Source organism: Aethalodelphis obliquidens, unplaced genomic scaffold (assembly GCF_003676395.1).
Source record: "Aethalodelphis obliquidens isolate GAN/ISIS:26980383/991018 unplaced genomic scaffold, ASM367639v1 scaffold49, whole genome shotgun sequence".
NCBI classification, from domain to species: domain Eukaryota; kingdom Metazoa; phylum Chordata; class Mammalia; order Artiodactyla; family Delphinidae; genus Aethalodelphis; species Aethalodelphis obliquidens.
The window spans coordinates 9204870-9349048 of record NW_020837993.1 but is presented as its reverse complement, the minus strand read 5'-3'; positions in this window follow the sequence as shown (position 1 = coordinate 9349048).

The following is a 144179-nucleotide window of genomic DNA, read 5'->3' as shown; positions in this document are numbered from 1 at the left end:
AAATTCAAAAAATTAAATTAAAAATATTGTGTAATGAAAAATAAATAAATAAATACATGTGCTGAATACAACATGACTTAGTTACAATATTTCCATTGCCAGCATGTGTATCCCAGGGAATCTGAATATCCTCTCCTCCCCTTCCCTTCTCATCCCCACCCAACATGTAAACAAACAAGCAAATAAATAACCTGCACAGAAGTCAAGTTTTGACTCCTGCTTTAAACAAATTAAAGCTTCAAACTATTTGACATTTGTCTATCTCCCATCTTGATAAGGATAAACTGTGGAAAGCGAGCTTTTTACTTCAGGATTTGACTATCGTGATTCAAGCCATTTCTACCACTGTCTTTAACAGCTTTAGCCGAAATTAGCTATTAGCTTCTGCTTGCTGTCAAGCAATCAGCCTTTGAGAATGACACAATATTATGCAGTATGTTATAAAATTCTACACTAGAATTAGTTTGGGGTGATATCAAAATGGCAACAAAACTCTACAATGTTCAAAAATTGTTCAGGTGAGTAAAACTGCTATCCAGTATACTTTCTCTTGTTGATTGACTTAGAGATCAAGCTTAAGCCTGGAAACACTCAAGAAACTACAAGGCACACAGGCTGCCTCCCCACCCTGAGAGAACTGAAGCATTTTTGCAAACAATTTCCAAATGGTGTACTTCAGTTAACCCTGCTTAAGATACAACCTACTTTAGCAGGTGGAAGTGGTTTAGCACTGCATACCTTCTCTGTCAAGCATCAGAAACATGATTTTGAATCACAAGTGCCACAAAACACAGTAAACGTCACCAATTCGGGATTAAAATAGCACATTCAGCAGATGTCTAAGTGTTTGTCCAGCAAGGACCCAGAACTTTACCTGAGATGAAACTTCAATGTAATCTCATCACTCTGGCCAAATGAAATGTGTCCCAGCCCCAAAAGAATGAGTATTCAGGTTCTGTGGATTTCTGCCCCTGTTCTAAGAGTATTGCTTATCCCAAATTTGCCAGGTTGTAAGATTATTTATGTGGGACACCTATGCATAAAAATAATCTCTCTGGACTACCCATATGAGAACTTCTAAAAGATGGGCTCAGGAATCAGTATCTTTTCCAATGGTCTCAGAAGACACATTTGGGAAAACTGCCTCCCCCCGAAAAAAAACTCAACACATAATTTTCCAAGGATTCCTAACTAGAAGATACAGAATGACTGTAATTCTTATCTGATCCTAGTAAGAAGAAATGAGTTTTAAATTGTAGGAAAAAAAAAAAAAAAGAAGGTTAAGGTGAGAAGGAATGCCTTTAACCTTATATTAAAAACCGAAACATGGCATCTTTTTAAATGGGTAAGCTAATCATTCCAATGTGAAAATTTTACATAATAAGTGTCAGATCTTGAAACTCTAATCTCATCAAACACAATGATAGATTTATCATAAAAAGAAAATAATTAATTTGAAGTGCAAAAGTGCAGCAGGTCCTATGTCTTACCACCTGCCTTCAAAACCTGGCAAAAACCAAAATAAGGACAAAACCAAAACATCAAACATTGCTAAATTTAAAAAGAATCACAGGCATAGAAAAAAGCAACAAGTGGAAAAACTTATACTTGACCATCTCAGAAAGCAGGGGAAATAAGACTTTAAAGTACAAATGCATCAAGAAATGTAAAATGTATTCCTATTACATCACAACAATAGATCTCAGAAATGAAAAAGTGAGCACTGAAATAAACACAACAATCTCAGATTATTTTGTAGTTAAAAGATAGAAGTGAACTAATGCTTCTCAAAAGCAGCAAACAAAGGTTTAAAAGATGGAAAATACAAAACAAATTAGGATTTAATGAGGATAATTCTAGTATTTCTGACTTCCATATAATAGGAATTGCAGAAAGAGAACCTATAGAGAATTAAAATTAGGGAAGGGTAAGATAATGATAGAAAAATTGACCCAGAACAGAAGCAGTACATGAATCTCCAGTTTGAAAAATGGCATTGAGTGCCAAGCCAAATGAATAAGCAATTCCTTTCCAAACAAACAAAAACATTCATGTACTTAAATACATTTGGTGAAATTTTAGAGTACCAACTAAAAGAAAAAAGTGAAAAGTTTCAAAAAGGCAAAAGCACATAAAACATCTTAGAATGCAAAAGAATTTGCTTGACATCAAACTTTAATCAGATCACTAAATACAAGAAAGGAATGGATAAATATCTTCAAAGGAATGGATAAATATCTTCAAAGGAATGGATTAATATCATCAAAGTCCACAAGGAATATAATTTGGAGCTTATTATTTTAAATCCTGATAAATTATTTCTCAAATATGAGGGCAAAGTAAAATGAAACAATACCAGGAAAACAGGTATCCATAAATAATATTCATAGATCCTCTTTGAAGAAACAGTAGAAGATATGCTCAATAAGAACATAAATGGAGCTCAAAAGAAGATGTATATATAGGAAGCAATGGATATTAAAGAAATCTAAGTGTAAATAAATAGTAATTGTCGAAGAAACAACAATGTCCTAGAACTAAAAAGAGAACATCAAGAGGATAGGTGTGTAGAAATAAAAATCTAGCATATAAATTTGGGCCAAGAGTCTTGATTGATTCAGGGAGAAGATTTGGCTAGATTAACTCTAAAATTTGTGTAAAAATACATTTGTTTCTTAATTTTCTCTGTAGTTACTAAAATAGAATTAAAATGTTTCAAAATCAGTACTCATAAAATGAGTGAATAGGCTAAATTCACCTACTTGGAGGGAGAGATTAAAACTGGGTAATGAAATAAAATCCAACTATACACGTATTATACACAGCCTAGGAATAGCAATACTTACCTCATAAAAAAGTAGAATTTAAGATCTTGAAAGGGTGAAAGAGTAATATTTTGAAATTGGTAAAAAGAAATATGCACCAAGAAAAATTAGATCCTGATCAACAAAAAGGAGAAAGAATGGAGTCTAAAGCCCAATCATGAAAAAAAGATTCAATTCTAAATAATTTTTGGATTCAAGACAATATCTAAAACATAATTTAGAATTGCCTTAGGAACAAATGAAATCACTACCTGACACAAGTCTTTGGAATGAGACCAAAATGGTACTCAGAGGAAAAGTTATAATCTTTTATGTGTTTTTCACAGAAAGATCAAAATTAGATGAATACCACATAGCAATGAAAATGAATGAAAACTACACATATGGATGAATCTCACAAACACAATGTTGAGAGGAAAAAGCCAGACACATAAGACTACATATGCTATGGTTCCATTTATGTCAAGAAGTAAACCCAAAAAAGGAAAACATCAAAAGTAATCTAAGCTGTTAGAAGTCAGAGTACTGATTGCACTCTGGTGTGTTTGTGTATTGGGGAGAGGGTTATTAGTGACTGGAAGAGGGAAAGGTAACATCCTATTTCTCCATCTGTGGGTTGGTTGTATAGACATGTTCAGTTTTAAAGCAAGATCAGGCTGTGTACTTAAGATATGCATGCTTTTCATTATATATATATATATATATAATTTTTGTGTGTGTGTGTGTGTGTGTGGTACGCAGGCCTCTCACTGTTACGGCCTCTCCCGTTGCGGAGCACAGGCTCCGCACGCGCAGACTCAGCGGCCATGGCTCACGGGCCCAGCCGCTCCGTGGCATGTGGGATCTTCCCGGACCGGGGCACGAACCCGTGTCCCCTGCATCGGCAGGCAGACTCTCAACGACTGCACCACCATGGAAGCCCCATGATATATATTTTAATTACATATATTTAAATTGCTTTTTTAGTGATATATATGTCAACATATCTTTGTAGACATACATATCACCAAAAAACAATTAAACTGTAAATCTAACTACTTTTCAATTCTTGAGATTAGGAAAAATACAACAAAGTATCAATTGGTGTTATGATTTAGGAAGACAGAAGGCCAAACTTATAAAACTGAAGAAACCAAGTGTAATATACCTAACCATTCCATTTTTTGGTATCTAGTCTAAAATGCACTCATTCACCTGCATAAGGAGTAGTGTCACAGATAAATTACAGGGTGCCCATTAAACGTGAATTTTGGATACAACAATATTGTTTTAGTATAAGTACATTCCTTTCTATATTTTTATTTGCTGAAGCTGGCAACTCTCAGAATGGTATCCATGAATATTCATTGCAGAGTTATTGGTAATAACGGAAATAATTGATACTAATTTAAGCATTTGTCAGTAGCAGGATGATTATCTGGCATAGATGGCATATCCATACCTTGAAATATTATGAAGCAATTAAGAAGATGAAATTGTACCACGGGCGCTACCATGGACAAAATCACTAAGATAGTCTTAAACTAAAAACAAATTTAGAAAAAAAGTCAGAAGACAATATTATATATTTCCCATGAGTCTGGGTTTATTGTATGCATATATCGGGTTGGCTAAAAAGTTCATTCACATTTTTCCATAAAATTTTTGGCCAACCCAGTACCTAGAAGAAGACTTGAAGGATATACACATTAGCATCAGTGTTTCTCTTGAAGGAACAGTGCCTGGGGGGAGGTGGTTGTGGGAGTTATATAAAGAGTACTTGGGCATTATTTGTAGTTTTTTAATTTTTTTTTTACAAAGAGGCCATATTCACATATTATTTGTGGGAAAAAAAGTACATATTGTTATTAACAGAAATACAAATAAACCCAAGTGATGGGATTAATAAACAATGTATATTTTAAAAGGAAACCAGACAATATTATGTGAGCTTGTAATAACAAAACAGTGCTTCAAATAATGCACTGTTTTAAATAAAGCAGGACTGGCTCCTCAAGACTAAAACTGTGAGAGCCAGTACAATATTCCCACTCAGGATGTCTTTATTTGCACTTCACATTTTGGGGTGAGAAAACTCAAAGCTAATAAAAGAAATGTGCTACTTTGAATATGACCTAAGCAACTCATCAGGGAGAGTTCAGTCTACTAAAACACCTTGTATCTTTAAAAAAAAAAAAAAAAACTTTATGATTTTTAAAAAAATTTTATTGGGGTATGGTTGATTTGCAATGTTATGTTTGTTTCATGTGCACAGCAAAGTGAATCTGTTATACATATATCTACTCTTTTTTAGATTCTTTTCCCATATAGTCCATTACAGAGTACTGAGTAGGGTTCCCTGTGCTATACAGTAGGCCCTTATTAGTTATTTATTTTGTATATAGCAGTGTATATATGTCAGTCCCAATCTCCCGGTTTATCCCTCACCCCTCCTTACACCTGGTAACCATAAGTTTATTTTCTACATCTGTAACTCTATTTCTGTTTTGTATATAGGTTCATTTGTAGCCTTTTTTGAGATTACACATATAAGCAATATCACATAGTATTTGTCTTTCTTTGTCTGACTCACTTCACTCAATGTGATAATCTCTAGGTCCATCCATGTTGCTGCCAATGGCATGATTTCGTTCTTTTTTATGGATGAGTAATAATCCATTGTATATATGTACCATATCTTCTTTATCCATTCCTCTGTTGATGGACTTTTATGTTGCTTCCATGTCCTGGCTATTGTAAGTAGTGCTGCAATGAACACTGGGGTGCATGTATTTTTTCAAATTATGGTTTTCTTTGGGTATATGCCCAGGAGTGGGATTGCTGGATCATACAGCAGCTCTATTTTTAATGTTTAAGGAACCTCCATACTGTTTTCCATATTGGCTGTATCAGTTTACATTCCCACCAACAGTGTGGGAGGGTTCTCTTTTCTCCACACTCTCTCCAGCATTTACTGTTTGTAGATTTTTTAATGATGGCCATTCTGACCTCATTGTAGTTTTGATTTGCACTTCTCTAACAATTAGTGATGTTGAGCATCTTTTCATGTGCTTTTAAACCATCTGTATGTCTTCTTTGGAAAAATGTCTATTTAGATCTTTTGCCCATTTTTTTGATTGGGTTGTTTGGTTTTTCTGATATTGAGCTGCATGAGCTATTTGTACATATTCTGGAGATTAATGCCTTGTCAGTTGTAAAGCACCTTGTATCTTTTCCACATATTTGGGTAGCTATAAATGTTAGAAGAATCAGAATCCTACTGAGAATGAATTATCACCACTCAAAAGTAAAGCATCAAATGGGGAGAAGATTTACGCAGTAGGTCAACTAAAGTAAACAAGATAAATGCAAATTATTTATTGATAAACTATCTTGATTCAGTGCCAATGTTGTAAATAAGCAGAAAAGAAAAGCCCAGATTTGAAGGAACAAACTTGATGGCTGAGAGAACCATCGTTTCCAAGTTGAATTACGAGCATGTTGAGATTCAGTCTCTTATCCTTTCTTCTAGGAACACAGCTAAGTGCTAAGAATTCTCTCTGTGTTGTGGATTCAACAGTGGACCAGTCAGGTAAAAGCATGTTCCTTACCTTGCTGAAACTACTGGTGATGATGTTTTTCAAGTAAATATTAAATATGAATAATTTTTAAAAATCCTCACAACCTATTAGATTGATTTCCCACAAAGAGAAAAAACACACCCTAAGTTGAAAATACTATTCACGCTTCAGTTTCAAGAATGAGTGAGGAGAGTCAGGACATCAGAGGGATTAAGCAGAAAGATCTTTTAAATCCAAACCACTGTCCATGTGGGCTTCGCTTAGTGCTATGACAGACTAAGAAAGCAGTGGTGTTAAAGCCAGAAGATTATATCCCATCTTTACTTCTCTTGGCTTATTATCCGAGAACAGTAATATCTGACTTGAAAGGTTATTGTGAAGCCTGAAGTGTGATAATATGTATCAAATTACCTTGAAACATATAAAGCAATACACAAAGGAGTTTCACTGTTTTGAATCTGTGAGCTTTCTTCCTCCCTCTTTTTTCCTATTGCAGTCTGATACTTTAATTTCTCTATGGCCTCTGCACATAACTGTACTCATTAGAGAAAAAATTTATAAAAGGAAGCAGTTAATTTTTTTAACTTATGAGTTATATCAAGAACTCTCTTAAGATGTGGTGTCTTTTTAACTCCAGCTGTGCATTTATATTTAAAAGGAATCTGCCATGAGGATTGTGGTTACATAAGACATCCCATGTTTAATGTTTATTATGGGGTCTTGGCAAATTCTCATAGAGTCATTTTAATGCCAACTCAAAATTGTTGAACCAAACATTCATGAGACCTCTTGACTTAGACAAATTGCATAACTCACTGGCATGAACAAGAAAATGTCTTTTCCAATTAAGTTTTCTTAGGATGAGGTATATATTTTTAAACCTCTAAAGCACTCCACTGAATTTGTAAAGAACACTAAAACTTCCTCACACAGAAACACTACCAAAGACATAGCCCTCCGATTTAGGGTCCTAAAATCCCATTTATAAGAATAAGTACTTAGACAAGAGCAATTACTAGGTGGCAGAGGTATCCAATGGGCATCCAATTTTTTCACTTTTAGCCCAGTTTTCCCTTTCCTCCCCTTCCTAGGAATGCCTGTATTGTGAATTAAAGGAGATATAGGTGTTGTCTCTCGGTGACAGAGCAGGTGTTTCCCTGCCGGGCCAGGGTGCCATGGCTTTGTAATAGCAAGTTCAGAATTGTAGCTTTTCCTTTGCTGCAATACACTGGCTACTCTTCAAAATTACTTTTCGACAAGAAGCTCAAGCTTCACAAAGGGGGGACTGGAATGAAAGACTGAGGGTACTTTTGAAACTTGTTATTCACACAATTAATAAAATAATTAAGTGTAAAATGGGTTCTTCCTGAATTCACCCAGTGCCTGCTACATAAAGGGTGCTGAATATTTACTATGCAACAAATGAACTTAGTGACTTGATGGTTGATTTAATACATACTGAGTGCCTACTAAGTGCTATGGAGTAGGTCTTAAGGAATTTAAAGATGAATAGAAATGTGTAAGTATGAAATAGTGTCTCTAACCAAGAGTATCAATAAAAATGTGGCGCTGGAATGTAACACAACTGAATTCAATTTAATTATGACATAAAGTGACCTTCAAAGTGTTTTTTGCTTCTAACATCACACATTCCTACCCTAAGAAAGCGCTTTGAGGATTGGAGGAGCTTTTCAAGTCTGTGCGCAGGTGCAGACTCTGAAAAGTGGTACAATATTTATGCTTTGGAAAGGCATGGCAGACCTCCCACAAATCAATTGCAGAAGACAAACTTGTTGCCTTTCTAGTATTACACAGGCAAAGCCTAATTTGCTTAAAACTTCAATTAGTATTTGTCTAGGTAAGTATTTGACATACTATTACTTAAACTAATTCTCCTGCCAGGTCTTTGGGAAAATTCTACTCAGTGCCAAACAGTCTGTTAAAATCTTGCTTCATAAGCCTGCACATTCCAAACTGGAGAATGTAAGCAGCTGCTCCTCATGGCTGAGGAGAAAGAGCTGCCTTCTGTGTCCTGGCTGGAATTTTACGTTGTCTGCATGGACCTCAAAGCCCTCCTACCAGACCTGCTTACTTGTAACTTTCATAAATCCTAACATATGCATAGAATCTTAACAAAGTCCTAATCCCTTTCACATAACTTATCTCATTGGACTGTCGAGCAAAGGTCAGTAAAACAGGTATTTTTATCTCCATTTAACAGCTGAAAAAACTGAGGTTACTGGACATTAACAGTCTGCCCATTGAAACTGAGCCAAAGGGCTTCCCTGGTGGTGCAGTGGTTGAGAGTCTGCCTGCCGATGCAGGGGACATGGGTTCGAGCCCTGGTCTGGGAAGATCCCACATGCCGCGGAGCAACTGGGCCTGTGAGCCACAACTACTGAGCCTGCGCGGCTGGAGCTTGTGCTCTGCAACAAGAGAGGCCGCGACAGTAAGAGGCCCGTGCACCGCGATGAAGAGTGGCCCCCGCTTGCCACAACTAGAGAAAGCCCTCGCACAGAAACGAAGACCCAGCACGGCCATAAATAAATAAATAAATTAATTAATTAAAAAAAAAAAAAAACCTGAGCTAAAACTCAAGACCTCTTTTTGGGATCCAAATCCAGGACCATTCCATCATACCACACAGCCTCTGCCTTTAAATTCAAGTTAGCTTTTATATTATACCTGGAGACCAGAGATGGAGTGCAAAGACTATAAAAATACTTCAGAGTGTGATTTGAATCACTGTTATAACACAAAAATTTCCAGATCTCATTTCATGTTAGAACAGCCTTTACTATATATATATATATATATATATATATATATATATATGTAATTTTATATATAAAATTATATAATAGGGCTTCCCTGGTGGTGCAGTGGTTGAGAGTCTACCTGCCAATGCAGGGGACATGGGCTCGTGCCCCGGTGCGGGAGGATCCCACGTGCAGCGGAGCGGCTGGGCCTGTGAGCCATGGCCGCTGAGCCTGTGCGTCCGGAGCCTGTGCTCCGCAATGGGAGAGGCCACAACAGTGAGAGGCCCGCGGACCACAAAAAAAAAAAAAAAAAAAAAAATCATACAATAGATAATTATGGTACTAGTGATGATAGATCAACTTCCTTTTTGCCTCTTGTATCTGTTGGTGATTTTGACAAAACAAAAAGCCTTTCAGTAGTGCTGGAATGGAGAGAAATATCTTTGAAATGATCACTCCTCCTAAAGTAGCCACCTTGCTATGAGTTAGGCAGATTAAAGTCAGTTGAAATTTTGAAATCTACTGTGATCTGTTTGCTAATCGGTTGCTTTGTGAATCACATCTTATATGACCTTACTATCCCACATGTATATAAATTTCAACAATAATTAAGACTATACTCTCCTTGTCCCAGTTCTGTCATCATGATGCAACTCTGCCTTGAGTTTCTTACCTGCAAAAGGAAAAGACTGAACGATGATCTCTACGGTCTCTCCAATCTTTACATGCCTATGACTTTTGTCTGACACCACTGCTCTACCATAGACTATCCATGCAGTACTGTGTTATAGATGAGAAAACTTAGTATACATCGTCCAGTAATGCCAAGCATTAGTCATCCTGGAAATCTTGTTTAAGAGACAACATCTAACGCCTATGTGATTTGAAAGAATATAGTCAGCTCTATTTAGGTTATTGCAAATAACTTTCCAATAAATTCTAACCTGCACCTATGCCATATAGACACATAGATATTTACACAGAAATTATGATCTTCTACAATTTAGCTTGTGACAAACTAAATAGCTGTTTGTTAACTAACTAACTTCTGACTATTAAAAAAAAATATTGATTCAGGGTTAAAAATTGCCTTTCTGTTAAAACATTTATGATATATAGATTTAATGTATATGAATCTGTTCTATTATTCATATACTTTATACTGTTTATAAATGTAAAAAAAAATTATTTTGCTCATAATCTCTGAAGACATATTCAGTTGACTCCTAGGCTTTCAAATCTCCCAAAGAATTGGCCATATTTACTATGGTTATTTTTCTATATTATGCTAGATTTGAGTCCTGTCCAATAGGGGGAACATACTCATTATGACACTACACAAGAAATAAATCTTAACTTGGAAAAAAATACCATAACCAATATAGCAAGCAGTATTGTAATCTCAGCTCCCTATGAACAAAAATATCCCAACATAATACTTTGATTTTGAGCACAACAAAGTCTATAGATAGATAAATAGGTAGGTAGGTAGGTAGATAGACAGACAGACAGACAGATACCAGTGTAGAGTCATGTGAGTTTTCTTTTTCCTTTTGTTTGTTTGCTTTTAAATAAAAGGAGGTAACCTATAGTAAAAGTTAAGAACATGTTATCTGTAAAAATAATTTTGAATGTAGTATCTAGAAAGAGTTGTGGAGAATGCTAAGTAAAGACACATTTTATTGTATAATTATTGTAAGTCCCAAATAATGAAGTTACATGTGAAAGGAACTATGCTAAGTTGATTGCAGGTAAAAAGACACACCAAGAAAATGCACTGTTTTATTATGGAAAATAACTATGCAAATACAGCAAAGTATGTATCAACATTAGACTTTAATTTAAGGCCTATTATTCATATTTCCAGGTAAGTATGATTTGCAGTAATTGGTCAAGGCTTCCAACCAGAACTTGAATTGTGAAAGATGGCTTCACTATAAATTAGGAAAGAATGATTTCAAGAATGCACATATCTCTTTTGGGAAGTAGAATTGGAAATATCTGATATGTTGTATTTATACCACCAGGCTTCTCTCTAATATTGTTAACAATTCATCATAGCACTTTTTTCTACTTCACCACATTTATAAACCATAGCACATTTTGGTGCCAGGTGTGAGGGAATTCCAACTCTAAGATCCAAGTTGAATATTTGTTTTTGTTTTTTTTCTGGCCAGACCAAGAAACTAAATAAACCTAATCATTCAGGAAGCTGATCTTTTGGATCCATTTTCTTTAAGAGTATAGTATATATAGTACATAGGATAATGACTTCATTGTCATCAAATAGAATACAATTAATTTTATTTTTTAGTGTGTTATCAGCAAGCAAACCACCAGTATTAGCTCGATACCATCTGGGAGTGACAGTTTCCTTATTACAAAATATGTAAAAATATGGATTCCCTTAAGGAATCTGTTGCATTGCATCTGCTCAGATTTTTGTTATATGCTAATGGTTTTAACCCAGCATATGAAGCATGCAAAAAAAAAAAAAAAAACTGAAAATTTTCAGCTAAATTACCCGTTTCACATTTAAAGTATCTCAAAGATGGAGAAAGCTGCATATGCGGCTTTGGCTACAGGGGATTGAGCAGAAACAAAGAAGGAAGGAGCGAACATCACCTTCTTACCTGATGTTTAGTCATCCTCATTTTTGTCTCCAGAGAGTGTCTGACTGCCCACATAATTAAGGCCACTTGATATGTGAGGGAAGTGTACAGACTGGAGCTATACAATGTTAAATCCCAAATGAGCACTGGTTATAACAAAGGGATTGTGACTGATAAGACAATTATTATAATATATTAAACAATCACAGTGATTAAAATGAGCTATTATAATTATGAATCCATTCTCTGGGATAGGGTTTCTTTTATTTCAATCCCTGGCCTTTCTGTATTTTCTCACCTTTACTTTTCTTGGATGTGGAAAATTCATTTGAATGAATTCTGCCTATTAACTAAAGAGAGTGCTTGGGTTTGAGCCAAAAACATGTAGCAGATTTCAAATGCTGGTCTCTGAGTATCAACCATTTAAGGAAAAGACCCCTGTGTGAAGAAGACCATAGTAGCAAACTGAATTAGGTTTATAGAATAATTCCAGGGCAGAAGTTTTATGTTCGGGTGTTGCTTCTCCTGTGTGATTGTGAAGTGCTATTGCTTTAGGCTAGCAGAATTTTCACACTTGTAAAACAATTTGGTATGAATTGCTTTTCCATGCGTATATGTCCTCAGGCTCCAGAATGTGAAATATACTAGGCATTACTTTTTGTTAGCTTCATCTTAGGATATATCTAAATATTAACTTCTAAAATTACTATCAATGATTTGTAATTTACATATATTCATTACAATCAGTATTTTTTCTTTTCTGATAAGAATGGCCCAATACCTTTTGGTAAGGAACGTAATGTACTTAAACTTCTTCAGTCCATAACTCTCCAATTTCTTGGTAATATTAGCAGTGTTTGTTTCCCATATATAAACTACTCTGCAAATGAAAAAGAGGTGATATCACTAAATAAGATGATGATTTAGGGAAGAAGCTACCATATATTGTGAAATGCATCCTTTGCAATTCTTCCAGGCTCCATGGAATGTCTTTTGGTAATTGCACTGATGAAAATGTCTGAAGCACATTGATCAAGTAAATATCTCCAGCCTGAAAAGACTCCCATAAATTCTATTGCTCAGTCTTATACATTAAAAAAAAAAAAAAACACTAGCATAAAACAAAAAATAAATGCATTTCTTCCTTAGCTGCCCATCACGGAACTAGTTTTTTAAATCTCTAATTCGCCAGAGTTCCTTGTCCTGTTGCTTCCTCTTTTCAGTCTTGTTTTATGTGGGTTACATAGACTGACCTAGGTTAATCAGTGCTTTTACACACACAAATGTCATAACAGAAAGTAATACTTTACGGTATAATTTGTAGATTAGTCACTACCAATATGCTCCTCCCAGTAAGAGGGTGGCTGTGGTTTGTGCAGAGAAAAAATAGGTGCTAAAATGATAAAGGATGGTGTTTAGCTGTGATTGAAATGAAAAATGTGCAGACCTTCAGATAAAATAGCACTTAATCAACCAGAAGTAGTTCAGGGCAAGTAAAAAAAAAAAAAAAAGTGTAGCTCAGAAAAAAAGAAAGGATAAAATGGACAAAGTCACCAAAAAGAGATTACTTTGGCTTTTTTGAGTCCATACATGAAGAGGTGAGATTTCCTTTCTCCCAAATAGACATACAATCAGCTACACATCTCCCAAGGAAGAATGGACCTGTGAACATTTCATGTATAACAACCTTGTAACCTATGTTTACTCTTAAATCACCTCTTTTTCTTTAGTATCTCTTTGATTTATTGAGAACTTGAACAACATCAGGCTCATGATGAAGGCATTAATTACATTTTCTCATTCAATTCTTGCAGTAATCCTTTAGGATAGTATCATTTTCATCCCATTCAGCTGGCCAGAAACTGAGAGTTGGAGAGTTGGAAAAAAAAAAAAACAAAAAACAGTTCCCTGGTTCAGCTGGAATTTAAGACCAGGCATTTACATGAGAGTTTTTACTCTGGGAGTGAAAACCACATACTTAAATCTTTGCTTTAAACCAACTTCATACCAAATGTCAGTCCTCCAATGTGAATATCCTCTCTCAGGAACATTCTTGTTAGAAGTCCCCTTGGATTTTTTTGAACTGTGTCTTCTATATTTATGCCAAGGAGCTAGGCAGTGTCAGCTTTATACTGTGGCCCTACTGTGTTAATATTCTGTTGAGTTTAGGTTTGAATGCTAATTGACAGGAATCAGAAAGAACAGTTGTTCATTATATTAAAAGCTAAGGATTTTTCACGAGACAGCTAGAGACACCTGTGTGAAAATAGGACAAAAGAGGAGTTTGTAGTAATGGATTACAATGAAGTCAAAGTTAGATTATTCTTCCAGTATATTCCTGATGAGGTATTCAGTAACAGATTTAAGTGGTACTTAATGTTTCCTCACTGCCTGCTGTCAGTAGACTTTAAATAAAATCGACCTGGATTGTAGCTTTGAACTTGGTGAGCCAGGAGAGCTTAGTAGAACTTTACTGATGAGCTTGCAAAAGGTAGTTCAAGTTCATGAAGATACAACTAAAAACATGGCACCATGATCCTTGATAAGTCCACCTTTTAAATAATTCAAAAAATGAAACATTACTTTTTTCTCTACCCCTGGATGGTATATTTCTACAGATACTAAAGCCATTTGTATATATTACTGTTCTTAGAAAGAAAATGTATTCATATGCTATTATAATTTTATTTTTTTGAAAAACTATACTAGGAAGAATGGGCAGAATGAGTTTCCAAGAAAGGTAAAAAGTCCAGAAAGTAATTTGTTTTGAAATGGTGTGTAATGGACATTTGAAAGTTCAGAAAAATAATTTATTTGATGCTCAGTGTCTGGTAAGAGCACTTCATATTTTGTTCAAAGAACTACCACACCTCCTCAGTCCAGTGGTTCTGGGGAGGTAGGGGTGCTGGTCTTATTCCTCATCTGACCTAGCTCTTAGGTTTTGACCCTAGATTCACCACATGGTGATTAGTGATTGGGACACCATCCATCACTGGTCCAGTGAAGGTCAGTCCTCAGACTTCTGAGTAAAGAACTGTAAGGAGAAAAAGACAGACTCCCTTTACATGGGGTTACAGATTTGGTAGGATATCAGTTTGATGCTCTTGGTCTTGCCCTAGTGGGAGGATTCCTTGACCAAGAATGAAGCTAGCATGAAAGAAAGAACAATCTAGTGTTAGAGATGGAATCCTAACTGTCTTGATTTCTTGAAAACAGCCATATCTGAAACATGTTCCTTAGGGCTTTTCAGTTCCATGACTCAAAAAAATCCATTTGGGGCTTCCCTGGTGACGCAGTGGTTGAGAGTCCGCCTGCCGATGCAGGAGACACAGGTTCGTGCCCCGGTCCGGGAGGATCCCACATGCCGCAGAGCGGCTGGATCCGTGAGCCATGGCCTCTGACCCTGCGCGTCCGGAGCCTGCGCTCCGCAACCAGAGAGGCCACAACAGTGAGAGGCCCACGTACGGCAAAAAAAAAAAAAAAATCCATTTGTTGCTTAAGCCAGGGTTTGTAACCAAATGAATCCTGTCTACCAAAGCAAACCATTCCTTTGTTATCCTTCTAGCTGTAATTGCAGAATGAAATCCAATCCACTCTATTTGTATGACTCTGTCAACCTCTTGCTCTATCCCACCCAGCCCATTCTTATTCAACAAGGGCTCTTGCAGATTACACAGCTCATTTGACTTGCTCATGGGTATTTCCTTGGCTGATAATCCCCCCATCACAGATTCATCATTCAGGGGATCCGTGGAAAATCCCACCTCCTTCTGAGCATCTTCTCTGTGACTCTAATCAAAATTTATTCCTTCACTTCTCTAAGCGTTTCACACTGAACATATCACATTATTAGCACCTAATTATCTACTGTCATTCTCTTAGTCAGTGATGAAGAAGATGATGATGATGATGACGATGATTTCGCTGATAATCTTCTTCTTCCATTGAAGAGGCTTTTGTTATACCTGGGTTGTGGCACCCCACATTCACCAAGATGGCTCTGCTTACATCAATTTTACACATGAAGGATGTACATAAATGCCACTTAAATAAAAAGTTTAGAGGTTCTACGAGTAAAGGAAAAGTAGGAAATCCTTAGCACTAATTGTGTGATTCTGTATTCTCAGGTCTTTATGAGCTGAAGCCTCTAGCATACCATTAGATATGCAGCAAGCGGGTACTTATCCGCTTGCTAAAAAATTATCCATTATTAATATAATTTCAGAGTAAAAGTCAAAGTCCTCATAAGAGCCACAGTCCTTAATCTTCCCCTCCCGTTACCTTTCTGCTCTCATCTCCTACCAACTATTCTCTCTGTATTCAGCCCACTGAGCTGCCCTGGCCTCCTTGCTGCAGTGGGAACATGCCACCTTTGCTCCTGCCTTGGGACCTTTGCACATGCTATTTCCTCAGCCTGATGTGCTCTGTAGATGCCTCTGTCCTTCCCCTTTTCAAATTGTGTGCTCCAGTATCACTTTCCACCCTACTTAACATAGCATATTGCCTCCCTCCCTACCAGCTCACCTAATCCCACTTATCCTGCTGTTTTTCTCCATAGCACTTGTCACTTTTATCAGATCATGCAATTTAGTTTATCTATGGTATTCACTACCCCCACTAACATGTAGCAGTAGGGGTTATGTTCTCTCTGTCTTTTTTTTTTTTTTCAATCACTGAAGCCCCATTCTTACAAAAGTGTCTGGCACATTGGGGGCACCCAATAAATTTCTATTGAATGAATGAAAGAAATGCCAATATCCTCAATCTAATTTTTAAAGTTTATATCTTTACCCCACTTACCTTTCAAACCAAATTCATTCTCCCCTGGTCTTTTACGTCTTTTATATCCTGAGTGTTCTGTTTCCATTCTACCACTCATACAGTTCCTCTTGCTTGGGAGGTCCTTCTACCCTCCTTTATTGAACTGTTTTAAAACTCCATAATCCACCACCATCTGAAAGTATGAAGGCGTTTTCCCTCCTCTGAGATGTACTAATGTTTATGTTTTGTTCTTGAGCAAAGTAAAGGACAATTTGTCCTTTAGGTATTGTGGTCCTTCATAATTATATTCTGGTAATTTAGTCATTCATTAATTTATTTAGCAGATGATTGGCAAGTACCTATTATAAAGCAAATATTGTGTTATACTAAGGGAATACAGATCTTTGTTCTTAAGAGTTTATAGACTGGCAGTGAGGAGAGACAGATAAACCAGACAAGTATAAAATATTGATGCAAGAACAGAGAGAATGAACAGAGCAAGAAGAGAAGGACTGTGCCAAGATTTGAGAGAATTCTTAGGAGAGGATGAGTCAGTTATGTCTTGTGGGATAAGAAATAACTTAAGTATTAAGAGTAAAGACAATGAGAAAGATGTAATAGAGAGAAGGACCAATATGTGCAAAAACAGAGAGAGCATAGTTTATTTTTGTGGGACAATGAGAGAAGGGAAAAATGAGTTAGGAAAGTAAAGTAAGCAGGGAATACTCTCTCTCTCTCTCTCTCTCTCTCTCTCTCTCTATATTAAACATATATATATATGTTTAATAGATGGGTATTATACATATAATATGTTATATATATATGACATAAGCTAAGACTGAATTGCATTGCAAGCAGTAGAATACTCATGTAAGCAATAAAGACAATTAATTATTTAACATAATTAGGATAATCACATGTCCCACTTTGTCAACTTTTCTCCTATATTTTTCCTCCTAGTGCCCATTCCCACTCTCAAAAGGACCCCGGTTTGGGTGATAAATCAATAGATCCCTACACATAACAAGAAATCTGGCTTAGTCATTGTTAGGACCTAGGCTCCTCCTGGCTTTCTACTCTGCCATCCTCTGTATTTTCACCCTCAGGCTTTTCTCCTTACGCCTGCAGGATGACTGTTGCAGCTCCAAGCATCACATTCCCACACATTCAAGGGAGCTAAAATGAAATGCTTCACTAGCACCTGCTTCTATGAGGAAGCAAAATCATTCCCCAAAGCACTTTCTTCCCAGCTTTTGAAATCCTATTGGCCAGTACTGTGTCACATGTCCATCCCTAACCCAATCACAGGGAAAGAGAAATGGGATTACCATGCTTAGACCAATATAATTTTAGAGTTTGATAGAAATATAAGAAATAGCTGTTGGATAGAAACTGAAGTGTCTGCCACAACTATATTCTAGATTTTCTGAGGAATAACAATTAGTCTTCTACACATCCCTGAGAACAGGTTAGTCTGCAAGAAAAGAAAGCTCAAAATATATGCTTTTAGTTTTTTCCTAACAACATCTCTTCAGAGAAGCTAGTTTGTGTCATCATCATCTCCATACCAAGAAGGGGATGTGGGATATAGGAATAGTGATCATGAGATGCCTTAGTCCTAGATTTAAAGCACAGCTCACTAAATAAATAATTCTATCCTAGTTACTCATTCTCCTTGAAAATTATTTTTTTCACTTCTAAAAGCAAGATGATAACTTTATTTCAGATTAATTTCTTTATTTTATTTTATTGTTGTTATTGAGGTAACATTGATTTATAAGTTTCATGTGTACAAACATTATATTTCTACCTCTGTATAACTAACAACATGCTCACCACCAAAAATTTATTTTCTATCCATTAGCAGTTGATCCCCTTTACTCATTTTACCTCCCCCCATCCCTTTCCCTCCAGTAACCACTACTCGGTTCTCTGTATCTACATGTTTGTTTTGTTCAGTTTGGTCTATTCATTTATTTTGTTTTTGTTTCTTTGTTTATATTAAACATTAGTGAAATCATATGATATTTGTCTTTCTCCATCTAATTTATTTCACTTAGCATAATACCCTCAAGGTCCATCCATGTTGCTGCAATTGGCAAGATTTCATCTTTTTATGGCTGAGTAGTATTCCGTTGTATATACATACCACTCTTCTTTATCCATTTATCATTGATGGGGACTTAGGTTGTTTCCATGTCTTTGCTACTGTAAATTAATGCCATGATTAGCATGGGGGTGGAGATATCTTTTGGGGTTACTGTTTTCATATTCTTTGGATACCCAGAAGTGGGGTAGCTGGATTATATGGTAGTTCTATTTTAACTTTTTGAGGAGTGTCCATACCATCTTTCATAGTGGCTGCACTAATTTTCATTCCCATTAATAGTGAATGAGCATTCCCTTTTCTCTACATCCTTGCCAATGCTCTTTATATCTTATCTTTTTGATAATAGCTCTTCTGACAGATGTGTGGTGATATCTCATTGTGGTTTTGATCTGCATTTCCCTAATAATTAGTGATGTTGCTCATCTTTTTATATGTCTGTTGACCATCTGTATGTCTTCTTTGGAAAATGTTTATTCATCACCTCTGCCCATTTTTAAATCAGGTTGCTTGTTTTTTCATTGTTGAGTTGTATGGGCTCTTTATATATTTTGTATATTAACCCCTCATTGGATATATCATTTGCAAATGTCTTTTCTCATTTAGTAGGTTATCTTTTCATTTGATTGGTAGTATCCTTTGCTGTGCAGAAAGTTTTGAGTTTGATGTAATCCAATTTGTTTAGTTTTGCTTTTGTTTCCTTTGCCTGAAGAGACATATCTAGAAAGATAATGCTAAGACTGATGTCAAAGAACAAGAGAGTACTGTTTGTTTTCTTCTAGGAGTCTTATTGTTTCAGGTCTTACATTCAAGTCTTTAATATATTTTGAGTTAATTTTTGTGTATGGAGTGAGATAGTCATACAGTTTCATTTTTTTTCTCTTTTCTCTTCTTTTCCCTTTCCTTTCTTTTCCTTTCCTTTCCTCTCCTTTCCTCTTCTTTCCTTCCCTTTCCTATCCTTTCCTTCCCTTCCCTTCCCTTCCCTTTCCTTTTGCATTTTTTTCCCAACACCATTTTTTGAAGAGACTCTCCTTTGTCTGTTGTATGTTCCTTGTTCCTTTGTTGGTATCAGGGTGATAATGGCCTTGTAAAATGAGTTAGGAAGTGTTCCCTTCTCTTCAATTTTTGGGAATAGTTTGAAAAAGGATAGGTATTAATTTATTTTTGAATGTTTTATATAATTCACCTGTGATGCTATCTGGTCCTGGATTTTTGTCTTTTGGTAACTTTTTAATTACCCTTTCAATCTCTGTACTAGCAACAGGTCTATTCAGAGTTTCTATTTCCTCATGACTCAGTCTTGGAAGGTTGCATGATTCTAAGGATTTGTCCGTTCTTCTAGGTTGTCCAACTTTTTGGTGTATAGCTTTTCATAATATTTTCTTATAATCCTTTGCTTTTTTGTGGTATCTGTTCTCCTGTTTCATTTCTGATTTTATTTATCAGAGCTTTCTCTCTTTTATTCTTAGTGAATCTAGTTAACAGTTTATTAATTTTATTAATTTTTTAAAAGAATCAGCTCTTAATTTCATTGATCTTTCTATTGTCTTTTTAGTCTCTATTTCATTTATTTCTGGTCTGATCTTTATTTCCTTTCTTTAACTAACTTTGGGGTTTGTTCCTCTTTTTCTAGTTCCTTTAGGTGTAGGGTTAGATTATTTGATATTTTTCTTGTCTCTTGAGGTAGGCTTGTATTGCTACATATTTCCCTCTTAGCCCTGCTTTTGCTGTATTCCAAAGATTTTACTATGTCATGTTTTCATTTTCATTTGTCTTCTGGTAATTTTTCATTTCTCCTTTGATTTCTTCATCTACCCAATAGTTGTTCAGTAGCATGTTGTTCAGTGTACACATATTTGTGATTTTTCTAGTTTTCTTCTTGTAATTGACTTCTAGTTTCATTCCGTGTGGTTGGAAAAGATTCTTGATATGATTTTGATCTCCCTAAATTTACTAAAACTTGTTTTGTATATCAATATTTGGAATATTCTTGAGAAAGTCCCATGTGTACTTGAGAAGAATGTGTATTCTGCTTCCTTTAGATGGAATATTCTGTAAAAATCTTTCAAATCCATCTGGCCTAGTGTTTCATTGAAGGCTGCTGTTTCCTCGTTCACCTGTCTGGATGATCTATTCATTGATATAAGTGGGATTTAAAGTCCTCTACTATTATTGTGTTGCTGTCAATTTCTCCCTTTATGTCTGTTAATAATTGTTTTATGTATTTTGGTGCTCCTTTATTAGAGCATATATATTAATCACCCTTATGTCTTGACAAATTATCCACTTCATTGTTATATACTGTCCATTTTTGTCTCTTGCTGCCTTTTGTGTCTTGGAGTCTATTTTGTCTGATATGAGTATGATTACATTTGCTTTCTTTTGGCTGCTATTTTCTTGGAGTATCATCTTCCATCCTTAACTTTTAGCCTGTTTGTCTTTAAAGCTGTTGTGTATGCCCTGGAGGCAGCATATAGTTGGGTCTTTATAAAAAACACCTCCAGCCACTCTGTGTCTTCATTGGTGAATTCAATCCATTTACATTTAGGGAGGTTAATGATACATGAGGACTCAGTACTCCCATTTTATCTTTTGCTTTCTGGTTGCTCTGTATCTTCATTGCTTCTTATTCCTGTGTTTCTGTCTGTTCCTTTTGTTTGGTGGTTTTCTTTGATATTTTTCTCAGTTTCCTGTTTTTTATGTTTCATGTCTCTGCTCTATATTTATGTTACGTGGTAACCCTGAGGTTTGTATATAATGTCTCATAGATAAAACAGCCCTTTTTCTGCTAATAGCATCTTATTTACATTTACCTATATGAGTTCCATTATTTTCCTCTTCCCCTTTTATGTTTTTGTTGTCTCAAATTATCCCCTCTTATGTTGTCAGTTTGTTACCAAACTGAGATAGCTATAGTTATTTTTCTGATCTCTTAGTCTCTCTCTTTAATCTTTATACTATAATAAAGTGTTTAAAAACATATTCTGATAAAGAGTTGCAATTTTCTGGTTCTACTTATCACCTTACTCAAAGTTTTGTGTATTTTTGTCATTTTGTTTCAGGTAGAAGAGGTTTTTTCAGAGTCTTTTGTAAGGCAAGTCTAGTGCTGATTAACTCCCTCAGCTTATGTCTGTCTGAGAAAGTATTTATTTATCTTTCACATCTTAATGATACATTTGCAGGATAGAGTGTTCTTGGGTGACAGTTGCTATCTTTCAGTATTGTGAGAATGTCATTCCACTCCCTCCTGGCCTGTAGGGTTTCTGTTGATAGCCTATGGGTATTCCTTTGTAGGTTATCATCCTTTTTTTTTTTTTTTTCCTGCCTGCCTTTAAAATTCTTTGTCATTGACTTTTGACAATTTTAATATGTCTTGGATAAGATCATTTTGCATTGAGGTAATTAGGTGTTCTCATAGCTTCATGGACTTGTATGTTCAGTTCCTTCTGCAGGTTTGGGAAGTTCTCAGCTATGATTTCTTTAAATAATCTCTCTGCTCCTTTCTCCCTCTTTTCTCCTTCTGGAATACCCATTATACTAATGCTACTCTTCCTAAAAGAGTCAAAGCTCTCATAAAATGTCTATGTTTTTAAATATCTTCTTCTTTCTTTACTATCTTTCCTCTTCTACTTGTATCATTTCTAGATTTCTACAAGCACACTAATTCTCTCTTCTATATGGTCTCTATTTCCAGTGTTTTCTACTGCTTTCTTCGTCTCATTTATTGAGTTCTTCATCTCCAGAATTTCTGTTTGGTTCTTTTTAGAGTTTCATTCTCTTTGGTAAAGTATTCTTTTTGTTCATTAATTTTATTCCTGAGCTCATTAAACTGTCTTTCTGAGTTTTTTTTGTATCATGTTGACCTTCTTCATGACAGCTATTTTCAATTCTTTATCAGTAGGTCACAATAATCTGTGACTTTAAGTTTGGTTTCTGGTCAATCATCATTTTCTTTTTGTGGTATAGTGTTACTGTTGTTCTTCATGTTACTTGATGACTTGTTCCTCTGTTGGTGCATTTGAAGATAAATGATAGGTTAGAAGTTAGAGTCCTTTCTTTTGTTTTCCAGTGGGTGTGATAGATCACACAAGATTTTGGTTTCTCTTATCTGAGCAACCTCTGCCTATATTTGAGAATTGGCACTTCCAGCCTCCACCGTCTCTCTAAGAGATGTATCTCAGTGCCTTCATTGTTGCTTCTTGGGCCTCTGTGGTCTTTTCTGCCTTGCTTCTGCCAGAGCTGCTGTCATCATTGGGATGGTAGATTCTTCCCTTGCATCTGGGATCCCCTAAGACACACGGTCCTCTACGGGTGGGGGGAGGCAGTGGGGGCAGGGGGTGGATCCAAGGTTCCACAGCACCTCTACTCTGCCCAGTGTTGTAAAGTTCGAAGGCTCCAGAGTGGGGCTGGCGTTTTGTTGCCTTGATGGTTGGAGGGACAGGGCCCTGGGCCCCACTGATGCTGCTGCCTAATTACCTGTGGCCATGGGCCAGTCAGGTTGGGAAGCCAGAGATATGTGGGCTGCTTCCCTGGCTGCTAATGTGTTCTGAAACTGTGGGTTCAGCTGCCACTTCCAGAGGTCCACAATTGCAGACACTGACTCTGCTTTTTCCTCAGTTCTAACTCCTATGTGTGTTCCAACCCACCCACCTTTAGGTGTACAGATGCATGGAATTATCTGACATCCTACTGTGTTGTGGATGTTTTACCAGTTATTGACTGAAGAGGAGACAAAGGTAGCTTTTCACTCCCCTATTTTCTGTCTGACATAGATCCTAGTTCAGATTAATTTTAAGGATTAATGGCAATGACCATGAAACTGTAAAACACTTTGCAGTGTACCTGGTATAGGTACTCCATTTAGAATATATTATTGATATTATTATTTAATTTTTGTCAAAGGATTTGGGAACTAACCTGAATACTAACACTAAACAAAAATAATCTGCTAAATCAAAATAATCTATCATGTCGAAGAAATACAAAGGACAGGTTGCTTTGTGCACTTATGGACACTAAATTTTTAACTGGTAAAACTGCCTATAGGATTAGATAGAAAATGAGAAATTACAGTCTCACTACAATGTTTCTCAAACTTTCTTCTGTGAGGCAAAATATTTTTCACTTCCTTCAAGTTTGGTATATTTTGTTGTATTATTTTTTTAACATCTTTATTGGAGTATAATTGCTTTACAATTGTGTGGTAGATTCTGCTTTATAACAAAGTGAATCTGCTAAACATATACATGTATCCCCATATCTCAACACTCTTGCATCTCCCTCACACCCTCCCTATCCCACCCCTCTAGGTGGTCACAAAGCACCGAGCTGATCTCCCTGGCTATGCGGCTGCTTCCCACTAGCTATCTATTTTACGTTTGGTAGTGTATATGTGTCCATGCCACTCTCTCACTTTGTCCGAGCTTACCTTCCCCCTCTGTGTATCCTCAAGTCCATTCTCTAGTATGTCTGTGTCTTTTTTCCCATCTTAACCCTAGGTTCCTCAGAACCATTTTTTTCTTTTTTAAGATTCCCTATATAAGTGTTAGCATACAGTATTTGTTTTTCTTTTTCTGACTTACTTCACTCTGTATGACACATTCCAGGTCCATCCACCTCATTACAAATAATTCATTTTCATTTCCTTTTTATGGCTGAGTAATGTTACATTGCATATATGTGCCACATCTTCTTTATCCATTCATCTGTTGGTGGACACTTAGGTTACTTCCATGTCCTGGCTATTGTTAATAGAGCTGCAATGAACATTTTGCTGCATGACTCTTTTTGAATTATGGTTTTCTCAGGGTGTATGCCCAGTAGTGGGATTGCTGGGTAATATGGTAGTTATATGTTTAGTTTTTCAAGGAACCTCCCTACTGTTCTCCATAGAGGCTGTATCAATTTACATTCAGACCAACAGGGCAAGAATGTTCCCTTTTCTCCACACCCTCTCCAGCATTTATTGTTTGTAGATTTTTTGATGATGGACATTCTGACCGGTGTGAGATGATATTTCATTGTAGTTTTGATTTGCACTTCTCTAATGATTAATGATGTTGAGCATCCTTCCATGTGTTTGTTGGCAATCCGTATATCTTCTTTGGAGAAATGTCTATTTAGGTCTTCTACCCATTTTTGGATTGGGTTGTTTCCTTTTTAATATTGAGCTACATGAGCTGCTTGTAAGTTTTGTAGATTAATCCTCTGTCAGTTGCTTCAATTGCAAATATTTTCTCCCATTTTGAGGGTTGTCTTTTCCTCTTGTTTATGGTTTCCTTTACTGTGCAAAACTTTTAAGTTTCATTAGGTCCCATTTGATTATTTTTGTTTTTATTTCCATTTCTCTAGGAGGTGGGTCAAAAAGGATCTTGCTGTGATTTATGTAATGGAGTGTTCTGCCTATTTTGTCCTCTAAGAGTTTGATAGTGTCCAGCCTTATATTTAGGTCTTTAATCCATTTTGAGTTTATTTTTGTGTTTGGTGTGAGGGAATGTTCGAATTTCATTCTTTTACATGTAGCTGTCCAGTTTTCCCAGCATCATTTATTTAAGAAGCTGTCTTTTCTTCACTCTATATTCTTGCCTCTTTTATCAAAGATAAGTTGACCATATGTGTGTGGGTTTACCTCTGGGTCTTCTATCTATCTTGTTCCATTGATCTATATTTCTGTTTTTGTGCCAGGACCATACTGTCTTGATTACTGTAGCTTTGTAGTATAGTCTTCAGTCAGGGAGTCAGATTCCTCCAGCTCCGTTTTTTTTTTTTTTTAGCGGTACACAGGCCTCTCACTGTTGTGGCCTCTCCCATTGTGCAGCACAGGCTCCAGATGTGCAGGCTCAGTGGCCATGGCTCATGGGCCTAGCCACTCTGCAGCATGTAGGATCTTCCTGGACTGGGGCATGAACCCGCGTCCCCTGCATTGGCAGGCAGACTCTCAACCACTGCACCACTAGGGAAGCCCCCAGCTCCTTTTTTCTTTCTCAAATTGCTTTGGCTATTCAGGGTCTTTTGTGTTTCCATACATATTGTGAAATATTTTGTTTTAGTTTGGCGAAAAATTCCAGTGGTAGTTTGATAGGGATTGCATTGAATCTGTAGATTGCTTTGGGTAGTAGAGTCATTTTCACAATGTTGATTCTTCCAATCCAAGAACATGTTATATCTCTTCATCTATTTGTATCATTTTTAATTTCTTTCATCAGTGTCTTATAATTTTCTGCATACAGGTCTTTTTTTCTCCTTAGGTAGGTTTATTCCTAGATATTCTATTCTTTTTGTTGCAATGGTAAATGGGAGTGTTTTCTTAATTTCACTTTCAGATTTTCCATCATTAGTGTATAGGAATGCAAGAGAGTTCTGTGCATTAATTTTGTATCTTGCTATTTTACCATATTCAGTAATTAGATCTAGTAGTTTTCTGGTGGCATCTTTAGGATTCTCTATGTATCGTATCATATCATCTGCAAACAGTGACAGCTTTAACTCTTCTTTTCCAATTTGGCTTCCTTTTATTTCTGTTTCTTCTCTGAATGCTGTGGCTAAAACTTCCAAAACTATGTTGAATAATAGTGGTGAGAGTGGGTAACCTTGTCTTGTTCCTGACCTTAGTGGAGATGGTTTCAGTTTTCATCTTTGAGGATGGTGTTGGCTGTGGGTTTTTCATATATGGCCTTTATTATGTTGAGAAAACTTCCCTCTATGCCTACTTTCTGCAGGGTCTTTATCATTAATGGTTGTTAAATTTGGCAAAAGCTTTCTCTGTATCTATTGAAGTGATCATATGGTTTTTATCTTTCAATTTGTTAATATGGTGTATCACATTGATTTGATTTGCATATATTGAAGAATCCTTGCATTCCTGGGGTAAACCCCACTTGTTCATGGTGTATGATCCTTTAAATGTGCTGTTAAATTCTGTTTACTAGTACTTTGTTGAGGATTTTTGCATCTGTATTCATCAGTGATATTGGCCTGTAGTTTTCTTTCTTTGTGACATCTTTGTCTGGTTTTGATATCAGGGTGATGGTGGCCATGTAGAATAAGTTTGGGAGTGTTCCTCCCTCTGCTATATTTTGGAAGAGTTTGAGAAGGATAGGTGTTAGCTTTTCTCTAAATGTTTGATAGAATTAGTCTTTGAAGCCACCTGGTCCTGGGCTTTTGTTTGTTGGAAGGTTTTTAATCACAGTTTCAATTTCAGTGCTTGTGACTGGTCTGTTCATATTTTCTATTTCTTCCTGGTTCAGTCTCGGAAGGTTGTGTACTTCTAAGAATTTGTCTATTTCTTCCAGGTTGTCCATGTTATTGGCATAGAGTTGCTTGTAGTAATCTCTAATGATCCTTTGTATTTCTGCTGTGTCAGTTGTTACTTCTCCTTTTTCATTTCTAATTCTATTGATTTCTGTCTTCTCCCTTTTTTTCTTGATGAGTCTGGCTAATGGTTTATCAATTTTGTTTTTCTTCTCAAAGAACCATCTTTTAGTTTTATTGATCTTCGTTATCATTTCCTTCATTTATTTCTTATCTGATCTTTATGATTTCTTTCCTTCTGCTAACTTTGGGGGTTTTTGTTCTTCCTTCTCTAATTGCTTTAGCTGTAAGGTTAGGTTGTTTATTTGAGATGTTTCTTTTTTCTTAAGGTAGGCTTGTGTAGCTATAAAATTCCCTCTTAGAACTGCTTTTGCTGCATCCCATAAGTTTTGGGTCATCATGTTTTCACTGTCATTTGTTTCTAGGTATTTCTTTAATTTTCTCATTGGTTTATTCAGTGATCTCTTGGTTATTAAGTACTCTATTGCTTAGACTCCACGTGTTTGTATTTTTTACAGATTTTTCCCTGTAATTGATATCTAGTCTCATAGCATTGTGGTCAGAAAAGATACTTGATATGATTTCAATTTTCTTACATTTACCAAGGCTTGATTTGTGGCCAAAGATATGATCTATCCTGGAGAATATTCCATGGGCACTTGAGAAGAATGTGTATCCTGTTGTTTGTGGATCGAATGTCCTATAAATATGAATTAAGTCCATCTTGTTTAATGTATCATTTAAAGCTTGTGTTTCCTTATTTATTTTCACTTTGGATGATCTGTCTATTGGTGAAAGTGGGGTGTTAAAGTCCCCTGCTGTGATTTTTTTACTGTTGATTTCCCCTTTTATGGTTGTTAGTATTTGCCTTATGTATTGAGGTGCTCCTATGTTGGGTGCATAAGTATTTACAATTGTTATATCTTCTTCTTGGATTGATCTGTTGATCATTACATAGTGTCCTTCTTTGTCTCTTGTAATAGTCTTTGTTTTAAAGTCTATTTTGTCTGATATGAGAACTGCTACTCCATTTTTCTTTTGGTTTCCATTTGCATGGAATATCTTTTTCCATCCCCTCATTTTTAGTCTGTATGTGTCCCTAGGTCTGAAGTGGGTCTCTTGTAGACAGCATGTATACGGGTCCTGTTTTTATATCCATTCAGCCAGTCTATATCTTCTGGTTGGAGCATTTAATCCATTTACATTTAAGATAATTATCGATATGCATGTTCCTATTACCATTTTCTTAATTGTTTTGGGTTTGTTATTGTAGGTCTTTTCCTTCTCTTATGTTTCCTGACTAGAGAATTTCCTTTAGCCTTTGTTGTAAAGCTGGTTTGGTGGTGCTGAATTCTCTTAGCTTTTGCTTGTCTGTAAATGTTTTAATTTCTCCTTCAAATTTGCATGAGATCCTGCTGGGTAGAGTAATCTTGGTTGTAGTTTTTTCTCCTTCATCACTTTCAATATGTCCTGCCACTCCCTTCTGGCTTGCTGAGTTTCTGCTGAAAGATCAGCTGTTAACCTTATGGGGATTCCCTTGTGTGTTATTTGTTGTTTTTCTCTTGATGCTGTTACTATTTTTTCTTTGTGTTTAATTTTTGATAGTTTGATTAATATGTGTCTTGGCATGTTTCTCCTTGGATTTACCATATCGGACTCTCTGTGCTTCCTGGACTTGATTAACTATTTCCTTTCCCATATTAGGGAAGTTTTCAACTATAATCTCTTCAATTATTTTTCTCAATCCCTTTCTTTTTCTCTTCTTCTTCTGGGGCCCCTATGATTCAAATGTTGGTGCATTTAATGTCCCAGAGGTCTCTGAGACTGTTCTCAATTCTTTTCATTCTTTTTTCTTTATTCTGCTCTGCAGTAGTAATTTCCACTATTTTATATTCCAGGTCACTTATCCGTTCTTCTTCCTCACTTATTCTTCTATTGATCCCTTCTAGAGAATTTTTAGTTTTGTTTATTGTGTTGTTCTGCATTGTTTGTTTGCTCTTTAGTTCTTCTAGGTCCTTGTTAAACATTTCTTGTATTTTCTCCATTCTATTTCTAAGATTTTGGATCATCTTTACTATCATTATTCTGAATTCTTTTTCAGGTAGACTGCCTATTTCCTCTTCAGTTGTTAGGTCTGGTAGGTTTTTACGTTGCTCCTTCATCTGCTGTGTGTTTCTCTGCCTTCTCATTTTGCTTATCTTACTGTGTTTGTGGTCTCCTTTTCATAGGCTGTAGGTTTGTAGTTCCTGTTGTTTTTGGTGTCTGCCTCCAGTGGCTAAAATTGGTTCAGTAGGTTGTGTAGCCTTCCTGGTGGAGGGGACTAGTGCCTGTGTTCTGGTGGATAAGGCTGGATTTTGTCTTTCTGTTGGGCAGGTCCACATCTGGTGGTGTGTTTTGGAGTGTCTGTGGCCTTATTATGATTTTAGGCAGCCTCTCTGCTAACGGGTGGTGTTGTGTTCCTGTCTCACTGGTTGTTTGGCATAGGGTGTCCAGCACTATAACTTGCTGGTCGTTGAGTGGAACTGGGTCTTGGCATTGAGATGGAGATCTCTGGGAGATTTTCGCCATTTAATATTACATGGAGCTGGGAGGTCTGTTGTGGACCAATGTCCTGAACTTTGCTCTCCCACCTCAGAGGCACAGCCTTGACACCTGGCTGGAGCACCAAGGGGCTGTCATCCACACAGCTCAGATTAAAAGGGAGAAAAAAAAAGACAGAAATTAAGAAGAAGATAAAATAAAATAAAATAAAAGTTATTAAAATAAAAAATGATTTTAAAAAATTTTTAAGTAATTAAGAAAAAATGAAAGAAGAGAACAACCAAACCAAAACAGAAATTCACCAATGATAACAAGCACTAAAAACTATAGTAAAAAAAAAAAAAAAAAAAAGAAAAAAAAAAAAAAAACCAAAAATGGACAGACAGAACCCTATGGCAAATGGTAAAAGCAAAGCTATACAGACAAAATCATACACAGAAGCGTACACATACACACTCACAAAAAGAGTAAAAGGGGAAAAAATATATATATCATTGTTTCCAATGTCCAGCTCCTCAATATGAAATGATTCGTTGTCTATTCAGGTATTCCACAGATGCAGGGTACATCAAGTTGATCGTGGAGATTTAATCCACGGCTCCTGAGGCTGCTGGGAGACTTCCTTTTCTCCTATTTGTTCGAACAGCTCCCGGGGTTCAGCTTTGGACTTGGACCCACCTCTGCATGTAGGTTGCCTGAGGGCATCTGTTCTTCCCTCAGACAGGACAGGGTTAAAGGAGCAGCTGATTAGGTAGCTCTGGCTCAGTCAGGCCTTGGAGGGAAGGAAGGAGTATGGAGTACGGGGCAAGCCTGTGGAGGCAGAGACTGGCGTGATGTTGCACCAGCCTGAGGTACACCATGTGTTCTCCCAGGGAAGTTGTCCCTGGATCACAGCACCCCAGGAGTGGCAGGCTGCACAGGCTCCCAGTAGGGGAGGTGTGGATAGTGACCTGTGCTTGCACACAGGCTTCTTGGTGGCTGCAGCAGCAGCCTTAGCTTTTCATGCCTGTCTCTGGTGTCCACACTGATAGCTGCAGATCACACCCATTTCTGGAGCTCGTTTAGGCGGTGCTCTGAATCCCTTCTCCTCACGCATCCTGAAAGAAAGGTCTCTTGTCTCTTAAGCAGTTTCAGACTTTTCCCCGACTCCCTACCGGCTACTCATGGCACACTAGCCCTCTTCAGGCTGTGTTCACGCAGCCAACCCCAGTCCTCTCCCTGGGATCTGACCTCTGAAGCCTGAGCCTCAGCTCCCAGCCCCCACCCACCTTGGTGGGTGAGCAGACAAGCCTTTCAGGCTGGTGAGTGCCGGTTGGCACCAATCATCTCTGTGGGAATCTCTCTGTGCACCCCTGTTGCTGTGCTCTCCTCCATGGCTCCGAAGCTCCCCCCGCGTGGTGCCCATCCCCTGTCTTTTCCAGTGAAGGGGCTTCCTAGTGTATGGAAACTTTTCTGCCTTCACAGCTCCCTCCCAGAGCTTCAGGTCCCATCCCTATTCTTTTGACCTACCCAGGTACATGAGAAGTTTCTTGCCTTTTGGGAAGTCTGAGGTCTTCTGCCAGTGTTAAGTAGGTGTTCTGTAGGAGTTGTTCCACATGTAGGTGTATTTCTGATGTATTTGTGGGCTCCATGTCTTACTCCTCTGCCATCTTGAAAGTCTTCCTGTTGTATTATTTTTGAAATGTTTGATTATTTTGTATCTACTTTGTTCAAAGCCACTAGGACCTGTAGCATGTGCCAAACTTCACAACCTTTGCAATGAAAAACTTCTTCAATATTGAGCATATTTTCACTTCCAATTTCTGCAAGTAGTCCAAAATAGTTAGTGAAATCTATATTTTTCTTTACATCTATCTGAAAAGCAAAGCAACTTGTTTGCTCTTTTGACAGTGCATGGTCTTTTTCTAGCTACTATCTGCCTCAGGTACCTGGAACTTCCACTGAGCATTAAGTATGGAAGGAGATCCTTGCAGGGGAGACAGGAGAAGGCAACCCAGAGAAAGAAGATGACTCCCTTACTTGTTGCTGTAAACAATTGCTCCAAGGAACAGAAAAGGCATTTTCATTTCTGGGAAGTTAACTTTGGCAAGGGGAAAAAGGAGGTGAATAACTATCATCATATGTCACCTAGTAGATCAAAGACACTCTCCAGACAGTGTGAGGGAGTTCTGTGTCTCAAGACTCCATCCCTGCAAGCTTTAGTTGGCTTGAATTTTCTGAAAATCCTACATCATTCCAGAAACAGCCCTTTTCCTCAACCTCATAATAGATTTCTGGCTCTGATTTGCAGAAATCATTTTTGATTTTCTTAATCCTCAACTAACACCAGAATGTAAGACACTTACTTTTCTCAAGAGCAAAGTTACTTCAGGGTGATATTTCTACATTTAACTCTGGTAAAAAGGACTTTACGTCATACCTTTGTTTATTTAATTTACAGTTTTGGAAGTTCAATAGCAAAAAATTCTTACTATTGATTCAAAGCTTTTCTAGGTAATCCTCATGATGGGAGGAGATCATCCGTGTCTGTTTTAGAAAGGTGAACAGTTTTTAATTGTTTCTTAAAGGAAAAGGGGGATCAGTACAGGTCTCAAATAGTTGTTAAAAACTTGTAAGAACATTAATATACTATAGAATTCAGATTGCCAACATAACTCATATGGTATATAAAATAAGGTATCAACCAAGTAAAAGAATGTTAAAATTTAAACAGAGTTGATGTAACAAGCATTTTTCTGTCTATGAGTAGAATCTTTATTAATTATTATGATTTTAAAAAGTTGAAATCTGATCTCAAAGTTCCAAAGGATATTATCTCCCTATTTCCCTATGGATCAAAATTAACAAATCTTAAAATAGTTTTGCATGCAGCATATCAACATATATTAACAAAGAATCTTATGTTTTTGTATTCCTAACACAAATGCATTATAAGAGCTCAATAAATAGATCTGTTGAAGAAATCAATTAAAAGTACCTTGACAGAGAAGCCGTATTTGATGAGCTGGGGCACATATGTCCTGGAAGACATGGAGGGGTACAAAGGATGATAGAAAGAAATTCAGAAGACCAGATTCCAACTCAACCTGTCTGTATGATCATGGTCACATCCATTAAAATCTCTGTGGCTCAGGTAAGCCCACCTGTTCACTATTTCTATGCCATCTCTGATCAGATTGGCTTCACTTTAAATTTATGTTGAGAAGTCTCTCAATACTGCATGGAATGTCTACTATGATCTCCTAGTAAGCTCATTTTTCCACTTTGATATGATTATTTCATAACTTATTCTGTCTTCTTAAGTCTCCATAGCCCTCCTCACATTGCACCATGTACAAAATCAAAAAACGCCATCACTCAGTCCTATAATCAATACTACATGAATGTTTCCATCTTCTTTCCTGCAATAGTACATTATGTGCCCCACTCTCTTCTTCTCCTCACTTATTTCCATGATCTTCTCAAATGCTGAGGAGCTCTGCCTTTCCCCTCTCACTTTTTTTTTTTTTGGCGGTACGCGGGCCTCTTACTGTTGTGGCCTCTCCCGTTGCGGAGCACAGGCTCCGGACACGCAGGCTCTGGACGCGCAGGCTCAGCGGCCATGGCTCACGGGCCCAGACGCTCTGCGGCATGTGGGATCTTCCCGGACCAGGGCACGAACCCGTGTCCCCTGCATCGGCAGGAGGACTCCCAACCACTGCGCCACCAGGGAAGCCCTCCCCTCTCACTTTTTGATGGTTGGTCAATTTCTCCTTCTCTCCTTAATGTCCCATTGAAACCAAACATGCCCTAGCAGTTCCCATCTTGACAGTAGCTTTTCTTGACCACATATACAGTTACTGTTTCTCCTTTGGGCTGCAGACTTGTATGTGTATGTGCACATGTGCCATTCCCACTTGAACATTTCAGAAATGTACTCATTAATATGCATACAAACAGACATTTCCCCATCCGTTCCACCTCTCAATTATCCACCTTCTCTCAGCTTCACCACATCCTCCATAAGCACCATCATCCAAGCATTTGTTTAAGCCAGAAGTCAGGGAATAATTATTAATTCTTCCCTTTCCCACATCTTCCTGTCTTTGTATCCAAGAAGTATCTTCAGTTTTCACTGCCAAAATGTATTTCTTATCCTTTCTCTTTCTCTCCATCTCTATTAGCACTACCATAATTCAAAGTACTCTTTTATATGAGTGGCTAAAATAATCTGTTAGTGGGTCTCTCCACTTTTTTGATTGCCCTCAACCATTTATGCATTCAACAGAAATTATTGAGAGCTGACAATATAAAGCACTTCTAGAGGCTTTGGATAATCAGTGAAGAAAAAAGGCAAAAAATAAATAAATCCTAGCCTCACGGACCTTACATTTTAGTGGGAGTATATGGAGGGTGTTATGCTAAGTGAAATAAGTCAGACAGAGAAAGGTAAATACTGTATGATATCATTTATATGCAGAAAATAAAAATTAAAACAAACTAGTGAATATAACCAAAAGCAAACAGACTCAGATATAGAGAAAAAACTAGTGGTTACCAGTGGGGAGAGATAATATAAGGGTAGGAAATTAAGAGGTACAAACTATTATGTATAAAATAAGTTACAAGGATATATTCTAAAATACAGGGAATATATCCAATATTTTATTATAACTATGTATGGAATATAAGCTTTAAAAATTGTGAATGACTATATTGTACACCTATAACATATAATATTGTACATCAACTATACTTTAACAAAAAATTAAATATAATAAAGAATCATACTAGAAGGACATGAATCCTATGGCTAGAAACACACACACAAGTAAAAAGCTAGAGAGGAGTGATGAAAAAGAAACCAGGATTTCTAAATGGAGATATTACAATTTTGAATATGGTAGTCAGGGTAGGCCTGGTTGGAAAAGTGGAATTTGACCAAAAGCTTGGGGAGACAAAGAAGTGAAGAACAGCAAGGAGGCCACTGGGGCTGGAACCAAAGGACTGAAGGGAGATGTGGTGGAAAGCAAAAGCAGAGAGAGGTAGAGAACAGTGATACCAGGTCTGAAGTGCCACTATAACCGTTGGTTTTTCTTCTGATTAAGATGGAGAGTGATAAAAGGTTTTCAATAGAGGAGTGTCCTTATCTTTTATGATTTTAAATGTTCACTTTGGCTGCTGTTTTGAGGGTAGATTATAAGAAGGAAACTTCTAGGAGAACATTGGAGGAATAATGAACTCAAAAATGATGTTAGCTAAGATCAAAATGAGAGCAATAGAAATGGAGAGAAATTATTGGACTCTGATGATACTTGGAAGGTAGAACCAACAAGATTTCCTGACAACTGGAAAATGGGTTAGGGGAAGAAAAGACAGTGAATTATGACTCCAAACATTTTCTCCTGAGCAATGAGAGAAACATAGTTGTCACTAATATAAATAGAAAAGACTGAAGATGGAACAGTTTTATGGGGAGTTCAAGAGTTTGGTTCCATTTTTGACATAGTAGGGACCATGTCACTTCTCACTTAAAGTTAATTATATTGAAATAAATTCTTAAGCCCTTCTCATGGCCCAAATTACCCTTGTGATCTGTTCTCTACCTTCTAATCTTTTGTCAGTTTATCAAAAGGACAAATTGGTAGTAATATAGTAGCATAAATAAATACATATTGAAGAAACTGTTCAAAGATTTGTTTTTTACAATAAGAAATATAAAGAATGATCTGCATATATAGTAGGGGAATTTTATCCAATCTGGGTGAGTCAGGCAGGATTTCTAGAGGAAATTATGTTATTTTTAAGGAGTAAATGAAAAATAGCAGTAATTTTGATACATGGTAGGGAAAGATCATCCCAAGTAAAATAAACAGGCTGTGCAAACATCCTGAGGTAGGAAGGGGGGATGTGTAGTGTCAGAACTGAAGGTAGACCTACCTAACTATAGTGTGGTCAGCAGGAGAACAATGATGGAGGATAAATTCAGTTCATACATCGCCTTGAGGACTGACTCAGGTTTTATGGTTTTATCCAGAGTTAAGGGAAGCCATTGAAGGGAGTTTTAGCAGGAGAATGATCTGATCAGATTATGTTGGAAAGAATTTTCATACAACAGCTCATTTAATCTTCACAACAGTGTGTGGGGGGGGCGGTGCTAATATTCTTCATTTTCAGAGCTAAAAACCTGAGGCACAACAATATGAAAGAATGAGCAATGGCCTACAGCTAGCAAATTGTGGATCCAAGATTGGAATCCAGGTGATCTGCTTCTAGGTTCTGTCATTTTGAACACGTTAAATATGAAGGACATGGGTCTCTGTGGAGACCTCTAATTCAGGAGGACCTAATGTCTCTTAGACAATTGGGACTGAAGCTTAGGATGAGGTCACAGGCTTAGATTTAGGAGTCATCAATACATACACAGTGATTAAGTAATTTTAGCATGTGACAGAATCTAGATGGAGGGTATAAGGCATATGAGAAAGTTTGAGAACAGAGCCATGAGGAATACCATAATTCAGTGATAAGAAGGGTTAAATATGCCAGCAAAGCTGGGAGAGAAGATTGGTCAGAGTTAGCGAGGAAAACTGGATAGGATGAGTCACAGAGTCTAAAGGAAGAGAACATTACACATTTTCCTAATCTTGAGTGCTTCTGAGAGGTAAAGTAAAATGAGATCAAAACTTCCCATTGGGTTTGACAACATGGAGCTTAGTAGTGACCTTAGTAAGAGTCTTCTGATGGAATGGAGGGAGCTGAAGCTCAATTAAAATGTTTCCTTATAGTTCTGAAAAACTGTGATTTTTGAATTTTAAGTCTGGCCGACACCTGAAGAAACAAGGTATGATGTTCAGTATGCTATGGGGTCAAAGCCATGGGGCCAAAGGTGACCTAAGTTTGGTTAAATTTTGAAGTAGAAAATCCTATATTTCCAGATAAGCAAAAATAATATTATGGTCACTCTTCTGTCAACACTACCCATCTGTATGCTGCCTGCCTTACTTAGAAAATGCCAATGGAGAATGCCCTTGGAGGGTAAAATGAGAAAGACTGGGGGTGTGGGTGCCTGGACCCCTGAAGGAGGAAAATTTCTGAAAGCTCTGTTTTTTACCCTTATAAAATAAATTCTTCAGAAGGTCATATCTGATAATCTGTCAATGAACACACATTTATCAAACAAGGCACCATGATCTAATAGGGCGGGGCTTCTTTCAAAACAGGTGTATTCTTGAAAAGACATATTTAACCTAAGCAGTTTTATTAAATTGTTTTTTCTTGAAGCAGTTTCCACCTTCCGGTTACTTTAGGTCAAGTCTGAAGTATTTCTCAAATATTCCTTGTCAAACTAGTCAAAAATATGAAACAAAATGTTTTAAAAAGTTGTATTTTAATTGGTTATGATTTTCTGCCTATTTTGGAAAATAATACTCTAATTTAACAGCATTATTAAAAATTATTTTGTACTTAATTGACTTTTCTTGGACAGATATCTGATCAAATGAAATCAGTTTATGTCTATACAGCCTCCATTTCATAGACATTATTGGCTGTAACAGAAGATAAGAATAAGTATCATATTTACAAAAATGGCTTTCATCCAAGAACTTCTTTACAAATGACATGTGTAATGATTTTCAAAATATATTGTACTCATCACAGGGGTGTGTGATTGTTGTGGCTTGTATTTTTACTTTTATTAGTTATTATTAGTTTAACTTTTCTTGTTATTTGTTTTCTTGTTTTCTGTTCGTGTCGTTCATTAAACACATTTCTAAACTAATCAAGTGAAATATGAGGTGGTAAAATGATTTCAGGAAAGACAGGGTATACATTCCTAGGTGTTAAACTTTAAGAATTTCACAAACCTTAGTATCACTGTATTAATTTCCTAGTATCAAAAAACTGCTTAGATGACAGCAGACTTAGCTTCTCTTCTTTTGATGCTTTCTTCTTCTTTTTTTAAAATTTGTAATGTAATTTCCCATCAGTATCTGGTCCATTATCTTGAGGAAGCCTCTAAGTTTGGTTGGTCACACAAGGGAATCCTCCCCCATCCTCCCCAATGAATCTTTTCAGCATCAGTGACTACAATGACACTCTTACTCTTTGGGGACTTTAAAAAAAAGGACAATCAGGACACATCCCTTTTCATCTTTGCCTCCCATAATTTTCTTTGGCACAGGTCTTGTCAAAAATGCTTGGGGCTTCCCTGGTGGCGCAGTGGTTGAGAGTCCGCCGGCGATGCAGGGGACGTGGGTTCGTGCCCCGGTCCGGGAAGATCCCATGCCGCAGAGCGGCTAGGTCCGTGAGCCATGGACGCTGAGCTTGCACGTCCGGAGCCTGTGCTCCGCAACGGGAGCGGCCACAACAGTGAGAGGCCCGAGTACCGCAAAAAAAACAAAACAAAACAAAAAAACTTGATTTTTTTCCTTCTCCAATTAGAACTCTTCAAAGGAGAGAAAATGAGAGTTGGAGCCCAGATTTCTTATCAAATGCTTCTAGGACCATGGCTGCTCCAGCTTTTGAAGTTCCCTCTGCCTGCCTCTTGATGCTGCAACCCTCTTAATAACACCATTAGCTATTTCAGCTCCATTTTCTGACAGGGTTGGTGGAGAGCGAGGGAGAGCCTTTCATGTAGGACTTTGCTACTCTGCCACTATGCCCTAAAGATAAAAAAATAACTGATTCATCTGGTCCTATATATACATGTAGCTTAACCTCTTTGCTTAGTAAGCAGTAATGGCTATCACTGAATTTTTCTTTATTCTACGTTAATTAATAGAGATTAGAACTCTATACAGCTAATTTAAAAGAATTACTTAAAGATGTGTCTGTTCAAAGCAGTGCAGACATAAGATACAGATTAAGCTCCAAATATTCCAGATAAAAAATTCTACTTCTAGTCAACTAATGAAAGAGATAAAATGTCTTAAAATAAATTCATCCCATAGAGAGGAAAAAAGTAAAATATGTGGTATATTTATCTTAAAAATGAAAAAATGTCCTATAGAATCAACCCTTTCCTTTAGAGGAAGGCAATTTTAAAGCTTGTAACATTAGGTGCATAAATGCTGTCAAATTATACACAGAGTCATTTTTCTCCAACACTGAAAACCTCATACCTTCTTCTTTAGGACAGAGTCATAGACAAGTTCTGCTTCTTGGTGAAGCAAAAGTGAGTGAACTGGCTGAATGATATTTTTATTTGCATCCATGTACTTGATTGTGCAAATTTGAGAAAGAACTACGTTTAAGCACATGCTTTGGCATATACTGAACACTGAGGTATTCCATGAAGCTATTAAGCCCTTTTACCCTTCACAAGCATCTGACTTTCACACTTGAATATATCTTTGATTTTTTTTTTCTAGAAGAAATTAAAATGTTTGTGCTTGGGGTAAAAGTAAAGTGCTTTGTATAGTCAAGTTAACTGGGTGCATCTTTTAGCAGACCTACCTTTCTGCAGATTGTTTCTGGTGAAAATATGATTTGTAAGTATGCTTTTCCATCACAGTTTGCACTTGCTCTTTGAGAGTTAAGTAATATTTGTATTTTTGGACGTGTGTTATTATTTGAATGGTTCTGACTAGAGCTTCTGAGCAAGGTGCGACAGCAGTAGAAACTGAAAAAAAGAAATGAGTTGGGACTGGTGTAGAATAACCTGATCTTCTGTTGATGTCCCACTCTTGGTGTTATTTGACAATGTATACCCTAGACAACTTACTATGGAGTACCTTAGGCAATATTTTTCCTTGTGGTTGATAGGGTTTGCTCTGAAGATTGTGAGAAAACTTAGTGTAAATCTATTGGGACTTGATGCATAGATGTTAGTTAGGTTTAAGGGGAAAACAATTCCTCCTGTTCCTGAAAATCAGGAATTTGGTGCTGTATTCTGAGGTGCTGAGGTTCTCCAAGCTCTCCCGGTGGTGGTGGATAAGCTGGTCCTTGCCTCATATGACATCTGGAATTGTTCTGATACTACCAGTAGAATATTTGTAAGTTCTCTTTATCTTTTGATGATATTGTCCTACCATACGAAAGAGTTTGTAGAACAGAGTTCTCCTACACCATCATCACTGCCTACCCTCCACCTGCACACCAGATTGGTGGTGACAAGGGAAAGGTGTAGAGAGCTCTGCTCAGTGGAGCAACACCTTGGGAGTCTCAGGGTTGGCTGCAGGATGGCATGGTAAACAACCATCCTGCAAAACCTCCACTTGGATACATCCTGGGGAATGTAGAACTGACAGTCCTCTCAGAAACTCTCAGAAGTGGCTGGGAAACATTGAAGGAGAAGAGAGTGATGAAATACACATGATTACTGCCATGTAAAATTGCAGAGCAAAACCAATTCCCCGAGTCTCTCAGTTGGAATATCACAAAAATAATAAGACAAATATGGAAAATGTTTGCCAGCAAGAACTAATTAAGGCCCTTAATTATATGCCCCTTCCCAAGAAGTGTTAATAGAGAGATAAATGAGACAATAAAATTCTTAGGGTTATTATTAATATCCCACAATTTGGAGACAGTCAAATTAAGGATGAGCATTTAATCATAGGTAAAAGCAATGAATGATTCATTCTAGTTATGGGAAGATGTTGGTGGAGACTGAAGGGATTTACTGTGTTTCCATATCCGTGGTCAATTAGGGAATTGGTCTTAATTATGCCATCATTCCTCCATTAAATAGGTAACAGCCACACAAGGTAGAGTGAACCTGACAGAAGGCATTAAACAATCTCTTAGATACAGAGGTCAGCTAAACTTTGTGGGCCTGCCACCTGACTTTGTGAGTAAAGTTTTGTTGGAACAAAGCTATGGCCATATGTTTATGTATTGTCTATGGCTGCTTTCCTGCTATAATTGCAGAGTTGAATAATTGCAACAGAGACCATAGGCTCACGAAACTTAAAACGTTTTCTATTTGGTTCTTTGCAGATAAAGTTTGCCAACCCTTGTTATAGACAAAAGTGGGGGATTGAGGCTTGCCAACAAAGAAAATCATTCTCAGATAAGAAATAGTGACAAGGAAATTTTACCAATTGCATTATAAAATATTCAGACAGTCTAAATAAAGACATCTACACTAAGTACAAATAAGATGAGAGAAAATGTCATGTCTATGTACATAAGACACATACACACACAACACACATACATACACACACACAAAGAAGGAAAGAACCATAAAAACATTTGAAATAAAACATAACTGAAGGAAAAATAGAAATGGAACCTCATACTCAAAAATTACTAATGAGAATATGAATTAAATTAACATTTCAGAGACAAGATGATAAACCAACTTAAAGTGATGAACATGAACATTTCACAGCTAAGGAAATGATTGAAAATTATAAAACAAACCACAAAAAATCAGCACTCATCTTTATAGTATTACTAAATAAATTCAAAAGAATGAGGGACAAGATGGATATGGTTAAAAATCAAATTGCTTACATGGCTTAAAAGGCATGAGATAATCATAAATACAGAAAAAAATGGTAAGACATTTTAAAAAATAAAGTGAACAAATATGGAAAGCATACACAGATATTCTGATGACATGGATATTTACTATTCTTAAAGTAGAGAACAAAATGGAGGGTACAAAAAAATTTTTTTTTCTGAGATATACATTTTAAAGTAATAACTAGAATTATGACATATAACATTGTACCACAACATATAAGATTCTTAGAAATTTCATGTAATGTCTGAAATATTTATATTAATATATTTCCATACAAATAATCCAAAGAAAGTTTAGTATTAGTTGGGTTTTTTTTTGTTTGTTTGTTTCTTTTTTTATACTGCAGGTTCTTACTGGTCATCAGTTTTATACACATCAGTGTATACATGTCAATCCCAATTGCCCAATTCAGCACACCACCATCCCCACCACACCGTGGTTTTCCCCCCTTGGTGTCCATATGTTTGTTCTATGCATCTGTGTCTCAACTTCTGCCCTGCAAACCAGTTCATCTGTACCATTTTTCTAGGTTCCACATACATGCGTTAATATACAATATTAGTTTTTCTCTTTCTGACTTACTTCACTCTGTATGACAGTCTCTAGGTCTGTCCATGTCTCAACAAATGACTCAATTTCATTCCTTTTAATGGCTGAGTAATATTCCATTGTATATGTGTACCACAACTTCTTTATCCATTCACCTGTTGATGGGCATTTAAGTTGCTCCCATGACCTGGTTATTGTAAATAGTGCTTCAATGAACATTGGGGTGCATGTGTCTTTTTGAATTATGGTTTTCTCTGGGTATATGTTCAATAGTGGGATTGCTGGATCATATGGTAATTCTATTTTTAGTTTTTTAAGGAACATCCAGACTGTTCTCCATAGTGGCTGTATCAATTTATATTCCCACCAACAGTGCAAGAGGGTTCCTTTTTCTCCACACCCTCTCCATCATTTGTAGTTTGTAGATTTTCTGATGATGCCCATTCTAACTGGTGTGAGGTGATACCTCATTGTAGTTTTGATTTGTATTTCTCTAATAATTAGTGATGTTGAGCAGCTTTTCATGAGCTTCTTGGCTATCTGTACATCGTCTTTGGAGAAATGTCTATTTTGATCTCATGCCCATTTTTGGATTCAGTTGTTTGTTTCTTTAATATTGAGCTGCATGGGCTGTTTGTATATTTTGGAGATTAATCTTTTGTCCATTGATTCATTTGCAAATATTTTTCCCATTCTGAGGGTTATCTTTTCATCTTATTTATGGTTTCCTTAGCTGGGCAAAAGCTTTTAAGTTTCATTAGGTCCCATTTGTTTATTTTTGTTTCCATTAATCTAAGAGGTGGATCAAAAAAGATCTTGCTGTGATTTATGTCAAAGAGTGTTCTTCCTATGTTTTTCTCTAATAGTTTTATAGTGTCTGGTCTTACATTTAGGTCTCCATTTTGAGTTAATTTTTGTGTATGGTGTTAGGGAGTGTTCTGATTTCATTCTTTTACATGTAGCTGTCCAGTTTTCCCAGCACCACTTATTGAAGAGACTGTCTTTTCTCCATTGTATATCTTTGCCTCCTTTGTCATAGATTAGCTGACCATAGGTTCATGGGTTTATCTCTGGGATTTCTATCTTGTTCCATTGATCTATGTTTCTGTATTTGTGCCAGTACCATATTGTCTTGATGACTGTAGTTTTGTAGTAGAGTATGAAGTCAGGGAGTATGATTCCTCCAGCTTCGTTTTCTTCCTTCAAGGCTGCTTTGGCTATTATGGGTCTTTTCTTTCTCCATACAAATTTTAAGATGATTTGTTCTAGTTCCATAAAATATGCCATTGGTAATGTGACAGGGATTGCATGGAATCTGTAGATCTCTTTGGGTAGTATAATCATTTTCACAATATTGATGCTTCCAATCCAAGAACATGGTGTATCTCTCCATATGTTGGTATCATATTTAATTTCTTTCATCATTGTCTCATAGTTTTCTGCATACAGGTCTTTTGTCTCCCTAGGTAGGTTTATTCCTAGGTATTTTATTCTTTTTGCTGCAGTGGTAAATGGGAGTGTTTCCCTAATTTCTCTTTCAGATTTTTCATCATTAGTGTATAGGAATGCAAGAGATTTCTGTGCATTAATTTTGTATCCTGCAACTTTACCAAATTCATTGATTAGCTCTAGTAGTTTTCTGGTGGCATCTTTAGGATTCTCTATGTATAGTATCATGTCATCTGCAAACAGTGACAGTTTTACTTCTTCTTTTCCAATTTGTATTCCTTTTATTTCTTTTTCTTCTCTGATTGCTGTGGCTAGGACTTCCAAAACTATGTTGAATAATAGTGGTGAGAGTGGACATCCTTGTGTCTTTCCTGATCTTAGAGTAAATGCTTTCAGCTTTTCACCATTGAGAATGATGTTTGCTGTGGGTTTGTCATATATGGCTTTTATTATGTGGAAGTAGCTTCCCTCTATGCCCACTTTCTGGAGAGTTTTTATCATAAATGGGTGTTGAATTTTGTCAAAAGCTTTTTCTGCATCTATTGAGATGATCATATGGTTTTTATTCTTCAACTTGTTAATATGGTGTATCACATTGATTGATTTGTGTACATTGAAGACTCCTTGCATCCCTGGGATAAATCCCACTTGATCATGGTGTATGATCATTTTAATGTGCTGTTGGATTCTGTTTGCTAGTATTTTGTTGAGGAGTTTTGCATCTATGTTCATCAGTGATATTGGTCCATAATTTTCTTTTTTTGTAGAATCTTTGTTTGGTTTTGGTAACAGGGTAATGTTGGCCTCATAGAATGAGTTTGGGAGTGTTCCTTCCTCTGCAATTTTTTGGAAGAGTTTGAGAAGGACGGGTGTTAGCTCTTCTCTAAATGTTTGATAGAATTCACCTGTGAAGCCACATCTGGTGCTGGACTTTTGTTTGTTGGAAGATTTTTTTTTTTTTTTTTTTTTGCGATACACAGGCCTCTCACTGTTGTGGCCTCTCCCTTGCAGAGCACAGGCTCCAGACACACAGGCTCAGCGGCCATGGCTCATGGGCTCAGCTGCTCCGCAGCATGTGGGATCTTCCCGGACTGGGGCAAAAACCCGTGTCCCCTGCATCAGCAGGAGGACTCTCAACCACTGCTCCACCAGGGAAGCCCTGTTGGAAGATTTTTAATCGCAGTTTCAATTTCATTACTTGTGATTGGTCTGTTCATATTTTCTGTTTCTTCCTGGTTCAGCCTTGGAGGGTTATACCTTTCTAAGAATTTGTCCATTTCTTCCAGGTTGTCCATTTTATTGGCCTAGAGTTGCTTGTAGTAGTCTCTTAGGATGCTTTGTATTTCTATGGTGTCTGTTGTAACTACTCCTTTTTCATTTCTAATTTTATTGATTTGAGTCTTCTCCCTCTTTTTCTTGATGAGTCTGGCTAATGGTTTATCAATTTTGTTTATCTTCTCAAAGAACCAGCTTTTAGTTTTATTGATCTTTGCTATTGTTTTCCTTGTTTCTATTTCATTTATTTCTGCTCTGATCTTTATGATTTCTTTCCTTCTGCTAACTTTGGGTCTTGTTTGTTCTTCTTTCTCTATTTCCTTTAGGTGTAAATTTAGATTGTTTATTTGAGATTTTTCTTGTTTCTTGAGGTAGGCTTGTGTAGCTATAAACTTCTCTCTTAGAACTGCTTTTGCTGCATCCCATAGATTTTGGATCATTGTGTTTTCATTGTCATTTTTCTCTAGGTAGTTTTTGATTTCCTCTTTGATTTCTTTAGTGATCTCTTGGTTGTTTAATAATGTATTGTTTAGCTTCCATGTGTTTGTGTTTTTTACATTTTTTTCCCTGTAATTTATTTCTAATTTCATAGTGTTGTGGTCAGAAAAGATGCTTGATATGATTTCAATTTTCTTAAATTTACTGAGGCTTGATTTGTGACCCAAGATGTTATCTATCCTGGGGAATGCTCTGTGTGCACTTGAGAAGAAAGTGTAATCTGCTGGTTTTGGATATATAATTTATAATACTATAAATATATTAAATCTATCTGGTCTATTGTGTCATTTAAAGCTTCTCTTTCCTTATTTATTTTCATTTTGGATGATCTGTCCATTGGTGTAAGTGAGGTGTTAAAGTCCCTTCTATTATTGTGTTACTGTCGATTTCCTCTTTTAGAGCTGTTAGCAGTTGCCTTATGTATTGAGGTGCTCCTATGTTGGGTGCATATCTATTTATAATTGTTATATCTTCTTCTTGGATTGATCCCTTGATCATTATGTAGTGTCCTTCTTTGTCTCTTGTAACATTCTTTATTTTAAAGTCTATCTTATCTGATATGAGTATAGCTACTCCAGCTTTCTTTTGATTTCCATTTGCATGGAATATCTTTTTCCATCCCCTCTCTTTCAGTCTGTATGTGTCCCTAGGTCTGAAGTGGGTCTCTTTTAACAAGACAACATATATATGGGTCTTGTATTTGAATCATTCAGCAAGTCTGTGTCCTTTGGTTGGAGCATTCACATTTAAGACAATTATCAATATGTATGTTCCTATGACCCTTTTCTTAATTTTTTGTTTTTTTTTTTTTTTGCAGTACACGGGCCTCTCACTGTTGTGGCCTCTCCCATTGTGGAGCACAGGCTCTGGATGTGCAGGCTCAGTGGCCATGGCTCATGGGCCTAGCTGCTCTGCGGCATGTGACATCTTCCCGGACCAGGGCATGAACCCATGTCCCCTGCATCAGCAGGCGGACTCTCAACCACTGCACCACAAGGGAAGCCCTGGGTTTGTTTTTGTAGATCCTTTTCTTCTCTTGTGTTTCCCACTTAGAGAAGTTCCTTTAGCATTTGTGTAGGGCTGGTTTGGTGGTGCTGAATTCTCTTAGATTTTGCTTGTCTGTAAAGCTTTTGATTTCTCCATCAAATCTGAATAAGATCCTTGCTGGGTAGAATAATCTTGGCTTTAAGTTCTTCCCTTTCATCACTTTAAGTATATCATGCCACTCCCTTCTGGCTTGTAGAATTTCTGCTGAGAAATCAGCTGTTAACCTTATGGGAGTTCCCTTGTATGTTATTTGTCGTTTTTCCCTTGCTGCTTTCAATAATTTTTCTTTGTCTTTAATTTTTGCCAATTTGATTACTATGTGTCTCAGAGTGTTTCTCCTTGGGTTTATCCTGCATGGGATTCACTGTGCTTCCTGGACTTGGGTGACTATTTCCTTTCCCATGTTAGGGAAATTTTCAACTATAATCTCTTCAAATATTTTCTTGGGTCCATTCTCTCTCTCTTCTCCTTCTGGGACCCCTATAATGTGAATGTCATTGCATTTAATGTTTTCCCAGAGGTCTCTTAGGCTGTCTTCATTTATTTTCATTGTTTTTTCTTTATTCTGTTCTGCAGCTGTGAATTCCTCCATTCTGTCTTCCTGGTCAGTTTTCCATTCTTCTGCCTCAGTTATTCTGCTATTGATTCTTTCTAGTGTAGTTTTAATTTCAGTTATTGTATTGTTCATCTCTGTTTGTTTTTTCTTTAATTCTTCCAGGTCTTTGTTAAACATTTCTTGCATCTTCTCGATCTTTGCCTCCATTCTTTTTCCGAGGTCCTGGATCATCTTCACTATCACTATTCTGATTTCTTTTTCTAGAAGATTGCCTATCTCCACTTCATTTAGTTGTTTTTCTGGGGTTTTATCTTGTTCCTTCATCTGGTACATAGCCCTCTGCCTTTTCATCTTGTCTATCTTTCTATGAATGTGGTTTTTGTTCCACAGGCTGCAGGATTGTAGTTCTTGTTTCTGCTGTCTGCCCTCTGGTGGATGAGGCTATCTAAGAGGCTTTTGTAAGTTTCCTGATGGGAGGGACTGGTGGTGGGTAGAGCTGACTGTTGCTCTGGTGAGCAGAGCTTAGTAAAACTTTAATCCGCTTGACTGTTGATGGGTGGGGCTGGGTTCCCTCGTCTTGGTTGTTTTGCCTGAGACAACCCAATACTGGGCCTACCTAGGCTCTTTGGTGGGGCTAATGAGACTCTGGGAGGGCTCATGCCAAGGAGTCCTTCCCAGAACTTCTTCTGCCTGTTTCCTTGTCCCAACAGTGAGCCACAGCCCCCCTCCCCCGCCTCTGCAGGAGACCCTCCAACACTAGCAGGTAGTTCTGGTTCAGTCTCCCTTGGGGTCACTGCTCCCTCCCCTGGGTCCCAGTGGAGTCTCTGTTTCCCCCAGTCCTGTTGAAATCCTGCAATCAATTCCCACTAGGCTTCAAAGTCTGATTCTCTAGGAATTCCTTCTCCCATTGCTGGACCCCCTGTTTGTGAAGCCGGACATGGGGTTCAGAACCTTCACTCCAGTGGGTGGACTTCTGTGGTATAAGTGTTCTCCAGTCTGTGAGTCACCCACCCAGCAGTTATGGGATTTGATTTTACTGTGATTGCACCCCTCCTACTGTCTCATTTTGGCTTCTCCTTTGTTTTTGGATGTGGGGTATCTTTTTTGGTGAGTTCCAGTGGCTTCCTTTCGATGATTGTCCAGCAGCTAGTTGTGATTCTGGTGTTCTCACAAGAGGGAGTGAGAGCATGTCCTTCTACTCCGCCATCTTGGTTCCTCCCCCTAAAAAAAATTCTTTTTGATATTAAGGAAGAAATAACATTTCCAGCTGAATGAGTCTGTCACGTTCAAGGAAAACTTGAAACAGAGCAACAGGTGTCTTATTTAAGTTATTGAACTTCCAGAATCGATAAGTAAAAGCAAATCATTTGAAGTCATTTATAATGAGGAAATATTTGAGTTAGTCTCAAAATTTTCCACAACAACCTCCAATGCCAGAAGACAATGGAACAATAATTGATAGATACTGAAGGAGATGAAAGGTACCTCAAACAATGTGATTCCTAACCTAGCTGTCTTTTGCCAATGAGGGTGACATAAACAGTCTGAATGTATCATGAAAGAATGTACAAAGACACACATATAAAACTTAATGAAATTCAGAAGAAGAAAGACATCCTAGCAAAAAGATGAGTGAAGCATTACATGGCAGAGGAGAGCAGAGCGGTGTCTGTAGTGCACTTAGGTAAGGAAATGTGGGTGATGCACATTTTATACACTAGCTATCCTGGAGCAGATAGGCATCACACATTCCCAAGCACACAAGAATTTTGGAACTACCCTTCCCAGGAATAAAATTAAAAAAAATTAAAAATACTTTAAAACTTAAAGGAAGAAGAAAATAACAACAATAACAACATTTAGCTAGTCAAGAACCAACAGAGAAATAAATAAAAATATTAGCCATAATAAAAATAACTAGTGATAGCATTTGTGGCAATCAGTAAAAAAGTAACATAGAGCTGTAGAAAACATCATCAACTTGGAAAGGGTAAAAATAGATGTTAAAATAAGAGAATTAGTTGTGGAATAAGGCATGCTAATTTTTAAATTTTTCCTGGTTTGGGGTCAATAGACATTGACTAAAATTGAAATATTTTGTTTCAGAAAAACGGAATGACTTCAGTGTATTTAGTTTTTATGGTTATCTATTTGTGTAGTCTTTAATATATTTTAGGAACTGATAGTTCTCGTGGTGATAAAAACATTTACCTAAAATTGACTGAGGGGCTTCCCTGGTGGTGCACTGGTTGAGAGTCCGCCTGCCGATACAGGGGACACGGGTTCGTGCCCCGGTCCGGGAAGATCCCACATGCTGCGGAGCAGCTGGGCCCGTGAGCCATGGCCGCTGCGCCTGCGCATCTGGAGCCTGTGTTCCGCAACAGGAGAGGCCACAACAGTGAGAGGCCCGAGTACCGCAAAAAAAAATAAAAATTAAATTAAAAATAAATAAAATAACATTGACTGAATTAATCATTTTTATCACAATTGTATATACTTTATAAACTTCATATAAAATGAAACACTCTCACACTTAAAAATTGCACAAATGCAATTTATGACATTTTTAATATTCATCCATCTATACACACCCATCCATTTCCTACCCATTTAGCCTCTCTCTCCTTCTTTCTCTTTGTTGGTTTATATTTATATTTTCTATTGCTATTTCTAGTTAGATGTTCACACAAGAATTAAAATGAGTGGAGTAACATTTCCCTAATGTCAAAAATGGCTATTTCTATGTAGACAAATTTAAAAAAAAAATTATTTCCTTTATCTTTTTTCCTGTTAATGTGTTTCTTTATTGCTTTGTTAAAATAATGAACAGGTAAAATTATTAAACAAAAATAATTAACTCATTATTCACAGCCCTAAAAGCATTTATGAGAAAATCTAAAAATCCTGAATCAAGATCTTTTTTACAGACATAATTCTGAACCAGAGGAAACAAAATAATTTTAAAACAAAATGTAGTAGTTTATTTGGCTTAGGTAAAATTGTAAAGCTGACAAAGCCCACCTCTCCCATATGCATTCCTTCTTATGTTATGACACTGAACCCAGGAATGATAGATATTTTTTTCAAAATCTATTCGTGTAAGAATCCCACCTGGGCACTACCCACTGTGGTTTACCACATGTTTCCCAGGACAAAAATGTTTCTTTCTTGATCTGTTCTATGCTCATATACTAAGATATTTCCACCAAGACATTACTATCTACCTTATTGTCCTATTATTTTACAGTTTTTCGAAAACACTTGTGTTACAACCCTATCCAAAGGAGTGAATAAAGCTACGCAGAAAATGAAGAAAATAGTTATGGACATGAATACTCTGTGGTGCTCCTCAAATTCCACACCCCTTTTGCCAACATGAAGGGAAGAGGTTGGGCTGCTAGTTTAATAACCAGTATTACAATCTTCCCATTTTTCTGTGAGACCTAAAGAATCCTTGAATCACATGTTATTTACTTAGTCAATGAGTAAAGGTCAAACTGCAAGCGGCTTAGAAAATATCCAATGACTTAGAATCTCTAAAGAAACTGAGGATTATTAATAAAGTCCATTGTTTTAGTCTTTGAAAAATATGATTGACTTTTCTGATTAACCATAGCCCTAGAAATTAGATTCATATCTATCCTCTCTTGAATATTGCCACATTTCTTAATGATAATCCAAACAGATAATCATAAATACCACAAAGATAATGCGATCCTGAAGAGGCCAAAGGCTAGGACAATGAGTAGAACACTGTTTGGATCCCATCTGTGTTTACTTTCAAAAGACCATGTGTTTCTTGTTAGACCATCTTCTCACTCCTTTGCTTTCTTCCCTCCTCTCCACAGTTCAAAACAGAAGCCAATTACAGGGCCCAGAGTGAGTTCTTTTGCTCCCTTTGCCTTTACCCTAATCTTTCTTGCATGCTCTCAGCAAAGTCAGACAACTGTGACAACAAGCTCAAGGCTTTTTTTGTTTTAAATTGAACCACTAGCAGAGGCTTAAAACTACCCTAGAGCAGTTATATGTATGTAGAGGTTAAGTTTAAAAATATAATCCAGGGAAAGAGACACAAACCTATTTCATCAGAGATTTGGAAGTCATTGCCAGGTAGGTTTTAAACCCTTTCAAAATAAAAGTTGCACATCTAGAAGTAAGCACTGGCTGCAGCCTGCTTCTGCACCATGGCTGTGAATCTCCAGGTGGGGTTGGTATGGGCTATGCAGACCCCTGTGACCTGAAACAGGCCTTCCCCACTGCTGGAGAGAAGGCTAATCTTTCACTCGTCCTCTGTTTCCCTTCCCCTTAGCCTCACCCCCAACCCTCCAAAAGCCACAATGTGTGAAATGTATTCATTTTCCAGAGGCTGTTTATTCTGTTTAATAGACAACTATTTCCCTCTCATCCTTTATTTTTAGACTGTCTGGACAGGCACAAAGCAAATTAGTGCAAAATGCTTTTAGTCAAGTGTCAGGTGGAATCATGGTGATGAATGCTCCACTATTGGGCTTTTGGATTCTCCCAGTGCTTGTACTGACGGCATTGTCTCTCTCAATGACAGCCTTGCTGATGGGTTCCATGGAGCACCAAAGACAATCCTGTAACTTTGGAAGGCTCTGTTCCAATAAAGACATTTTCACATTGTGAAAGAAGAAACTGAAAGGATTTGACATGGAAGTTTTGTAAAGTTTTAAACATATTTCCCTTAACAGAGCATTTCCAGCCTTTGTTGCTTCTAGTAAAGATTAGGAAGTTCTAATATAATGACACATAAAGATGCTAAGATGTAGTCCTTGGCATGAGACTCATTAATGACCTTGGCTTAAGACAAGTTGCTGGAATGATGCACTTAATTTCCTTACATCAAATGTGCATATTCAAGTCCTTTTTGATTTTGTGGCCTCTCCCGTTGCGGAGCACAGGCTCCGGATGCGCAGGCTCAGCGGCCATGGCTCATGGGCCCAGCCGCTCCGCAGCATGTGGGATCTTCCCAGACCGGGGCACGAACCCGTGTACCCTGCATCGGCAGGCGGACTCTCAACCACTGTGCCACCAGGGAAGTCCCCCTTCTTGACATTTAAGGAGAATCCTTAGCATGCAACAGAAAGACAACTACTGTTAAGTATCCCTAATTTTTGCAATTCCAGCCCAGCCTACAAATAAGTTTAGTTGGAATGAATGCAATAATCTTCCAGGTCAGTCTTTGAATTCTCAATATTTAAAATCATCCCCCAATTTTTTTTAGAAAAACTTTATCTTTTGTTCTTTCTTTCTTTTTTTTCCTATTTCTCTTTCTGTTTGTTAGAGGCAGGTTAATTTTTCTCTGTTATCATCTGGAACATTAACTATCAGTTATTACCATTGCAAATATCATAATCAGCCACCAATTTATTAAAACCTGGGGAAAATAATCCTCTTGGTACCTCAAAATATGGAAAATACAGTAGTAAGTTCTTGGCTACGAAAATATTTAGGATATATGAAAAATGTCCTATTACCTCTACTCCAAATAATACCAATTTAGAAGACACCTAGTGGGTTGGCTTTCCAACATAATTTCTCTGATATCTCTAGCTCCACCAGCAAAGTGGGCTTTTAGAAGCAATTTGCTGTTGCAAGACCTTAACTCCAGGCAAATCGGCCCCAGGTTAGACACCAAGATACATAGCTTAATCTGAGCCAATCAGAACCTAGCAGCGTCAGGGATCTGAGAATCAGCCAGATGTCTCTGGCAGACAGAAGAAACACCCATGAAGACCTACCACTGAGACTCTTGGATTTACTCTGGATCTTCAATGTACTGGAGTTGGGTTGTTCAACTTTTCCTATAATTCTGTGCAATACTTTTCTTACAAATCTCTTGAAAACAAACCACCAGAGTAACTTGCAATGAACGTAATTTAAACTTATATAACAAGATTTGGATGGCAAACCTCAAAAATGAGGAATTGGGGGCAAATCTTCAATCATCCTTTACTCTCAGCAGAATCTCTAAGGCTCTGTAGTCTGCTTGGCACCCCAGGTTATCCCTTGATTTTAAGAATGGCTGATGGTATTAAGAGTGTGATTTCCCTTCTTTGTCATTGATTTCTATTTCTTTTTATTCTTTTAACAAAATTTAAAATACAGATGAAATAAACTGAATCATTGGGAATATAGACAATTGATTCCTAATTATGGTTCATTTAAATGAGGAAATAAAATATTCATTCAGTCATCTGCCAAAAACTCAAAATGGAATTCTGGAAAAGCTAAAATGTGATTCAATGTATTGCTTTGCAGTTCGGGTCAGTTTTTAATTGGTCGTTCCATTTTATAACATACCTGCTTTCCATGTTTAAAATGAGGTTACTTCACAGCTTTTTCAAAAATTTCAGAATCTGCAATTATATAATTAGTTTAATTTCTATTTAACTATCTTGTTGCCTATTCCAATCCACAAACTGTAATGAATTCTATATCATATGAATTCCTAAAGTTTAGGTGATTCATAGCTTTGTATATACTTGCCACCTGAATGATAGTTATATATTTAGTGACATAAATCAAATATACAAAAGATGCAGTGTTATGAGTAAGGGTTATATTCCTGGAAACCCATTTTGTATTATAAAAATAAAGAAAATAAAATGCTAACACATACTTTAAACATTTAATAAGTATGTAATAGTTCAGTTTATATGATAAACGTGCCCTGAAAATTCTTTTGGAAGAACATTTTCAGCAAGATTTGAACTTGCTGAAGATGTACAAGGGAGAAGTGCAGGGAAACTGACTTGAAGTTTCAGTTCTTCTTTCCCAGGAAGATTTCCTATAGCAAGTAGCTTTTCTTGCTTTGGGAAGTTCTAGTGGCATTCAAAAGTAGGGTCATCTGTTGCAGATGTACATAGAGTACAAAATTCTATGCAGAATGTCCATCCTCTATTAATGATCTCTTGCTCTGTTTGCCCAATAAGCTCTTCATTGCTGAACACCTATGAATGAGAGTCTATAAATTCCATCACTTATTCAGAATATAATCTGAAACTAATCACTCTACCTCAGAAGTACCTGGGGACAAATAGGATATAGATGGGCATATATTAACATTCAAATGATGTATTTTACCTGCCTGCAAATAAATGCAATGCCACATTTATTTTTCCAAATGCAGGAAAAGCAGATTTCAGTAAAGGGGGAAACAAGTTGTCTATCTTTTTTCAGTCAATAGAATAAAATATTTTCAAATCTTTTAGCCATTAGTATAAAGGAATATCTATATAGGTAGATGGAATATATAATTTTAAAAGCAAAGATAGTAGGGAAAATAAAGCTAACAGTTTTGCAGACATATTACATGTCAAATCATTTTTATACATTATGTTACCTAATTTTTCCAATTTTACCTAATTTTTACAATATCCCAGTGTATTACAAAAGCTCAGAAACATTAAACATTTTTTAAAAATGCAAATATCTGATAGGTAGAAAAGCTGGAATTAGAACTCTGACTGGTCTGATTCTAAAGCTCTTAGCTCTTTCCATTACAACTTGCTTTTATTATTAAAGTCACATAGTAAGGAGAGAAAATGAGATAATTAAAATGTATCTTTTCTTGTACATAGCAAATCCTAGCCATCTAATTTCTTCAATGTGTATTGAGCTTAATGCAGTTATTAATATACAAAATAGCCTGATTTCATTATTCTCATCAGCTAATAAGTATGTTTTTGTTAAAGCACTAACCTTAGTCTGAAATGAGAAAAATGAGAGTAGGAAGTGACTAAGGAAAAGAAATACTATCCTCCTGTAGTTCGTCACAAAACATATAGTATATTTTGATTATATTGCAAAATATAACAGAATTCAACGAATGTTTACAAAGTGAACACACTGGCATTTATGACACCTTAAATTCAATTTGTCACAAAATCTTATATTTTTGTGGAATATAGGTGATGCAAGCAGAAGAGTGGCCCCCAAAGATGTCCAGATTCTAATTCATGCCACCTATGAATATGTTACCATCCAGGGCAGAAGGGACTTTGCAAATATGATTAAGCACATTGAGATGGGACAATTGTCCTGGATTGTCTGGGTGGACCCAATGTAATCACGGGGGTCCTTGGAAGAGTCAGGGAAGGTGTGACAATGGAAGCAGAGTCAGAGAGAGATGTGAAGAAGCTGCTGCCTTTGGAGATGGAGGGAGTGGTCACAAGCCAAGGAACAACAGGAAGCTAGAAGAGGCAAGGGAATGAATTCTCCCCTTGAGCCTCCAGAAGAAACACAACCTACCCATCACCTTAATTTTTACCTAGTAAAACCAATTTTGGGCTTCTGACCTCCAGAAGTTTAAGATAAGATCCATGTGTTGCTTTAAGCCCTGTTTATGATACTTTGTCACAACAGCAATAGGAAACTAATACAATAAGTGAATTGGAAAGGCACATTTTTTTCTTTATTAATTCTTCCAGTTAAAAATGTAAGGCTCTCAGTGTAAGTAAAGGCACAATACAGTATACAATTAAATTATTTTGCAGGGCATTTAGGCAGGTGTATCCTGAGAATATGTATTTCAGTAACATATTCAGGGATAAAAGTTCATTTTGCAAATACTTGAAATTCAAAATTAAAAAAAAATAACACAAACAAGTCTTTTTGTTAATGATTTTGTTTGGTATCTTAAGTTTCTGCTGAATGCATGCAAAACTCCTTATGCTTAAGATAATAATATCTACCCCATTATTTAAAATCCATGTTTTCTGTTTTTGAGAAACTCTCATTCCTGGTCTCTGCTTCCTAATTTCACATGTTGATGTCGTTTTTTATGATATGAGCATCTTTGTCAACATTTTTAATGTTGGGGATGCCACAAATACTTTTAGAAAACATGCAAATTAAGAGAGAAGCTTCATTTTTTTCCTATTGAACGAAGCATAGTAATGGCCTAAAAGGCAAGAGACAATGAGAGTCAGAACAATGCCATAAATCTGGCATTTCCTTTCACTTCAGTTAAACTTTAAAAGTAGCAGAAACATTTTGAAAAGCAGTTTGACACTGTCTACAAGATCTTTAAAAATTGTATATCTTTTTTTTCTGGCAATCTCATTTCAGAGAATCTACTCAAAGAATAATAATCAGTTATACACTTAAATAATTGTGAGTGTGAATTTTATGTAGAATGATAACAGTTTTTTGCTCTCTTCTTTAAGCCTTTATCAAAATTCTAAAGTTTACACAATTTCTTAAACTTGGTTTAAAATTTACTTATCTTGTATATTCCCAAAATAAGAAAAAAATAAAAATAATTCCTTCACTGAGAGCTGAAACAAACAAAATGTTTGTTTTGATATTAGAATTGTACTGATTGTTGACCAACATTAATCAAATCTGGTAATTTCTATTTACTAACTGCACTTGTGTAATAACAGCCAGAGGCATGCTGTGGCACCAGAGGCAGCTTTACCACTCTGAGCATCTACAAGTAAATGGTATGTCTGGGCCACTAGTTTGAACATTTTTTTTTTTTTTTTTTTTTTTTTTGCGGTACGCGGGCCTCTCACTGTCGTGGCCTCTCTCGTTGCGGAGCACAGGCTCCGGACGCGCAGCCTCAGCGGCCATGGCTCACGAGCCGAGCCGCTCCGCAGCATGTGGGATCTTCCCGGACCGGGGCACGAATCCGTGTCCCCTGCATTGGCAGGCGGACCCTCAACCACTGCGCCACCAGGGAAGCCCCAATTTGAACATTTTTAAATCAACTGACTCCTGTTTAAGTCAAGCAACAGATTTATTACATTTCTCTACAAAGTATATTGTGAACTATTTGACTAAAGTGGCCAAATCAACAGTTATCACAAGTAACTACTTTTCTTCAGTAATCAAATTTTAGAAAGTAATATGGCTTAGAATGGTGCCCAGAGCCTAGCCTGGAAGCTAGTTCATTCTAAGTCCTCACAGATATCTATTGAATAAATAAATTTCAAGGATTTATTAATGTATATCAAATACTTATCACATTTTTTTTTTACTATTTTGACTTTTAAACAAGTACATCCAGTGCATTAAGATTCCTTAGTCTCTTCTGCTATTATATCATACTGTGTGATAAATTCTTAGCTTTGTTCAGACCAATTTGTTATTATAATGGAATAGAAATTAATGGAACCCAACGTTGAAACCCTGCATATTGTTTGAACCACATTTATTCACAGGTTTCCGTTTCCCTTCAAAGACCCTGTCTATATAAACTTCAAGGTGAAACTCAAGGAAGAACCTTTCCTCCTAATTCTCTTCAATACCATACAACACTGCTTATTTTTCAGTAAGTGCTGGGAGCATTGTGCTGTGGAGGCCACATCACATAGGGTCCTTCAGAGTAGACAGATATAGTCAAGGCAGCTAGAATGCAGTGCTTCAAGTCATGTGAGCATCATAGCCTCTAGTACTTATGGGAACATTTGATAGGGGAACCACTCTAGGCAGTAAATACTGCTGACTGTGGTAGATGCTATGTTTTTGCCTGTACACAAACCATTCCCCTTCTTCTGGAAATAGCACCTTGATTCTCTTTGGGAGAACTATGTAATGCACAGGCTTTGGAGTCACAGTGGTTTGTTTGAATCTTGAATCTGCTATTTATTACCTGTGTGACCCTAGACAAGTTACTTTAACATCTCTGTGCTTACAGCTAATCATCTGTAAATCGGGTATAATAATAGTTCCAACATTATAAGGATGTTATGTGGATTAATTGTTCAGTTACTCCAATTACAAAAGCAATTAAAACAGTGTATGGCACATAATAAACACTATAGATTATTTGTTAAATAAATAGATGTCTTTCCCTTGCATTCCAGTTTTGTGGGACTCTTACTTATTCCCTTGGCCAAGGAGTAGCACTGTACCTAAGCCAAATGCAAACTGGCTCACTGTTAATAAACATTGATGTCATAGTTATCTTGCTAAATAAAGCTGACTATTATTCTTTAGGATGGATTCCCTGAAATAAGTTTGCCCGGTAATATCAAACTGCTTTTCAGAGAGTTTGTTACTTTTTTTTCTTTTTCTTTTCTTTTTCTTTTTTTTTTTTTTTACATCAGAGACAAATTTACGCCGTGCTGTAGTGAAGTCATAAATCACCTTTATCATTTCCTTGATGCTCTTCGTTCTTTCCTTCCCTTTTTATTACTTTTAAAGCTTAATTGAAGTGCATTGAAAGGGATTCATTCTGGCAGTGTAGCCCTAGAGAAATTCTCCACTAGCTCCTGCTACTTGGAGCTACAGAGTTGCCCAGGCTCCTAGTAGCAGCCAGTATTTCCCTCATAATGACAAGGTTGACCCAGTTGTGTATCTTTCTTTACATTTATTTATTTTTTTAATATTTTAATCATTTTCTATTGGATTGTGGATCTTTTATCAGTATCTATAAACTATTTATATATTAGAGGGAGTAGTCTTTTGGTCTACTATATAAGATAAAACCACTCATATGTGGAAGATTTTAAGTTTCTACATAGTCAAATTTATTGATATTTTATTTTCTGGCTTTTGAATCATTTTTAAGAAAGTCATTCCACACTCTAGAGATGTAATGCAAATTTTTCATGTTTACTTAGGGTACTTTATAGTTTCATTTTTTTACATTTAAATGTTGAGCCATTTATAATTTATTCTGGATTATGATGCCTACCCAGTTAGAAATATTTGTGAAAGAATTTTTCCATATTTCTTCTAGTGCTTTTATGTTTTTACATTTTCACTCCAGTGATCCATTTTTGATCCATTTTGCTGCAAATGTCTATGCAGTAGACCTACTCCATTAACTGAATAGTACAGGAGGCATAACTCAAGGGTCCATAGCTCTGAATGGCAAACCTTTTTAATACTTTATTGAGGTATAACGTACCATAAACTTAACCCACTGTAAGTGTACAATTCATTGATTTTAGAGTTGTTCAACCATCTTTATATCTTTTTAAAACTCATTTGTTCAGTGACATTATTTCTTTTTAATTATCATACAGTAAAACTGATTAATTTTGATGTACATTTTCATCTATTTCAATATGTGTATAGAGTTGTGTAACCATCACAGCAATCAGGAATTGGAATAGTTCTATCATCCCAAAACATAAAAAGAGAGGGCAAAAAACTTCAGTTATGGTAAATTTTCTATATACTAAGCAGACTGTGAAAAGTAAACAAATTGCGATCAATAGGCCAACTAATAAAATCTATGCAAAGTAATAATCAAAATAGATAAAATAGAGTTAAATACTAAAAATTGTTCAAATAACCCCCCCTTCAAAAAAGGGAAGCACTATGGTTTGAATGTTTGTGACCCCCTCAAATACATATGTTGAAAACCTAATGCCTAAAGTGATGGCATAAGGAGATGGAGATTTTGAAGGTGATTAGCTTATGAGAGTAGAAACCTCAGGAGTGGAACTAGTGCTTTTATAAAAGGGACCACAGAGAGCACTCTCATCCCTTAAAGGGCTGTCATCAGATCCTGATCCGGCCAGCCCTCTGATCTTGGTCTTCCAGCCTCCGAAATTGCAAGAAATAAACATACCACCCAATTTGTGGTATTTTGTTACTGCAGCTCCACTAAGACAGGCAGGAAAAGGGATGTGGTAACCAAAAGTGGAGGCAATAAAATAGATGAGAAAATGGGTCTAAATCCAAACACACCAATAACTACTTTTAATGCAAATGGTTTAAACACACCACTTAAAACACAAATATTGTTAAAATGGGGAAAATAATGTGAACCTACTGTGCTTTCTACAAGGAACTTAATTCCAATATAATTAAACAGGTAGATTAAAAGTAAAAGGATATTCCTGGGCATATACCCAGAGAAACCATAATTCAAAAAGATACGTGCACCCCAATGTTAATTGCAGCACTATTTACAATAACCAGTACACAGAAGCAACCTAAATGTCCATCAACAAAAGAATGGATAAAGAAGATGTGGTACATATACAATGGCATATTACTCAGCCATTAAAAATGAACTAAATTGTGTCATTTGTAAAGACATGGATGGACCTAGAGACTGTCATACAGAGTGAAGTAAGTCAGAAAGAGAAAAACAAATATTGTATATTAATGCATATATGTGGAATCTAGAAAAATGGTATAGATGATCTTATTTACAAAGCAGAAATAGAGACACAGATGTAGAGAACAAATGTATGGATACCAAGGCGGGAAGGAGGGGTGGCATGAATTGGGAGATTGAGATTGACATATACACACTATGATGTATAAAATAGATAACTAATGAGTACCTACTGTATAACACAGGGAACTCTACTCAGTGTTCTGTGATGACCTAAATGGGAAGAAAATCCAAAAAAGAGGAAATATATGCATACATATGGCTGATTCACTTTGCTGTACAGGAGAAACTGACACAGCAGTGTAAAGCAACTATAGGCCAATAAAAAAAAGTATTAACAAAAGAATAGAAACATATGTACCTTCTCAACATAATCAAAAAAAGTTGGAACAGTTTTATTAGTATCAGGTAAAATAGACTTTGTAGTGAAAATAATTACCAGGATATTACCTATTAATAAGAGGGTTAATTAAAGAAGATATAGCATCCTTAATGTCTATGTATCTATCTCTACAGCTTTAAATACATAAAGCAAAATCTGATAGAACTAAAGGAGAAATAGACTACTATACAAGTATAGTTGGCACCCTCAAAATTCATCTCTCAGTAGCAGATAGAGCTAGTAGACAGAAAATAAGCAGAAATATTGAAGGACTAAACACCATAATCAATGAACTGGATCTGACATTAATAGACTCTCCACCAAAGAACAGTGGAACACATAGTCTTTTCAAGTAAACATGGAACATTCCCTGAGCAATCAAATGATCCTTTACAAATTAAAATAATTAAATCATATCAGAGTATTTTCTCTAGCAATCTATTTTTAGGACATTTTCATAATCCTATAAATTCTGAGAGTCCCATGTGAAGTCATTTCCTCCTTCAAAACTCAAGCCTAGTAAATCAATTATTTTTCTACATCTCCATAAACTTGTCTTTTCTGAACACTTAATATAAATGGGATCATACCACATGTAGACATTTTTGTCTAGTTTCTTTCACTTAGTGTAATGTTTTTGAGGTTCACTCATGTTGCAGCATGTTTCAGGATTGTTTTTCTATAGAGTAATTTCATTGCATACATACATTTTTTCATCCATTCATTATTTGAAGTACTTTAGAACTATTTTCATTTTTTTGTTATGAATAATACTGCTATGAGCATACATATACAAGTCTTTAATGAACATATGTTTTCATTTTCTTTGTGTAAATTCATAGAAATGGAAGTGTTGGGTCATATAAAAAGCTTATGTTTCATTTTTAAAGAAACTTCCAAATTGTTTCCCAAAGTGGCTTCACAATATAGTATTCCCACCAGTAATTTATGAGGGTTGCAGTTTCTCTGCAACCTTGCCACCTTTCTATTTCCACTCTTTTGGATTATAGTATTTCAGTGAATGAATAGGGATAGGAAACTGTGGTTTTAACTTGCATTTCACTAATAATTATGGGATTGAGTATCTTTCTACATGTTTTGTAGATATGGTAAAATGTTTAAATATTTGTCCATTTTAAAAATTGGGATGCTTTCATATTATTGTTTTAAGGATTTTAGACATAGAGACACAAGTCTTTTGTCAGATACATGATTTGCAAACATTTTCTCCTAGTCTGTGACTTGCCTTTTCATTTTCTTAATGGTGTTTTCAAAGCACAAAATGTTTAATTTTAATGATGTCTAGTTTCTTATTTTTATGATTTGTGCTTTTGATGTTGTTTGGCTAAGAACGCAAGATCACACTGATGTTCTTTTATGTTTGCTTTTAGATATTGTATAGGTTTAACTTTATGTCTATGGTTCATTGTTAATTAACACTTGTGTATGGTATGAGGTAAAGATTTAAGCTGATTTTTTTTGTGTGTGTGCATATGGATATTCATGTTCCTGCAATATTTAATGAAAAGAGTATCCTTTCATCATTTAATTTTCAGGGCACCTTTTCCAAAATTTATTGACTGTAAACATAAATGATAATTTGCAGTCTCTCAATTGTTTTCCATTTGGTTATATCACCATTTTTATGCCAAAACTTCACTCTGCTTACTGTAGCTTCAGGGTAGGTTTTCAAATCATGTAACATAAGCCCTTCCATATTTTCTTCTCTTTCAAAAATTTTTAGACTCTAGAGTTGTTTCCACTTCCACATAAATGCTAGGATCAGCTTATTAATTTCTGCCAAAATTGTTTTCTAGTATTGTTTTGGGGACTGTACTGCATTTATAGAACAATTTGGAAAGAATTGCCATCCAACCAATACTTACTCTTCGCATCTATGAACATAGGATGGCTCTCCATTTTATCTTGATCCTCTCTAATTTCTCTAAGCAACGTTGCATTATTTTGTTAAATTTATCCTAAGTCTTTTAATTTTTTGGTGCTTTTGTAATGGAATTATTCAGTCATTCCAACTTCAAATTGTTTATTGCTAATATATAAAAGTACAATTGTTTTTTGTCTACCAATATATATTTTTTAGTCTTTTGACCTTGTTAAATTTGTTTAGTAGCTCTACTAATTTAATCATGCATTCCTTAGGATTTTCTAAATATAAAATAATGTTATTTGTAAATAAAGACCGTTTTACTCTTCCTTACCTGTCTGGATTCCTTTCAATAATTTTATTTGAGGTAGAACCTCCATTACAATGTTGAATAAAAGTGTGAGAGTAGACATCCTTGCTTTGTTCCAAATTTTAGGGGGAAAACATTCAATCTTTCACTCTTAAATTTGATATAAATTGTAGGTTTTTCATAGACTCTTTTTATCAAGTTGAGAATATTTTTAATTTCCTGAGACTTATTATTATGAATATGTGTTGCATTTTGTCAAATGCTTTTTTCTACATCTACAAAAAGAATATGTTGTTCATCCTTTATTTTATTAATATGATATAAATATCATATAACAATGGCATACAATAGTTTTAGGTGTTCCTGAGTTCAGTTTGCTAAATTTTTAAACCAAATTCTTATTGCATAACTGACAGTGAGATTGAAACCTTGTGGTGTATTTCCACATTATTGAAATCTATTGTATAATTTTAGAGTCTTTCCTTCCTTCCCTGTTACAATAGTTGTGTACATTGGAGAAAATTATCTCTTTTATTATTAATTATTCACCAACATCCAGTCCTTTTTATGCTACCATGAAGAAAGTATACAAATCACACCTGTGAAAATGTGTCCATCGACATAAATCATCCTTTTGCACTTCCCTAAATATATCAGAATAAGCTCAGATCATTATTTTGGTCTGCTATAAGGTAAAACTTACATCTTTTTAACACTGAAACACTTAGTTTAATCTTATTTTTCCCTTGTGAAAAAAAATGTAGATTTTACTACCTACTCCATCACTCACCCAGTTTATTGCTTGCATAATTTTTCTGCTTTTCTACAATATTTTACAATAGTCGATTTAAAGATCTCATCACCTTATGTAACCAATATTTGCAGCTTGATGTAAAAAAACAAAACTATTCAATAAACCACAAGTGGGCATAGAAGCCAGTGATATGCACTTTTAAATATTAAACGGCAACAACAAAATGTCTTGCCCACATGATCCCTTCCTGTTACCCTACTCTCATTTTTCTTTCCATAAACCATATTTTGACATCTGCTAAAATTTGAATAATTCCTAATTTTGGTTATCACTCTTAAGCTCAAACCAAATAGCTGCTTAGGGTGCAATTATCTGGACATTAAAAGTTCGATTATATTAAGAATCTAGACTATGACTTTTAGAATTTTGAGAAGCTCTCCAGTGTTATCCTGGAAAAATGACACTGCATCTTGTAGTAGGCCATAACGGTACGAGGGGAGTATTGGCAGAAAGCCAGAGTTTTGTGTTAACTTCAAGAGCAGAGGTGATTTTTAATGCTTCAGCATCATTCATGAAATATTATATATATAATCCGTACTCACAATAACAAGCATGCTCTCCAAGGAAACATTAAAATAAATAGCTTCTTTAACTCTTTTGTACCTTGTTCATATCTTATTTTGATGAACCCATAAAAAAGGGAAGGTGAGATTTATGTTGGACAGATCAGTAGGGCAATCATGCAATTTATTACATATTTATGACTCTGAAAGATAAAAGGATGCTTTTATGCACATAACTTGGCAAATGTATTTTGCCACGTTCAGATATGTTCCAAGTGACTTCAGTGGGGAAGTGAAACGATCTGGCTCATTGCCTGTAATGCTATTTGGCAAGACATTGAATGATTGTGGGATTTGAGAACACAGTAACATACTGTATTACATGTATATGTATACACACTTTATATATGTATGCATACATTCACTGGTATGTAGGAAATGTGTGACTGTATACACACTCTACTTAAATATGCTAAACTATATAATCAGAGTAATTAGTTGAAATATTGGTATCATTATGTACCAATAAACTATACATTTGGAAGGACTCCAAAATTTTTAAGTGACTTTCTATAATATAGACTATATGGCATTGGAAATCATCAGGAGGCTGCCCTAGCTTTTCCCCTAATGATCAGAGTCAATGATTCCTTTACACATTGTATCAGGAGCATTGTGCAGAACATACCCTGGTAAACTTATGATTACCTGACAGGGCTGCCATTGCAATGATAATTTATAGTTAACTTACCATTAATTGTTGAGTGCTCACATCCCCTTAGTTACTTTACTTAGTGCTTATCTAAATACTCTTACAACATTCTATAGATGAGAAAAGTAAAACTTGAAGAGGTTGAACAATTTTCCTGGGAGCACATGGCTAATTGCAAAGTCAAGATTTGACCCAGGTCTGTCTAGGCCTGTCATGTCTTAAAAGTCCTCATCACAAGAAAAAAAAAATTGTAACTATGTAAGGTGATGCATGTTAACTAGTTTTGTGGTGATCCTATCACAATATATACAAATATCAAATAATTATGCTCTGTAACTAAAACTAATATAATGTTATATGACATGTATTCCTCAATAGAAAAATTAAAAAAATAATAAAATAAAATAATATCAAAGAAAGTTTATCATGTTGGAACAATTTTTATCAAAGTATGAGTCTTTACTAGATCAGACATGATGAGAAAGCACCATTTCATCTGCTGTTATGGTCTATACTAAGTCATACATTATTTGTTGTCAGTTGCCAAGTATTCCTGCTCCAGATGTATTGTTTTTATAGTTGATGCTCCAAATGGTAGCTTACATTTGCAAAACATTAATGCTAAAATAATCAAAAGACAACATTAAATACTGACCAAGATAAAGAAAACATACCGTGTGTTATGCAGAAAGAAACCAGAAAACATTACCTTTGGACCCTGCAATTGCAGGCTATTAGTACCTAATTGGGGGTCTAAATTTCACTAAAGCAAGGTGACTCATTCACTTATTTGTCTTTGTTTTTCCCGCTGAGTAAGTTAGGATAATATTTGAGAAAAAAATATGAGATGGCAGGTGAACACTGGTATTTCTTGTCTCGTTTTTGTACCCCCATATGAGAGAAGTTTGGAAATGGAAAACAAATTTTCCCAAAAGCATTTATTGAAGATACTCTCCTTTCCCCATTGTATGTTCTTGGCACTTTGGTCAAAGGTCTAATTGATCATAAATGCATGGACTTATTTTTGGTCTATCTATTCTGCTCCATTGGTCTACATGTCTGTTTTTATGCCAGTACCATGCTCTTTTGATTATGGTAGTTTTTTAGTATATTTTGAAATCTACTAAAATTAGTGGTGTGAAGTGTCCAAATTTTTTTTGGGGGGGCGGTCAAGATCTCTTGGACTACTCACAGTCTTTTGTGGTTCCACATGAATTTTTGGATTTTTTTTCTATTTCTGTGAAAAATATCATTGGAATTTTGATAGGGATTGCTTGGAATCTTTAAATTGTTTAGTGTAATGTGCACATTAAAAAAAAATATTAATTCTTTCAATCCATGAGGATGGGATATCTTTCTACTTACTAGTGTCTTCTTCAATTTCTTTCATCAATATTGTATAGCTTTCAGTGTACAGATCTTTCATGTCTTTGCATAAATTTATTTCTAATTATCTTATTCTTTTTGATGTTACTTTAAATTGGATTGTTTTCTTAATTGCTTTTTTGGAAACTTCATTTTTAGTGTATAAATATGCAACTGCTTTTTGTATATTGTTTTGTATCCTGCAAATTTGCTAAACTAGCTTATTAGTTCTAACAGTTTTTCGGTGGAGTCTTTAGAGTGCCCTGTATATAAAATCATGTTATCTCTAAACAGAGAAAATTTTACTTTTTCCTTTTGATCTGGATGCCTTTTATTTTTTCTTGTCTAATTGCTCTGGCTAGGACTTCAGGTACTACACTGAGTAAAAGTAGGGACAGTGAGCATCATTGTTTTGTTTCTGATCTTAGAGAAAAATATTTTAGTTTTTTACCGTTGAGTATGATTTTAGCTGGGGGTTTGTCATACATGGCCTTTAATATGTTGAGGTATATTCCTTCTACACCTAATTTATTGAGAGTTTTTATCATGAAAGGATATTGAATTTTGTCAAATGCTTTTTCTCTAACTACTAAGACGATCACACAATTTTTATCCTTCATTTTTTTAATGTACTGTATCATATATATTGATTTGTATATATTGAAACATCCTTGCATCTCAGGGATAAATCCCACTTGGTCATGGTGTATGATGCTTTTAAAGTGTTTTGAATTTGGTTTGCTAGTATTTTGTTAAGGATTTTTGCATCTAGGTTAATCAGGACTATTGTTCTCAAATTTTCTTTTCTTGTAGTGTCCTTATCTGGTTTTGGTATGAAGATAATGCTGGCCTCATAAAGTCAGTTTGTAAGTGTTTCCTCCTCTTCAAATTTTTGGAAGAGTTTGAGAAGGATTTTTGTTAATTCTTCTTTGAATGTTTGATTGAAATCACCAGTGAAAACATCAGGCTTTGACTTTGGGAGCCTCATTGGGAGGTTTTTGATTACTGATTGAATCTCCTTACTAGTTATTGGTCTGTTCAAATTTTTTATTTCTTTATGATTCAGTCTTGATCGATTGTATGTTTCAAAAAAATTCATCCTTTTCTCTAGATTGTCCAAATTGTTGGCATATAATTGCTAATAGTAGTCTCTTATATTTGTATTTCTGTGGTATCAGTCATAATATCTCCTTTTATTATAATTTTATTTAAGTATTTTTCTCTTTTTTTCTTAGTCTAGCTAAAAATTTGTCAATTTTACTTTACTTTTACCTTTTCAAAAAAAGAAAAAAAACTCTTAGTTTCATTAATCATTTCTTTTGGTTTTCTAACCTCTATTTTAATGAAATAGTACCTTCATCTCACTCCATATAGAAAATCAACTCAAAATGGAATAAAAACCTAATGTAAGTTCTGAAACTAAAAACCATTAGAAGAAAACAGAAAAAAAATGTTTGACATTGCTCTAGCAAAGAATTTTGGATATAATCCCAAAAGCTCAGCAATAAAAGAAAAAATAAACAAATAAGATTGCATAATACCAAAAGACTTCTGCACAGTAAGGGAAACTCCAGCAGAGTGAATAGACAACCTATGAAATAGGAGAAAATACTTGCCAACCTTATATATGATAAGGGGTTAATATCCAAAATATATATGGAACTCAAATAGTTAAATAACAATAAAACAACAATTTAAAAATGAGTAAAAGATCTGAATAGACATTTCTCCAAAGAAGACATGCAAGTGGCCAACAAGTACGTGATGCTCAACATCATTAATCATCAGGGAAATGCAAATAAAAACCACAATGATATATCACCCCATACCTGTTAGAATGGCTATCACCAAAAAGACAAAGTTAATTGGAGTCGGCGAGGATGTGGAGAAAAGGGAACTCATATACACTGTTGGTAAGTACAGAAATTGGTACAGCCATTATGGAAAACAGTATAGAGGTTTCTCAAAATATTAAAAATAGAACTACCACATAATCCAGCAATCTACTTCTGGGTATATATTACAAAAATGAAGGCATTATTCCAAAGAGACATCTGTACTCCCATGTTCATTGCAGTATTATTCCCAATAGCCAAGATATGGAAACAGAGCAGGTGTCTGTTGATGGATAAATGGAATAAAAGAAATAGCTTGGTTAAAGAAGAGCTATATTACATTATAATTCCATTGTATTAAATATTTTATTATATATTTTTGAAATGGAATATTTTCCAGTCTTGAGAAAGAAGGAAGCTCTGCCTTTTGTGACAATGTATATGAAGCATGAGGACATTGTACTCAGTGAAAGACAAATAGTATATGATCTCACTTATGCATGGAATCTAAAAACAAATAAACAAAATAACTCAACTCATAGAAGCAGAGAGTAGAATGGCTGTTACCATGACCTGGGGGGCAGGTAGGAGAAATGGGGAGGTGTTGGTCAAAGGGTACAAAGTTACAGTTACCTAGGATGAATGTCTAGAGATCTAGAATACAGGCATGATGATTATACTTAATAATATTATGTTCAGTGAACACCGGAAATATGCTAAGAGAGTAGATATCAATGCATTCATCACATACAAAAATTGTAACTGTGTAAGGAAGTGATATGTTAATTAGCTTGACTGTAGCAATCATTTAACTATCTATATTTATATCAAATCATTATGTTGTACAACTTTAATAAATACAATTTAAAATATATATATATAAATAAATGAAAAGGAAGGTAGAGATTTGTATGAGATTTCATACTACACATAATACACATATTCATGTGTATAAATCTGAAGACTAAGACATTTTTTGATAGCATCAAGGGTCAAAATTTATACTTGCAAGTATCATGTGACTAAATGATAATTGCAAGTCCATGTTTGAAAACAAAATCCATTCTTCAAATAGGATAGATAAGCACCAATACTTATATTTGAGCTTCACAAGGTTGAAAAGGAAGAGTAATTTCTGATTAGGATTTTATACAATTTGATTGACTCATAAAGCTGAAGAAAGAGGATGTCAAAATGTGCTAATATATACAGAAGCTGTCAATAACATGGAGGGAAATATCAGTATCACCTGGAGCCAAGGCAATTTGGGGCTTATCACTGCATGAATGTTGCTACCATGTAAAAATATACACATGATATATTTAATGGATGTGTGTGTGTGTGTGCATGTATTTGTGTGTTGTGTGGCATGTACTTAAAATATGCTTCATACTCTAATTATTTGTAGAATTGTTGAATTATAAGAAAGAAGGCCTAGAAAAAACTCTTACTGTTTAATGTTTGTATATGTGCTGTGCTGAAAAATTATTATTTTAAATTTGTGGTCAAAGGTGTATCAAATATGTATATAGGAACAGCATATTTCAAAAAGTATGAAAAATTTATCTGTGTCCTCACAAAATTAACATGGCATTCCTATAAGTAAAGGTTTGAACTAGAAAAGTGCTTAATTTCTATAGATTTATATGACTTGAAATCATATTTCTTAAGTACTGTTCTTTCTTATGAATCTTTCCTAATTTTTTAAGGCTTACTTGATCCCAAGTATGTCAAATTCCAATCAGATTTATCCACTGAGGCAACAGTAATGCATCTTTTAAAAGAACATAGAAGCCTAGGCTTCAATCAGGAAACCTCCTTGATAAATCCTTCGTGTAGACATATTTTATCTATATGATTTTCAGCAGTTGAGAGAGTATTAGCACTTACAAAAAATTCCAGATGTTAATTCTGTTTTCATGTCTTTTGTGAAGTAGAGAACATACTCCTGTAGAGGGGCTTCTCTTAATAATGATTTAAAATTTGGAGTCTTTCCAAAAGAGATCAATTCAGGCCAGGTATTCCTGCCTTCAACAAGAGCAGTGAGATGCTGCAGTGTTTAAGAGTTTGGACTCTGAGGCCAGATTGCCTGGGTTTAAATCCTGAACACTTATTAGTTTTGCAATTTGGGTGACTTATGTAACCTCCCTGTGTCTTATTTTCCTCATCTGTAAAATAAAAACGATAATACTTCTCACCTATGCTGGTTGTTATGAGGATTAAATAAATATTAAATGTAAATACCTAGACCAGTTTCTGGCAAACTGTATTATAACTATGTCAAATGAATGTAAAAATTAATTGCAAAGTGCTCCACTCCCAGGCCATTTCACCCTCATGGACCAATTAAACAATTATTGAGTGCCTTCTATATGCTAGATTCCATGTTAGGCAAACCAGATTTACCTGCCTACAGATGAGCAGGAGTCTTATACTCAGGAATGCTGTTACTATCACATCCTAAAATGTGATACAAAAAGAGAAAAGTTAAAAATCACAGTGGATTAAAAACTAAGGAAATCTGGATAAATTGTAGACTTCATTTGGTTAAGTGATTTATTTAGTTAGTAATAATTTGTCAGTATTGATTCATTAGTTTTGACAATGTGGTATACTAATTTAAGATTTTAATAGTAAACTTGGTGTGTGGTATGTGAGCACTCCCTTTATGCTTTTCACAATTTTTCTGTAAATCTGAAACTTTTATAATTTAAAAGTTTATTTTAAAAAACTGCTCCTTTCTGCTCCAAAGTCATGGTTATGAAAATTATCTCAACTTCCAGGGACCTCGGAATGGCCAAACTCCCAAAGAAGCAAATAATCACTTTTTTTTCTAGGACTTTTCAGGTGGAACAGAATGGTCCAAACAAGACCATTTTAACATTCTCCTCTGAAGTTTTAATGGAAATGTAAATGAAACTAGATATTCAGTATTCTGTTTTAAAATTTTAAGAGCTGATGTTCACTGAGGCCTTATTATATGGTTGCCTGTGTTAAACTCTTTCCATGGATTAGCTCTTGGGAACTGTTCAAAAACCTATGTGCTAGATACTCTTTTTGCCCCTATATGAGAAAACCATTTGCAATTGTGCCTCTGATGTTCTTGCCTTTGAGATGGTCCAGCTTTAATTCAATGCTGTGCATGTAGAGCTCTTCCTGCTTTCCTTTAACTGAATGCCCCAGTTCAGATGACTAGATGACTATTCAATGATGTGCCTTCACTATGCTTCCTGGCATCAACTGTATGATACTGTAACATTGCAGTGTCCCATGTGGGATGTTACACCTACAATGGAGAATAAGCACAGGTTTATTCGTAAAAGAAAGAGTGCACAATGCCACATGCATTGCCCACATACAACTAAAACATTTATCTAATGCCTGGGAGTACACAAACAAACAGCAAGGTAGGATCTACTTATTTAGTGGATTCTAAAATTTTAAAAGTGAACTAGAGGCAAATCTCTCTACCAGTTGTTTTTATGAATCAGTTTTATAGTCAATCTTAGTTGGGTCTTCAGAAAACACTGAAGATAAATGGCTATATTTAATGAAATCTTAGATGCGTTAGAAGCAGGGCGATAGCACAGGGCCCCCTGTTCATAAAGAGCCTACACTTGACATAATGTTCTGCTGTCACCATCCTGAAATTCTTAATATTTTTTTGAATCAGGGGCTCTGCCTTGTCATTTTGCACTTGGCCCCACAAGTTATGTAGCCAGTCCTGTTCATAAGTTTTATGTATGCTTTTCTCAAATGAAATATCAGGTGCTGTTTTAGAAATCAAGTCCCTGAGTGTAGCCTCACAACTTTACACTTGCTAAGTCTTCCTTAGGAAGACACAGTCATTCTTAAGAAGGTCGGTTTACCCCAATACCTTACATAAAATGTTCCAATTGAAGTGGGTTAAGTAAAAAACTTTGCTCTAATCTTTCTCTCTATTGCCTGTTTGCAAACCCTGAATTTAATGCCCTGGACAAGCAGAAGCATTGGATCTGCAGTGAGATTTTAATCATAGATACAGACACTGTCAAACAAACCAGGAGAAAGTTATCAATGCTTTGCTATAGTACTACTAACCTAGTCTAGAGATTGAATACCCAAACAATTGGCCTCCAATCACAGTGCATAATTCTAGAACTGAAAGCCTTGCAAGAGAAAGGATATTAGCAAATCATGTGGTAGAAACATTTTAAGGCCATTTATCTACAACTGACTCACTGGAGCCAGGCAATCTCTGATCTCCAAATTTGAAAACAGATGAAAAGAAAATCCCCTTTATTTAAGAGATACTATACACTCCAAGGGAGCTTGATGTTAGTAGTTTTGAATTAAATCAGGCAAATTTTTCATCATGCCAATGAAAATTTTATTTTTTCCCCTTTTTGTTTCCTACTGAGAACCTAAAACCCTTAACTTAAAGGGTTATTTTCCCCAGTCTGTTTGTAGCTCCTAATCATTAAGCCCTGAGAAAAGAGAAATCTACTGAGAAACACACTAGAGAGGAACATCTTCCTTAAATATGGGTAGTTTTTGAATACTGTTGGTAATTCACAGCACCTAAAGAACTCATACTTTTGGAACTACCTGCTAAATCAGGGAAATTAGGAGTAGGGTTGAAATAAACTGGGCCAGAGGATAAATATTTTTCAGCTCCTGACTTTATAGAAGGCTTTAGTTATTCTCCGTTTCTTCAAATATCTCTACTGCAAACTGAGATCAGGAATGTCAAATAATTTGTCCAAAGTAATTGGGAGTCTCAGATTTAAACAAAATTTTTTCCTGTTCCAAATCCCATAGTCTTTTCAATAATAACAACAAGGCCAATGCAAAAGAAAAGAAGGGAGGGAGGAAGGAAGGAAGGAAGAAAAGAAGGAAGGAAGGAAGAGAAAGTAGCACTTTAATGAGTCTCTACTACCTGCTGGGCACTTTTATATGTCACTTCATTCAGTCCTCACAACAATGAAAAGCAGAACTGATATTTGTATATATGTATATATTTATACACAAGAAAACCGAAGCTTAGAAAAGTCATCAAAATCACACAGCAAGGAGTGGAGCCAGGATTTATGCTGAGCCAAACTGACTCCAATACATCACCTCCCACTAAACTTTATTTTTTTTTCCTGGAGAACCACATACACCAGAGCAATTCTAGCTGATAATTAGGTAGAAAATCAAGGAAAGCGTAGATATGAAGATCCAGATTCAAAAGGGTGGATTTTGATTCAAGAATTTGCATTAAGTCCTAACTGATTCTTCTTTCTAATATCTCAATGATAGATAATGATATACATAATGATATATATGTATGTGTGCACATCTATGTTATGATATAGATATAATTACATATAAAATATAAGTTTGGACGGGGTCATTAGAAGAAAAACAATTTCAACACACTTATGGAATCTGAAAGCACTGAAAAGTGTTGATCAGGAAATGATGGAGGAAGCCATGAGTGATGCCCAGAGGGGACTGCGGCAGACAAGGAGTCAGTCTACCTAGCAGAACCCCCAAGGTGCTTCAGTACAGAGACAACAGGCACAGCAGAGACTAATGTAAAATTTGCTTAGTACCTCTACATGACATGGTATATTTTCCTAAGTTTTCTGTAAAATGGGCATGTTTGAAAGTATATGTTTAACCAAATGTTTATTTGAGGGTAGCTATGTCTACTTCCACTCACTAATAAAAGTTATAATGACCAAATTGACAAGGATTGGATGTTTTCTACATGCTTAACTCTTTAAGCACTTAATTTACTCTTGCTACAAGCCACTAACTTGTTGATATTAGCCCTCTATTTTAGAAGTGAAAACTGAGGTTTGTGGGGGTCAGGGAAACAAAAGCACGTACCTATTATGAGCAGTCAAGATTCCAGCATGATCAAATCAGACTCCCAATCCCTTTCCACTAGTCCTTTACTATTTTCAGTGCTACTAAGCACTAACCATATGATGAAAGTTTCTACCTCCTAATGTTCAGCCTAGAAACTACACAATGAAATGACGAGTCAGTTTGGTAGTTTTTCATTTCGAGGTTTATATTAAGATTGAAAGCCATAGCACTGTTCTACAGTAACTAAGTAAATAAAATTGTGTGTGTGTGTGTGTGTGTGTGTGTGTGTGTGTGTGTGTGTAAACTGCCCCCCCCCCCAAATTCAGCTGTTGGAGCAGTACTTGGCACACAGTAGGGACATCATATTTGCTGAATGAATGTATGAACACGTCAGAGAACTCTTGATTGAATCTTTTCTTTATTTTCTTTCACTTGCATATTCAGCATAATCAGGCAGACTTTGAGCCAATTATTAATGTTGGAAATGGAAATTCGTTTAAGAGAACAATGCTTTTGAAAACAAAGAACCAAGTCACTTTGGTGTGTAGTGGCACAGCCTTCTGTCCCTCTGCAGCCAGTTTATTACTGAGCTTACTGATTAGCTAATCAGTAATTAATTTAATTATTAATGCTATTTACATATTTGGATTATTGCAGCTATTAAGCAGCCCTGCTATTCTCCTGCTTCCTTTGCACTTTGAAGTAAAGTAAGAGGGTTAAAAAGTGAGAAGATAAGTGGCAAATTAAGCTATGAGATGCATAAGGCAAACCAACCAGAAGGACTTGTAATGAGAGATTACACATAAAGGGTGAAAGGAATTACAAGGAAGTGAGTGAAAGATGGGCTACCTCTCTGCAGGCAACTTCTAAACTTTGAGGTAGAGGCTATGTATCAATGCACATCTATACACAATTTATAACAAAGCATGGGAGCTTGGAAACCTGATCATACATTAAGTGAATGCAGCTGCTGAAGGAAACCCACACGTCCCCATAATTCCCATGGTAGCTGCTGGCAGTAGGGGAGGAGTGACAAAAGAATTTTTAGCATCTTTCATCTCAATGAGTGTTGTTTAACTTGAAATTCGACTGAAAATTCTGCACTTCCACTAAAAATTAACATGCACTCTCCAGGAAGAACAAAAAAGGTATAAACTATGTCTGACTGAACAAACACAACCCCACTGTTGAACAGCTAGTCAATGGAGAGGGCAGGGAAAGGCAATGGAGCAGGGTAATGTGTAATCTCACCAGTCAATGGACTGTGGGCAGGCCCGGATGGCCCGGCACTGGAGGTGTCAGGGAGATAAATAGCAGAGTGTCCTCCTCAAAAATATGATTAATACCCTCCTCGGTCCACTGCTGAAGATGTAGTGGGTGCAGCTGGTCTGGACAGCCGTTGCATAGAGGGAAAATCCGGGACGATTGCAACGGAGCAGAGAGGGCAAAGAGGAGGACAAATAGCCACCAGAATGGGAGTGCTGAGGCCTGACGGCAGGGAGGGGTCTGAGCTGGCTGGAGGTCTTCTTAACCTGCAGCTTAAGTAATACTTATGGCCTTCTAGGCACGTGGATCTGAGCCCCAATGGCTGTGATCTCGAGGGGAAAAGACAAGCCGAAGCTGAATCTTTGAGGACATTTTGTGTCTTTCCTCAAACAGTGAGTAATCTTGAAGAATTGTGGTACTTATGGTATAACTAGTGTGTGAGTAACACACTCCCTTCAGAACTTTTTAATTCTCACAGGTCAATATGAAGTAATGGGGTTAATTTCTTCTTCTTCAGATGGGAAGGCTGAGGGCCAGAGAATTTAAGTGACTTTCTCAAAGTTACATAGTTAACAGATGGTACAAGGGTCCAGGACTCACAAACTTCCTTTCTCCTCACCAAATTAAACTGACTCCCCAGAAATTAAAAAAGAAAACTTTTGATAGGTTGTTCATTTTTGGCTATTTGCTCTAGTTTCCACTCAACATATCAACAAAAGATTCTCAAACATTCACAGCTATAATACTGCTACTTACAGACCTACACACACACACACACACACACACACACACACACACACAATGATTACCCAGAGTGAAAAGCAAATTGTTATGTTCTAATATCTCTTATTTCACTGTTGGAAGACAGAGGAACTTTCTGTCCTTGGGCAAATATAACTCTTACATTTTCTTTATTAGATGATTCCTTCCCTCATGGTCAAGATATTCCAACGTTCATAAGGCCACCAAAAAGTCTTCTTAGCATACTATAACATTGGAATATTGTTAGAAAAAAAGAATAATTAAGGAAGGGCTATCTAAACCTAGAGTTTAGATAGTTCAGGTTTACTGAATATTGATTTTAGACATTAGGAAAGGAAAGGAGGCATTTATAAAACTTGTAGGATGGAAGGAAATAACCTGGCTATAGATAGAATCATCCATGTAGCACCCAGCCACCTAAATAGCAAGGAGGTTCCTATTGTACACAGGCACAGACGTTTAGAGTGAAGGTGTTTATTGACACAATCAAGGGGATTGTGCCAAAGCCACCTAATTTAGCCATAGTAGAGCTCTCCATACTTTCCCCAACTAAAGTTGGTTTGGGGATACCTTCTCCCATTATCTTCTAAAGCTTGACCAAATCATGAAAAGAAGTCAGTGTCGACATGAATCTAAAGCCACTACTCCACTCCGGGAGTGGAGAGATGCTTACTAAAGATAAAAACAATGGCTAAAATTCCACATCCTTTTCTTTTCTTGGACTCTGTCAGATATATCTGTATACAGTAAATAGTCAAAAGATATAGCTATATACAATAGGGAGTCATTCTGCCAATCCTAAATTATTTTTAGGGTTTACATTTTGAATCACAATCTTCTTGTTGGATTTTATATCAGTTATTTCTTCATGCTTACAAAACATATTTTCTGACTCTCTATCCTAAGTCACAATCTTTAAATATTATCAATCTTTATCTATTGCTATGTATATGGAGAGAAACAGACATAAATTAATATATATATACACATACATATTTATACATATTTGTGTAATACAATTATATCCACTTAATATTTTCTGACAAATAAATAGATAGATAAATAAGTTTCATTGTCAAATTGTTTGAGAAGTATTATGAACCCTACTTCCATCTTGAAAATTCACAAGGCTCTGAAAACTCCTGTCATAAACAAATTTATTTAACTTTATTTAACTTCGCATTTATAGCAGGCATTTGAGTTTGTTTTTAATTTATGCTTCTAGAAGACCCACAAAATAGCATTTTATAGACCTTTGCTTAGGAAATACGCCTTATGTTATTGGGTCTAGTCTCAACTTATGGCAGGTATAATGCAGTATAGGAGACACACTTGAATTTGATTTTCATAATTCCTAACCTTTTAGATTATTGCATCAACAAAACATTTTATTTGTAGAAGTGTGAGATAAATTGTGTCCTCTATCATCTTTTGCTTTTTTTTTTTTTTTGAACTCCCCTGAAATAAATGTGTTTTTAGTCAGTTGGTTCCTTTCAAAAAATATCCAAAATGTTTGAGGCACTTTAATTAAACGGTAAGTCAACTTAGTTTCTAGGCATTGAGGCTTTATGAGTCCCATATATGCACATGCACATCACACACATATAGACAATATTTGTTTAACATGATCACTTTTGGGCATGTAGGGAGAATTTATTTGTTACAATACAATATTTCATATGAGAAGATTATGGAAAAATTATCAAAATTGCTCAGTGAGTCATTAACCAAGTGATCATTTAGCCTGGGCATTTATTTTATATGTGTCCTAAGAGACTAGAAGTGACAAACTCAAAGTTACACAGCTGATGAGTGAAACAACTTTGTCTTAAACCCTTACTTTGATGCCTAAAGATACCTCAGCTTCTCGCCTTATCTTTAGGCACCAAGAACATAAGGTGTCCACACTGGTTCCTGAAGCTCCTCAAGACATATTTCTAAAGGCATTTCTTCATTTGCTTTGATGTGCTCTTATGACCTAGAGGTGGTTGAAAAGTCAAATCTTAAATCAATCAGTAGTGTTTGGAATGGGACAAGATGGAGATGGTTCCCAAAGACAAATAAAAAGTTGACATTTTTCCATAATTTTTACCCTAATTAAATGAAGTGGAAAAGACTGACTATTATTTGAGTTATTAAAACAGAAACATAAGTAAATACTTTAAGGCCAGTTAATAAAAAAGGGACCCATTATTTTACTTTTACAAATAATTTTCTCGATCCTCTGTCTAAATAGCCCACATGTATTGAAGTGGCTTTCAGTATGGTTTTAATATTATATTTTTAGGACTCTGGGAGGGGTTCAGTATTTGGAGGCATCACCATTATATTAAGGAGATATTTCATTCTATATTGGAGATGAAGAAAATAAAGAAAATCTGACATCATTCCTGCACTTTCTTCTCCTGAATACATAAGCTCTCTTTAAGTAAAACACTAAATAAATTCATAGACTCAGGACCCACGTAAAAACTAGATGCTTTCAAAGGCCTTGGTTAATGAAGAATCTTTTAAATGTCACATCTACAGTGCAAATTAACCAATACTGCATAGCAAAATCTGGTCAATGGTTTATGACAAAAAAATTAATGCTTTCTGTCAAGAATAAGGGTTAAGTTTGATATTAATCATAAAATGACCTTTAATTGCCAAACAAAAGCACTTTGTTATTTCACTACAATCCTGAACTCACCCTGAGCATTGAAAAAAAGTCATAATTTGCTTAGTATAAATATATTAAAGTATTAAGCCCACTCTGCTACTCAATTAGTAAACATGTCAAGGGGTGGGTGAGTTATTCATGGTTCAGAGGGCCAGCCCCTTTTCACAGGGAACTTTTTTCACTCTAATGAAATGATGGATAATCTGGAAGTAGGTGCTTTAAGAAGATATTAATCATTCTCTGTGGTGATGTTAATCATGCGTCCCATCATCTCCAGATGCCGTGGATCACCTTCCTTGGAGACAAAGGGCGCCGAAGCCAGGAGAGTCCTTTTGATCACTTTTCTACAGAGACCCTCACATGCAACTGACTTTAAAGATAGCTTTAGATTTCAGGCCATCCTTAAGATAAAATGGCAACTGCAGCACAAAACTCCATCAACTGATTTCTGAGAAACATGGGCTGGGGTCTCTCTCCAGTCCTAACTATTTACATTTTCACATTGCTCATATGAGAGTAGGAAAGTACTTACCTGTAGGAGAAGATAGAGATCCATCAAGTAAAAGCTATAAATGTATGTCCTGGAAAACTGCCTTTTTTTTTTTTTTTTAACATCTTTATTGGAGTATAATTGCTTTACAATGGTATGTTAGTTTCAGCTTCACAACAAAATGAATCAGTTATATATATACATATGTTCCCATATCTCTTCCCGCTTGCGTCTCCCTCCCTCCCACCCTCCCTATCCCACCCCTCCAGGCGGTCACAAAGCACCGAGCTGATCTCCCTGTGCTATGCGGCTGCTTCCCACTAGCTATCTACCTTACATTTGGTAGTGTATATATGTCCATACCTCTTTATCGCTTTGTCACCGTTTACACTTCCCCCTCCCCATAGCCTCAAGTCCATTCTCTAGTAAGTCTGTGTCTTTATTCCTGTTTCACCCCTAGGTTTTTCATGACATTTTTTTTTTAAATTCCATATATATGTGTTAGCATACAGTATTTGTCTCTCTCTTTCTGACTTACTTCACTCTGTATGACAGACTCTAGGTCTATCCACCTCATTACAAATAGCTCAATTTCGTCTCTTTTTATGGCTGAGTAATATTCCATTGTATATATGTGCCACATCTTCTTTATCCATTCATCCAATGATGGACACTTAGGTTGTTTCCATCTCTGGGCTATTGTAAATAGAGCTGCAATGAACATTTTGGTACATGACTCTTTTTGAATTATGGTTTTCTCAGGGTATATGCCCAGTAGTGGGATTGCTGGGTCATATGGTAGTTCTATTTGTAGCTTTTTAAGGAACCTCCATACTGTTCTCCACAGTGGCTGTATCAATTTACATTCCCACCAACAGTGTAAGAGGGTTCCCTTTTCTCTACACCCTCTCCAGCATTTATTGTTTCTAGATTTTTTGATGATGGCCATTCTGACTGGTGTGAGATGATATCTCATTGTAGTTTTGATTTGCATTTCTCTCATGATTAGTGATGTTGAGCATTCTCTCATGTGTTTGTTGGCACTCTGTATATCTTCTTTGGAGAAATGTCTATTTAGGTCTTCTGCCTCCTAGAGTAATGGAAATAAAAACAAGAGTAAACAAATGGGACCTAATGAAACTTAAAAGCTTTTGCGCAGCAAAGGAAACCATAAAGAAGACCAAAAGACAACCCTCAGAATGGGAGAAAATATTTGCAAATGGAAAACTGCTTTTACAGTCTAGGCTTCTAATCTTACAAAATGTTAGCATTCCTCACATCAGATTCATCTCTTAAAATTTCTCTGTTGTCTCCTTGAGTAATGAAACACTGAGCCTCCAGAGAGACTTCTGGCCAATTAAACATAGTTATGGCCAGTGTTTTTCAAAGGGAAAAAATTGTTAGTAAAATCTGAGGGCACATCTTATGAGGCTAAAATAACTCCCATCACAGACTAATTTTGAATGCTTCATAGACCCCTGTGCCTGAAGAAGAAACCTGCAAGGGTTCCTAAAGCTAAGAGGCTGTTCCATGTAAATTGCTTCAGAAAGATATAACCAAGAGGAACAACTGAAGCTCCTGTCATCATGCAAAAGTATTAAGGACTCTAGGGATTGGATAATATCTTCATGTAAGGGAGGCACCATTCTCCAAAATATGCATGTGCTGTGCAAGGTCTACAAATGGACATGAAGGTTACTAATGAGGTTATGTGATCTCTTTTTTGGGGTACAAATCTACTTAGAGACAAGCACTCTCCAGTTGTTGGCTAATAATACTCAGATCAAACTGCTAAATGTTTTATATTCACATGTGAGGACAAAAGAGCTAGAAACTCTCTCCTGGTCTTCTAGAGAAAACTAGTTATTTTGCTCTTCACTCAAATTTAGCTCTCTAATCACCCTCCCAGCTGTAGTCTTTCAAATTGATTGATGTATCTCAATAGTCCACCAAATTAGAAAAACATGTCCACGTAGGTGCATTTGTCATTTGCCTGATGATTTGTTTATTTATTGGGCTTCCGAACTCCAAATACTTCCACTGCCATTTTACCTCACTTCCCCTTCTTCTCTGCTCCTGTCTAGTCCACATTTAAATTCTGTTATCTCCCACAGCAGATTCATCTCAGACCTTTAAATTTAAATAGCTAATTGAATGATAAGAGATGTATGTCATTTCTCATAACCTCACTTCCACTGAATTTTCTCTTTGGCCTCAATGTTTTTACCCTTGTAAAATATCTCTGTTGGGTCCACATAGCTGGCCAGAACCCTCTACCTCTGTCCATCCCTCCCTTAATGTCCAATGCAGCTAGACAAATTTCAAGCAAGGCGTGTTCTTAAAGTATGCCTTTATGTACTTTTCCTGACCTGTACTGGGTTATTAAGCAAATCATCCACTCTGCAGCTTGGAACCCTCTAAACATATGGTCTCAGATGTCAATTGGTCTCACTAATATTCACACTTCTTGGTCAACTCCAAGTTCTAGCACAAAGTTTTCCAATCCTCTGAAACATTGTCCTTGATTTCATTCCCCCTTTTCTCAGCCTCTCTATTGAAAAGACAAAGGCTCTCAAAAAAATTCTCAATATTGTACTGCCATCATCCACCAACAAATTTGTCCTTTGCCATGTCCTTCCCTTTTGTCTTCTCAGATGATGAAGTGTTTTTCCTTCCGTTAAAAATTCACTTGTTTGAGCTCTTGATTTTATTCTCTGCTTTTTATTCTGCAACTGCCCTCCTGTACTCAAGCTCTTTTGCTCCAGAATCTTTAATTTATCTCAGACTATAAATAATTTCAAGGCTCTCCTTCCCTAAAATAAAAATGCTTAATTTATGTCAAGTCCTCTCAATGTCTCTCTCTTTCAATTACCATATAAAATTCTTGAAAAAAGAGTCTATACTACTGGAGTCTTTATTGCTTCACCATTTGGCATTTGACCTCACTGCTATATTGAAATTTTCATTCCTGAGGCCATCAGAGACTTCCTAATAAATATTGAAAGCTTACTGTGTGCCTGGCATTGATCTAGGCACTTGGGATACAGCAATGAACAAAACATTTAGGAAGAGACTAATATTGCAACTCTTTTGTATCTTACGTTATGGTATTGTCAAGTGTAATGAATATTTTAATAAACTTTCTAGACCTCTTGAGTTTCTCCTTGTACTATTTGCATCACTTTTACAAATCTTTCTCCATTCTTTCCTTGGTATTAGCCTGAAACATTAGTACTCTCTAGAGTTCTTTATTACACTGCTTTTCGTACCCATGCATTTGTCCAGTTAAGTTTATCCACTTTCAAATGTTCAATTACCATCTATATGCTGATTTCTCCCAAGTTTATCACTGTAGTCTAAATTCTTCCCCTCACCGTCCTCAGACCTATGCATCTCCCTGCTTCTATTTCTTCATTAGATAGACTTCATCTTCAGCGTTTCCCAAACTTAACATGCCACTTTCTCAAAATCAGCTCTTCTTTCTTTCCCTAACTTAATTATGGGACATCAACAGCTACTATCATTCAAGCTAAAACCTGAGGGTTCATCTTTGATTTTTCTCTTTGCTTCTCTGTCTACCTAATAAAATAACTAGTCCTTAAATATTTATTTTCTGAATATTTTTCACCTGAATTGTAATTCCACAATCATCTACTCTACTTTACACCCTCATTCCTCTTATGAATGATTGTAACTACTTCCTGTTCTACACATCATGTTAGCCATTCACTTAGCATAAACAATTTTACTATGTCAATTAACTGTTTAGAAGTTATTGAATAATGAATAAACCAAAGTCTTCAATATGACATAAAATATGCTTCATAATACTATTTCTATCAACCTTGCCAGCATTATCTTTTAACACTGCATGACTCACTTCCTATATTTCATCACAGAAAGCAACTTATTTTATTTTGTGCATACACATGATACTTTTGTCTTTCACCTTTATATTTTTGCTTACTCTTTCCTATCTGCCTCTGTGCTATGGAGATACACAGAAGAAAGTGTTTCCATTTTAGTAGGTGTGGGAAAGAATCATACAGGAGGTGTATTTGAGCAAAATCTTGAAGGATCATTAAAAGTTGGCCAGACAAAAATTAGCAAAAATATATTCTGGAAAATGCTACATGTAAAAATACAGAAAAGAGAAATATGAGAAAATCAGAAAAACAGAAGCAGTTCAGAAAGGCTTATATGGATATGCAGGGTGTCTTTTAAGGGAGTTATGGGAGATATAAGCTAGATCTTTCTCTTTCTCTGAAAAGTTAGTAACTTCAAAAAAGTTGGTGTGAGAGTGGAGGAATAAATTAGGAGTTTGGGTTTAACAGATACACACTACTGTATATAAAATAGATAAATAACAAGGACCTAGTGTAGTCCCCTAGCATGGGGACTATATTCAATATCTTTTTTTTTTTTTTTTTTTGTGGTACGCGGGCCTCTCACTGTTGTGGCCTTTCCCGTTGAGGAGCACAGGCTCCAGACGCTCAGGCTCAGCGGCCATGGCTCACAGGCACAGCCGCTCCGCGGCATGTGGGATCTTCCCGGACCTGGGCACAAACCCGTGTCCCCTGCATCGGCAGGCGGACTCTCAACCACTGCGCCACCAGGGAAGCCCCTATATTCAATATCTTATAATAACCTATAATGGAAAAGAATTTGAAAAAGAATACACACACACATATAATACTGAATCACTTTGCTATACACCAGAAATTCACATGACACTGTAAACCAATTATACTTCAATATGAAATAAAAAAATTTACAAAAGTTTGTGTCAGATAGTGTTGGTGGGCACACTATTTCCCAAGGTTAATCCTCTCCTAGCAACTACTCAGGCATAATTAGTGTTGGGACACTCTGGTGAACTAAACATAACTACCTAGGCATCCTCCCTTATTCTTCCTGCCTGAAACATCCACTCCTGAACAATGCATCTCCCCAGGGGGTCTAATGATGACATTACTGAAGGCTTAATCATAGCCTTGTCCTTGTGTGACAGGGCCATGTTCAGGACGAAAACTACCCTGGTGGGGCCACTTGGACTCATGCAGTTATTTAAAAGCAAGGGCTGAGATCCACCCTCAGCTAACTTTTTCTTTAGATGACCCTTACATGTAGCACAAGCATTGGCTGTTCTCACTTTACATCCTGGGTAAACACTTTTGTTATATGTCCTTCCCCAGGTTAGGTCTTTCCCAAGAAATCACTGAACTAACACAACCAGTACATTTTCCTAAAGTTGAGAGTATCCAGCAGCAGTGGACCTCCAATCACATCTCCTTCAAGGTCTTCTCACCAGAAGGAGAATACATCTCCTTATTCTTTCAAGTCACCATCAGTAACTGTTAGAAACACAAAAACACACCTGTCACAAGGGTAAATTTAATATTTGGATCCACTTTAAATACATAAGGAGAAAAAAAATTCCAAAGGGTCTCACAATTTGCAAAGCTACCTCACTCACAATAGAGTTAGCACTTCTGTTCTTTACTTGAGCCACTGTATTTTCATGACATAAAAATGCTATTGACTACCAGCACACCATCAATTAAAAGCAGCAAATAAATACTACCACATTAAACACCCCTTTATCATTAAATGTTTGCATTTATTGAAACTAAAAACCTTTATTTGAAATAAAAAAAAATCTTAGCTTAGAATTGTATTTTTTTTTATACACAGGCTGAAAATTAAGTAAAATACTCATTCTCAGCTTAGCAAAAGTTCTAACTCTTAAGTTTCCCTATAATGGCTTGGTTTAAGAACACACCATATTTTTCAGGCATTACTTTTCAGAGTGGAAGTGGGAATGTCTATCAAAATCATGTTAATTCTAGCATTTAAAAATATTCATTTGACATTGAGCTTTGTATCATTGGCAGTAATTGGCAAGAATATTAGAATCCCAGATACAATACAGGGTCATGCTATCCAATAACTCAATTTTCTCCTGCTATAATCAATTATGTTAGTGTTTTTAGGTCAAGATAAGTCAATGGAAATAATTATTTTTCCCACGAATATTCATCAAAATAACAGCTACCACAACAAATATGTGTATTACTGAGGATATGGAAAATAGTGTTTTCTGAAATTGTAAATATAAGTTGAAAAAAAAGACAAATTTACAGTTTGTATTGGTCTTTATATGTCAAGTAGATAAGAAAAATGCTTACTGGTTGAGTAGAATTCATTGTAGCACAACTCATTACCCTAAAGATTTGGATAGGTCACAGGTCAAAGGATGTTCTCCAAAATGCCTTAAACAAACATGTTCCTTAAAATATTCACATAATTTGCTGAAAAGTGGTGATGGCTCTGCTCCCTCATGCCAATGCTAAAACAATTTTCTGTTTAAATTTTTTTTCTTAATATATTAAGAAATAGATTTACCTTGTATCACCATTGAATAATAGAAGTGTCATCTAATGATACCTTCTGAGGCCAAATTTTCAACAACAAATTTCAGGATGTTGAAGGATCCCCAGGTCTATTGTGAATCACACTGGCCTTGCCAAAAGACACTAGCCACTATGTGGGACCACTTTTGCAGCACAAGGAAAATAGCCTGAAGCAACAATTGCCCACATTTTTTTACATCCTTCTGGAAATAAAAACACTTCAGTTGCTTAACTGGTGATAGCATACCTCCTCTTGCCCCATTTCTTCTTATAACCTCCCAACTCAATCTGTTTAAGCCCAATGCTTTTCTTGACATTACCACGTCCTGAAAACCATTAGTGTAATTTTCACTTGCCATGACTACTTACATCCAAGGATTACTTACAAATTCAAACTGTAATTAGAAGATGAACTAGACTGAGAGGCTTTGATTATTCCTTTGTATTTGAATACTGTACTGTTAGATGTGTCTGCATTCATTGCACAGAGACATGCTGATAGAGCTTGGCAAGTAAATGAAAGGTAACATGGCATGGCATGATGAAAAGAGGTAGACCTTTAAGTGAGGCTGGCTTAGACTTAAAGTTTACTCCATCACTTGCTATGTGGATGAGCTTAGGTCAGTTACATGGTCACTGTGGCACTCACTTTCTTCACTAGTAAAACAGAGATAATCATGCTTGTAAATGACTCTTTTATTCCTGTCCTGAGGTATCTGCTCAATAATTTATAGCTGTTGAGTTCTTACAGAAATATACAGCCCTCTGGGGAGCAGGAGATGGGGAGAAATATTGGTTACATTCTACTCTCTTCCATCAGGTCACACCTAGAGTTTTTTTGTTCATTTTTAGGGCCCTCTCTTTAAGGAAAATGACTTTGATGGATGAACAAATGCATGAGAAGCAAGTAGGAAATCTAAATTATGTCTTGTGAACAGCAACATGGAGGAGAGAATATGTCCAAAGGATAAGCAGTTTTGAAAAATAACTACAGATCTATAATGTATGAGAAAATTTAGAACTATTCATGTGATCCCAGAGAGCAGGACTGAGACTGGGGTGGAGAAACTACACAGGCAGATTTAGCTCAATATAAGGGAGAATATAGTCAAATTCCAACCACTGAACTAGGGTACATCTGTTCTAATAGAGGCTAGCTAACTATTTGTTCAGGACACTAGACAGATAGTGGCTTGAATAATAGTAAATTAAATTGGATTATTTGATAACTAAGGTGCTGCCTGATCCTAAGAATCTGTTTTAATACCACATGCATTATTACATAACTTAAAATGATGACTGTGTTTTCACATCAAGAAATAGAGTTCTACAAAGAGATAGTAGCCACAAGACATTATCGTCTCATTCTCAAGCTACCCCAAGGTCCATTTGTCACTTAGCACTCACTCTTCCATCACCAAGTCAGTCTAAGGCTCACATAATCTTGCTCCAATCTACTTTCCCAGTCTCATATTCTGCTTCCTACTCACAGGCATTCCTGGGTGTAACCACATCAGGCCACTTGTCCATATAAAAGGGATCATATCTTCTCTATTCTCCATACCTTTATCCATGCAACCTAGGCCTGCAAAACTTCCTCTCCTCCACTGCTCCTCAGGATCTCTCTTCTTCTCAAACCCTAGCAGTGCTTTTGGGAACATGGCTGTTTCTTTGGCAATACCAAGAGACCCTGAAGGCCAGCACCATGTCTCATGCCTGCTAATATCTCAAAAGACTGTGTATGAGGTCTTTTGATAATTACACAGTGTTGATTTATCCCAAGCATTTTTATTCAAAATAAATAAAAATTTAAAAATCATTGTTCTTTATAGGGATTTTCAACCACCATCAGTTGAGCTACTCTTCAACTAGATATTGTTACACCAAAGTTTAAAGACACAAAAGAGATAAAATATCTGCACCCATTTTTTAAATAAAATATAGACAATATAAAGACATTGTAGGCAACAGATTTACTGTAGATGGTAATTTTCAACATTTCCCAGAAAATTGTGACCACAGACCACTCTGATTGATGGGGTCAGGCTCTGACAGAGAATCTGATTGGAGCTCCTCCTGGCTTTGACAAGGATGCCTGCACTCTTCCAAATTAGACAAGGCCTCTGCTCTCTGTTGGACACAGCCTAAGCCCACACTGCCTGTTTAAAGAGACAGTGACTTTAGTTAAGATCCAGGGCACAGACTTTGAAGATATGAACAAATCACTTTTCCCAACATCCACCCTCATCTCTGCTTTAAGAAATAAAGGCTTTGGTGAGAATTGAATATACTCAGGGTAGCCCTTGCTTTCTGAGAGTCTATTCATTGATGATGACAGACTACCTGGCGAGCCGTACAAGTTGTTTCCAGGTTATTCCATTTCTAAATTGTCTTTCCCAATGAGGTAAAGGCAAATTTTCTTTGAAGGTCATAGCTACAATTTATAAATACTTCCTAAAGCACTCAAGACAACTTTTGCCTTCCCCAACTGATCTGAACTTTATGGAGTGATTCAAAATGCAAGCTTGATCCCACCTTGACCTCCATTTCCTCCAGGGAGTGTGCAAGAGCCCGCTTGTCACCTACTGCTCACTGAGATATCATCTTCCCTTCCCCTACCAGAATTGTTTTCATCAACTCCACTGAACTCCAGTCTTGCTTTCCTTTTCAGCATTTATCTGGAACCAATCGTATTTGTTGCTGCCCTGATTTTGGTAGCTCCATCTTCTTGGGTTCCAGTCCCAGGTACTAGTGGAATTTCTCTTATGAATGGTCTCAAGTGGAAATGCCCACCTGCCTTTGGGAGTTGACAGTAATCAGAGTTGTCTTTTGACAAAGCCTGGGCTCCTTCTTTCCCAGGGCTCTACTTCACCAAAGGACATCAATAATTCTAAGCCCTTGCCATCTTTCTCTTCACCCAATCATTAAAATGGAATTTTGGGTGACCATAGGGAACTGAGTGAAATCACCAATGATTTAATCATCAGTGTATTAATGAAAATACTGGCTGCAAATCTACTACATAACAGATACTACACTAAACACTGGGAATGCAGTGATAGGCACTCAGTTCTTTAGAGATCCCCTAGAATAAGATAAAGCATATTTCCCCTTATATTTATTTAAATGTTAATATGCCCTCAAAAAAGCATGAAAGATTAAAACGCTTTGCATCCACAGACACTTGGGGAGCAAGACAGGCCTAGGCACAAGCTTGAGTGCCTCAGGGTACATCAGAGACACTGAATACATGGCTTCTGATATGCTGAAAGTTATATCTTCAGAAAGTCACATTATTTTTAACAAACTCAGCCAAACTAAACTAAAATATGTTTTTGTGTGCACTGGAAAGGAAAACAGAGACCCTTTTTCTTCTTAACAGAATGTGTTTAAATAAGAAAAAAATCTCATTTATTTATTTGAATGTTGAGTGCTATGCTAGGCAAAAGAGTGACACCCCAAAAATATCCACACCCTAAAGCATGAATGTGTTACATGGCAAAGGGGATTTTGCAACTATGATTAAATTAAATATTTTTTAGATTAGGAGATTATTATCCTGGATTATCTGGGCAGGCCAAATGTAATCACAAGGGTCCTTATGGATGGAGGCAGGAGGGTCAAGGTCAGAGTCAGAGAGGATGGCAGCAGAAGTTTGCCTGGTGTGAAACCATGAGCCAAAGAATGAGGACAGCCTCTAGCAGCTAGAAAAGGCAAGGAACTGATTCTCTTCTAGAACCTCTAGAAGGACATAGCCTTGCCAGCCCATTTTAGACTTCAGATCTTCAGAAATGTAAGGTGGGAAACATATGTTGTTTTAAGCCACTAATTTCTTATAGCATCAAGAGGAAACCAATACAGGTATACAGAGAGTTTCATCAACAAGTATTTAATTTCCATGAGAATTCCAGGAAGAAATTGGAATTGGAAAACTTTGCTGATAAGTCATACAAAGAAGATCTACAGCTCATCTAAATTTGAAGTACCCAGGTTATCCACAAGTCATCTTAATAAAAAAGCTGGAAAAGAGCATAATGACTTGATCATCTCAGCCATTACTCTTTTTTTTTTATTGCTTTACAATGGTGTGTTAGTTTCTGCTTTATAACAAAGTGATTCAATTATACATATAGATATGTTCCCATATGTCTTCCCTCTTGTGTTTCCCTCCCTCCCACCCTCCCTATCCCACCCCTCCAGGTGGTGACATAGCACTGAGGTGATATCCCTGTGCTAAGCGGCTGCTTCCCACTAGCGATCTACCTTACGTTTGGTAGTGTATATATGTCCATGCCTCTCTCCCACTTTGTCACAGCTCACCGTTCCCGCTCCCCATGTCCTCAAGTCCATTCTCTAGTAGGTCTGTGTCTTTATTCCTGTCTTACCCCTAGGTTCTTCATGACATTTTTTTTTTCTTAAATTCCATATATATATGTTAGCATACGGTATTTCTCTTTCTCTTTCTGACTTACTTCACTCTGTATGACAGACTCTAGGTCTATCTACCTCATTACAAATAACTCAATTTTGTTTCTTTTTATGGCTGAGTAATATTTCATTGTATATATGTGCCACATCTTCTTTATCCATTCATCAGATGATGGACACTTAGGTTGTTTCCATCTCCGGGCTATTGTAAATAGAGCTGCAATGAACATTTTGGTACATGACCCTTTTTGAATTAGTGTTTTCTCAAGGTATGTGCCCAGTAGTGGAGTTGCTGGGTCATATGGTAGTTCTATTTGTAGTTTTTTAAGGAACCTCCATACTGTTCTCCATAGTGGCTGTACCAATTCACATTCCCAACAGCACGACAAGAGTGTTCCCTTTTTTCCACATCCTCTCCAGCATTTATTGTTTCTAGATTTTTTGATGATGGCCATTCTGACTGGTGTGAGATGATATCTCATTGTAGTTTTGATTTGCGTCTCTCTAATGATTAATGATGTTGAGCATTCTTTCATGTGTTTGTTGGCAATCTGTATATCTTCTTTGGAGAAATGTCTATTTAGATCTTCTGCCCATTTTTGGATTGGGTTGTTTGTATTTTTGTTATTGAGCTGCATGAGCTGCTTATAAATTTTGAGATTATTCCTTTGTCAGTTGCTTCATTTGCAAATATTTTTTCCCATTTTGAGGGTTGTCTTTTGGTCTTGTTTATGGTTTCCTTTGCTGTGCAAAAGCTTTGAAGTTTCATTAGGACCCATTTGTTTATTTTTGTTTTTATTTCCATTTCTCTAGGAAGTGGGTCAAAAAGGATCTTGCTGTGATTTATGTCATAGAGTGTCCTGCCTATGTTTTCCTCTAAGAATTTGATAGTTTCTGGCCTCACATTTAGGTCTTTAATCCATTTTGAGATTGGATTTAACAATTTAAAATTGTTAATAAAGAAAATTTGAGCTTATTTTTGTGTATGGTGTTAGGGAGTGATCGAATCTCATACTTTTACATGTACCTGTCCAGTTTTCCCAGCACCACTTATTAAAGAGGCTGTCCTTTCTCCACTGTACATTCCTACCTCCTTTATCAAAGATAAAGTGACCATATGTGCATGGGTTTACCTCTGGGCTTTCTATCCTGTTCCATTGATCTCTATTTCTGTTTTTGTGCCAGTACCGTACTGTCTTGATTACTGTAACTTTGTAGTATAGTCTGAAGTCAGGGAGCCTGATTCCTCCAGTTCAGTTTTTCATTCTCAAGATTGCTTTGGCTATTCGGGGTCTTTTGTGTTTCCATACAAATTGTGAAATTTTCTGTTCTAGTTCTGTGAAAAATGCCAGTGGTAGTTTGATAGGGATTGCATTGAATCTGTAGATTGCTTTGGGTAGTAGAGTCATTTTCACAATGTTGATGCTTCCAATCTAAGAACATGGTATATCTCTCCATCTATTTGTATCATCTTTAATTTCTTTCATCAGTGTCTTATAATTTTCTGCATAGAGGTCTTTTGTCTCCTTAGGTAGGTTTATTCTTAGATATTTTATTTTTTTGTTGCAATGGTAAATGGGAGTGTTTTCTTGATTTCACTTTCAGATTTCTCATTATTAGTGTATAGGAATGCCAGAGATTTCTGTGCATTAATTTTGTACCCTGCTACTTTACCAAATTCATTGATTAGCTCTAGTAGTTTTCTGGTAGCATCTTTAGGATTCTCTCTGTAAAGTATCATGTCATCTGCAAACAGTTACAGCTTTACATCTTCTTTTCCGATTTGGATTCCTTTTATTTCCTTTTCTTCTCTGATTGCTGTGGCTAAAACTTCCAAAACTATGTTGAATAGGAGTGGTGAGGGTAGGCAACCTTGTCTTTTTCCTGATCTTAGTGGAAATGCTTTCGGTTTTTCACCATTGAGGCCGATGTTGGCTGTGGGTTTGTCATATATGGCCTTTATTATGTTGAGGAAAGTTCCCTCTATGCCTACTTTCTCCAGGGTTTTTATCATAAATAGGTGTTGAATTTTGTCAAAAGCTTTCTCTGCATCTATTGTGATGATCATATGGTTTTTCTCCTTCAATTTGCTAATATGGTGTATCACGGTGATTGATTTCCGTATATTGAAGAATCCTTGCATTCCTCGGATAAACCCCACTTGATCATGGTGTATGATCCTTTTAATGTGCTGTTGGATTCTGTTTGCTAGTATTTTGTTGAGGATTTTTGCATCTAAGTTCATCAGTGATATTGGCCTGTAGTTTTCTTTCTTTGTGACATCCTTGTCTGGTTTTGGTATCAAGGTGATGGTGGCCTTGTAGAATGAGTTTGGGAGTGTTCCTCCCTCTGCTATATTTTGGAAGAGTTTGAGAAGGATAGGTGTTAGCTCGTCTCTAAATGTTTGATAGAATTCACCTGTGAAGCCATCTGGTCCTGGGATTTTGTTTGTTGGAAGATTTTTAATCACAGTTTCAATTTCAGTGCTTGTGATTGATCTGTTCATATTTTCTATTTCTTCCTGATTCAGTCTTGGCAGGTTGTGCATTTCTAAGAATTTGTCCACTTCTTCCACCTTGTCCATTTCATTGGCATAGAGTTGCTTGTAGTAATCTCTCATGATCTTTTGTATTTATGCAGTGTCAGTTGTTACTTCCCCTTTTTCATTTCTAATTCTATTGATTTGAGTCTTCTCCCTTTTTTTCTTGATAAGTCTGGCTAATGGTTTCAGTCATTACTCTTAACTCCAAGTGAAAAAATATCAGGAAAAAGAGAAAAGAGATTTTAGGGAGCAGCACACATTAATTAACAGGTGGCTACATGAAACTTTGTGGTTAGCCTTTATAAAAATAGATAACACAACAGAATACATATATAACCTGGATCCCTTTCTTTTTCAGCTCAGTTACATGGAACATTATTTCATTTGTAAACTAACAATTTTCAACGGAGTAACATTTTACAGACAACACATCCAGGTTCATCCTTCAGCCTTGATATCCATGACTCTAAAGTATCAATTCGTCCATAAGTAATTTCCTGAAGCTGTTGGTTAGAAAAATTTAAGGGAACCTAAATGTGTAAAGGCATAATTCAGTGGTCAATATAAATATCAAAACCAATTTTTTTAGGGGCAAAGTGGGGGAAAAAAGAGATGATGACATACAATTAACACTACAGACATTTCAAACTGCTCAAGGATGAACCTTCTCTTAATGCAAATCATTAACACACTGAAAAGCCATCATCTTGTCTTACTTCAAGTTTCTGAAATTGTGGTGAAAGTGTTAGTACCACTACTTAAATTTCTTCTTTTCTTTAGGCAAAAAAAGCTGTAAGAGCTGCTCATTGGTGTCATTATCTCCACCTGGATATGCCTTGTGTACCTGCTCCACTGCTCTGGTTCAAGACAATTAATCCTAATATCCAGCTCCTCCTGTGGTAATTTCTCATCTTGGCAGGTCTCTTTCTGTAATGACTAAAGGGGAGTGGCCGAGTTCCCAAAGCCTGTGCTGAGCCAGATGCACTTTTCCTCCCAGACATGAACAGCCTGTTCTGGTCTCTCCCTGTCTTTCTTCTTTCTCCTTCTTGTTCTTCCTTCCTTCCTTCCCTGCTTCCTTCTTTCATTCCTTCCTTCCTCCCTTCCTCACTGCCTCGCTTCCTTGTTTCCTTTTCTTTTCTTACTCAGTTCCCTAGAAACTGTTCAACTTCAAAAAACAAGACTAAAACAAAGCAAATGAGTCCCACAGAAGTCTCACCCAGGCTTTCAGCACAATGGAGAACTTTGGCCATAGCCCCCTCTACAAAGTGTAATTAGGTGAGTGACAAATGGCAGGTAGCAGTGGAGGTGGAAATAATCTCTATTATCATGCCTTCCTTACTCAGAGAAAGAGCTTCAGTGTCCTAATTTTTCAACCCAATTCTAATTTCATATTTATGAAAAGCTAGCCTGTGCCACTCCCCAGCAATCTGCTTATTGAACATACTTTTCTGCAAGCATAATTATATCCCCCATTCCTTAATATTGCATCCTTTTATTTCATTTTCCTCTCCATCTCCTGCTGTGCTGACTGCCATCACAACGTTTCATGCTCTGACCAAGAGAATAGGTCACTAATTTTTTTTTTTTTTCCTAAAGCCAGTACCACTCTGTGAATTGGTCTTGATCCCTAGAGACAGTGAGTGTAAGAGAGAGAGAGAAATGGGGAGAGCATGATAACACAGCCATAGGACACTAGGTCAAAGGTCCCCATCCTCTCCAGCATGGTACATTGTGTCTCCTCCCTCCCCTGAAGCTATCTCCTCTAATGACAGATGCTACTGTGTGAGTGCTTATACTAGAAATTTGATGTCATTTATGTGTGGGCATACGATTATCGTATATATACATGAGATTTAGCCAAGATCTGCATTTGGAAAGCAGTGAGCGACAAGGACAATATCCATTAGTCTATAATTTCAGATTATTTTTTTTTACCAGCTTAGAGAGACTGCACATCTTTTATTCACATTAGAGATAGCTTGGACAGGTTGAATATTTACCAATAACTTTGCAAACCAATATTCTCTGAAGTTATATAGCACTCCTAATTTGAAGGTAACAGTGAGGATACGTTGCTGGGTCCAGTAGGCAGAGTACACACTGCCTCTCCCCTCTGTCTCCATGATTCTGAGAATTGTACTAGTGTAGAAACAATTAATTAATTAATTACTGAGTGAGAGCCTATTCCATGCCAAGCTCTCATCTAGGCACAAGGAATATAGTGATGAGGAAAGCAGAGAGCACTCACTATTTTTCCAGTAAAGGTGGAGTGGATGCAAAAAAATGACTTCACTTCACAATTTTAATCTAATTGTATGTGAACTTGATTCGGATGATATCTCCAAATAATCACTGTGGTTTGACTTGAATGTGAAGAAAATACTGAGTTTACTTTGTATTTGGTTTAATATATCTATCTTTCTCACTATATTTGGGGTATATATATCAATATGCTCTTTTCTTACTTGTAAAAACGTTTGGAACCAGTTATTCCTATGATAGAAAGTATAGAATCCAAAGGAAAACATATCTAGACATTTTGTGAGTAACCTGCTACCATTATGCAGAAATCATTAGATTTGTATCCTCCCTGTTGTGTCTGTGAAGATTTTTCTTTTGTTTTGTTCTGTTTGTTTATTTGGTTTGGTTTTTGATCCTCATAAAAAGCGGCATCAATCATAAAGGTATTTTTTTCTGAAAACAAACTACATATTCCCCTTATGCACTGGTTTATCTTTAATCAGTAAAATGACATCTTTGCCTCCACACCTAGAAAGGTACAGTTTGTGAGGTGTCTAAGTCTTCGATATATTAAGGATACTCTACACAAAGAAATATGACTGTCAGAATTATTGTGACATTATAAACACAAATTATTTCATGTTTTTATAACATCCTTTCCTTCCTCTTCAAATTTCCTCATCTTTTCCTAAATTTGTCAAGCTAAATTTACATTATTATCAAGTATCACTTGAAAAATAGATGGCTTTTCCTCTGGTTTTTATTCTAAATATGAATTTTCATGACTAGAAAAATTTTCATTTATAGTATTTTTACTACTACATTAAACACTTTTAGCATCAGTTTTCTTCATTATCAAATGATAATAGTCCATTCACCTTTAATTTGAATTTTTTTGAAAATTTAAGAATTAGTTGATACTTTTATTTGGCCATCCAATTTTTTACACCTGTCAATTCAATTCCTTATGTCTTAAGCTAAAAATTTTAAATGCTGAAAATCACACTATAGATTTGGAAATTGTGTATTTAATAGATTATTTAATAGAATAATATAATAGGTTTATATATATATATATGTATATACACATTAGGTATATGATTCAAGATGATATGATAAAATCTTGATAATGCAAATCAGAATTAAATAGATGAAAAACAGTACTTTTATAATTCATAAATTGACCAGACACAGAAGCAACCAAGATATCCTTCAATTTGTGATGGATAGATAAACTATGATACATCCATACAATGGGATATTATCCAGCACTGAGAAGAAATGAGTTATACAGCCATGAAAAGACATGGAGAAACTTAAATGTACTTTACTAAGTGTAAGATAACAGACTGACAAAACTACACACTGAGTGACTGTAACTATATGACATTCTGGAAAAGGCAGAACTATGGAGATAATACAACGATTAGAGGTTGCTGAGGGCTAGAGGAGAGGTCAGGATGGATGAATAGGTGGAGTACAGAGTGTTTTTAGGGCAATGAAACTATTCTGTATAAAACCGTAATGGTGGATACATTTGTGAAAACCTAGAGAACTATATACCAGACAAAGAGTGAACCCTAATATAAGCTTTGGACTTTAGTTAATAATGATGTTTCATCATTGCTGCATCAGTTGTAAGAAATGTACCACACTAAGTCATGATAATAATAACAGAGGAAACTATGTGTACAGGGGGAGGGAGTACATAAGTACTCTCTGTACTTTCTACTCAATTTTTCTGTAAACCTATAAATGTTTTAAACATAAAGCCTAGCAATAAAATAAAAAAGCAGTTCTTGATATCTGGTAGAAGAAAGGTTCATGGTATTGTACTTACTAGTTGTATAAATTTGGAAAATCTGTAAAGTGAGGATAAGAACAAACTCATAGGGCTTCCCTGGTGGCGCAGTGGTTGAGAGTCTGCCTGCCGATGCAGGGGACACGGGTTCGTGTCCCGGTCTGGGAAGATCCCACATGACGTGGAGCAGCTGGGCCTGTGAGCCGTGGACACTGAGCCTGTGCTCCACAATGGGAGAGGCCACAACAGTGAGAGGCCCGTGTACTGCAAAAAAAAAAAAAAAAAAAAAAGAACAAACTCATAGATTTGCTATGATGATAGAATGACATTACCATTCCAATGACAAATCCTTAGCATGAGAAAAGTCATGAGCTAGAGTAGTCTCAATAAATATTAGTTATTCTTATCTTTGAAATTCATAACTATTCAAATAGCATCAAAAACAGATTCCACCAACAAGTATTCCTAGTAGGTTCACAATGATTTTTGAGCTGTCCATCATTTGGCATTTGTTTGCACTATCAAACAACCACAGTACATGCATCCTCCTCAAAAAACGAGATGGGAGGCCAAAATTTTTCTTTGATTTTATTTCAGGAAATTCATTCCTGTCAAAGTTGGCTGGACAAAGTTCTGCTATCCTTTAGCAGCACTGTTCGGGGGAAAAAAAAAATGTCTGCTGTTCTTTTTTGTGTCATGGAATCTATAGACACTTTAATAAGATATTAATTCCAGTCCCAGCATCTCTGTTAATTCCAACTTCTGTTGAGATGTTCAGAAGAAATAAGAAGCAAGATGTAATCCACTAGGATTCATTGTCTTGTGCTTAATACAGGTAAAACTGAGCAAGTCAAGAGCAATAAGGAATCTCTTCATTGAATGTAAGTTTGAAGACCAGTGTGAGTTAAATGATTTTGTTACACAGAGAGCATGCCCCATTTGATTTGGACCGAACTTTTTTGTATGTTTGTTTGTTTGCTTGTTTTCCAAATGCATCAGAAACAACAGATCCTGCCCTAAGCAGTTTCTCAAGACCACACCTTCCTTCCCACTTCACTCTTGACCCACCTTGGCTTACCTATTTCATTCTTCTCTACCTTCTACCTCAACTCTTTGTTGCTGATATTTCCCTGTCTGCTCTCTATTTAAAAGACCTTTTTGAAATCTGCTGGGGTATAAAACCTGGTGTCCAACTCAATGGTCAGCCTTGTTCATCTTGTTTCAGCACATTCCACTGGGTTTGTCTAGTCCACTAACCTAACTATGCCTTCACACTTCCTGTTAAAACTGGTCCTGAGAGATGTCACCACCTGATCCCTTGCCCAGGAGAGGGGTTTTGTTCTTCCCATTTTTATAAGCTTTACTTTACTTTTTTTTTTTATTTTTTATATGCTTGTATCTAAACTCAGTGGTCTAAGGCATATGATGATAAAAATTCTAAGGTCTCTCAACTATCAATATTTCTGCTCTGGACATAGACACAAGTATTATATTTATCTCCTGGTATGTCCAGTACATCCAGTTAAACAATTGTTTTATGTGCAGTTTCGACAATTTAGCACCAGCTTTCTTAAAGGAAGCTTGCACAGTAGCAGAGTTTCCAAAATGTCTTTTATTGTTCACCTGCCCAGTGGATATTCTACTATTCCATTTGACAATCTGTGGTCATACCTAAGAAAGCTTAATAGTAATACTCTCTTCTTGCTCAGTTGGACTATCTGCAGCTCATGAATACAGCAGATTTTCCTCCTTTTCCTATATGTCTTTGTCTTAACCTAAGCATGGATATTTAAGGATCCCTCCTTCCCTTTTTAATTCAATTTCTTTTGGCTCTTGTCTCACCCTAACTAATGCTTCAGGAATGATTCATGCCCATTTTGACATTTTGACAGAATTTTTTTTTTTTAGTATGTGTTAAATTGTTTTATTTTTCTGTCTGCTGAAAATTTCTGATACTGGGTAACATCAAGAATGAACAATAAACAGGATTGGTTTAAAGTGAGAGATGACCTGATCTCAGAGAAGATTGATCTCTTCAAGAGAAAAACAAATACCGTATGCTAACACATATATATGAAATCTAAAAAAAAAAGAAGAAAGTTTCTGATGAAAGTAGGGGAAGGACAGGAATAAGACACAGATGTAGAGAATGGACTTGAGGACACGTGGAGGGGGAAGGGTAAGCTGGGACAAAGTGAGAGAGTAGCATTGACATATATACACTACCAAATGTAAAATAGCTAGTGGGAAGCAGCTGCATAGCACAGGGAGATCAGCTTGGTGCTTTGTGACCACCGAGAGGGGTGGGATAGGGAGGGTGGGAGGGAGATGAAAGAGGGAGGGGATATGGGGATATATATATATACATATAGCTGATTCACTTTGTTATGCAGCAGAAACTAACACAACATTGTAAAGCAATTATATTCCAACAAAGATGTTAAATTAAAAAAAAAAAAGTAATCTCTTTTCTTTGAACAAAATGAGCCTTTCCTTGGGGGAACTTCGCAAATACAGCCCACAGGCCTAGAAATAAGGCAAAGAACTCCAACAAATGGCAGCTATATACCAAATAAAATCAAGCATAATTAATAGAAAAAATCAATAAGCAATAATCATAATCAGTATGAAAAAACAAAAAAAACTTGGTCAAAGTGAGATTCAAAGAGAGTAACGATCAATTTGACCACTTATTGCACAGTATAAAACTCTGAATGAGGATCACTGAATTACAAACAATACAAATGCTTTTGATGGGATTATTTTGTTATGTATTCCTTAGGTCCCACTAAGATGGTTTTCTTTGTTTTCCCAACGTTTATTTATGCATGTATATTAAGTGTATATTCATGCGATGAAAAAACATCAAGTGGGGGAAAAATACCAGATTAACCTTTGAAGCAATATATATATAAAGATTTTACACGTTCATGCTAATGACAACTTAAGTTAATAATTCCATTTATTGAGTTTACTCATTTTAAAACATTCTTATTTCCTCTGACAAAACAACATATGTATTATTATTACCTCTGTTTTATTTTCTGATGAGGAAATTAAAGTTCAAAGTGTCTCGGTGCCTTGTGCCCAAGAGTTTTCAGTCAATCAGTGCTAGAACTCTAAAAAAAACAATTTTGCTAAAGCTGATGGGCTACTAGCCCCTAAACTATGTCACAGGGACTCTTGCTGCCCAAAGGGCCAGAGATAGAGAGGGATGCCTGAGGGAAGAGGAGGAGCCCTCTAAGACTAGGCTCTGCTCCCATTTCCTGTGTTTGAATAACCTGAGTTAGGACTGGTGGCATGGACCCTGGGCAGGTCCTTGGCAGTGGCACTCTTCCCATGCTAGGGGTGGCTCCTCTAAGGTGCAAGTTACTTGAAGGTGGCAAACTGCTGAGGCAATGGGAGTTTCCATAGGAGCCCATCTTCTACTACCTGTCTCACCTCCACATGGGCCAAAGCAACCCTGAAATCTTATTCCTTGTTTGAGGATTAATACTTTGTCCAAGGAAACTTTTAGAGAAATAGGTGGCCGATACTTATTTGTTACTGACCCTCTTGGATCAGATGGGACCACAACTGGGACCTTTCCTTACCTAGTACCCCTCAGGTCAATTGAATGAGACCAGGTTCGGCAAAGCAGAACAGAAAATTTATTTGTAGATAAAAGATGGGGAAGGGAGAGCTAGTGCTCTAAAAATCCCTTCCTCCTGAGGAAGGGAAGCAGGAAACTTTTAAGCAGTTAGAGGTGGGTGTGCCACCAGAATTCCGGGAAGGGGGTGGCGATTTCCAGAAACAACCAGAGCATGCACAGTACTTTGTGCTCCTTTGCACATGGTACTAATTATGCCTAGCAAAGTGCAAGTCCCCACTTTGGGTGGAGATCCTAGCATGGTAATGAGGCAAAGGCAACTTTTGGATACTGGGTCTCATCTGTGCAAGCGCTGTCCCCGTGGTCAGGCTGGAACTCATTCAGGGTAGTTGGCTGTTGCCATCTTGGGGCTTTCTAACTGAGACTGGTTCTGTGATTTTGTTTCTGTGGCGTATGCCTTAGTTTCTGTTAAGCCAGCACAGCTGTGGGCATAGATTAAGGGATTGTGATGTAGGAAAAAAAGAGAAAGTAGGTTAGTCTCTGTACAGGATTGGGTCTCTTCCCTGTAACCCTATGACCAGCCTACACATTCCATGCAGACCTACCTAGATTGGAATAAACATTCTGACCACCTCGGGCACTTGGACTAAGTCACCCTCCACACTCACACACAGTACCTGGCAGTACCTGGCACAGTACCTCAGCATGCCTGGGCCACCGTGTTGGGTATGTGGAAGGGGACCAGAGTGAGATTGGCTGACATCTCCTGCAAACCATCTTCTAGCTTCTTCTTCTATGTATATTAAATTGCTGAGGGTTAACAAGGACTAGTTGCTTTTGTGATAACTGTAGCATGAGGATGTATTAGCGTTTAGTGGTGACATGGAAACCAAGAATTTAATTTATAAATATAGATACTGATTGATAATTGGTGTATGGTAGGTGGGTACTTTTTTTTTTAAATCACATGCATTTATATACCTGTATTTATTTTAAAAATTTAAAATAAATCTTTATATTTCTATCACTTGAAGTATTAAATATATATCAACTATTTATGACTTAATAAAGCACATAAATGTGTTTATAAGAATTGAGTGCATACCCGAGTTTGATACAGGGACAGCTTTTTGACAGAATCTGCTTATATCTTTAGAAACTGTTTTTTTGTGTTTTTTTTTAAAGAAGATGTTGGGGGTAGGAGTTTGTTAATTAATTAATTTATTTTTGCTGTGTTGGGTCTTTGTTTCTGTGCAAGGGCTTTCTCTAGTTGTGGCAAACGGGGGCCACTCTTTATCGCAGTGCGCGGACCTCTCACCATCGCGGCCTCTCTTGTTGCGGAGCACAGGCTCCAGACGTGCAGGCTCAGTAGTTGTGGCTCACGGGCCTAGTTGCTCCGCGTCATGTGGGATCCTCCTAGACCAGGGCTCGAACCCATGTCCCCTGCATTGGCAGGCGGATTCTCAACCACCGCGCCACCAGGGAAGCCCAAGAAACTGGTATTTAATAAAAGCCACCTGCTGCATGTTGCTCTCTTGAGGATTTGATGTGATCTTACAGTTAGGAAAGGTTGTATGTGACAAGAATGAGGTTTATAACTGTGTTTACAAAGAAATGAGCAAACAAGTAAATAATAAGAAATTTATTAAACACACTCCACATCTGCAAGAAAATGGGTATTGCACCAGGTACAATGAGTGAGCATCACATCTCCATCATTTAAGCAAAATATGAATTCCATTTATATGATGCTGAAATAACCAGTTGAAAGATGAAAAACATATAGAATTAACATCTTACTTGTCTCATTATTTAATTTACCCTTGAACAACTTCCAAATCTCAGATCATCTTCATCTTCTGGGAATATAAATCTTCAACTTTTCTCCATTCCTTCTCCCAGACTTCAACTTGTGGGGGGGAAAAAAGGGAAAAAATATTTAAAAAGCCCAATATATTTCAAAAAGTTGTGATGCTCAAATAAAATTACGTGTACAAAGTACTTAGTAAGTTGTAAAATGTCATAAAGATATAAATTATTTCCATTGCTAAATTGTCCTAACTGCAACTAAAATGATATTAAATAAACATAATAAAATAATAATTATTTATAAAGGTAAAATATTCCAGAGTGTCTGCTTAGAACTAAAGGTCCAGACCATTAGAGTTGTGTTTATTTTATGTAGAACAAATAGAAGCTCATCTAGCATCTTGTAGACCCTCATTATGAATGATAATGTTGTCACTAAAGGTTTTGCTCTACAAGACTCCACCACCCTTGAGGGGCAATTGTATTGAGATAGTACTGACATTTCTCAAAAGTCCACATTGATCATACAAGGAAATTGATCAGTAATAGCACCTTGTAAGCCCCCACTACTCTGCCCACCAGCCAAGTAGCAAGCTCTTTGCTGTCAGTTCTTCCAGATAGACTATCAATAGATTTTAGAAGCACACATTCCAATTTCTGAAACTCTGAGAGATGGATAAAGGTATATTTTACTCCTTTTAAGTCTCCTGATACAGGCTTAACCAGAAACATAACTCTCAGATATTAACTCAATATATGACACAGACTCACCCAGCTTTTCAAATATTTCCTCTTTTCCATTGTACAGTTTTATTGTATTTTAATGGTGATGAAAGGTATACTGTCATAAGAGAATATATTTTCATTTTATGTCATATAAAACCCTGGCTATAGTATCTAAATGTTAAACACATCTGTTAATAGACCAAAGATTGACTCTCTTTCTTTCTCTCTTTCTCCCTCTCTCTCTCTTTTTATTTCAAACCTGACAGTTGACACATTTTAAAACAAAAATATACTCAATAGCAAATGTATAATCATTTTGATTTTCTTCTTCCATCCATACACGTAACAGTTCACACAAATATATACACTGGTACATACATGACCCTGCTATAAATAAATGTATGCCTCTGTGGAAAGGGGTAAGGAATCCAGGTTTGTTCATTGTTAAGAAGACCAAGTGAGAAGCACAGGGTTCTTCTGTTTAATGGGACCTTGACATCTTGCTTTGATCTATGGGGCTACAGCTGGTGAACTGATGCTTCTACTCCCGGTACTTCCCTTGTAACATTTTCTTTTCTCCAAGGAGCATCCCTAACAGATTTTAGTAGGATTGCCTCCATTCAATTTTAGTGGTGCCATTCCCACTCTGTCAGAGACAGAGCAGCCTTATTAATCACACTCAGGTCCACTAATACCAACAATCCGTCACCACAGCTGACTGAATGCATCATCCACGGTAACTAGAAAATTCACTCTGAGGCCTGATGACTTGTCTTGGCTACATCCTGGAACACAAAGCAAACAGAAACCACTAGTTATGCCAGTACGTTATCTTTTACTCTTCTTCCCTTCTTCCTCCATTTTTTGGGGGGTGACAGCACAAAGCTTATTGAGTGTAGAAGACAGTTTCCCTTTAAAAAATGTTTACTCAATGTTATCTCCTTCTTGCTCTGGGTTGAACTCATCTGGGGAAGGGTCATCACTTGATCCCTTTGTGATAACGTCAGTGAGTCAATATATGAATTGGGGATTCTTCTTTCTAGCTGAATTTTGACAATCTGCTTTTGACATTTTTTTGCAACATTTAACCAGAAAATATGGATGATATCCTCTGTTTACCTGCCAAGGTGACTCTTCCTTTTCTTTGCAGTTTTTCCTTTTTGTATGGAGAGGTCTTGTAGAAGGGAAAATGAGCAGTAGAATCAGCTGATTGATCCCATCACAACATCTCATTAGAATATGTGGAAGTGACAGGTTGACCATGGGAATATCAATCAATGTGAGGCCAATGCTAATAATGGGTTTGGTGCAAGAACTTATTTTAACAATGGTGCATATCCAAATAAACAATACTTTTACCAATCATTATTATTATTATTTTACATCTTTATTGGAGTACAACTGCTTTACAATGGTATGTTAGCTTCTCCTGTAGAACAAAGTGAATCAGCTATATGTATACATATGTTCCCATATCTCCTCCCTCTTTCATCTCCCTCCCTCCCGCTCCCTATCCCACCCCTCCAGGTGGTCACAAAGCACGGAGCTGATCTCCCTGTGCTATGCAGCTGCTTCCCACTAGCTATCTATTTTATGTTTGGTAGTGTATATATGTCCACGCCACTCTCTCACTTTGTCATAGCTTACCTTTCCCCCTCCTCATATCCTCAAGTCCATTCTCTAGTAGGTCTGTGTCTTTATTCACATCTTACCCCTAGGTTCTTCATGACAATTTTTTCCTTAGATTCCATATATATGTGTTAGCATACGGTATTTGTCTTTCTCTTTCTGACTTACTTCACTCTGTATGACAGACTCTAGGTCCATCCACCTCACGACGAATAACTCAATTTTGTTTCTTTTTATGGCTGAGTAATATTCCATTGTATATATGTGCCTGTGCCACATCTTCTTTATCCATTCATCCGATGATGGACACTTAGGTTGTTTCCATCTCTGGAATATTGTAAATAGAGCTGCAATGAACATTTTGGTACATGACTCTTTTTGAATTATGGTTTTCTCAGGGTATATGCCCAGTAGTGGGATTGCTGGGTCATATGGTAGTTCTATTTGTAGATTTTTAAGGAACCTCCATACTGTTCTCCATAGTGGCTGAACCAATTCACATTCCCACCAGCAGTGCAAGAGTGTTCCCTTTTCTCCACACCTTCTCCAGCATTTTTTGTTTCTAGATTTTTTGATGATGGCCATTCTGACTGGTGTGAGATGATACTCATTGTAGTTTTGATTTGCATTTCTCTAATGATTAATGATGTTGAGCATTCTTTCGTGTGTTTGTTGGCAATCTGTATGTCTTCTTTGGAGAAATGTCTATTTAGGTCTTCTGCCCATTTTTGGATTGGGTTGTTTGTTTTTTTGTTATTGAGTTGCATGAGCTGCTTGTAAATTTTGGATATTAATCCTTTGTCAGTTGCTTCATTTGCAAACACTTTCTCCCATTCTGAGTGTTGTCTTTTCCTCTTGTTTATGGTTTCCTTTTCTGTGCAGAAGCTTTTAAGCTTCATTAGGTCCCATTTGTTTATTTTTGTTTCTATTTCCATTTCTCTAGGAAGTGGGTCAAAAAGGATCTTGCTGTGATTTATGTCATAGAGTGTTCTGCCTATGTTTTCCTCTAAGAGTTTGATCGTTTCTGGCTTTACATTTAGGTCTTTAATCCATTTTGAGCTTATTTTTGTGTATGGTGTTAGGGAGTGATCTAATCTCATACTTTTACATGTACCTGTCCAGTTTTTTCAGCACCACTCATTGAAGAGGCTGTCCTTTCTCCACTGTACATTCCTGCCTCCTTTATCAAAGATAAGGTGACCATATGTGCATGGGTTTATCTCTGGGCTTTCTATCCTGTTCCATTGATCTATCTTTCTGTTCTTGTGCCAGTACCATACTGTCTTGATTACTGTAGCTTTGTAGTATAGTCTGAGGCAGGGAGCCTGATTCCTCCAGCTCTGTTTTTTGTTCTCAAGATTGCTTTGGCTATTCCTCTTATTCAACATAGTTTTGCAAGTTTTAGCCACAGCAATCAGAGAAGAAAAGGAAATAAAAGGAATTCAAATCGGAAAAGAAGAAGTAAAGCTGTCACTGTTTGCAGATGACATGATACTATACATAGAGGATCCTGAAGATGCTACCAGAAAACTACTAGAGCTAATCAATGAATTTGGTGAAGTAGCAGGATACAAAATCAATGCACAGAAATCTCTGGCATTCCTATACACTAATGATGAAAAATCTGAAAGTGAAATCAAGAAAACACTCCCATTTACTATCGCAACACAAAGAATAAAATATCTAGGAATAAACCTACCTAAGGAGACAAAAGATCTCTATGCAGAAAATTATAAGACACTGATGAAAGAAATTAAAGATGATACAAATAGATGGAGAGATATACCATGTTCTTAGATTGGAAGCATCAACATTGTGAAAATGACTCTACTACCCAAAGCAATCTACAGATTCAATGCAATCCCTATCAAACTACCACTGGCATTTTTCACAGAACTAGAACAAAAAATTTCACAATTTGTATGGAAACCAATTATTATTTATTGAGCACCTACTTTTTGCCAGATACTGTGCTGAGTATTTTATTTTGATTTTTTTTTGCATTTTTTATTTTATACATACTACAACACTGTATGGTTGGCCTGATCATCCTCATTTGACAGATGAGGAAACTGAGCTTAAAGAGACTAAGGAACTAGGTCAAAAATACACATCCCCAAATTGTAGAGCCTGACTGGCACCCAGGTCTGTCTGCTACCAAAATCAGTGGTGGCACCAACATTGCACAACAGGTTGACTTATATACACGGTGAGGATTTGACAAAAGCTAAACTGTACTTTTAATATTATTTCCCCAATATCATCCAAAGAACCAAAGAAGTTAATAAAATTATTGAGTAGATGTTCTTCAAGATATCTTACTAGGTCTCCAGCCACTTCAAATGCTCTGCTCTCTCAGCCTCTCCTACATGCATGTGAACTAGCAGCTCTATTTGTGTGATACCACCCTGCTCTCCATATACCAGGCCAGCACTGACTAGCTCAGGGATTTCCATCAGGACCAACCTGGCTGGACTGATCAGTTAAGCTCTCTGGATTTGGGGAATGGAATGCAGAGAAAATTAGTCCTGTGCATGACTGGTGGTGAGAAACATGCAATTTGGACATTGTGGGATAGTCATCTTCTACCATGAAGGCTGAGAAGCAAGAAGCAGAGACAACCAGTTTGCCTTGACAAAAGAAAGAAGTAGATGCAGACAACTAAGAGACAAGCAAGAGGAAGAACAGATTGTCTGGGTTTGCTAATTCCCTGTGGCAATCCCTTCTGAGGTCATATAGCATGCAACTTTGGGATTCTTCGAGACCCCTTGACTTCTATACAGAATATTCAAAGATCATACCCACAATTGTCACTCTTATTAATGCTGGTTTAAGTTGGTTCCCAATTCTTGAAACCCAAAGAAGCTAAACTAATACATAAAGCATCTTTACTTTCCCTCATCCACTCAGATTACAATCTGTAAGACATGGAGACCTGTGATGATAAGGCTACCTAGGTTGCCCATGTATGTATTTCCCTGGTAGAATAGAAAAATCACCCTCCTATATTATACACTGTGTTTACCAGTCAGGAACGAGGATACTCTAATGCTTCCAGAAACAGAAAACTACCTCCTGGTCCACAAAGACTGGCTTACACTGGCCACCATAGCAGATGAGTTGGTTGCTCTACAATCTTAACCTTCCTGAGGAACAAAGCTCTATATCCAGTATCCCATATCTTCTATGAAATGCTATTGCTGATAGGCTTTAAAGTTTCTATCTGTTTGTTACCTCTCTTTGCAATCTCAAAATGTCAAATCAAAAATGCCACATTCTGCCATTCAAAATACACAATTTTATTAGAAAAGAAATATTTCACACAAAATATCTACCCAAAATTGTCTTTTTTCTTCTCTTAATAACAGGGGAAAGAAGTATCTTTTAAAAGAGTTAAAATAATATTATTTTTCTCTTCAGGCATCAAAAATTAATCTTTTCAGTAGATTTTACTACCTCCTGTCATCATCCTTTGCTTTGGTCATACTATTCAAAACTCGGCATGCCTTGAACATATCAAAAATGTTTTGGTCCCTAAGATCAAAAGCACTCTCCTATTTTTTTGTTTAATAAAATCCTAATCATCTTTCAAAACTTGGGTCAAATGGCTCCTCTTTCTTGCAGCCCTCTCTGATAAGTTCTCATGTCCAAACGTCAGTGTTTGTATTTCCATTGAACAACTAGACAACGTGCTTTGTATCACAGATGAAAGCTTATGTGCCTCCTTCCTCCAGTAATTAAATTTTTTTTTCTGACCTCCTTGGACGATGTCTAAGTTACTTTTAATTGCACATTACAATGCTTAATAAATTGGCCAACTTGTAGAATAGAATTTTAACAATCATTTGAATTTAAATAACACATGTCCACATTTCCTTAACAGAAAACTTTACAGCAAGGTGTGTTTTGAATTTAGAGTATTTCTGATTTTAGAAAGGAAAAATGGTGCACCCAGCTAGGCTAACCTGTCCTTTGTATTAAATACATTAATATTTCAGGCCATGGAATATAATGGCATTCTTTCTAAGTGGAATAAATACAGTCCAAATTAAGTTCACAATTTTACATGTCTATGAAAAGCAAAACAAATGAAGAAAAGCTTTCACAACTTTTGGGGTTCAGATTTGTTTGGATTTCAGAATGACAGAAAGGACTGCAGACTTGGAAATCCATAAGGACTTTCTAAGGAAGTTATTAAAACTTTATTCAAAATTATATTAAACTCTTTGTGATGAATTTTTTCAGTCCATAGAGCTATTAAAACTTTCTGTTATCATATGCTTCAGGTACCCCAGACACTTATATTACATCATCCAGTTAATTATAGTAGAGCACCACCCACTTTCGCAACTGAAAGTGGATAAGTTACATAGTCACCCCAGTAATAGTAAACATCAAAGCTTAATCCATGCTGGACACTGTTCTTAATAGCTTTACATGTACTTGCTCATTTAATCCACAGCATCCAATGAGACAGCTATCATTTCCATATTTATGAAAATGGGAATTGAAGCATACAGAGGTTAATTGACTTGTCCAAGTTCCGTGACTAAAACTGGGGAACACAGACTTCCATTCACATAGAAGTGCTCTGGAGTCTCCAGAGTCCCCCAGTCTTAATAGCTACATAGTGTAGAAATCCCCGCAACTGAGTTGGTTAACTATCTTTAAGATAGAGTGTTAGATTTGGAGTATTGGATATTTCATTCTAAATTCCATTGCTCTATGAATTATCATTCCAAATTTATAAACCTCTACTTTAATTGATTTCCTGATAATTATCAAATTCTTAAGTGACATCTAGACTTAGAAAATGGAAAAGTGACTTGTCTAAGTGCACAAATTACTCTTCAAATATATTTAATAAAAGAAATTATTACATGGAATCAAACATGGTAACATGTAGTCCACTAGATTTTATTTATTAGAGACAAATAAGAAATTGAGGACAATTGACATTTTCACTTTTCAAGTTCTTTTTTTTTTTTTTTTTCCATAAAGAATAAAGAGGGCTTCCCTGGTGGCACAGTGGTTGAGTCCGCCTGCTGATGCAGGGGATATGGGTTCGTGCCCCGGTCTGGGAAGATCTCACATGCCACGGAGCGGCTGGGCCCGTGAGCCATGGCCGCTGAGCCTGCGCGTCCGGAGCCTGTGCTCAGCAACGGGAGAGGCCACAACAGTGAGAGGCCCACATACCACAAAAAAAAAAAAAAAGAATAAGGAAAAAAATAGATCTTAAATGAGTTTATTTAGTGTATTAGTTTCCCAGGGTCGCTGTACAAAAGTATCACAAGTGTGGTGGCTTAAAACAGCAGAAATGTATTCTCTTACATTTTTGGAGGCTAGAAGTTCAGGATCAAGTTGTGGGCAGGTTGGTTTCTTCTGGAGGCTCTGAGGAGAATCTGTTCCAGCCCTCTCCTAGTTTCTGGCAGCCCCAGCAATCCTTGGCATTCCTTGGTGCATCTATACCTGCTGTCATCCTCGAATGGCACATGTGTCCCACTTTCCCCGGTGAAAGAGAACATGTAGTCAGAATCCTTCATTTCTCACAATTCTTATGCTTCATAGGTTAAAAAATATTTACTCTTCACAAAGTGGTTTCTTTTCAGAATCTGTAGACTTGATAAAGAAAAATACTCTTCAAATAGACAAGGATTCACTAAAATACTTTACTGACTGGAATTACTTCCTTTGAGTAAAATAAGGGAAAGCTCTAATGGGTTAAATAGAGGACTAGTAACATTGCATTTATAATAATTTCTTTAATACAAAATAAGGCTGAGGCCTCACTCTTTCAGTGCCTTCAGCCAAGTTTTTGGCCTCAGATGACTGCCTTCTCAGGCAAATTACCTTCAAGGCAAAAGGCTTTGCCCTATCGAAAGGGAAATCTCTTCTTTGTTGTCAGACAATGCAACAGGGAAAAAAAAAACAAAAAAAAACTTCTCTGTATAAACACCCTGGTAATTTTATTTAATAGCTCAATAGGAATTTAATTAACTATTTAACTAGATATTCTAGTTATAAAATTCTTTCATTTGGATGAATAATACAATCAAATTTTCTAACATTATTGGAAATAAAACTCAATTTAAGTCAGTAATTTCTGTTTCTGGACATTGTAATGTCAAGTCCTATGACTTTCTAAGTGCATGACACTGGCCAAGTCATTAAGTGCTTCAATTTTCAATTTATAAATTTATAAAATAAAGTTAATATTATATACAGAACCTAAAAATACATTATAAGTACACGTATATATAATATGGACATGATGACTATAAAAATACAGCATTAGCACCTACAGTGTTATGTGAACTCTCCCCGCATCAGAACTGACCTTCACTTGCACAGAGTGCACCGGCCCTGGACATGGAGATTGGAAGTGAGGGCACTGTAGGCTTTGGAGGGCAGAGGTAAATTCTGGCTGGTAACAAAATGAATTAATTGTACAATTTGTCACCATCTCTTTAAATGAACCTATTTTTACATGTTTTTCCTTGATTTTCCCTTTAATATGTTATTTCAAAATCCCACATAGGATGTTTTACAGGGAGTAACAAACATAAAAAAACCCTAACTCCCTTGTTTCCCTCAAATGGTGGTCAATTATACATGGTACTACAAATAACATTAAACTTTCTTTAATTTTCTGAACTGTATTTAATGAGCATACCTCTATGGGAGGATTAGCTTTTAGGTAAATACATAGGTGTTATTCTGTTATTATTCCCTAAGGCTCACGTTCTTCATATATTTCTTTTAATATGACATTGAAAATAGGGCCTGCATTGTGTGACACAGTTCTTATATGTTTAAATTTCATTAATTAAAAAATAGTAAATATTGAAATCTACAGTAAGCCTGATGTTTGTACCTATGTATTTCTCCAGCAAGCACTAGAATATTACTTGAGCCTAAAAATTTAGTCATTGTCATTTATCTTTCTCTATCCAAATTCTTGAGTGCATTCCTGTATTACACCCACAGTGGAGGAATGCTGGGACTCATCTTGGAGTCCTTCATTGAGACAATTTCATTCAGGACTTGTGTAGGATCTGAGGTCTCAGAAATAATGTGACTCTTGCTCTGTGGAAACTGGGCATTTATGTTCCTTCTTTGGATGGAGACATGAACCTGAGAGATAGCCAAGTCATTCGCTAAACATCATACATGTTTGGGATGTAGAACTCCAGTGACAATGTTTGAACTATTAGACTGGACTGCTTATTAGCTATGAAGCAATTTACAGTGTCTTCAGAAATGTAATTTGCTGTCCAAAAGGAAAGTTTTACTTTATTAAACAGGCAGGAATTTTTTAAAAAAATTAATAGCAGCAATCTTGTGAAAAATACCACTATCTCTATTTTTGCATAAGAGAAACTGAGGCACAAATACATTTAAAGAAACATCCAAGGCTAGCTAAGCCTTGGTGGAGCTAGGATTCTAACCCAAGCTGTCTGACACAAGTTTATTCTCTTAACCTCTACACTGTTCACTTAATGCAACAAATTATCTTGCCACACTTGAGGTCTTAAACCATTGCAAATGAATGATCAGGTTTATGAAATATCCGATTTATGAGCCATCTGTAACATTATAATAATATATAAACCATATTATATACAAAAAGGCAAGCTAGACCCTGAAGAATTTTTAAGTTAGGAGAGATATTATATTGCATGGCATCAACAACACTAAATTACATGGAATGAAGTCCAATCCTTGTCAATTACTGGTATGTTGTCATTTTTTTTACTAAATTTTAATTTTCTCATCTTTAAAAGGAGCTAAGTACATATATAGTTATATACTTACCTTACATGGTAAGTTGCATGGATAAAATTGCATGTTGCGTGGATAAAATTATGAAAAAATTTTGTGATACTGTATGTTCCCACTTACATGTGTAATATAAAAAAGCCAAACTCATAGAAATAGAGAATAGATTTGTGGTTGCCAGGAGATGAGAGGATGGGGGAAGTGGAGAGATATTAGTGGAAAGCTACAAACTTCCAGCTGCAAGATGAATAAGTTCTGGGGACCTAATGCACAGCTTGGTGACTATAATTAACAGTACTGCATTATGCTTGAAAGTCTTTAAAAGGATAGATCTTAAATATTATTACCACACACACAAATGATAATAATGTGAGGGGATGGAGGTGTTAACTAACCTTATTGTGGTAATCATTTTGCAAAATAGATATATACAGTCGGCCTTTCGTATCCGTGGTTCTGCATTCACAGATTCAACCTACCAAAGAACAAAAGTATTCAAAGAAAAATTCCAGGAAAGTTCAAAAAGCAAAACTTGAATTTGCCACACACAGACAACGATTTACATAGATTTTGCACTTGTATTTGCAACTATTTACATAGCAGTTAGATTGCTTTAGTTATTATAAGTAATCTAGAGATGATTTAATGTATAAGGGAGGATGTGCCTAAGTTATATGCAAATACTGTGCCATTTTATATAAGGGATTGAGTATCCTTGAATTTCGGTGTCTGTAAGGTGTCCTGGAACCTATCCCTTGAGAATACCAAGGGACATCTGTAGGTGTATCAGACCATCATATTATACACTTTAACTTACATATGTTATATATCAATAATATCTCAATAAAGTTGGGGAGAAAAAGTAGAAAATTTTGTGGCATACTTTATAATTTGGCAAGCATAACACTTTTGTATAATTCTTACATTTTATATATTTTCAAAGGGAATAACATCTATATGATAGGATACTAAACAAACATTAAAAATCATCTTTGCAAAGACTGATAAAATGAGAATTGCTTAAAAATAGGTCTTAACCATGATCCTTATTTTGTTAAAAAAAAAAGTTATGTACACTGTGTATTTGTTTAATGCCCCAGACAATGGACACAGGGCGTATACCTGTAGTCGAAGTTATATTAACTCTTTACAACACAGGAAAACACACACAAGGTATTTCTCAGTGATGGGGTGTTGAGCTGGGCTTGTTATAAGGTTTGGGATTCTGTTGGGTAGTTTTGGAAAGGGCTTAGGAAAGTGAGGTTTGATCTTGATCTTGGGTGCTCTCTTGAAATAGGGGCATTTGGGAATTGGGTATTTTAATGGTTTTTATTAGTAGATGGAAGAAATGAAGCTGTCATTGCTGTCCTAGTCACTGATATTAACCAATAGAGAAAGATATTTGGTTATTTTTGTTGTATGATGTCCTTGTCTTTGCTGTATATTCAGGTATAGAGTGACCTTTTTTTGTGAAATTTCATCACAGTCTCAGAGTGACCTTGTTTAATTACTATTGACATTCTGTGGAATGTGTATGTTCAGTATGCAGCCTAGCTATTAGCTACTAGTTTCCGGGGCCTTTTGGTTTGTTTGTTGGCTTATCAATATGTAGTGAAAAGACCAGCTGATATAGTAGTTTTTTACTTTTTAATATTTCTATGATAACAGGTAATAACTATATATTTTATATAATTATTTAGATAATATATAGTTTTATATAATATTTATAATTTATATATTTTATATATACATATATAGAGAGAGAGAGAAAGACAGAGAAACATTTCTTCTGTTACTCATTGAATAATGCATCTCTTCAGCGTCAAGAACAAATTAGAATTTCTAACTCAGGTACCTAATTCAGTAATCTTTCTACTATTCAATGCCTTTAAGACTGGAGTTTTATTTACTCCATTTTTTTTCCCTAACTTTGGCCTTATTGTTATTTGCCTTGAGAGGGCAATGAGTCATTTCCCAAGAAATAGCCATACATTCATTTCATCTGTGACAAAATTAAGTTTTCCTAAATTTGGGTGATATATTACTCATTGCCTTGCAACCAGGAAAATAACCCGTCGTAGGTAGGATTCCTAACTACAACCTAATTCTAAAGTCCTGGAAGTCAGGGCCATGATTCACACATCTCCATGTGATGCTTACCAACACAACTGGCCAAAATCATATGTGCCCAGAAATGGCTGCTGATAAGTAGGTCACACACACACACACACACACACACACACACACACACACACACACACTGGTTTTTGGTTGGTCTTGACATTTTCATTTATATGGGTTTTCTGACAACTTCTCAGAAGATTCCAGATCCCTGTGTGTGAAATCATAATCATGAACTCAATTACCATAGAGGATTGTAAAAGAGAAAGAAAACCACTCTTATCTCCCCAATCGACTGCTTCAAACACACATTCCATGAAATATGGATGACTTCAGGGGATGGTGAAGCTCTGAAGAGATGGTGAGAAGGCTCCAGATGAAGGTTTCCATTTGGATGGCAAAAGGATGTCCCTTGCTTTGGCAAGGCAGAGTAGGCAATCACTGGGGGCCAGGGATACCTGTGGCTTCAGGGACACAGTATCCCACTGACGCTTGACACTTAGCTGAGAATCTGGGGGGAATGGAGGCCTATTTTAATGGACTAGACATTTATCAGTGACTAGAGGACTAAAACAATTATGCAATTTCTGGAAAACAGAGAAGAGACGTAAATACTTTTGTGTACAAAACAGGTGTTCTCTGGAGAGCAACTGGCAATACAGAAGTCTTGTGTATTTAATGAAATATGAGAAAACTGAAACCATGGAAAGGTGGTCCATTAGCCAGCTAATCAGCCCTGTAAGATGAAGCAAAGACATTGAGCTCCTTATTTTGAAATCAAGAGAAAAGAGAGGTGAATTTACATGATGAACTAAGAGGTGTCCTTAACGGAGTGCTTGGACCATTTCTGTTGCAAATGTCAAAGTGTTTCTGAATGTTAATGCCCTGAATTTACCCAGGGCCCGATTTCATAATTTTCGTTGACTCTTGTATATAAAGAAATCCCATTGCTGTCAACTTAAATTGTGCAGTTAGGACTCCATGATTGGGTTCACTGTCTGCTAAAAGTATATTATTTTAATACATTTTTGTTTTTATAAAACCACATTGTGAACCCAAAGGGAGAATTGGGGGAGAGGCTAGGGAATAAGCCTGGCCTCTCCATTAAATCATTCTCTGAATTTGGAAATGTCAGCCACTCTGAATGCTGTTTCCTTTAAGTGAAAAATAAGAGTAGGATACTTACATCATAGTAGACATATCAGAGAATTAAAGTTTGCATAGTCTTCAGGGATGGACTGAAAGGAACATCTATGCAGAAAGAGAAAGAACATGGCTTAATCCTGACAGATAAGTGCATTTTACTCTGCATTCAAAAACAAAATCAAACAACCAAATTAAACTAGAAAAGGAAGTGTAAACCTCAAAACCTAGGAATTAAATTATTAGAATCCGGGACAGTCTACTTTCTAGCTCACCTCCTTCCAGGAATCCCAAAGAAGATTGTCTCCCTAAAAACCATTTGTTGATATCATAGTGCTGGCAAGAGTCACCATGAGAGCCATATCATATTAACTTAGAGTGGGATTTTTCCTTTCAGCACTGAGTCTTGAAAAATTGGGCATACTGATTTCAGTATGTTGTTACAAGGTAGCGATGTGTTTTTCCCCTCCTTTAATAGGTGCTAATTATTATAATTCTTACAGTCATATTTCTTTGTGTAGAGCATGTTTAATGTATTGAAGACTAGTAAAATATAGCAGCCATGCCTACTGTCAGGTTAACGTGGGCTGCTATTGAGGTGTCTAAGTGTGCATAGATGTGAGCATCTGACAGTGGGTGGTTTGGGTGTTTGCTTCATAAAAATGTTTGAATAAACAGCTTTTGAATAAAGCAGCTTGGATTTAACAATTTAACTGAATTGACATATAAATTCATAGGAAGATGTTGGTTCTTGGAAAGGCAATTGTGTTTTGCTGAGGCTTTGTCAGACATGCTCACCACAATTCAGCGTATCTGGTGAGGCCAAGAAGAAAGAAGAGTCCAGGGCAGAAAGAGAAAAAAAAACTAGGACAGAGGTAGAAACAGGAATGATAAATTATATTCCCTTCCAACTCAATGCTGGCACGTCTCATTTCTCTAACAGATCTACATAATAATGTTCAGACACTCAATCTGGGGTATATATATTTTTAATTGGGAGAAAAGGAAATTTTTTTAATGCTGTGAAATAATACTGAATTTGTTCACTTGCAAGGTTTGAGTTGGTCCCATAGGGGTTTTGGTTGGAGATGGGGGTGGATGGGGTAGAATGTTATTTTCTTTTAATCAATATAAAGCTATTAGACATAAGTGGCTTCTCACTGACTCAGGGACAATAACACCAGGGGGGAAAGCACCCAAAATACTCATCCCTTGCTTTACAGCTGGGTCAGGTCCTTAATCAGTTGCAGGCTATTTCTCTTGCAGTGGCCATAAAAGCCTTTTTCCAGGAGTAGTTTACTGTTCTAGGGTTACAATGAAGCATGATATGTAAAGTGTGATGCTCCTTAAGTTCAGGTGTGAGTCTTTTAATTTCCCCCTTGTTAAGATGGAAAGATGTCCTGGTGAATAGAAACATTCTTTTCAATTCAAAAGTTCTTCATGATGGGCTGTCTCTTTGTGGGACTTGTTGTATACAAGGCATATCCAGGTGACCTTTTCTGGGCTCCTATGGTAGTTTTGTCTTGATCAAAATGGTTCTATTCACAGGAGGGGAAAAGTTGTGACATCATCCTGCAAAATAAAATCGTCTAAAGAATAAGGTGGAAAAAAATGCCACTTTCTTTTGGGAAGGTGGGAGAAGAGGAAGAGAAGAGAATAGAGGAGAAGCAAAGAAGAGAGATGCCACTGGCAAGAGGGAAGGTAAAAAGGAAGAAATGCCAGAGAGAAGCTAGAGACAGGACAGAGCAGGGTCAGGAATCCCAAGAGACACTGTGTCCATTTCTTCCCATAAGTCCAGCGGTGGGCGCTTTAGATCCCATTTTGCAGATTAGGAAACTGAGCTGTGGGATGAAGCGTCTGGCCCACTCCCATGCAGTTTGCAACTAAACCAAGATTTAGTCTCAGGTCGACCTCACTTCTGGCTCTAACCTCTCCACAAGAAAATGCAAACCTGTGTTTCATTTTGATTAATTCTCAACAATATCTTCTAAAGCAAATAGCTCAGGTGCCCTTCCCTGACCTAAAAGAGAAGCTCCTGTGCACTTTAGCCCTCAGATCTCCCAAAGAAACAGTGTATTATATCTCTGCTAACTGAACCCACTCATCTGTTTTCCCAACAACATTAAGGTTCTTTACACTTTGAGAAAAAGGACAAAGGCAGGGGAGAATGATGGTGGAAATAAAACTGTGGTAATTCAATGCTTCCTCTGGGATTTATTTATTGTTGATCATGGCCGAGGAGCTCTTTGTACCTTACACATGTGTAGGATTGTGGGGGTCAGAGTGCATATGCCAAAAGAGAGCTAGGACAGAGGGAAACCTGATGAATAAGAAAGAGAATTCCAGAGAACGGGATCGATGGGGTAGAGAGGGTATGTATCATCATAAAAAGAAATTGAAAGCTCCTGGGGAAATTTATAGTTATGTGATCTGCACCCAAGGGGGAAGTCTATAGAATACTCCTTGCCCATAAAAATGTATTAGGTGGTAATTTTCCCTAATAATGCTATGTTCCCTGCCCGAGCATGACACATCAGATTTTGAAGGAAGCGGGAGAAAGAAGAGGAGGAGTGGGTCCTTATAGCCAGTGCTCCCTGTGCAGTTGTTCAGGGAGTTCACTGCACTAGGGCACCCAGCTAAGGGGGAGGTGGGGGCTAGAATCCAGCCTGAGTTCAGCTCACCAAGCTCTGAGTCCTGAAGAGGGCTGGGTTCTCCTGGAAGAAGAGATGCCTTAGCTATGGGGTTGTTTCTGCCCAAGGGATGTATCTTTTTCTAATATGCATAAAGGTGTAGAATGGACTAGAGTGTGCAGCCAAGGAACCCAGAAGTATCAGTGATCTGAGTTTGAAGATAAAGTTTCTGTTCCCTGTGATCTCTTGCTGTGTCAGATTTTTTTCTCATTTATTTTCTCTTCCTGAAATGTACAAACGGTCAGACTCTTCCAATTTATAAGACTTAGGAGGTACTAATGTTCTCTAAAGTATGTTTTGTAAAAGAAAACTGTTCCCTATAAGAGAGGAGAGAGCAGGATATTGGTGTATGCTTGTCTATTTCAATTTTAATCTTGTAGATAATAATATTTTATGTGGAACAATCTATTAGTGAAAAATTAAATCTGGTCATTGCTACTGATTTGGAGAACACTTAAAACATTCCCCTGCATCTGAAGAACTTGCTATCAAGACGAAGATATGTTCTTAAGCCCTCACTGCTTCAGAAGGCTCTCACTTTCAATTACCAGTCAGTATGGAAGCTGGGAAGAGATTCTCTTTATACCATCTCAATTCCTTCTCAATACCATCTTCTTTCTATGATTGCCTTACTTTCCAACAATATTCTGACCAAAGTGAACAGACAAATGACTGCTAGAGAAATCATGGAGTCAGTATGACATGATGACATGGACCCTGGGCTGAGAACCCAGAGGCTGACTTGGTGGAATCACTAATTAGGCTGCACGATCTTGGGCAAATCACTTACCTCCCAAGATTGTTAGGCAAACTCTTCATAGTCTGTCTGCTTCTGGGAGATTGACAACATTTATTAGCTTTTTAAAGACCTTGAGAAATCCTGCAATAAAGAACACTGTTTGCTAACTGGGGAAGGTAACTTTATTTTCCCCCATAGCATATATAGTAATATACTAAGAAGAATATTTCCGGCAGAGAGAAGAATGTCAGAGAAGACCCAGAAAAAAAGAAACACACAAACAAACAAACAAATAAAAATTGTCATGGTAAGTTTGATTTAGCAGAACATGAAGTGATATAAACAAAGCCTGGGCATGGGAAGCTGACCTGTACAGACTCTGCACAGCTTTTCAAGCTACATTATGAGTTTGGCATACCTCCAAAAACAGACTGCTATTGGTAGTAGACGTAGCCCTGAACTAGAAATGACTGGGAATGAGCACTAGTCTCCGTTCTTTCTCAGCTGTGTGGACTGAGGCTAACTACTGAAATTTTGCCTCTTTAATTATCAGTCTCCATATATATAACACAGGAATTCTCTGCATACCTTACATGGTTTTGAGCATCAATTAAGTAAGAGCTTGTGAAAGTGTTCTGTAATCTATCCTGTACTCTATAAATATAAGAAGTACCAAAAAAAGTCTCAAGGATAAAATTCCAATGAATGGTATATTTTTCACATCTCCATTTTAATTAAACATAAAAAATGATGCATTTAATATTTTAATGCAATCCAATTGTTAGAAATAAAATGCTAAATAATTGAATCTATTAGATGGCATGCTTGAACATTGGTTACTGCCAGAATCCACTGAAATTCATGATCTCTGGCTCATGGCTTTCAGAATCCCTCTTCTTGACAGGTGGAGAAATTTGAGAATAATCTAAAACACATAAGCTTAATTACCACAATCAATTTGAACATATTTATTGGATTGTTTTAGCTTAAATAAAAATAAGTCAAACCTAAAACCTTCACCAATCACTATAAAAGTTCCATTGTGAGTTTAAGACTGAGGATGAAAACGTATATCAGAGTCAAGGGGACACAGAACTTGAACCTGAACAGAGAAAAGTTTTATAAGATCATTTAGAGACCTCAAGTTTTTTGCTGCAGCTTGAGCCAGAAGATACTTTTCTTCCAACAGGAACAAGAAACATCTGAGAAATGACTGAAATGTTTTAGTGTGTCTTACACATAGAATGCCCCCTTTAAAAAAATAAAAAAGGCTCACTACCCGTTAGACATGCCAAGGGCATCTCGTTAGATGTCCCGACTTTAGAAACAGATTTGCAAGACAGAATGTTCCAACCCTGCAGTTGGATTGTGGGTTTTTAACCTTCACAAGTTTGCCCTTTGAGCAGAACTTGAGAAAGGAAGAAAGAAAGAGGAAAAGAATGAAGAAGAAAAGCAAAATAAATCAAAAGCAGCTTTCTTAGTAACAGAGACATCTCCAAGGCCCTGTGCAAAAGGACTGGGACTCTAATGATATCAATTAGGCCTGACCCACTGGGACTCTGGAAATATATTGTATTCATGGACTCTGCTCAAGTCCATATGTGAAAGGTCATTAACAGGGTACAAAATACTGCAAATTATTGGCCAAGTGTGCCTCCTTACCCCAAATACTTCCAACATTCTGAAATAAATTATAACCAGTAATGCTCATGTTGACAAGCTAATTCTACTTAGATTTTCCTTCCTAAATCAAGGAAATTAATATTTTTTTAAAAATAGTATTATGTGTTAAATGTGGATTCACAAATACAGAGAGAGAGAGAGAGAGAGGAAGAAAGAGAGAGAGTGACTCCCAACTACCTGTTTTTCCCAGTTTTGTTCCCCAGTTGAGATAATGGTAGCAGGATAGGTGACTTCTCCACTAGAATGAAGATTCCCCAAAACATTCTCTTCCTTGGCTGAACTTTTTGCATCACTTTCAAGGCATGGTGTGTATCTTCACAGCAGTGGGCTGAATTTGCTGAAGCAGAAAATGTAAGCTACTTAATAAAGGCTCAAGCTTCCATATTTGTGTGGGAATATTTTGGCAGCCCTTCCAGGAGATGTCAGCTCTCCCTGGGCTGTGTTTAGGATGTGGTGGCCACCTGAAGGCATTCTCACAGGCTGACAGCCAGTGACTCCTGCCTACCACCCTCTCTCTGACAGCAGGCCTCCTGCTGAAGCTGCAGAGATTTCCCAGTTCTCACAGAGAAACTTTGCCAACTCAGGCAAACAAAACAGAATCCTGTTACATAAAGCAACTTGAGTTGTGGTCCAACTGCGTCTTCAGTGTTCGGCAAAATGGTAAATTATCCAAGAGGGGGCTTCCTCTGGTAAGAGTGCATCTCACATTGCAACTCAACAAAACTGGGCTCAGAAGGGGCTGATTTGGGGGCTGGTCTTTCCTGCTTCCCAGGCCTCAGTTTCTTGCCTATTAAAAGGAGGTAGTGAAGGGAGGAAATCAAGATGGCAGAGTAGGAAAACGTGGAGCTCACCACCCCCAATGAACACATCAAAAATATATGTACATGTACAGCAATTCTCACTGAAAACAAACTGGAGACTGGCAGAAAAGCTCTTCTACAACCAAGGCTGTAATGAAAGATCCACCCCAATTGGTAGGAAGGGAGGAGAAGCAATCAGTTTGGGGCCTGACCCCTAGGAGGGGACACAGAAGAGAAAGGGGATATCACGGGCTTGGAGATCCTCCCTGGGGAGTGATAGGTTCAAGCCACACATTGGGCACCCCAATCTTGGGGTCTGACACCAGGAATATGAATGAGTCCCTTAATTGGTTTGAAAACTGGTGGAATTTATAGAAGGGCTGTAAGAAACCTACACTCTGCTCATGAAGAGGGCACCCACAGGCTCCCTTACTCCTGGGAACAAGGTAGAGGAAGCAGATGAAACTGCCTGGGGCTCTGGCCAGTTTCCCATGAACATACCAGTGTGCATCCCTGCCACTCTAGCTCTGGCAGAGCTCCCTACAAGGGTGAGGGCTGCTCTTGCTGAGGAGGAGAATGCACACTTGGGGAGGACAGAGCCTGTTCAGACCTGTTACTACAACTTAATGGGGCAAGTGTGGCCACTGCTGACACTCACAGAGATGACAGATCAGGAGCTGTCTGAAACTCTGACTGGTTTCCCAGGACCATGCCACTGTGTTCCCCAGCCCACACAAGATGCCTACTGTGATCCCACTTTCTCCAGCACTGATCCCCTTTGGGGCTTATTTGCCATTATCAGGAAGATAGAGAACACAGACTTAGAGGGAATGCAACCAGCTTGAAGACAAACCTCAGGGCTTCTGCTCCAGCAGCTTGGGACCTGAACACACCCCAAATAGAGCAGTGATGACCACTGAGCATAGGAAAAACCCAAGCTCACACTTGGCTCTGGCTCTAGCCTCTCCATCTCCAGCCCCACCTCCCACAAAGGTGATAGCCGCTAGCACACCCTGGTGAAAGATGTGATCTGTGTGATGTCAGATGCAGGTCTCCAACCAAAGCCACTAGAAACATGTAGACTGTATAGGGACACTCCTACACAAGGACAGCCCTTCAAGGGTTGTTTTATCTAATTCAAGAAAATAATAATAATCTAATTCAAGATGTTTTATCTAATTCAACCCTTCAAGGGTATCTGTTTAATCAAATTTCATAGAGTCAGAGAAAGTTAAACAGAATGAGAAGAAAGAGGAATTTCTTTCAAACAAAAGAACAAGAAAAAAAAGAAAAACAACTAATGGAGCAGAGATAAATAAGTTGCCAGGTAAAGAATTCAAAGCATTAGTACTAAGAATGCTGGGCTTCCCTGGTGGCACAGTGGTTAAGAATCCACCTGCCAAAGCAGGGGACACGGGTCTGAGCCCTGGTCTGGGAAGATCCCACATGTCGCAGAGCAACAAAGCCTGTGCAAAAAAACTACTGAGCCTGAGCTCTAGAGCCCACTAGCCACAACTACTGAAGCTCACATGCCACAACTACTGAAGCCCACACACCTAGAGCCCATGCTCCACAACAAGAGAAAACACCACAATGAGAAGCCTGCAAACAATAATGAAAAGTAGCCCCTGACTGCCACAACTAAAGAAAGCCTGTGTGGAGCAACAAAGACCCAACACAGCCAAAAATTAATTAATTAATTAATTAATTAAAAACAGTAAGAATGCTAACTGAACTTGGGATAAGAATATATGAGCACAGTGAGACTTTATTTTTTAATATTTTAATTTTATTTTTTATACAGCAGGTTCTTATTAGTTATCTATTTTATACATATTAGTGAATATATGTCAATCCCAATCTCCCAATTCATACCACCACCACCACCACCCTGCCACTTTCCCCCTTGATGTCCATACATTTGTTATCTACATCCGTTGTCTCTATTTCTGCCCTGCAAACCAGTTCATCTGTACCATTTTCTAGGTTCCACATATATGCATCAATATATGATATTTGTTTTTCTCTTTCTGACTTACTTCACTCTGTATGACAGTCTCTAGATTCATCCACGTCTGTACAAATGACCCAATTTCGGCCCTTTTTATGGCTAATATTCCATTGCATATGTGTACCATGTATTCTTTATCCATTCATCTGTCAATGGGCATTTAAGTTGCTTCCATGACATGGCTATTGTAAATAATGCTGCAATGAACATTACAGTGCATGTGTCTTTTTGAATTATGGTTTTTCTCTAGGTATATGCCCAGTAGTGAGATTGCTAGGTCATACGGTAATTCTATTTTTAGTTTTTTAAGGAACCTCCATACTGTTCTCCATAGTGGCTGTATCAATTTATATTTGCACCAACAGTGCAAGAGGGTTCCCTTTTCTCCACATCCTCTTCAGCATTTGTTGTTTGTAGATTTTCTGATGCTGCCCATTCTAACTGTATGAGGTGATACCTCATTGTAGTTTTGATTTGCATTTCTCTAATAATTAGTGGCGTTGAGCAGCTTTTCATATGTTTCTTGGCCATCTGTATGTCTTCTTTGGAGAAATGTCTATTTAGGTCTTCTGCCCATTTTTGGATTGGGATGTTTGTTTTTTTAATGTTGAGCTGCATGAGCTGTTCATATATTTTAGAGATTAATCCTTGCCCTTTGATTCATTTGCAAATATTTTCTCTTATTCTGATGGTTGTCTTTTCATCTTGTTTATGGTTTCCTTTGCTGTGCAAAAGCTTTTAAGGTTCATTAGGTCCCATTTGTTTATTTCCATTAATCTAGGAGGTGGATCAAAAAATATCTTGCTGTGATTTATGTCAAAGAGTGTTCTTCCTATGTTTTCCTCTAAGAGTTTTAGAGTGTCCTGTCTTACATTTAGGTCTCTAATCCATTTTGAATTTATTTTTGGGTATGGTTTTAGGGAGTGTTCTAATTTCATTCTTTTACATGTAGCTATCCAGTTTTCCCAGCACCACTTACTGAAGAGACTGTCTTTCCTCCATTGTATATCCTTGCCTCCTTTGTCATAGATTAGTTGAACATATGTGCATGGGTTTATCTCTGGGCTTTCTATCCTGTTCCATTGATCTATATTTCTGTTTTGTGCCAGTACCATATTGTTGTGATTACTGTAGCTTTGTAGTATAGTCTGAAGTCAGGGAATCTGATTCCTCCAGCTCCATTTTTTTCCCTTCAAGAATGCTTTGGCTATTTGTGGTCTTTTGTGTCTCCATACAAATTTTAAGATTTTTTGTTCTAGTTCTGTAATAAATGCCATTGGTAATTTGATAGGGATTGCATTGAATCTGTAGATTGCTTTGGGTAGTATAGTCATATTCACAATATTGATTCTTTCAATCCAAGAACATGGTATATCTCTCCACCTGTTGGTATCATCTTTAATTTCTTTCATCAGTGTCTTATACTTTAATGCATACAGGTCTTTCATCTCCCTAGGTAGGTTTATTACTAAGTATTTTATTATTTTTGTTGCAATGGTAAATGGGAGTGTTTCCCTAACTTCTCTTTCATATTTTTCATCATTAGTGTATAGGAATGCAAGAGATTTCTGTGCAAGTGATTTTGTATCCTTAAACTTTACCATATTCATTGATTAGCTCTAGTAGTTTTCTGGTGGCAGCTTTAGGATTCTCTCTATATAGTATCATGTCATCTTCAAACAATGACAATTTTACCTCTCCTTTTCCAATTTGTATTCCTTTTATTTCTTTTTCTTCTCTGACTGCCATGGCTGGTACTTCCCAAACTATGTTGAATAATAGTGGTGAGAGTGGACATCCTTGTCTTGCTCCTGATCTAAGAGGAAATGCTTTCAGTTTTTAACCATTGAGAATGATGTTTGCTGTGGGTTTGTCATATATGGCTTTTATTATGTGGAAATAGCTTCCCTCTATGCCCACTTTCTGGAGAGTTTTTATCATAAATGGGTGTTGAATTTTGTCAGAAGCTTTTTCTACATCTATTGAGATAATCATATGGTTTTTATTCTTCAGTTTGTTAATATGGTATATCACATTGATCACTTTGCATATTTTGAAGAATCCTTGCATCCCTGGGGTAAATCCCACTTTATCATGGTGCATGATCCTTTTAATGTGTTGTTGGATTCTGTTTGCTAGTATTTTGTTTAGGATTTTTGCATCTATATTCATCAGTGATATTGGTCTGTAATTTTCTTTTTTTTGTAGTATCTTTGTTTGGTTTTGGTAACAGGGTAATGGTGGCCTCATAGAATGAGTTTGGGAGTTTTCTTTCCTCTGAAATTTTTTGGAAGAGTTTGAAAAAGATGGGTTTTAGCTCTTCTCTAAATGTTTGATAGAATTCACCTGTGAAGCCATCCGGTCCTGGACTTTTATTTGTTGGAAGATTTTTAATTACAGTTTCAATTTTATTACTTGTGATTGGCCTGTGCATATTTTCTGTTTCTTCCTGTTTCAATCTTGGAAGATTATACCTTTCTAAAAATTTGTCCATTTCTTCCAGGTTGTCCATGTTATTGACATACAGTTGTTTGTAGTAGTCTCTTGTATTTCTGCGGTGTCTGTTGTAACTTCTCATTTTTCATTTCTAATTCTATTGAGTTGAGTCATCTCCCTTTTTTTCTCGATGAGTTTGGCTAGTGGTTTATCAGTTATGTTAATCTTCTCAAAGAAGCAGTTTTTAGTTTTATTGATCTTTGTTTTTTTTTTTTTTTTTTTTTTCTCTTTCATTCATTTCTGCTCTAATCTTTATGATTTCTTTCCTTCTGCTAACTTTGGGTTTTGTTTGTTCTTCTTTCTCTAGTTCCTTTAGGTGTAAAGTTAATTGTTTATCTGAGATTTTTCTTGTTTCTTGAGGTAGGCTTGTATAGCTATAAACTTCCCTCTTAGAACTGTTTTTTCCTGCATCCCATAGGTTTTGGATCATTGTGTTTTCACTGTCATTTGTCTCTAGGTATTTTTTGATTTTCTCTTTGACTTCTTCAGTGATCTCTTGGTTATTTAGTAACATATTTTTTAGCCTCCATGTGTTTGTGTTTTTTACATTTTTTTCCCTGTAATTGATTTCTAATCTCCTTGTGTTGTGTTCAGAAAACATTCTTGTTATGATTTCGGTTTTCTTAAATTTACTGAGGCTAGATTTATGACCCAGGATGTGATCTATCCTGGAGAATGCTCTGTGTGCACTTGAGAAGAAAGTGTAATCTGCTGTTTTTGGATGTAATGTACTATAAATATCAATTAAATCTATCGGGTCTATTGTGTCATTTAAAGCTTCTGTTTCCTTATGAATTTTCTGTTTGGATGATCTGTCTATTGGTGTAAGTGAGGTGTGAAAGTCCCCCACTATTATTGTGTTATTGTCTTTTTCCTCTTTTATAGCTGTTGGCAGTTGCCTTATGTATTGAGGTGTCCTATGTTGGGTGCATATATATTTATAATTGTTATATCTTCTCTTGGATTGATCCCTTGATCATTATGTAATGTCCTTCCTTGTCTCTTGTAACATTCTGTATTTTAAAGTCTATTTTATCTGATATGAGTATTGCTACTCCAGCTTTCTTTTGATTTCCATTTGCATGGAATATCTTGTTCCATCCCCTCACTTTCAATCTGTATGTGTCCCTAGGTCTGAAGTGGGTCTCTTGTAGACAGCATATATATGGGTCTTGTTTTTGTATCCAGTCAGCAGGCCTGTGTCTTTTGGTTGGAGCATTTAATCCATTCACGTTTAAGGTAATTATGTATGTTCCTATTACCATTTTCTTAATTGTTTTGGGTTTGTTTTTGTAGGTCCTTTTCTTCTCTTGTGTTTCCCACTTAGAGAAGTTCCTTTAGCATTTGTTGTAGAGCTGGATTGGTGGTGCTGAATTCTCTTAGCTTTTGCTTGGCTGTAAAACTTTTGATGTCTCCATCGAATCAGAATGAGATCCTTGCTGGGTAGAGTAATCTTGGTTGTAAGTTCTTCCCTTTCATCACTTTAAATATGTCATGCCACTCCTTTCTGGCTTGTAAAGTTTCTTCTGATAAATCAACTGTTAACCTTATAGGAGTTCCCTTGTATGTTATTTGTCATTTTTCCCTTTGATTACTATGTGTCTCAGTGTGTTTCTCCTTGGGTTTATCCTGTATGGGACTCTGCACTTCCTGGACTTTGGTGGCTATTTCCCTTCCCATGTTAGGGAAGTTTCTGACTATAATCTCTTCAAATATTTTCTTGGGTCCTTTCTCTCTCTCTCTTCTCTTTCTGGGATCCCTATAATGTGAATGTTGTTGCTTTTAATGTTGTCCCAGAGTTCTCTTAGGCTGTCTTCATTTCTTTTCATTCTTTCTTCCTTATTCTGTTATGCAGCAGTTAATTCTACCATTCTGTCTTCCAGGTCACTTATCCATTCTTCTGCCTCAGTTATTCTGCTATTGATTCCTTCTAGTGTATTTTTCATTTCAGTTATTGTATTGTTCATCTCTGTTTCTTTGTTCTTTAATTCTTCTAGGTCTTTGTTAAACATTTCTTGCAGCTTCTCGATCTTTGCCTCCATTCTTTTTCTGAGGTCCTGGATCATCTTCACTATCATTATTCTGAATTCTTTTTCTGGAAGTTTGCCTATCTCCACTTCATATAGTTGTTTTTCTGGGGTTTTATCTTGTTCCTTCATCTGGTGCATAGCCCTCTGTCTTTTCATCTTGTCTATCTTTCTGTGAATGTGCTTTTTGTTGCACAGGCTGAAGGATTGCAGTTCCACTGAGAATTTTAACTAGAAACTGAAAACTAAAAAGAACCAGTCAGTACTGAAGAATGAAATAACAGAAATGAAATGTACACTAGAAATTATTAACAATTGACTAGGTGATACAGAAAATGCATAAGTGGTTTGGAATATAGAATAATGAAATCACCACATCAGGAAAGCAAAAGTAAAGAAAATTTTTTAAATGAGGATAGTTTAGAGGACCTCTGAGACAACATCTACTATATTAACATTCAAATTATAGGGGTTCCAGAAGAAGAGAGAGAGCAAATGTTCAAAAATATATTTGATGAAATTACTGCTGAAAACTTCCAGAACCTGAAGAAGGAAACAGAAATACAGGTACAAGAATCAAAGAGATTCTCTAAGAAGATTAAGCCAGAAAAGAACCACATCAAGACATATAATTAAAATAACAAAATTAAAGACAAAGAGAGTATTCAAATGCTGCAAGAGAAAAACAGAGTCACACACAAGGGAACCCCCATAAGACTATCAGCTGATTTTTCTGCAGAAACTTTGCAGACCAGAAGGGAGTGGCATGATATATTTAATGTGCTGAAAGACAAAAACCTACAACGTAGGATACCCTACTCAGCAATTTGTCAATCAGAATTTAAAGAAAGATAAATATCTCAGACAAGTAAAATCTAAAAGACTTCATCAATACTGACTGGCCATTAAATGAAGTGTTAAAGGGTCTTCTCTAAGTGGAAAAATAAATAATACAACAAGAAGTAAGAATTTATAAAAAGGAAAATCCCACTAGTAAAGACAAATATATAGTAAAAGCTGTGGTTCGACCACTTAAATAACCTAGTATAAAGATTAAAAGACAAAATTGTAAAAATAAATTATAACTACAATAAACAATTAAGGGGTAAATATGAAGATGCAAAACATGACATCAAAAAACACAAAATGTAGGTGAGGGGGTAAAATATGTAGATTCTTTAAAATGTATTCAAACTTAAATAACTGTCTGGTAAACTCAAATTAAAGACCTACAATAGATACACAAAAACTAGGAAAAAAAGGGAACACAAGCATACTACTAAAGAAAACCATCAAACCACAGTTGAAAAGACTAAAAGAAGAAGAAAGGAACAGAGAAGAACCACAAATACAACCAGAAAACAAGTAACAATGGACATCAAGTTCATAACCGTTAATAGTCACTTTAAATATCACTGGATTAAATGCTCCATTCAAAAGACACATAGTGGCTGATTGAATAAAAGAACATGACTCATATATGTGCTGCTTACAAGACATTCACTTCAGATCTAAAGACATATACAGACTGAAAGTAAAAATATGGAAAAATATATTTCATGCAAATGGAAACAGCAAGAAAGTAGTGTTGGCAATATTCAGATGGAGTAGACTTTAAAACAGACTATACAACAAAAGACAAAGAAGGCCATTATATAATGATAAAGGGATCAATACAAGAAGATATAATATTCATTAACATATATACAACTAATAGATGAGAAAATAAGTATACAAAGCAAATATTAAAATACATAAAGGGAGAAATTACCAATAACACAATAATATTAGAGGACTTTAACACCCTCCTATAGTAAAAGACAGAACATGCAGACAGATAATCAATAAGGAAATAGTGGTCTTAAATGACACATTAGACCAGTTGGATTTACTAGATATCTACATGACATTCTATACAAATAAAGCAGAATACATATTGTTTTAAAGTGCACATAGAATATTCTCTGGGATTGATTACACACTAAGTAACAAAACAATCCTCAACTAATTTAACAGAAAAGAAATTATATCAAGCTTTTTTTTTTCTGACCAAAACCAGTATGAAACTAAAAATTAGTTACATGAAGAAAAGTGGGAAAACACAAAAACGTTGAGAGTAAACAACATGCTACTGAAAAGCAATGGATCAATGAAGAAATCAAAGAGAAAATCAGAAAATACCATGAGACAAATGAAAATAAAACACAACTTTTCAAAATATTTTGGATGCTGTAAAAGCATTTCTAAGAGGGAAGTTTATAGAGATACAGACCTACTTCAAGCAATAAGCAATTAGGAAAAGAACAAACAAAGACCAAATTCAACATAAGGAAGAAAATAATAAAAATCAGAGAGGAAATAAATCAGATAAATACCAAAAAACATATATAAACATCACCAAAACCAAGAGCTGGCTTTTTGCAAAGATAAATAAAATTGATAAGTCTTCAGCCAAACTTATTAAGAAAAAAAAAGAGAGGTTCCAAATAAACAAAATAAGAAATAAAGAAGAGAAATAACAACCAATATTTAGAGATACAAAAAATTATGAGAATAAAACAGTTATATGCCAACAAAAGGGACAACCTGGAAGAAATGGATTTGAACCACACAATCTTCTAAGAATGTATCAGGAAGAAATATACAATCAGAACAGTCCAATCACTAGTAATGAAATTGAATTAGTAGAAAAATATATATATATCCTCCCAGAAAAAGAAAAATGCAGGAATGGTGGGTTTCACAGGAAAATTCCATCAAACATAAACAGCTGTTACTTAGCCTTCTCAAAATATTCCAGAAAACTGAAGAGGAGGGGATACTCCTAAATTTACAGGCCACCATTACCAACATGAGAAAAAGACACTACAAAAAAAATTACAGGCCAAGATTGCTGATGAATATAGATGCAAAAATCCTGAACAAAATATTAACAAACTGATTTCAACAATATATGAAAAGGGTCACACAACTTGAACAGGTGGGATTTATTGCCGTAATGGAAGGATGGTTTGATGTATGCAAATCAATAAATGTGATACACCACATTAACAAAAAGAAGAATAAAAATCACATGATCCTTTCAATAGACACAGAAAAAGCATTTGACAAAATTCAATATCTCTTCATTATAAAAACTCTCATCAAAGTTCATATGAGGGGACATAGCTCAACATAATAAAGGACATTTATGACAAACCCACAGCTACCACCATTCTTAACAGTGAAAAACTGAAAGCGTTTCCTCTAAAGTCAGGAACAAGACAAGGATTTCCACTCTTCCCAGTTCTGCATAACATGGTACTGCAAGTTTTAACCACAGCAATCAGACAGGAAAAAGAAAGAAAAGGCCTCCAAATTAGACGAGAAGAAATAAAATTGTCACTATTTGCAGATGACATGATACTATATGTAGAAAACCCAAAGGTCTCCACAAAAAAAAAAACTACTAGAACAAATAAGTGAATTCAGTAAAGTTGCAAGATACAAGATTAACATACAGAAATCTGTTGCTTTTCATTACACTAATAATGAACTAGCAGAAAGATAAATTAAGGAAACAATCTTATTTACAATTATATCCAAAAAAATAAACTAACTAGGAATAAACTTAACGAAGAAGGTGAAAGACCTAAACTCTGAAAACTATAAAATATTGATAAAGGAATTTGAAGGTGATACAAAGAAATGAAGACATCCCATGTTACTGTATTGGAAGAATTAACATTGTTAAACTGTCTTTATTACCCAAAGCAATCTACAGATTTAATGTAATCCCTGTCAAAACACTCATGACATTTTTCACAGAACTAGAACAAAATAATCTTCAATTTTATATGGAACCACAAAAGACCCAGAACTTCCACAGCAATCCCGAGGAAAAAGAACAAAGCTAGGGCTTCCCTGGTGGTGCAGTGGTTGAGAGTCCGCCTGCCGTTGCAGGGGACACGGGTTCACGCCCCGGTCCAGGAGGATCCCACATGCCGTGGAGCAGGTGGGCCCATGAGCCATGGCTGCTGAGCCTGCGCGTCCGGAGCCTGTGCTTCACAACCGGAGAGGCCCGCATACCGAAAAAAAAAAAAAAAAAAAAAGAACAAAGCTGGAGATATAACCCTCCAAGACTTCACACTATACTACAAAGCTCATAGATCAGTAGAATGGAATAGGGAGCCCAGAAATAAACCCACACACCTATGGTCAATTAATCTAATTAATTAATTGTTATTCATACCTATGGAATAAAAATCTAAAGACAAAAACACAAACAAAGCTCTCTGGTGCCCCACGTAAAGCCTTCCATGATGTGTTCAATACTAACTTTCCCAGCTTTTGTATTCACTATACCCATGTAGAAAATTACCACAAGTCTAAACATACCCCTCTATCGTACCCTGCACACACTCTTTAGAGAACAAGTGTCACATTCCATATCACTGCACTAGTGGTTCTCAACTGAGTGTTGGGGTAGGGAGCATTTTACAATGTCTGGAGACATTCTTGGTTGTCATAACTGGGGTATCAGTGGATTGCTACTAACAGCTAGTGGGCAAAAACTAGGGATGTTGCTAAACATCCTGCAATGCACAGGGAACCCCCACAAAAAGACTTTTTTGGACTCAAAGTGTCAAAAGTGCTGAAGTTGAGAACACCTACTCTGGACCCTGGGCACCCATCATAATGATTTGATGTGCAATTTATTTTTAATTGATTGACATAGGCTGAATACCTCTGTTTCTCTCCCCACCCCCTCCTTCTCTCTCTCTTCAAGAATATATACTCTAAGTCACATAACTGACTGCAGGATTAGTTTGTTTTAAACACTTTCATACCCTTGCCTCAGTGGATCATCAAACTTCACTGTACCAAGAGGAGAGGTAAAGTATAACAGAAATAACACCAGGTTTAAGGTTAGGTTGAATCTGACTTCACTTATTGGCTGTATAACCATGGGGAAGGCAGAAAAACACACTGCGTCTTGGTGATTTTTTACTGTAAAAATGATAGTATAAGATTGTACTTTTTCTTACTTTATTTCTAAGATTAGTACTTGGGCTCAAACAGAATGTCAGCAGTCCCATATTACACACCAGGAGATTGAAACTTAAATTAATACAATTTCCCACTGTAATGTGATCTATAAAATCCACAGAAGAGGACTCAGTCATCTCAGCTGCACTCACTAAGATGAAACTTCAATTTATTGAAGAAGTTTTTGCTTCATAATTGTTATCATTAATTTGTATGTTCATCTCAATGTGACTGCAAATATTATATACAGATAACTTAAACTCAAATGGACCACTCACTTTTTCCCCTTTTTAAGTTGACAAATAGCCTTACCCAGGTGTGGAGGTGAGCCCATATGCACATCATGATCCTAGTCTGGAAATATAGTTCTTTCATTTTCTTGACCGCAAAATATGTTTTTTTCTTCCTTACACCTTCACTTTCTGAGCTGCTTTAGAAACACATCTGTTTTCTATCTGTTGAGAGAGGAAGACATGAACACTTTATTATGCCCTATATAATCTAATACATTACATTGCTTATGGACTGTGTATTTTGTAAAAAAAAAAAAAAAAAAAATTCAGAAATCTCTAGAGGTACAAAGAGAGATCTAGAATAGAGAGCTTCCATGAACAAGGAGATGCCAGGGACATCCCTCAGATCTTCCAGCGGCCAGACTCAGGGGTCCAATCTACTCCTTTCAAGACTGACAAGTGATCACTTAATCCCCTATAAACTTTATTTATAGAAGAGCACTTGAGATTGCAGGCCACCTGCACACATCTGTTTGGAAGAGCCAATAGTGTCTGGACAGCAGCCTTATTCTATAATCAGAGAGAGAAGTCAAAATAAGTAAGGGTTGGATTCAGGACCTTCAGAGTGCCTTCCCTGGACACATCCAAGGCATTCTCCATTGCTATATCATGCTTCTCTCCAGACCAGAAGACCACCGTGATAAATGCAACCCCTCTAGTGCAATTACTGTCAAAAGAGAAGCCTTCTCAATGCTCAGCTTGTAATTTAATGAGATTCGCAAGTATTATTATAGTCCAGCAATGAACTTTACTTTAGTCTTTTTGTTATTATCTTTTCAAAGAACAAAAATATCCAGTGGTCAAGTCCAGGTTAACATTATATATTCTATTTTATTCATTGAAAAGACATCTTTTCAACTCTTTTGATCTTTGGGAAAATAATATGCTAAAGAAGAAAACAAAAATCTTATATAAAATTGGGCAAAATATTTGTACAAGTAATTCATAGAGGAGGAGATATGAATGGACAATACATGTATGAAAATATTCTCAATCCCATTAATAATTAGGGAGATAAAATAAAATAAAAATTAAATAAGATCTATTTTTACTCCCATCAGATTGGAAAACATAAAGCAGTTTGAAAATATTGTGTTGGCAAGGATGTGAAGCAAAGGAACTCTTATCCATTGTCAGTGATATAATTGATTTAAGCTATTTGAAAAAGACTGATCAATATCCAGTAAAGTTAATGTGCTTTGTCACCCAGCAGTAAAGTTCCTCAGTGTATATACTATCAGTGTTGTTTACAGCCATGGTAAATATCAATGGATGAAAGAGGATCACACCACATTTCTGGAGAAGATTATTGAGGAGTCAGAAGGGGACAGGAACTAGAGCCTATTTGGGAAATTCAGGCCTCAGTAGGGGAAGACACACCTCTTCCATCACAATAGAAGAACAGAATGGCTACAGGAAGATTGTGGGTTTTGAGGAAGGTCTCATCTAATGGCTTTCATTTTGTCTACAAATTATAGAATAGGTTGAGGAGGGGATGAGTTGAGGGCTTGACAAGAATGGGAAACGTTTGATATTGCCTATTCCTAGCTGAGAATAGGAAAATCTGCTTACTAGAAAAACAATATAGTAAAATTGTGAGGCAGTATTGTGGGCACAGTACAAAGATCAAGGGGGTTCATAAACTGATGGACTGAGACTCACTTAGCTTCATCTGATTCTGAAGCTGATGGCTGCTTGTCTTCTTTCCTTCCTCCCATATCTGATGGTTTCTTTCATAGCACCTACACTGGCACTTGAAAGCGGCTGCTGCTTGCTTTCATTTCTATTTCCTCTTCCTATTCCCTGCCCTTAACTCTCCATTCTCTGCCCCATCCACATCTCAGTACACAATCCAGAATTCTGAGTAAATGACTGGGAAATTTCCTAAGTCACAATTGTGCAAGTTGGCACAGAGGATTTAAGTTGTGCAGAATGATATCTTCAAGTGTGATAGGCTTCTAGTTTTATGTTTTTTTTATTGGTGCACATACTTATAAAAACAAAGGTGAATGTTTTATTTTAGAGCACAGAGTTTACCTAGAGGGAATAGAATACACTGCAGATGTGAGATAATGCCATATATTTTTACACAACTACTCAATATGTTTCTCCTGTATTTTATCAGGAGGTGATATTTAATATGTATATGTATGTGTATATGAACATGTGCATGTTATGTATATACACACATATGCTTTAGAGAGTATATATACATGCATAGTATACATATATGTATACATATACCAATATATGTATGTGTATATATATATATATATGTATTTTATCACCTTCCTATAAAATATAGAAGAAACACATTGTGTCAGTATGCAAAAATACATGTTCTTACCTCCCTGCTGCAATGTATTGCATTCCCTCTTGGGAAAATCAGTGCTCTAAAATAAAACACCTTTGTGATAAGGAGAGAAATAGAGAGAGACAGGATATTATAAAAATATTTACTAACTAGTATGGTATGGGCACTGATAGTCAGAATGGATGGTAACTAAATCATTTGTTTTAGCTACATAGGGATACATTGCAGAATGTCATCCCTGCCTATGTGCTCCCAGGACTACACAATGTGCAATGATGGATCCAAAATAAGATACTGACTTCCTATCAAGAAACTCAAAATCTTGATAGTGCATTTACTAGAGGTCACCATTTCCACATTAAAATTAATCACCTATGAGGGCTCTATGTGTTGGGTTTTTCAGGGCAGTTCTAATTGTAGTTATTACTGTCTTAGCCACCATACTATTCTGAAATTCCATCATTTCATTATGTTACCTATACTTCACATACATCTTTTACACTTAGCAGTGGCACTGAAAACTTTGTCAGTGTTTTGATTTGTAGTTCAGGAGATAGATTCTCATAGAATAGATTACGGTGATCAAGCTTTTATCTGAACATGGACATATGTCTTTCTTTCTTTGTTTTATTTTAAGAGAAAGGCACTAATGCATAAGCAATAAATTCTAAGTAAAGACTTATGGTTTCAAGTATTAAAAACTATTCTCTGGATCTCTGCTGGGTTTGAACCAGTCTATTTGACATGAATAGCTCCCATTGCACCACTAATTGCTGAGAACTCTTTTGGCTGGCAGATGAGAGGCCAGATAAATTGATGAATGCAAATAGGGAAAATAAAGAGAATGTGTCTGTATGACCTTCAGATTCTCTTGATTCACCCCTCCATTGAAAGAGCATGAAAATTACTTGAAAAGCATTTCAAACATCATCATGATATAGGGAACCAAACAAGTTAATTAACAGTAAAACATCAATATGGAATTCTGATGACTCTATTCTTGATATGCTGATATTCAGATTAGTATGAAAGAATGTGGGTAAACTATCATCAATGCATAAAAACATCAAAACACTTTGAAAGTTATAAAGTCTGGTTTTCATTTTTGGATGAAAATCTTATGGCCTTTAACATAATCACTTTCTTCATCAGCCATTAACTTATAAGTTCAATAAATGTTATGATGAATTATAAATCAAGTAATGAGGAAAGTAGTAGCATTAATTCATTTACTAACCTTTCCCATACAGTAACGGCAGGCTGAACACTGCAACACAAAGAAAGTGCACTGAATCCCTGACAGTGTCTATTTAGTTTACTCAAGAAAAGAAAAAAAATGTAATAAAAAATAATAAACATAGGGTGTGAAGAAACAGAATTTGGGGATGGGTAGGATTTGATAAGTAGAAAGGATAGAAGAGAATATTTGAGGAAATTAAAATATAGAGAAAGCAACTGAGCATCAGCAAAGAGTCAGGGCAGTAATGATCAAGCACATTTGCAAGTCTTCCATGCTGTCAGCTTCAAGAGGGCAAGGGTAATAATGCTTTTGTTCCTAGTTGCCTGATATATAGGAAGTGCTCAAAAATCTCTTGTTCAATGAGTGGATGTGATGCAATGTGTAAGGGGGAAAGAGGCTGGTAACCTATATAAGGATGAAGTAGAAGACAGAGGTTAAAGCTGAAGCAGAGCCAGATTATACAGTCTTGAATGATAGACTAAACAGTGTAACCATTACCTTATATGCAAGAAATGGAGGTGGGTGGATGAGAATAGCTTCCAATAATAGCAAATAGTTCCTATTGGACAAAACTGCTAAGAGAAAGCAACCACAAACTCTAGACAAAATATAAAATTCAACCACCCAAAGGCACTGGGAAGTGAATAAAAGAGACAGATAATGGACTAGAATTGATACTTCGAACAAGGGCATGGTTTTTGTGATGGTTAATTTTATGTGTCAACTCAACTGAGCCATAGAGTGCTCAACTAAAGATTGTCTCTGGGTGGGTTCTGTGAGGGTGTTTCCAGATGAGATTAGCATTTGAATCCATGCACTCAGTAAGGTAGATTGCCTTTTGCAATGAGGATGGGCATCGTCAAATCTCATGAGGGCCTGAATAGAACAAAAGGAAGAGTAAGAAGCAATTCAACCATTTTTCTTCCTAGATGTCTACGTGTGCTGGGACATCAGTCTTCTCCTGCTCTTTGACTGGAATTTACATCATTGGCTTTTCTGGTTCTCAAGCCTTTGAACGGACACTAGAATTACTCCACCATGTTTCCTCAGTCTCCAGTTTGTAGATGACAGATCATGGGACTTCTCTGCTTCCACAATCATGTGAAACAACTCCTCATATGTATCTATCTACCAATTTCTCATATGTATCTATCTACCTATCTACTTACTTGTTTCTCTTTCCCTCGAGAACTCTAGAACAATTCTGGGTGAATATTCTATTTCCATAGCTTATTTGATGGGGGTAAGTCCCAGTCTGCATGCTACATCAAAGAGACAAAACATTGAAGCCTACAGAATTACTGGACTGAAAAACCAGAGGATTGAATTCAGGCAACTTCAGCCATTAGAAAGTGGGGGACAAATCCTGGAAAGGAGAAAACAAGGGTGGAAAGCCTCCAATTCTGTAAAACAACTCTGCCCAAATCTCTGGATGACTCGAACCAGCTTTGTACAAAATGTATTTCAAGTAGTGCAGCTACAGGAACAGGCCTGAGAACAGACTACCAACCACAGAGAAGACAGTTTACAGTTGAGTTCAGCCAAGTTAACCACCAGCTTAAAAAAAATTCTCAATACTCTTTAAAAGAACATGACAAAGTCCATAATCCTAAAACTTGATGCAAAATGCTAGGATAAGAGCTATTTTTTTTTTTTTTTACATACAAAGAAAGGACTATGATACTCATTTTAAAGAGAAAAGAAAATAACCTCGAGATGACTTAATGTTGCAATGCAGACAAGAATTTTAAAGCCGTTTGTATATATAACTATGCTTAAGGAAGTAAGGGAAAATATGCTCATAAGGAGCTAAAATTAGTAAATCTCAGCAGAAAAATTCTATAAATGTAAAATAGATATCTGAAATATACAAGGAAAATCACTGGAGAAGAATGGACTGAAAAAATGGAGATGACAAAAGGAAGTTTTTATGAGGACAGATCAATAGAAATTAATCTGAAGGATAGAGATGACAATGATTGAAAAAAAAATGAACAGACCCTCAGAAACCCGTGGGGCAATATAAAAATGTCTAACATAGGCATAATTGGAGTCCCAGAAGGAAAAGAGAGGCAGAATTGAGCAGAAAAAATATATATTAAATATAGTGATCAAAAATTTCCCAGACAGTTATAAGTTCTACAAGCTCAGTGATCCCCAAGTATAATAAACACATATACTACCATATCTCTTCATATTAGCACCAAACTACAGAAAACCAAAAAAAAAAAAAAAAGAGAGAAAATTTTAAATAAGGATGAGAAAAATTACATACTATTTAGGAAAAATTATTCAAATTATTACTGGCTTTCCATTAGAAAAAATGGAAGCCAGAAAAAACGTGAAATAATGTCTTAAAAGTTCTAAAAGAAAAAAAATGTACACACACAAAGAGAAATCTATAGTCATTGAAAATATTCCTTCAGATTAAAAGCAAAATAAAGGAATTTTTAATAAAAGAAAAGTAAGGGGATTAGCCATCAGCAGAATTGTGCTATAAGAAATACTAAGATCTTCAGTAAGAAGGGAAGTGATGCCAAATAGAAAAACTGAATATTTCAGATTGAGAAAAAGAGAAAAGCCATTGGAAATGTGTAAATGGAAATGAAAAATATATGGAATGTGGAAAATCAATGATGATCTTGGAGTATGATTCTGAATTTCTCTGTGAGCTTGTAATTCATTAATTAATCTGTGAAATGTTCCAAGGAAATTTAAAGAAAAGTTCAAAGATTCATATTATATAGCATAATAAAATACCTGGAAAATGAAAAATAAGTGAAGATAAGGCCAGTATGGTAAGTTGGAGCAAATATACAGTTTGTACATAGCATATCAGTAAGGTCTTACACACTTGTCAGAAGCCACTCAGTGATCCATCTATAAAATTTGAGCTTCATTGGAAGAAAGACTTAAAGACATAGTTCACGTTTAGATCTTCAGCACTTGCTGGTAAAGCGGTTAAAGGAAGGCATTCTGAGAATCTCAAATGGAGACAAGGCAGCATCAAAGCAGAGGCTGCTGTTGGGAAGAGAAATGCACCATCCATTACCAGATCTACAGGTTCTACAAGGCAAGGACACACCCCAGTGTCTCAAGAAACAAGGGCTAGCTCTCATGTTAATGACAATGAAACACAGGATTTATAGTTGGTAGAGATTTCAGAGACATTATAGTTTAAATTATTATTTTTAGAAAGGAAACTATGGCCCAAAGATGTTCATGACGTCAGATGTCAGAAAACATTTTTGATGTCAAAACTGGGACGAGAACCAAGAAAAAAGAATAAAATTTGGCAATGAATAAATTATTGTGAGGCATATAAAGGACAATTTGTAATTTATTTGCCCAGAAGAACAATGTTCTAGAAAAGATGTAGCATACTTTCATTTAACTTCCTGTAAATTCTATAATACACACGCTATTATGTTGTTTGTATTCTCCCTCTCTCTTTCTCTTTTATAAAATAAATAAAAAAATACAATGGGTTATGCACTCTGTGTACTTAAATATATATACATATTATATATATATATATAATATATATATATATATATATATATATATCATATCATATAAATGTTCTGTACTGGGAGGAAAAAAATAAATGTTATCTTGTTGTAGCCACTACATTTTTGTATCTCTTTTTATAGCACGTTAACCATGATATAACTAATACAGATATTTAACCAGGAAGTGGTGCACTGCCATAACAAAAATTTTAAAACATTTGGTTTTTTTCTTAATGGTTTGGTGTTGGGTGGCAAAAACACAGATACAACAACTTGGGAAGCAAGTTATAACTTTCAGGAAAGACCATGATTTTTTCAAGACTGTACTCTGTACTCCAAAAGAAACTTGTTTGAAAAACTTAGAATGAGTTTGTGTGTCGAATGCTCCCTGCTGCTTCTGGCAAAATCTTATAAGAGGGAAAGCTTGAGCAAGAACAAGCCCAAGTGCAGGCAAAGTGGAATGAAATTGAGCTCTGGGGACTAAAATATGCCTTAAATTTAAACCAAATGGAGATCCAGATATTGGGGAGCTTTAAAATGGAACAGCTTTATTACTTCTGTAGCCAAAACAGAAAGTGTCAGGATTCCAGACTTTCCTCCAGTATTTCTCATTACGATTTTTCAGCCAGAAAATAGAAGTCAGTCTAAATAAAGACAAAATGATGGTGCCTTTTCACCCAAGCTTGTTGCTTCAGCGGACCTCAAGAAATCACCACTAAAATGAAGGAGAGAGAGGTAGACCAAGTACAGGGGTCAGAAAATAAAATTGAATGCAGAGCCTTCAGATTTCTGTCTAGAAGAGAGATTCAAGTCTGGTTTCTTGCACGTGGAACTGACTGGAAGCAAATAAACTGTCTACTACAGCTGAGGGAGTTGTATTGCCAAAGAGATTGCAAGCCAAGTTGACAAATGTCTGTGATTTTTCAATCCTTGATGCAATATTTGTCCTGTGTCTCTAACAGTTACAAAACTATGCAATTCCAAGGGTTGAATACTTTCCCTCATCATCTTCTGCTGTGGTCCCAAATGTAATGGAAAAGAAGAATCTCTCAGATAGTGAAGTCAGGACTCTTGGAGCATAATAGACAGGAGAGGTCCTTCCAGAGAGACAAATCAAGCCTAATCAAGGAACTCTGCTGCCAAGTTGGGAGTATTTGCCATACCTGCCCAGAAGGATTTGGTAACTACAATGAATCACTGATTTCTGTGTCTTTTCTATTTTTCTCATTTCTCCAATGGGAGTTTAGTTGAGGTATAACATTTCCATGATATACTGGGATTGAGGGAAGGCAGATAACTTGTCTAGGAGTTTATAGACTGCTAAACTGCAAGGAACCACAGCTGGACTTGATGAAGAGGAATCCATATCATTCACAGGCTTGGGGCTTTTAACTGGTTACAGTAAGTGGATGAGACCCTGAGTTTTTCCATTTGAGTCAAGGTGAATATGTTTTGAGAGGGTAATGCATGATTTGGTTGGCTATGAAAGGCAGACAAGGATAGAAGACTGATTTTCTCTCAAAATTCATCTCCTCTTCTTCCATAGAAACAGAAGCCAATAATCGAGGCTTTCCCTCTCATTGGTCCACTATCTCCTTAGGGTGGCAATGTCCAGTCAGCTAGAGGCTATATTTCCTGTCATCCCTTGCAGATCAATGTGGCCATGAGACCAATTTCTCATCAGTAATATGTTAAGTGGAAGTGATGGAACTAAAACGCATATGACTTCTTGAAAAAAATTGATTTTCTTCCACATGTTTTGATTTTGCATTGATCATACACAGGAGCCACAAGAAGAAAAGAACCTGGGTCCCTGAGTGACCTCTTGTAGCCGAGCTTCCAGGATGTCCTGTTCTACCTGTACCCAAACACGTTGCTTGAGAGAACCATTGTGTTTTATGATTTCTTTTAAACAACATTTTAGTGTACATGCTAAGCCACACAAGGAATCACTTTGATTAAACACAGTGTTCACCTTAGACATTTACTTTAGGAACTAACCCACAGAAAAGTGCAATGACTCCGTATTGTGAGCCTTAAGCAAGAGTTTGTTGGCTAAATGATCTTTACAGTTCATCTCTTTCCACTTCCCTTTATCACCGACCACCACTCCCACCCGCCCTGGCAGTTCTTAAGAGGAGAACTACTGAGGACTAGCCAAGTTCAAAGATACTGGGTCATGTTACCAATGAGCCAGTACTGGGAAACTTAATGATTCAAGGTATTTAATTTCCACCTTTCTTACTAGATCATCCTTCCAAAAGATTCAATGGATAAGAGAAATAGAAGGGGAGGAGGTCTGGTTTGCACTCTTCCCTCCCCTTCCTACAAGCAGCCCATCCTCTTAAGAGGCAGCAACTGCAAGTTTTCTTTCTTTGATTTTCATTTGGTCTCCATTTTACACTTTTTTCTCCCATGTATCTAAACTGATTTGGTTGGCTAGCATTTTTTTTAACATCTTTATTATAGTATAATTGCTTTACAATCGTGTGTCAGTTTCTGCATTACAACAAAGTGAATCAGTTATACATATACGTATGTCCCCATATCTCTTCCCTCTTGCATCTCCCTCACTCCCACCTTCCCTATCCCACCACTCTATGTGGCCACAGAGCACCGAGCTGATCTCCCTCTGCTTTGCAGCTTCTTCCCAATAGCTATCTATTTTATGTTTGGTAGTGTATATATATCCATGCCACTATCTCACTTTGTCCCATCTTACCCTTCCCCCTCCCCATATCCTCAAATCCATTCTCTAGTAGGTCTGTGTCTTTATTCCCATCTTGCCCCTAGGTTCTTCTGACCACTTTCTTGTTTTTCTTTCTTTTTTTTTTTTTTTTTTTAGATTCCATAAATATGGTATTTGTTTTCCTCCTTCTGACTTACTTCAGTCTGTATGACAGTCTCTAGGTCCACCCACCTCACTACAAATAACTCATTTTCATTCCTTTTTATGGCTGAGTAATATTCCAATGTATATATGTGCCACATCTTCTTTATCCATTCATCTGTTGATGGACACTTAGGTTGCTTCCATGGCCTGGCTATTGTAAATAGAGCTACAATGAACATTTTGGTACATGACTCTTTTTGAATTATGGTTTTCTCAGGGTATATGCCCAGTAGTGGGATTGCTGGGTTGTATGGTAGTTTTATTGCTAGTTTTTTAAGGGACCTCCATACTGTTCTCCATAGTGGCTGTATCAATTTACATTCCCACCAACAGTGCAAGAGGGTTCCCTTTTCTCCACACACTCTCCATTATTTATTGTTTGTAGATTTTTTGATGATGACCATTCTGACCGGTGTGAGATGATATCTCATTGTACTTTTGATTTGCATTTCTCTAATGATGTTGAACAATCTTTCATGTGATTGTTGGCAATCTGTATATCTTCTTTGGAGAAATGTCTATTTAGGTCTTCTGCCCATTTTTTGATTGGGTTGTTTGTTTTTTTTGATATTGAGCTGCATGAGTTACTTGTGTGTTTTGGAGATTAATGCTTTGTCAGTTACTTCATTTGCAAATACTTTCTCCCATTCTGAGGGTTGTCTTTTTGTCTTGTTTATGGTTTCCTTTGCTGTGCAAAAGCTTTAAAGTTTCCTTAGGTCCCATTTATTTCTGTTTTTATTCCCATTTCTCTAGGAGGTGGGTCAAAAAGGATCTTACTGTGATTTATGTCATAGAGTGTTCTGCCTATGTTTTCCTCTAAGAGTCTGATGGCATCTGGATTTAAATTTAGGTCTTTAATCCATTTTGAGTTTATTTTTGTGCATGGTGTTAGGGAGTGTTCTAATTTCATTCTTTTACATGTAGCTGTCTAGTTTTCCCAGCACCATTATTGAAGGGGCTGTCTTTTCTCCACTGTATATTCTTGCCTCCTTTATCAAGGATAAGGTGGCCATATGTTCCTGGGTTTATCTCTGGGTTTTCTATCCTGTTCCATTGATCTATATTTCTGGTTTTGTGCCAGTACCATACTGTTCAATTACTGTAGCTTTGTAGAATAGTCTGAAGTCAGGGAGCCTGATTCCTGCAGCTCCATTTTTCTTTCTCAAGATTGTTTGGCTATTCGGGGTCTTTTGTGTTTCCATACAAATTATGAAATTTTTTGTTCTAGTTCTGTGAAAAATGCCAGTGGTAGTTTGACAGGGATTGCTTGGAATCTGTAGATTTCTTTGGGTAGTAGAGTCATTTTCACAATGTTGATTCTTCCAATCCAAGAACATGGTATATCTCTCCATCTGTTTGTGTCATCTTTAATTTCTTTCATCAGTGTCTTATAATTTTCTGCATACAGGTCTTTTGCCTCCTTAGGTAGGTTTATTCCTAGATATTTTATTCTTTTTGTTGTGGTGGTAAATGGGAGTGTCACCTTAATTTCTCTTTCAGATTTTTCATCATTAGTGTATAGGAATGCGAGAGATTTCTGTGCATTAATTTTGTATCCTGCTACTTTACCATATTCATTTATTAGCTCTAGTAGTTTTCTGGTAGCGTCTTTAGGATTCTCTATGTATAGTATCATGTCATCTGCAAACAGTGACTGCTTTACTTCTTCTTTTCCATTTTGGTTTCCTTTTATTTCTTTTTCTTCTCTGATTGCTGTAGCTAAAACTTCCAAAACTATGTTGAATAATAGTGCTGAGAGTGGGCAGCCTTGTCTTGTTCCTGATCTTCATGGAAATGCTTTCAGTTTTTCACCATTGAGGACGATGTTGGCTGTGGGTTTGTCATATATGGCCTTTATTGTGTTGAGGAAAGTTCCCTCTATGCCTACTTTCTCCAGGGTTTTTATCATAAATCGGTGTTGAATTTTGTCAAAAGCTTTCTCTGCATGCATTGAGATGCTCATATGGTTTTTCTCCTTCCATTTGTTAAT